This window comes from Phascolarctos cinereus, unplaced genomic scaffold (genome assembly GCF_003287225.1).
Source record: "Phascolarctos cinereus isolate Bilbo 61053 unplaced genomic scaffold, phaCin_HiC Scaffold_4;HRSCAF=312, whole genome shotgun sequence".
Taxonomy (NCBI): domain Eukaryota; kingdom Metazoa; phylum Chordata; class Mammalia; order Diprotodontia; family Phascolarctidae; genus Phascolarctos; species Phascolarctos cinereus.
The window spans coordinates 228,834,676-228,955,980 of NW_027555847.1; the positions used below are offsets into that span (position 1 = coordinate 228,834,676).

The following is a 121,305-nucleotide window of genomic DNA, read 5'->3' on the forward strand; positions in this document are numbered from 1 at the left end:
ACACATGCCCCAGTCTGTCCAATGGAGACACTTGAGCCCGCTCCGCCCCAGCCAGATCCAGCCAATTGGAGGCAGGCAGGGAGGGGCCTTGTAGATTTCCCTCAAACCGTTTCAACGAGAGAGAGACGGTGGCAACGGCTTCCCCCTTCCCCGTCCCTCCTCCCACCTCGTTCTCGCCTCTGCCGGAAGCGATGGTTTTGCCGTTAGGCCCCGCCTCTTGTTCTCCGTTTGACCTATCAAGAGAGTACCCGTCTGGCCTGGCTGGAGGCCGCCCAATTTTTCAAAACTGAAGGTAGGCTGAGGGTGAAGAAGGAGCCCCGGCTCCATCACCTTGGAAACGGCGCCTCTTCGCTCCAAGCTGGGCGGAGGGGCAAGCCGGGCACGTGGGGTCTCCAGTGTGGGCGACTACCTCGTGCTGTTGCTGATCCTCCAAAGCCCGGCACCCCGAAACATGCGGACCCTGATGCCTGGGCTTCCTTTGGGACCGTGGACTCCCGCGGCCAGCTGCACAATGCACGTCCTGGCAGCGCCCGCCTGCGAACTTCTGGAGCAGACCCGGGAATGCTCCGAGAAATCCAAGGGAGGAGGGACGAGAGGGATGGAAGAAAAAAAACAAAACCCACCTAACCCCTGTTTTCTATGTTTTCCCATTTACAAATCATTATGTTAAAAAATTTTATCCGTGACACGTATGATGAGACAAGGTGATTCTGTCCAGGTATCCAGAGCTGGGGATGGACAACCCGAGTGCTGCACTTAGGTGATGACAACCTCAAAAAGTTATAAGACCTAAAGGATGTCCCGAGCGCATTAGGTGTGTATCTACTATGCTGGATTTGTGGGAGGACTGGGACAAGAATCACCCCGGATGTGTGATTTGAACCAAGGGAGTTATTACATAGTGTAGACCCATCAAAGCAGTATTTTGCAAACCAATAAATATTTGTATTCTTAAAATGGCTTTAGATCTAAAATAGGGGATAAAATGAAATATAGGCCACACTTTTATTGGATTAGCAAATAAATTAGCCATGTCCCAGGGGGCTTTGAATAGCTGAAACTTAGGGCCCTACAGATTTTTTACTAAAGTATATATAACCTAGATTTTAGTTTTCCCACAAATTTTTTTTTAATTTTCAGTTCAAATTCTCTTCCTTTATCCCCCTCCCACCCATTGAAAAGGGAAGACATACAATATCCATTATATATATGAAGTCATGCAAAATATTTCCTATTATCTATTTTTTTTTTAAAGAAAAATAAAGTGAAAGAAAATATGGTTGATTCTGCATTCAGAGTCCATCAGTTCTCTCCTTGGAGATGGATAGCATTTTTCATCATGAGTCCTTTGAAACTGTTGAGGATCATTGCATTGATCAGAGTAGCTAAGTCTTTCACAGTTGATTATCATTTTGATCTTGCTGTTACTGCCTACTATGTTTTCCTCGTTCTACTTACTTCACTTTGTATCAATTCACATAGGTCTTCCAGGTTTTTCTGAAACCATTCCCTTTGTCATTTCTTACAGCACAATAGTATTCCATCACAATCATATGCCATAACTTGTTCAGCCATTCCCCAATGAATAAATATTCCCTAAATCTCCAGTTCCTTGCCACCACAAAAAGATTGCTATAAATATTTTTGTACATATGGGTCCTCTCCACCAACATATGGGTCCAACTCTACCAACAGTGTATTAGTATATCTATTTTTCTACATCCCCTCCAGCATTTGTCATTTTCCTTTTCTGTTATGTTAGTCAATCTGATGGATGTGAGATGGTACCTCAGAATATTGAATTTGCAGTTCTCTGATTATGGTGATTTAGCATATTTCTTCATATGGCTATCATATGACTTCATATTATTATTGTGATTTAGGGTATTTCTTCATATGACATTTGACATATGACTTCATAATGACTAGTTTTAATTTCTTCTGAAAACTGCCTGTTCATATCCTTTAACCATTTGTCAATTGGGGATTCCCACAAATTTATAATCCCCTACCCAACCAAGAAGACAATTAACAATAAGGTCTCCCCAAATGGAAGTGGTAAGGGCCAATAGTCTTGACATTGTCCTTTGATAGCCCAGTAAGCTTCACAGACCCACAAGATCCTCATAATGAGATAGGATAGAGATGCCATTCAAGAATGCTGAACCCCTCTTCTGCATGTCTATCCCTGAAGAACCAATATGACATTGTAGAGCCCTACTGATTTCCTGTCTTGACAATTACCACAGTCCCCTTGTCCTCTGAATGTTCACACCTCAATGCTCTCAGTCCCAGGGCTCAAAAAGGGGGATCCCCCCAGGTCCAGTGGCTCAGCTACTTTAATAGCTCATCCCTCTTTTGCCCTTCTTTTTGCTGTCCAAAATGGTAAGGAAAATCTGATGGCAAGAGAGCTGAGCTGGAATACATTTCTGTTTCAGAAAACAGTTACATTACAGGATGATAGATTAAGACTGGGGTGAAAGTGAGTGTTATAAGACTAGAATTAGACCTATTCAGTGGAGATAATACATTATACTCCTTTTTATGACCTCTCACTCCCCTGAACCAAGATATCAATGTCCAGCCCCCTCCATTCAGAGATACTGACAAAATGGAACTGAACTCCGATTCTAGATGTTTGTGACTTACACTTATGGGACTACATATTTCTCTTAGGAAAAGTGGGTATACCTGTTATCTTTTCATAGGAACAATACAAGGATATCATGTGACAGAGCTACATTATTTGAGCCTAGCTAAATAGTCTCCCTTCCCTATAACTAGGAATCCTACTTCATAGACCAGAAATAAAGTATTGTGCTCCTTTTTATGCTAAGACTTGGGGGTTGGAGAGGAGAGTTCCCCTGGAAAAAGGGTCCTGAACTTGGGATGATAGAACCTAAGCTCAAATTCTAGCACTGTATGACCTTGGGCAAGGCATTCAAGTTCTTTGTGCCTCAGTTTCCTTTTCTGTAAAATAAGTAGTTTGGACTAGATTAATTTTGAGGTGCCTTCCAGCCCTAGATCTGTTGTGATCCTATGTCCCTGTGGTTCTCTTTTACTGTTCACAGGAGGAAGAAAAAAGGGGAGAGAAAATGGAAAGATTTGTATTAACTGGTACAGAGTGAAATGAACAGAATCATAAAACCAAATATATATAGTGATTCCAATAATGTAAACAGAAAGAAGCATAAAGCAAAGTTTAGTAGCTGTGTAAAATTGTAATAATCAATCTTGGTTCCAGAGGAAATAAAATAGAGAAATGCACCTCTTCCTTTCATTGGAGAGGTGGGGAACTATGAGTGCAAAATGTTATGTGCAAAGTCAAATGTGGCTGTAGTATTTGTTACTTTTGCTTTACTTGTTTTTCCGTATTGTAGGAAAGATGGAAAGAGGGGGAAGGGTGTTAATGACTGATATTAGAAATGATTGATATAAAGATGAGGTATCAATAAAACCTTAAAAAAAACCCAGGAAAATCTTCAGAAGGACTAGCTAGTAATGAAAGAAGAACCTGGAGATGTACCTGCAAGATGCATAGGTTAAATTGAACACCTAAGTTCCAGAGTCCTTGTGGATAAAAGCCCACTAGAGCTCCTCAAGAAATGGTCAGACCAGAGGGAACACAAGAAGCAAGGTCAGAGAGTTTCTCTATCCAATCAGAAGGCCATGGTTCCTGCCTAACTTTTCAGCCCATCTAGATCATTTGTGGAAAAGAGACAATTCATGGGGCAGCTAGGTGGTGCAATGGATAGAGCACAGCCCCTGAAGCCAGGAGGACCTGAGTTCAAATCCAACCTCAGACCAAACACTTGATACTAGCTGTGTGACCCTGGGCAAGTCGCTTAACCCCAATTGCAAAAAAAAAAAAAAGAGAGAGAGAGAGAACTCTGGAAGCCTCCCCAGAAAGATCATACAAGAGAAAGTCTTGCTGTGGGAGATGCTTATTTCTTATTCATCCCCAAAGCCAATAAATTGCTCTAGTCACCTGTGTGTGTGGGGGGGGGAATCCTTAGAGAATAGAAGAAACTTCAGCCACTGCGAAAGTCTGTCTCTCAGAGAACCCTTGGCTCAGTGTGCTACCACCATTGGGAGAGCAACACTAAAGGAAATTGCATTGACTTACAATCAGAGGGCCTGGATTCAAATCTCTGCTGCACTGTTGCTCAACTTTTTTCCTCATCTGGAAAATTAGGGGGTTTGACCAGATCAGAGGTGTCAAACAGGCAGGTGGTATGGCTCACAGCACTTTTGAGGGAGGCCAGAACCAGACTGAAATGTAATTGGGAAATATTTAACAAAACACATAAAAATACAATAAAATGGAGATAACATTATATTAGAAAATTAAGTCAACATGCAGCCCTCAGGGCTCCTTATTATGGAATAGTGGCCCCAATTCCTATTTGAGTTTGACACCATTGGACAAATGGCCTCTGAGGTCATCTTCCAGTTCTAAAACAAGCTCCTTCTGAATGAGTAGGGTTTGTAGTTGCATGCTCAGTTACTTCCCTGAAGGTGCTATTGAAGGCTTTGAACAGTAAACATAAACTAAGATCCTATAATATAAGGCTTGTAAGGAAATATATATTCCATTCCACAGTCAACATAAAGAGACCTTTAACTGTTCCTAGTACAGAAAATGTTTTTGGAAACATCTCATTCCAGCTCCATTAACACAATGAGACTTGCAAATGGGTTTGTGTGGAAGTAATATCAAGGAAGACTTGGCCTAGACATGTATAGAAAACCAGTAAAAGACTTCATATGCAACCTGATGCTATAATAGTATGGCCCCCCTCAACAACTCTGTCTGGTTAAGGAAATACAAATTTGCTTCAAAATGTGCTCACATGGCAGAGGAAGAATATGAGGGGTTTAGGTGAATGGTTTTTCCCTAGGAGTACAAGTACAAATTCATCTGAGCAAACAAGCATTCTATATCATATATAGTCCAAATGATCTTACAATATTTGTAGGAAAAAATGCCCAACATTATACGACAATCAGGTCAAGGGCATCTAAGCACCCACATAATTTTATAAGACCATAACAGCACTTTCTGTTGCAATAAAGAATTGGAAACAAAAATAAGTACCTTTCAACTGGGTAACAGCTGCACAAGTAAGTTGTGGTATGGGAATATATGGGAATATTATTGTATCATAAGAAATGACTAACATGACGTATTCCTGAAAGTATGGAAAGACTTGAATGAACTGATATAAAGTTAAACTAGAACAATCAGAAGACCATGATAATAATGTGACCGGAAACAACTTTAAAAGACCTCAGAACTCCAACCAAAGCAATGCCCATTTATGACTTCAAAAGACTCATGATGAAACATACATCCTGCCCTTTGGCAGAGAGATGGTGGACTAGAAGTGAAGAATGAGAAACACATTCTCACTCAAGGTCAATGTGTTGGTTTGTTTTGCTTAACTGTATCAAGAGAAGCCTACTGAAGGGAAGATCTAGATTAGTGGAAATTGATAGGCATGAAATAACAGAATATCAATAAAAATATTTTTAAATGCACAGAAGAAAAAAAAATACCAAAGGGGACACAGTGATTTTGTTACTACCTTGTTAAACAATATGTATTTTGTTAGGCTACATAACAAATTGAAAGTTTCTTATATGATCTCATTCTTTATATGTTGAAATGTTTGTATTGGTGACTAATTTCATATTTTAAAAAAATTTTTTTAAATCAAAAGGGGAGCTTGCACAGGGGAGGATTGAATTTGTAAGAGAGGAAGGAAAGAAAACGGAAGAGAAAGGGTAGAAGGGAGAACACGAGAGAAGGACAGAAGAGAGAAGAACCCTAATCCTTCTAGGTCTCAGCACATAGTCTATCTTCTCATTCCCCTCTTCCTCATTTCTCTTCTCCAATAAGAGAGATATGGGTATTTATGGGTTCCTGGTGTCTACTTCTTGCATTGTTGGGACAGTCCAGCTTCCTGGGATGGAGAACGAGAGGATATCAGGCAGAACCTTGGTGTTCTGGCTGAAGAGATAGGATACTTGGCTACAAAAGGTTCTTTATTTGTAAAAAGCCAGGGGGGACACAACAGGTTATGGATCAGCTTTTTAGGCTCAAGGATCTGGGGGAAGCGGACTGCCTTCAGGGGCATCTGGACAGATACGCTTGAGAGGGGGTGCCCCCTCTGAGTCTTCAGTTTCCCCCACAGCTGCCTCAGGCACAGGGGGAACTGGTTCAAAGACTGGGTAAGATTCAGGAACCTGGTGGGGAGGAATTGGGGATAAGTTCTCCAAGACTCAAAGAATCTTGCCTGCCCCGCACCCCCCCCACTCCCCCCCCCCAGTCCTTCCCACATCCCTCATTCCCTACTGCTCCAAAGCCTGCCTTTCTTACCTCAGCCTCCAATAACTCGGGCACAGGCTCTTCCTTGGTCAGCATTGGAGGTTCATCTGTCCCACCCATAGTCACACCCCCTGGATCTGGAATAACAAGAAATCAGGTTACCCCAGGGAACAAGGAGCTAAAGATCACAGTGGGAAGCCAATGGAGAGGTTCTTTGAATTCTTACCTCTTTCCTGACCCAGCCTTGGGGGCTGGGCATCTTCAGAAGACCCATCTGGTGGAGCAGCAGGTGAGGCTGGTCGGCTAGGCTGAGGAGTTCCCCCTGGGCTGGGCTCTGTGCCCTTTTGCAGGGAGCCCTCTGAATGGAAGCTCTGATTGCTATTCTCATCTGCTGGGAAGAGAGGCTGGGAGGGTTGGGCCTTGGATGCCTCGGCTTCCCCTGCCTTAGGATCTCCTCTTCCTCCTTTTCCTCCCCCCCCCAAGACTTCCATTCTCCCACCATCCAGATACCCCTACATACCACTGAGGTCAAGCAGGATGAGGGGACCACCCCCTCTTGGACTGGCTCCCCGACCCCTCCGCTCCCTGACTCGGGGCCTTTCAGCCCCGCTTCCCACCCTTCGACGTTCCTACAGAAGGGAAAAACAAGGGAGTTCGAGAGTGGTAGAGTAAAAAGGAATGAATTAGTTGGGAGAGGGAGAAGGAAAGTTTCCCAAGAAAGAGAAAAGAGTTAAACCCTGAAAGAATTCAGCTCTTTTCAACAAACATTCATTAGGTACCTCCAGTGTTCTGGAAATTGTGCTAAGGTATGGAGGGGATAAAAAAAATTAATTAGACACCTCTACTACTTAAATTAGACACCAACCCTCCAGGAGCTGCCCAGTTAGGGAGATAGGACACATATAACAATAATCCAAAAGAATACATAATCAGTTCATTGCATACTTGCAAAGACTATTCTACAGGTTTGGGGGAAGGGGGTGCAGCTGTTACTGATGGGGGCCAGGGAAAGCTTCGTGGCAAGGTAATATTTGAGTTGAGCTTTTAAAAATGGGTGAAAATTCAACAGGTGAGAAGGGGATGGGGACATTTTAGGTGAAAGAAATTGGCAGGAAAGTACAGGGGACAGAAAACAGTCTACTTTGGCTTAGGCAGTCAGTAAAGATGGAAGAAAGCTGCAGGGAGGAAGTGCACAAAGCTGGGTGATGCCTAATTGGGGAGGGCCTTGAATGCCAGGCAGAAGAGCTTCGACCTGTTCTGGGTAACAACCAGAAACCACAGAAGATTTTGGGCAAAGGAGTGACATGACTAGATATGGGAAGCTGAGGGGGAAGGGAGAGGGAAAACATCTCGCAGCAATGTGAAGGAAGGATTTGGAGGCTATTGCAATAACCTAGCTGGGTAATAATGAGAGCCTGTACTAAGGTGGTAGCAAGTAGAAACAGAAAGGAGGGGACAGATGCAAATGTCATTGCAGTGATAAGATTCAACAGAACTTAGTAATCCACAGGATATGAGAGGGAAGAATCCAATGGTTAGGGGAGACAGGGATAAATGGTAGTGCCACAGAAAAAAAAACAGGTAAAGCAGGGGGAGGAGCTGGTTTAGGGGGAAAAGACTGATAATGTTACAAAGAAGAGAAGAAAAGGAATAGTAGAAAAGCCAGGATGCCATAAAGGAAATTGAATTCTCTCACCTCCTCATGTGGGTCCACCACAGGCACCCACTTGTAGATACGGAGGGAAGTATCTCCCACTGTCACCCAGCGTTTCTCCCTGGGGGTGATCCACAGAGCCAGGTCAATCAGAGATTCTCCCTCTCCCTCCCTTTCTCTCTCTCTTCCCCTCTCCCTCTCTCTCTCCCCCTCTCCCCCTCTCTCTCCCTCTCTCTCTGTCTGTCTGTCTGTCTCTCTGTCTCACACACACACACACACACACACACACACACACACACACACACCTCTCTCTCCCCAACACAGAAAAACACACTGTTCTATGGCACAGCTTTCTTTGGAGAAGGGAAAAACAGAAGCCTAGTGGGATGGATGTAGATAGCCAAAGCTTTGGAGAGTGGTCTGTCTGAGACCCTCACCCCACTGCTCTCACCCCATGGTACTGCCTTTTCCCCTCCTCCCTGTCTCAAACCCAAGCCTTCCAGTCCCCGGGCCCCTGCTCTCACCATCTCCGGACCTTTTCGATGGTTGCCATCACCTTCTTGATGTCATCCTTGGCCCGGCTCCTGGTCTCTGCCCTCACCGTCCGGCCCGCCATGAGAACTGAGGTGTTGCTTCTCCAGAGGCCCACCTGGCCTGCACTAGGGACCCCGGCTCTGCCCCTCCTGGACTCCCCAGACTCCTCTCTCTGGGTCACTTGATGCCCTTCTCCTCCCCTCGAGCGCCCTCTCCGCCTTGCTCAGTTTTGCCTCTTCCTCCCTTCCAGGCTATCCCTTTCTCCCCCTACCCCTTGTTCACTGGCTTCCTGTTTCCCCCACTTCTCAATCTCCCCGTCTGTTTGTTTCACTCCCTTTCTTCCTTTCCCTCTTGGTTTTCCATCCTGTCTTCCTGCTTAAAAAAATATATATTTTTTCTTTGCTCTCCTCCCTTCCCAGTGCTGTCTGTCGTCTTCCCTTCTCTCTGTGAGTCACTCTTCCTGCCTCCCTCGCTGTCTCTCCTTCCCTTTCTTCTGCTCCCTGTCGTCAGTGTCTGTCTCCTTCCCTGTCACTTCTCTTTGGCTTCTCCTCCGAGCCCGCCCCTACCCCAGCCGCCCCCTAGTTCTGCTCTGGCTTGGGGATTTCCCTGCTGCAGCCGGGAAACCAAGGAACAGCAGTCTGCTGGACCAGACACTCCGCCCCCTGTCCTGACTTACTTCCCCGCCCACCCTGGCTCCCCCACAGCGCCCCCTGCGCTCCAGAGACAGGACCAGGGCCTGGCAGTAGAGGCAGGGCCAGGGCTGGGGGCAGGAAGAGGAGGAGGTCCCTACTCAATTTCGGTTTGAGCTCCTTTGACTGCCCCCTTGTGTCTGTGGAGTTTCTGCCTCTGAGTGCATGTGCGTGTAAGTGTGTATCTGTTGGCAATTATGTATCACTGTGGGCATTAATGCAACTGTATCAAATTGGCGGGCATGTCTGTGCCTTCTTCCTGAGCGTGTTTGTGAGAGTCCTTTAGAACACATGTGGCTCACTGTGTACAGCATCAGTGGGTACTGGTTTAATAGTCAGCTAGTGGGGTTGTGCCGTGCGCCTAAGTGTTTATGGATACCACTGTTTCATTCCTGTGCGGGTGCCCCATACTATATTAGATGTCCTTTTAAAATGTGTCTGTCTGTCAGTTTGCTTGACTGTCTCATTGGTGGAATTGAGATGTGACTCTGTTCAAACATATGGTAGTAGATCTCTTGATGTCTGCACATCCCTGTGACTATAACACAGCTCCCATGCCACCTTCCCCATCAACCCTGCAAATTTCTTCCCATTCCTCCCTTCAACCCCCCAATTCCTGGAGGTAGTTCCCTTGGTGTATCCCCAGGAAAGCTATCCAGTTGGCACATTCTTCAAATTCCAGGCATGCCAGTTCCCTCCCTGAACCCAGGAGTCCTCCTCTTCCTTCCCCCCACCCCCACCCTAACTTCTAGCTTCTTTCCTCTTAACTGCCCTCTCAGAACTCTGACAGTCCCTGCCTGCCCCTTTTCTCTCTGGATGACCTCATCAGCAAGGTGACAGTTTTCTGCTCAGTTCTTAGACTAGGAGAAAAGTTGAAGCTTCCTGGGAGGGAGCACTCTGGGATCCTTATGATTTCTATCTCCCCAAGACCTATAGTATCCCTCCCAGGCCTTATTCCACTCCTCAGGGCAGGGCTGAAAGGTGAGCTCAGGGCCCTGGAATCTGGGCTTGGGGTGAGGTGGGGGGAGTTTGGGGTGGGCCCTGATTGGTTGATAGTGGACCACGCCCCCTACCCCCCTTTTCCCTCCCTCCTTCTTCTCTCTGGGAAGGGGAGGAGGGGGCATGTAGGGAACCGGGACCAGCCAGGGGACGGAGGGGGCCAACATGAGCCAGAGGGAGGGAAACAAGGGTAAGGGACTTCTGGGTCTTGGAAAAATTGGGTCTAGAAGAGAAAGCTGGGAACTGGGCAAGATTGCAGGTTAATAGGAAGAGCAGGGTTAGGACCTACAAGTTAGGTGCCCGGGGCTGTAATGTAATGTCTGTGTTCTGGAAAGCAGAGCTTAGTGGCTAAGGAGCCAAATGTATGGATTCTGAGAAAGGAAAGGGACCTGATTAAGAAAATGGGGAAGGGATTGGAGGGGGAAAATAAAAGAATAGAACTTGAGGTGGAAGTGAGACTATGGAAGTGAGCTAGGGAACTAGACACCTTGTATGTTGGAGAGGAGGAAAGAGTCTGGGGTTGAAAGTCTTCGGCAAAAATACCAGACTCTGGCTGGGGAGTAAGAGCCTCAGAGTCTGAATAGAGTAGGAGGGCCAATTAGCGACTAGGTGAGGGGAATGAGGTGGGGGAGGGTAGGATGCCAGGAAGATCTTTGCTCTTTATAAAGGAGAACCAGAGCTAGGTGATAGGCTACTTCAGTTAAGAGAGGGAGGGTCTTTGGAAGAAAGTTGGGGAGTGTGTGTGTGTGTGTGTGTGTGTGTGTGTGTGAGAGAGAGAGAGAGAGAGAGAGAGAGAGAGAGAGAGAGAGAGAGAAACTGAGCAGAAAAAGATAGGGCAAGTGGCAAGAGAATCTTGGGTGATAGGTCTTGGGGGGCAGACATGGGTTAAAGAACTTGGTCACCTTTGCATGCCGCTTCCTTCTTATTAGTCCTCCCCCTACAATATTAAGCACCATGTGCCTAGTGTCTGCCTAAGTTCTTTGCATGCTGGGAAATGTAGTTTTCTCCTTGTTAAGAGTAAAGCAAAGCCAGAATGTATAGTCAAGTGTTTTCTACACCCTAGAGCAGGGATTCTAAACCAAAAGTCCATGAACTTGTTTTGTTTTATTTTAATATTTTGAAAACTTTCAATATAATTAATATGTATTTTATTTTATGCATTTAAAAACATAATTCTGAGAAGGGGTCCATAGGTTTTGCCAGGCTGCGAAAAGAGTCTATGACACAAAAAAAGTTAAGAATCCCTGCCCTAGCATCTCCCCTTCTTGGCTTTGGGGATGTATGCAATGGGACTAGGTTACAAAAGAAATTATTAAGAACTAGATCTTTCTAATCCCTTCAGTAACTGAACTCCCAATTTAGAGGAGTCTAAGTCCAATTCAAGATATTAATCAGTCAACTTGTCAGTATTCCAAATTGTAGTTGGTTTTATCAAAGGGTACTCCAGGGTACTATAATACATAATCACCTAGGAATTGTGTCATTAGTAATTAGTAATTAGACATTCAAGCTCCCCTCCAGGCCTTACATCTCCTAAGCATCTCCTTGCTTCCCTACCTCCAGCCCCTATAGATCAATTTCTCCTTTCAGATCAGTAGGGTAGAGGAAGATAGGACTATAGCCCTAGTTGGCATAAGGTGAGAATGGAGAACCAAGCCATGAATTAAATACTAAAAATAGTATGCTATGGGAGGAGGGGAGACCTGTCATGTCAGGGGACCTGGGTTTTGATCCCTCCTCATCCTCCCCTGTCCCCTCCAGTGGACTTACAGTCCCATTCTTCGGCCTCATCTTTCTCCCACCTTGAGGCCAAGATACGTCAGACCCACAGTCTTGCAAGGCTCCTCACTAGCTATGCTGAGCAGCTGCTTCAGGAATATGTGAGTACAGAGATGGGAGGTGGTGGGGTGGAGGAGGGGATGGGGAAGGGTGGGGAAGATTGCTCTATACTCTTTGAATTATTCAGTTTTAGGGGCAAGCCTTGGAAAGACCCTCTACTCCAATTCCACCATTATACAGAAGAAGAAACTGAGAAGTGGAAAGGACTTGCCCAGGGTCACACAGTGAATCAATGTTAGAACCAGGATTAGAATCTAGGACCACTAATTCTCAGGCTGGAGTTCTTGACATCAGACCAGGCTTGGCTTCATCTTAAAGGGTAGGCAGCTTCAGAATTAGAAACAAGGAAGATGAGAACTCATTCCCACATGCGTAGAGGAAAATCCACCTCCTGTCAGCTTTCCATTCAGGTCAAGTTGTTAATCATCAAAAGCTTTATCTTTCCACTGCCTGGCAGGCTCCCTCCCACCCCCTACACCACCACCAGCCTTGCCTGACAAGCCGCTGAGTGCTGATGAAACGGAAACATTAACACTGGCATAAATGAAATTGGTGGAAGGTGGGAGGGAAATATTATGCCATGCATCCAAATTCAAATCCTCATGATCCATAGGCTATTTACTGTTAGATTAATACTGTTGTGGACTATCTCTGCTACAATACCTCCCCGCTAACTCTGACTTGGAAAAACCACAGTGTAAGTGAAAAAGAACTAGTTTCTATTTCTGACTCTGTTTATACTTGTGTGACCTTGGGCAACTCAGTTATCCCTTCTGTGCCTCAGTTTCCTATAAAATTATTCCAGATTCTATGATTCTAATTGGGATCCAGCCCTGCAAAGGGGAATGTTCCCCTGGGAGGAAGAACAGAAGTCTTCCACCTTCCAACATTTGGAGGGGGGCAGTGGGAAGGAAGAAAAATCTTGTGTTATTGATGAGGAGGATTTTTATAGCACAAAGAGGATCAGTTTTCCTAACAGCAACCAAGCAAGGAGAGCAAAGAGGCCTCATAGGCTTCACCAAGGCTAGTAGAAAATAAGGTAATGGTATAGCATAAGCAGTTCCTATTCAGAGGTGTTGCTCTTGCCTGGGACTTTTATAGAAGACTGGGGGTCCATTGCCTTAAGTGGGATCCTCCAGGGAGGGTCTGTCCAAGGGGAAGAAAAGACTCCTCCTAATGCTTCTCCCCACCCTTCCCTTACAGGTCCAGCACCAGGGGGACCCTTTCGGGCTGCCCAGCTTCTCTCCCCCTGGGTTACCAGTGCCCGGGCTGAACTCCCCAGCCCCAACTCATTCAGGGCTCCCCACCCTTGAGCGGCTGCAGCTTGATGCAGCTGCCCTGAACTCACTGTCCCCACTGCTGGATACCATCCGCCACCTCCAGGCTGATCTCAACCCTTTTGCCCGTCGGCTCCTCCGACGGCTGGAAGATGCCTCTCACCAGTCAAGGGCACTGGGGAGTGCTGTAGAAGTTGTTCTGGGGGCACTAGGTGCAACCCCAGGCCCCCCAGGGCCCCACCCCATGCTCCCTGAGAATCCTGGGGTCTTCCTGGCTAAGTTGTTGGGTTACAGGGTATGTGGGTTGTACCAGGAGTGGGTAAGCTGCACAGAAGGTGACCTGGGTCAGCTGCTGCGGGCAGGGCTAGGCTGAGAGAGGAGCCTACCTTACCCCACATCTTCCCCCATGAAGGGCCACCAACTAGCTTCCTTCCCACTCCATCCTCATCTTCTGTCACTATCCCTTCACTAGCATACCCCTCCTATTATCTCCATCTCAGAGCCTCTCTGTCTACTTCATTCTCTCTTCCTGTGCTTCTCAGCTTTGGATTGGGCCCTAGGGTCAGTCAATATCTGCTTAAGAGATCACTGTAGAAGAAAGTTCCAAGACATTTACCTAGAGGAGCCTTCAGCCTAATTACCTTTGAAGCCCACATTGTCTCCTGCATCATTACCCCCAATTCATACCCTGTCCCCTCATGGATCTCTTGTTTCCCATAGCCCAAGTCCACCTTTTTACCCCTCTATACCTCTTTCTCTTCCTCATTCCTCTAATCCCCTGATTCTAGCACACCAAGCTATGAGGTCTGTGAAAAAGATCCCCCTGAAAAGGAGATTTTTATTTCTGAGAATAAATTAATTTTTTGGTAAATTAAAAAAAATGTCCTTCAATGTACAGTTCTTGGACTTGGGAAGAACAGTGTTGGAGGGGATTGGGGTTGTTTCTTGGGATAGATTAAACACAAATTTCAGGGATGCAATATAAATAGGGCATTAAATAAAGGAACTGAGATTCCCTAGACAATGACATCTTTTCACCCTGAGAGCCAGAAAATGAAAGGATATTGTGTGTGGAATAGATATGATTTGAAGAAAAAGTGAATATTTAACATTAAATTATAGGAAATAGCTAACATAGAAAAGGCAATGGCATCTGTTGAGAGGCAGCAGGAGCCCAAAGTCACGGGTGCTGAGGTAGACTAAATGAGGAAATTAATCCCTCTAGAGGTAGGAAGTGAAATCCATTCACACAGGGCATTATACCCTATACTGCACATGCCCAAATCAGTGAGAAAGCCTGAAATAACTAAAGGTGTTCCGTATAGAACTGGCCCCAAGCCACCTGTTCACACCCCTCTACAAAGGAGGTTCTGCCAGCACCATCTGGGCACAGCCAACACCACTGGGGAAAGCCACTTGGGGGGCTCTCTACTAAGCAGGAACACTGGGGAAATCAGGTCAATGGCTCCAGAGGACAGATAGGGAGGCACAACTTCATGGGAGCTGGCTGACCCCTAAGGAACAGTACACTGCAAATCTTTCCCTTCCTCTCAAAAGTGAACAGATGATAAAACAGGATATTGTCCATGCTGAAGCTCGAAAGTTGCCATTTCAGACAGAAGTCCAGACTGCTCACTATGCCACATATTTGGCCTTAAGCACAGCCAGGTCCTGCACAGCTCTGTCTGTCCAGTGTTCATATTCCCGGGTCACCACGTAGCCCCGACATTTCCTTTGAAAGACAGAGGCTCCAAACGGTGCAGAGCCAAGAGTATCCACTTCAAGAGGAATGGACACCCCCAAGACCGTCATGACAGAAGCTATATTGCCCATCAGGCCCTGGGCTCGGAGCCTTGCAGCTGCAAGTTGAGACAGCAAGACAGAACTGCCAGGGTTCAGGTCAGCCTGGTCATCACTCACAAGCTGCAGGTGCTGGGCCAGGGCTGAGAAAGCACGATGGACCTGGAGCAGCCTCTCACCATCTCCCAGGCCACGCCACAATGTGAAGGGGACAGCTGCAGGGGCCAGGCTGCTCAGCTGGAGCTCAGGGGCTGAGAAGCCTGGGTCACTGAAGGGACTGCCTTGGTACTGGAGCTGTGTAAACAAAAGAAAATACAGAGTATAACCAGGATACTCAGGTCACATAGGCCCTTAGGTGGCACAGGGGACAGAGTACAGGACCTGGAGTCAGGAAGTCCTGAGTTCAGATCCAGTGTTCAATACTAGTTATGTGACCTTGAGCAAGTCACTTCCTGCTTCAGTTTCCTCAACTGTAAAATGGAGATAATAATAGTTTGTTATGAAGATCAAATGATATAATAGTTATAATGCACTTAACAGTGCCTGGCACATAGCAGGCATTTAATAAACTCTTATTCCCTTCTTCCCCTCCCTGTATAAGAAAAAGACTTTCTCATTTCAGGTGAAAGAATTTAGGCGATACAGCAGATAGATCACTGGACCTAGAATCAGAAAGACCTGAGTTCAAATCCTACCTCAGATACTTAGTAGCTGTGTGACCCTCGGTGAGTCACTCAACCTGTTTGCCTCAGTTTCCTCAATTGTAAAATGGTGCTAATACTGCTTACCTTGCAGGGTTGTTGTGAGAATTAAATAAGATAATATTTGCACAGTGCCTGGCAGAAAGTAGTCACTATATATTCCCTTCCCTTCTCACCTCCTTTGAACTTCTACAACCACAGAATCCTATGTATGGAAAAGATCTTAGATATTATCCAGTCACAAACTCTTAAAGTTGGAAGGGAAGTGAGGATCTTCTACTCCAACTCATACCTGACACAAAAATCCCCTTAAACAATAAAAGCTGGCATTTTTACATCCCTTTCAGGTTTGCAAAACACTATACATACTTCATCATGTTTGATTCTCAATACAAAGCTGTGAAGGAGGCATTATAGATACCACTATATTCTTTTTATAGATGAGAAAACTGAATATAAGGGTGGGGAACTGACCTGTCTGTGGCCACACAGCAAATGTTAAGGTGGGATTTAATTCTTGTTCTCCAATTCTTTCATTTGTTTTTTAGAGGCAATGAGGGTTAGGTGACTTACCCAGGGTCACACTACTAGTAAGTGTGTGAGGCCAGATTTGAACTCAGGTCTTCCTGACTCCAGGGCCAGTCAAGTTGTGTTGTTCTAAGTCAATTGCTTCTATCACACCATCTACCTTTTTATAACATCCCTGGCAAGGGCTTCTTCTTGAAGACCTCTCATGATGGGGAACTTAAAGCTTGCAGAGGCAGATAATTCTATTTTTGAATGGCTCTAATTGTTAGACAGTTTTCTCTTCTATTAAGCCTAAATTTAATATTTTTGCTACTTCTAACCTTTGAGAGTCAAAGAGATAAAGTCTAATCTTTCTTTCACATGACAGCCCTCCAAAGAGCTATTGCCCCCCAACCCCACCCCAATAAATGTGTAAAATCTGTGTTACCCTTATGAAAAATGATTTCTAGACTCAGAGCTCTACCCCACAGCCTTCTGCTCCAAAGTTCTTCAGAAGGACATTACTGATGATAAGATTGCATTAAATCTTCTTATCTTGGTCAAACCCAACCCGAACCTGAACTGATTTTATCCTACTCAGGCTTTGGTGGAGACAGATACAATGTCTAGATAGAAGGAGGCTGGGAGTGGTCTGGAATGATGGCGGGTTGATATGAACTCCTGTTGAAAGGGTCTATAGCCCTGTACCCCCAAATCCCAAATAGAGTCAGTTTTGAACTGGCCCCCTTAGCCAGCTCCAGTTTTGGACTGAACTGCCATGCAATGTATGTCATGCCAGCTTGAGAGAAATCAAACCGTGGATACATGTACCCTAATTTCATTTGCCTCTTAGAATAGACTCTAATTTGTTGGGGTTTGACATTTAATGGTCCCATGACTTGGATTTGGACTGGGATTTGGGGAGGGCTTTTTCACCTCAACAGCGCTAAGTCTGGGTGCCCACAGGATTTTCCTCCTGAAATCCCAGCCCTGAAGGATGGGTGAGTCTTATCCCCCAAATACCTGCTCCTTATGTATCAGACTCCCCATATTAGGTTGCAGTCTGTTTTTCTCCAAGTGGCTCTGGGGGCAGAGATCTAGACAGGTTTCCTGGAAGGAAAAGATCCTTTGTAATTTGGCTATGATCAGTCAAAGTAAATTGGCATGTGATAAATTGTATTGTAATCTGAATTGGTTGCTTTTAGAAGGATGTGGAACTAAAGGATAACTGAATTTTGACCAGTCTAATTCTAAATTGGTTTATCTTAAAAACGAACTAAGCCTAAAAAGCCAACAAGAGAATTAGATCTGTGTGCACCCTGTCTTGTCATTCTGTGTCTCTGTGTTTCTGTGGCTGTCATGTTTCATGTTTGTGGTGACTCTGTCTCTGACTGTCATGTTTTATGTTTATGGTAAAAGATTTAAAATGCAGCCAGAAAAATTTCGAAGGTCTGTAATTAGAGACAGAACATTGGGAAAGAACTCCCACCTTAGGCTTTCAGCCTGTTTTTTTTTTTTGGGGGGGGGTTCCCAACACTGGCCAAGTTGGGATACCAGAATAAAGTTAGATCAAGCAGTTTTTAAACTGATAAGAATCTAAACCAGGCAAGGGCTTAGAGAGGGAAGAGCTGAGGGTTTGAATTCAGGTTTAATCAGATCCCAAAGCTAAAGTTTATGCTTTATGTTTAAATTAAATCTAGAGAACTGCCTTTTACCCACTCCTGCCAATGTATCTGATATCATGGAAATGTGTTTAAAACTGCAAAAATAATAGTTTTTCTGTCTTTTAAGCATTAAAGTTATAAAAGCAGTTTGTGAAGGTATGGGAGAAATGCAAGCTCTCTTGATTTGTAAATTGTTAGGCATTAACTCGCTCCAGATTCTAAACTGTGAAGACAAGCAGGAGAAATTGGGGTAAGTATAATTTTAATTTGGAATGTAAAGGAAAATGGAAGTAGTCTGAGTAATGAGTTTGAAAGATTAAGAAAGAGACATAAAGGCTTGAGCAAAAATATGAAAGATAGAGAAAAAAAACATTTGGAGATAGATGGGAGTGGGGTGGGCAGCAGCAAACCCATGTGCTCTAAGCACCCCCATCCTTGGATAGCTCAGATCTCAGTGTAAGGAAGTTTGATTTTGTTCTAAGTAGAAAGGTTGAAAATAAAAATTTTGTAGTTTGATTTGAAAACCAATAGATAAGGTTATAGAGGGTTAGAAGGAATTATCTCTCCTTGCCTTTAGGATAAACCTGTAGGAAGGCCTTATTAAATCTAACATTATGTAAATATTGGCTATGGTAAAGATATTGGTTATTGTGATTTGAAATATTTATGTAGACTCTTAAAAGGTTTCCTTGTACTATTCGATTAATATTATTAACCCTGGAACTCTGGAAGTAAACCTCTGGAACTTCTGGAGGCCTGGGGAAACTAGCCACACCCTGTCACTAAATCAAATTCCTTAGGTCTCATTTTTGCCTGAGCCAGGAGCTACATGCAGTGCAGCCTGGTCTTGGAGTATTGGCCCAGCACATTTTGATCTGGCCTAGTGGTGGCAGGTGTAATTTCAAACTGTTTGTAAAACTTTATATGCATTTCCTAGTATATATAGCCACTTGTGTTGAATTTGTGGATAATATTTCCTTTTAAAAGCCAAGAATATTAGACTTTAAAATTTTTCTTTACATATTTATCATTAGAGATTATAAATCCAGATTTGATTTAAATAAAAAATCTGTCCTGAAGGAATAAGAACTGCATCTGAGAGTGTTCTTCCTATCAGGATTAAGCACAAAAAAAGATGGTGTTATTTGGCATTAAGAAATTTATTAACTGTATTTATTTCAGTTTATTGTTCTGTAAGGGGATAATAGTGGAACCTACTTCCCAGGGATGTTGTGAGGATCACATGATCTTAAAGCACTTGGCACACTGCTTGGTGTGGGACAGATGTTATCTGAATGTTAACTGTTTAAATGTAATTGTTTAAATAAAGGTTACCTAATTGGTAATTAATCGATTTTGTTTCAAGTTTAAATATATGACAATTGTTTATGGTATTGTTATGTTTTCTAAATTTCCATATATTGTATAATTTGGTAACAATTATGTCACCTATGTTGTTAGAAAACCAATTTCTTTTATAGTCTAGATGTTAGATTGAGAATTGTACTGTCAGAGAAAAAGAAAAATGAATGGGTTAAGAAGCTGTTAGGTCATTCTATTTGACCATTTTGAAGCACTGTAATTTAAGAAATCATAAACTTCAAGTTTTGTCTATAGTTTAAAGAGAAGTTTCAGGTAAAAGTATTTGGCTATCACTTAGGAAAATTAAGATTGTTAACTAAGTTATTTGAAGTTATTGTTTAAGCCAATTATTTACAAAAGTATTTCATGAAAGGAAACTTGGTAATTATACAGACAAAGGACTTTGTAAATTCTCCTTATAATTAATTTAGTTTGTTATAGTAACATCAGGATAAATTATTGTAAGCTGTTTTAAGAAAGGGAAATACTTTTATGAAGAAATATTTTGCAAAATCTTTTGTGTAATTTTTTTGAAGACCTACTAAATTTCCATTTGCACGCTATTTTGTTGCAGTAATAATTTGATATTGATGACAATTATGTCCAAACCTACTGTGAATATCTAGTTTCATTCATAGGCTCTTGAATAGCAAGCTCCAATAATCAGAGCCTTAAGTAGTATATATGCATTTCTACACATGTAGTGGTTCCTGATTAAATAGCAATATGAGTAAAATCAAATTTTCATTAAGATCATAAGCTGCTACTCTAATAGATTTACGTCTCTGTTTCTCAAGCTTATTTGTCCTTCTGTAACCATACTTAATCTGAAAGAATGAGACACTTTAGGAATTGAATCTTATGCATTTAAGTTCAAACACTAATTTTAACCCTTGTTAGGCCATAGAATGAATTTCAGATAAAAAACAGCAAGATCCTTCCCACTTACAGTAATTGCTTTAGTATTAATCACTAGCCTTAAATCTCTGATACTGCTCCAATTAAGCTGCTGATTCTAACTCTTTCTTAGAAAGCACCCATTAAGGCCAGTCCAAAGACATAACAAACCTATTAATTTATATAATCAAAAAGTTTTATAAACACAACATTAAATCTATTAAATAATGGATTAGATACTGGAACACCTGAGGTTATTATAGTGAGATGCAAGTATAAGATTGAGCTATTTGACCTAGAATTTTAGACTTAAGTATTTAGCCTTGACATCTGTTACTAGTATACATTCCTGTATAACTTAGGGTCCTTTAATTCCTCATAAGGGTATGGGGATGATTAGGTCAAGGACTTGTGAAACCAGGATATTATTCTGTTACTTAGTTAATATCTTACCTGTCTGTTTTGTTACAATTAGTTAATCTTAAGAGAAGAATGGCTTGTGGTCTATCTTGTAAATGCTTTAAAGGAAGCACCCACTTTAATTAGGGGTTATTTATTTGAACATGACCAGAAATTGGAATTTTTTTTATTGATATGTACTGTTTTAAAATTGATCACTCAATGTATTATGTATGTATTGAGTCCATCTCTTTATAAAAAATGTTATGTTATTAATTCTTTAGTGGAATCTCATCCTCCTGATGGAGGAATGAATGTGAAGTATAAAAACTGGGTTCTAATTTTCAATAACTAGGTTCTAATTTTCCTGTTTTTATTTGAGTTTCTTATCAACATGACAATTGGCCAAGGTTCCAATTTTGATTTTGTAATAATAGAGACATAAGGCTTGAGTTAACTTTCATTATCTGACCTAGTTATTGGCAAGGTAATTTAAAATTATGTTAAGGTCAATATTGTAGGAGAATGGACACAAGAAAGAGGATCTCTACAAGAACACGGTCTGTTGCAGACTGCTTTGACAGCACTCAGACCAGAAAACTTTATCAGATGATGCTACCCCCCCAGACAGCTGTATAAGATGAGACTTCTGAGCCCCTTAAACAGACAATTTATTTATTACTTACTTTTCCCCTTTGCTATTTACATACTAAGGGGACTGCCCCTTGATTTGTCAATGCCTCGATCAGTTTCTCCCTCCCCTCTCACATATGGTTATACGTCCCCGAAACCTCTTGATCAAGTGTTGACCATGTTAGTTAGTGATTTGTTGAGAAGGCTGTGCTTCTCATTAGAATCAGTTGGGGGAACGTGAAAAATTATTTCTAAACTCAGAGATCCACTCCCCAGCCTTCTGCTCCAAAGTTCTTCAGAAGGACATTACTGATGATGAGATTGCATTAAATCTTATCTTGGTCAAACCCAACCCAAACCTGAATTGATTTTATTCTTCTCAGGCCTGGGAGGAGACAGATACAATGTCTAGATAGAAGGAGACTGGGAGTGGTCTGGAATGATGGTGGGCTGATATGAACCCTTGTTGAAAGGATCTATAGCCCTGTACCCCCAAATCCCAAATAGAGCCAATTCTGAACTGGCCTCCTTAGGGAGGCCGAGTTTTGGACTGAACTGCCATGCAATGTATGTCAAGCCAATTTGAGAGAAATTAAACCGTGGACACATGCACCCTAATTTCGTTTGTCTCTTTCTTAGAACAGACTGTAATTTTTTGGGGCTCAACAACCTTCAGTTTATAGAGAATGAATCCAGGCACCAGAGGAAAAAAAAAATAATTTGTTCACACACTTAATAGCACAGCTGGGACTACAATCAGAGATGTGCTGGTAAATGTTTAACAATCAACTTTCCAGGAAAATAAATGTAGGAATGAGCACTTTTAAATTTAATCTGCACTATTAACATTTCCTCCATCATTTTCTTAAGTCTAGACAGCCAATGAAACAGTAAGTCAGACTCTGATTTGTAGCCATTTGCCAATTTTTGAAGTGTAAATGCACACATCAAAAATTTTAGTTGCATCTCAGGAGCTAGTGGGGGCTGGCTCCAGCACACCCCTGATTAAAACCCAATTCTCCTTGACTCATAAGCCACTGCCTTCATAATCTCCCTGGTGGCTCGTGAGGCAATAATAAAAATTACAATAATTTGCATTTATATAGGACTTTATAATTTTCAAAATGGAGTTGAGAGCTTTCTTTGTGTCCCTTCCCTCAGTTTTCTATTTCCAGAATCTCCTTCCTTTCCCCTGCTGAAGGAGGCTTCTCCTTGACATCCCTTACTTTTCCCCATGGGGGAACAGCCTCTTTCCTGCAGCCCCATCCCCATCTTATTTCCAATGTAAGAGCCTCCTCCCACCTGTCCAACTGTCCATCCTCACTTACATAAGTCTGCACCAGCACCGATGTGTTCTTCTGCATGTAGAGGGCCAAGTTGTAGGTTTGGTTGATGGAGTCAGCCAGAGATACTGGGGCACCCAGGACAAAGGGTGCCTGCAGCAGAGACAACAGGCAGGGCACAACTGGTTGGGATACAAGAAAGAAAGTCAGAGGCAGGTCTGAGATTTCTCTGTGAGGATCCAACCTCCATTTCTTCAGACGGCAAGAACCTTGTCCTGTAAAAATTACCAGCAGATGAAGAGAATAAAAAAAAGACAAACCCCAGTCAACCAGGCCCAAAACACACATGTGGATCTGGCCCCAGAATTCTTTTTCTGATTTCTTAGTACAAATTCTCTGTCCCTCAGGTCCTATGATTCAGGACTTCTCCCCCCGACAAGTTTCAGTTACTTACCTAGTGAGTTGGTCATGTTGGCTCCTCTTTCCTTTGCTGTCTGTCTCTAGGTCCCTGGGGGCACCTGTTCTCTCTGGCCCTACCCTGAGATTCTTTATACCTTTTATCCTTGAGGCTTTGGATGGGACAGGCAGAGGACCACACCCCAGAGGAGGGAAGAAAGGGGATGGGGGAGGGGAGGAGAGCCCAGGAAGCCAGAGTGGGAATTGGACAGAGAATAGGGTGGCATGGGAAAAGGGAAGGAAGGAGACTGTAGAAGGTGAGAGATGTCATGGGAAGAAAGGTTTGGGAGAGTCAGAGAAGAAGGAGAAACAGAGAGAAGGGAAGGGGGAAAGACAGAAAAAGAAAGAGGATGAATGGGGAGGAGGCCAAGGAGAACCTAAGGTGAAAAGGGTCTGGGAAGAGGCAGGTAAAGAGGCTGCAAAGGGATTCCCCAACAATATGATCATGGCCCCCAACCCTGCTTTCCCTGGTTCCCCCAACCCTTCCTCCATTGCCTGGTCTGTAAAACACCAGAAGCAAAGGAGGGAGAGGGCTGAGGGCGGGGAGGGGATTATGGGGGACAATGAGGCCGCCCCGATCCCTGCAGCTCCGCACGTCCTGAGATCTAGTTTCCCCCAGAGGCGGCTCTACTCCGCCCCTCAGCATAGGCTTCCTCTGTCCTTCAGCACCCTCCCAACCCTACCCCCACCCCAACTTTGGCACACAGTAAACTATGAAGGCTATTGGCTAGGAGAAGAGGGTGAATGGGGTCTGAGAGGGCAAGAACATCTGGATTCTGAGCTGGGAACTATTATTCCACAAAAATTCACCAAATACCTGCTATGTGAGCCCTCTTTACTGTTGGGGATACAGAAATATAGCACACATAGCAAGCCCCCTAAGAACTTGAGTCCAAAGGCAGGGCAGCTGGATCCCTGGAATAGAGCAGTGGTTCCCACCCTCTAGGTTACAGGCTGAGAAGTTGGGGGTGGGGTGGTCAGCAGAGGGGGAGTTTGAGTTATCGGAAAGGGTCTGAGACTCAATATGCATGTCAAACCATGTCATTTTTTTATCTGTTTAGCAAGCATACCATAACATCTCAGACATATTACTATTTTTCAAATGTATGTAGAGTTTGTTGTGATTAATAAAATATAAATTCACTTGCATGCCATTGGATTTATAGTCACTTTTTGTGATCAAGTATTTTTTCAATCCACAGATACTATTAACATAACTACTATTAGGAGTTAATGTTCTGTCATTTAACAAGAATTGTCATATTAGAAAAAGTAGGGAGCAATTGGGAGAGATCTTGCTCTCCTAGCCCTTCCTCGCTCCTTAATGGGTCCTGTGTTCAGGTGTCACCCATTGCCCAGCCTCAGAGGCATCCAGTGCTCAGGCCCCCACCCTAGCCCCATCTAGGCCTCAGGATACTGTCCCACCCTACCTGCCCTGAGGCCTCCACTGCTGGGTGGAAGGGGAGGAGCAGCAGCCTGGGACTTAGAGATACCAGCTTTCTGAGGTCTTGGGGTTGAAAGGTCAGGCCAGGGAGTAGAAGTCTAACTGGAGAATCAGTTCAGAAAAGTCAGAGCAAGAAAAAGGTGACTTGGGAACCAGCTCCAAGACAGCAAGCCAGAAGCAAAAGCATGGTTAATATACTTGGAAGCTGATGTGAATCCAGGTATCTGGAGAAGAGGAAGGGCTAGGAGATTGCTTTGGCCCTTTGGCAAACAGGCCTGTGGCTGAGGGGGCAGTATGGGGGGAGTAGGTGATGTCAGGGGATTAGCTTGAACTCATTGAGAGGGCTCAGTGAGGCGTGGGGCTGGCAGGAGGGGGAAGGAGGCAGGAACCCGATCTGGGACCTATTCACAGGTAAAGGGTATCCGTGGAGCCGGGAGGGGAGGGGGCAATTGAGGGTGCCTGGCTACAGTTTATTCATTTGGTGATCTGGGTATGATATTCCTCCCCCACCACGTCAGCACCCCTCTTTCTCATGCCTTAGTTCTTAAGGTTCTGCCTCTCTTCTCTCTCTAGGTCTTCTGCTAAGACCTTATTTTCCCTCTTCTTGTTCTCACCTCTCTGAGCATCATCTTCCTCCCCTTTCTCTGGTTTTCATTTCTCTCCCCCTTTCTAGGTTTCATTATACCTAGGCCTATCCCATCCCCTTGCCTCCAGTCTTGCTCCCCTCTTGTGTCTCTCTTGGTCCCAGAAACTCTTTTCCTGTCCTCTACTCTCTCCCTCAGTAACAGAGAGATCCTCCCAAGAAAGCTGAGACCGTACAGATTCTCAAGAGATAAGATACCCAGTTCCCCCAACCCCTCAAAAAAGACAGCTCTAATGTTTTCAATGTTCAAGGTACATTCACAGGATCATAGACTTAGCACTGTAAGGGACCTTAGAGGTCACTGAGTCCACCCCCCTCATTCTACAGAGGAAGAAACTAAGACACAGAGGGATTAACTGATTTACCTAGGATCATACAGCTACTAAGTATCTGAGGCTAGATGTGCCCCCAGCATTTCCTGACTCCTAAGTCCAGCACCCTGTCCATGCCTGCCATGCTGCTTCTCACAAGCTGATGGAAATTCTGATAGTACCACAGATTTGCTTCAGGATTAACATCACAGTCTTTACTGATTTGTTCAGATTATTATATTACCCCTCTTTTTGTTACAAAGCCAGACTTGATTCTACAGGTATTAATCACCCCAACTGCTCCTTAGATGTGGAGGTGGACCTGTGATCTTGTCAATGTGATAACCCCTTCTACCAATTAGACTTGATTCTTGCCTATGTCTTTCTATATAACATCCATAGAAGATCCATCCATAAGGGAGATCCTTCTCATATTTTCTTAACATGTTATACTACCAGGGGAATATTAGACTTAACATGTTAGACTACCAGCTATCTGTTTGCTCTCCTTCTCACTACATGATCTGCCCGCCTCATATTGGGGTCATTCTTGTTCTTTATAATGTCTTTTATTTTAAAAAATGAATGTGGCTGGGACAGCTATGTGGTGCAGTGGATAGAGCCTTTGAGTCAGGAGGATCTGAATTCAAATCTGGCATCAGACACTAGCTGTGTGACTCTGGTCAAGTCACTTAGCCTGGATTACCTAAAAAACCCCAACCTAACAAACAAACAAACAAACCAAAAACACCAGGGAAGCTAGGTGACTCAGTGGATAGAGCACCAGTCCTGGAGTCTGAAGGATCTAAGTTCAAATGTGGCCACAGAAACTTGACACTTACTAGGGGTATGACCCTGGGCAAGTCACTTAACCCCAACTGCCTCGCCAAATTAAAAAAAAGAAAAGAATGTGGCTAATAGGCTGCCATGTGCTTACACTTACCTTACTACCAAAGTCCACTGCCTTTCAATCATCTTTTCCCAAAAGTTAGGCAATAATGATGATGATGATGATGATGATAACAATATACTCTACAAGAATCAATAACTTCCATTTTATTGGTATCTCTACACATAACTCTATAGGTATATCTGATCCCAATTCTATAGGTTCTATGAGACCTATATGGAATTCAGTGAGAGCAATGTAGTGAAAGGAACACTGAATTTAGAGTCAGAAGAGCTGTGGTCAAATCCTTTCCATGTTATCTGACATCTGCATGACTTAGAGCAGATACCTTTTTTTGACTCATTTTCCTCATATGCAAAATGACAGGATTAGATCAGCATGCTCCCATTCCAAATTGGATGATATCATGCATCACCAACCGCAACACTACTGATATCCTCAGTCTGAAGGACTTCTTATGCCATAAGTAGCCTTAGTCTCCTAAGAGACAATCCAGGCAGTGGATAGCACAAGTTATAAAGAGAAGAGTACTAATGTCATTTTCACTTGGTGCTGGCCTGGCAGGAGCAAAGTGTCCATGTTGGGGAACAGTGGGAAACAGAGTGGTGGGTGGGGCCAGATTATGGAAGACCTTGAAGGTTAAATATAGTTTAGACTTGATGTAGTGGGCAGTTATGGTTCTGGCCCATGGTAGAAGAGTGACACGTATTCTAAGAAGGCTAATTAGGCATTGGTATGAGGAGTATGGAACGAAAAGAGGAGAGATTAGAGGTGAAGGGACTATACGGCAGCTCTCTACCCTTTTCTCTTTTCCCATTCCCTCTTAGATTAGATCCAGTATATAGACATGGCTAGGGAATGGAGGAGAATTATCAGTCCAGTCCATTTTCTTTTCTTCCTCTTCCTCCAACCCTAGTTAGGGGGTATGTGTCTGATTCTCCTCCTAGGATGACCATAAGTGAGGAACGTGAGTCTGCTTAAGGTTCATCTTTTAGTCCCAAATCCATTATTCTCTTTGAGAAACATAGTGATGGTAGATATTCCACGGTGAAGAAAGACCAAAAGAAAGATAGTGAAAATATTGCCTTCTAGGGAGTGCAGCCTAAAAGAGATATAGTAGGATATGGTACGTACTATAATTGGAGCCAAGACACCTGACCTCGAATTGCAGCACCAACTCTAGATTTACTCTGAGCAAATCACTTCCCCTCTCCAACCTTCAGTTTCCCCCACAAATCTAGGTCCTCTGTCTCTAAGCCCAATGCTTGGTACATGGAATGCCCTGCTATGTGGAGGGGAAAGAGGACAGGATTTGAAGGCACAGAATCAGGAGTTCAAAGGGGGTCTCAGAAGTCATTTAGTACGATTTGTCCCTGAATAGGAATTTCCTCTACAGTATCATTGACAAATGGTCATCCAACCTACCTATGAAGACGTCTAGTGAGAAGGAACCTACCACCTCCCAAAGCAGCCCATTCCAATATGGGACAGTTCACACTATTGGAAAGGTTTTCCTTTCACTAGGTCCAATTCTGTCTTTAGGCACCTTCCACCCATTGTTACTAGTTCTGTCCTAAAATACCTCTTCTACACACAGATCTATGAAGACCTCTAATGAGAAGGAACCTATAGCTAACATTCCCTCTTCCCCCACGAAGACTTCTCTTCTCCAGACTAAACAGCCCACTTCCTTTAACTAATCCTCATAAGGCATATTCTCAGTCCTGTCACCTATTTTGGTAAGATGGACTTTAGCTTATCTATGTAAATCCTAAAATATGGTACATAAAACTCAACACAATATTTCAGATGATTTTTTTTTTCTTTTTGATGAGGCAATCAGGGTTAAGTCACTTGCCCAGGGTCACACAGCTAGTAAGTATCAAGTGTCTGAGGCCAGAGTTGAACTCAGGTCTTCCTGACTCCAAGGCTGGAGCTCTATCCACTGTGCCACCTAGCTGCCCCATTTCAGATGATTCTTGACCAGAACAGGTAGAACCATTATTTCCCTCTTTCTGGACATTGATTCCATTAATGTGGTTTAGGATATCATTACTTTTTTTTTTTTTTTTGAGGCAGCTAAGTGTGCCTACTATTCTATCTACTGATAGAATGCTAATGTAAGGAAGACCTGAGTTGAAATTTGACCTCAGACATTAACACTGTGTGACCTGGGCAAGTCACTTAACCTCAGTCTTGTTTTATGTAAAATGGGGATAACAATAACACTTACCTCATAGGGATATGAGAATCAAACAAGATAATATTTATAAAATGCTTGGCATATAGTAGGTGCTTAATAAATTCTTGCTCCCTTTCCTCCCTCCCTCCTTTTTGGCCACCATGTTGTAATGCTGATTCATCCATTAAATCTCTTAGATCTTTTTCCTTTTTAGGAAAAAAAAAGTATTATTGATACATCTTTTTATATTATCTCCACTTCCCAATATATCTCATTTTCTCCCTCCTAGAAAGTCATTCCTTATCATAAATAAAACAAACAGTTCAGCAATACTAACCAACATAACAAAGATACCCCAAATTGTATGTAGTGTTCCATACTCATAGTCTTTCACCTCTGAAAAGAAAGAAAGGAGATTCATTCTTATATTTGTTCTTTAAGGCCAAACTTAGTTGTTATACTTTCACAGCATTCATTTTGGATTATTTTGTTTGTTGGCCTTTCCATTTATATTGTTTTAGTTGTAACTGGGGATCTAACACAAAGCTTCCCTAACTGCCTCTGGCTGACCACGAGTTTGAGCTCAGAGTTAAGGCGTTTTGGAGATAACAAAGCAGTCTCCTTACTGGTTACTCCGCAGGCATAGGGGATGACTCAGTGGACTTTTAAAAAGGGAGTAATTCTGCCCTCCAGCTCTTTCTTCCTTTGATTCTTCAGGTGGCATTACATAACTCTGAGACCTCTCATGAGGGGTGGAGGAAGGGAAGCTCACTCATTTTCCTAGCCCAGAAGCCCTTGGAAGCTAAAGCATATGTTCTGCCTACCAAGCCTAAGAAGGGATATTAGCCTCTAGTTACCTCTTCCATTTTGGATTTCTTTCCTGAATGTGAATGCTGGAATAGTGACCTTGAAGTGAGTTAGTGCAGATTTGGAGATGACCTTGTGAATTCAAAAGGTCTGAAGGACATTGAGTCTCTTGGCTGGAACTTAGTGGAAGCAGGGGGAGTTTACACTGATTACTTCACTCTGCATCAGTTCGTGTAAGTTTTCCCATGCTCCTCCATATTCATCATATAAGTCATCTTTTATAATACAGTTAACACTGACTACCCTGGCTCCCACTGCCTGAAGGCCAAGTATGTTATATTTCAGCCCTCCCCCACAGTCTTCCAATGTCCTTATGGGGCTTTGGGATGTCTAGGCTCTCTGCAAATGCCTTCAGCCCCCATCAATGGTTTTCGACAAAAATAAGGATTGGTCCCATGTGCCCTAGTTACATTTAGTCATTAACAGTTGAACTAACATTTACAAAGAAATATTTACTTTAAAAGGGATAATAGTAAATATACAAACTTACTCCCACTAAAACACGGGTAGCATAATTCCCCTTCCCCCTCATACCATCCCAGTCACTGGGAAAGGGAAGACATTAGGTTAATCACTTAGCTTGCACATAGTTCTAGTACCAAGTCCAAAGCCCACCTTGGGCTAGATTCCCTGCTTTCCTTCCCTGCCAGGCTAGCTGGCTGCAACATCCTGCCTGCAATCTTGGCTCCAAGGTTGCCATGGCTCAAAGCTTCTGGTATCTAAAACTGACAAGGTCAAATAATACAAAAACAGAGCCTCCAGGCCTGTTCCTCCAAGCCAGATAAAAGGGGTGGAGGGTAGGGGAAGGTATCTGCTCTCTCAATTCAGTTCACAGAAGCACGGCTCTGGGTGAACTGTGATATTCACCTTCCGGATGAAACAGGAAAGAGTTTGGACAGTTTTAAAGATGCAGCCTGTCTTCAAATCAAAGGAGGCCACTCTTACTCACATGGTAGGCAAAGGCAGGGTGCCTCCATGTTAGGCAATCTGTGCATGCTCCAAACCCCATCATACAGTAACATTCTATTCCTCATACCATAATTTGCCCAGTTGATGGGTATCTGCTTTGTTCAACCCAGGAACTGCTGTCTAGATATGTCTTGCCTTTCCCAGTCTTATATTTGCAAAGTTGATTGTTTTAAACCTAAGTGCAAGGCTTTATATTTGTCCCTATTAAATTTCATCTCATTAGAAGATTCAATGCTCTAGCACAGATCTGCACAACTTGGCGGTAGGCGGGGGTCAAAATTAAAATAGGCTAAACTTCTTCAGGCCACAGATAGGTTTTTAGTGGCTGGCTTTCCAAGTAAAGCTAAATTAATGATTAAACTATTTTGCAAATAAAACATTTTAAAAAGGGAAATTTCAATTGATATCAATTAATTTCACTTATTACTCAAGATTTTTATTTATCATGAAATCACATTGATGTTAAAAAAATTACTTCTCTAAGTGGTGCAAGTTTTAATACATTTTTCATGTTTTCTTAACTGTTTACATTTAATTAATGGGATGTATTACGCTTCTTGTCAGCAGTCAGTTTATCGTACTCCAGAATCATGTTTGAAATCAATTTCTTTAGAAATCTGAAAACTAACCTTAGTAGCTGCCTCATTTTCTGAGTTTACTTTCTTGAAAAATCATTGTTCTCCACTGAGATTTTTTTAATGATTTGGATGCTTTAGCTTTTCTTCATTGGTGTTCAATTTGCTTAAGTCAGGATGTTTTGATTGGAAATCTGAAAACTGTATTCCTTCAGAATGGCTATTACTTCTTGGCAAACAAGTCACGATACTTTGTCTCTCGTCTAAGTAAACAAGTATCTATTTGTCCGCTCTGGATTAAACACTCTATGTTCTGATCAAACTTCCATTTCTTCTCATCACCCATTTTACAAAGTCACCCCAAAAGTTAGAACCAGAAAATCTCCACAGCAACTGCTCACATACAAAGAAATACTGAACTGAGTGTGTGACCTCGGAGAGAGCACCAGACACTCATGTAACTTGGAGGGCGGCTGCACAGCCAGACACGGGAAGAAGCCCTCATGTCGTTGCCGCGTTGTTGACTGATGATGGTTGGTTGCCTAGTATCATGTGACAAACAAGAAAGAGTTCAAAGTTACATGACAGGCACAATAGTGACTAGTGACTAGCATTTTTCATGGGCTGCCTGAAATCCTATGGTGGACCGCATGGGCTGTATGTTGTGCAGGCCTGCTCTAGCATGTCAAGATCTTTTTGGATATAGATTTTTGTTGTTGAACACTTCAGGTGTCCTACAAAGCTTTGCATCATCTTCTAATCTGATAAACATACCATCTCTGCCTACATCTAAGAAGCTGATAAAAATGTTGAAAACCACAAGGTTAGGCACCAATTCCCAGATCACGCCATTGGAGATCTTCCTCCAAGCTAACATTGACCCATTAACGACTACTCTTTGGATTCAGTTATGAAAACAATTCTGAATACACCTGACTGTATATCTTTATCTCTATTTCTATAGCTGTTCCAATATCTAGATATTTCTCCCTATATTGTATACATGTATAATATAATATGTCCAGGGTTGTGCTGGAGCCAGCTCACACCAGCTCCCGGGTAAGTTAATTAACTATTGTTAAATTTTTAGAGTGAGCCTTTATACCTCAGAAATCAGCAAGTGCTACAAATCATGGCTTGATGTATTTTGTTGGCCATCTAGACTTTAGAAAGTGATAGAGAAAATGCTAATAAGCATAAGATTAAATTTAAAAGGCTGTCATGAGTACATTTTTTTTCCTGGAGAGCTAATTGTTATACATTTACTACATTTATATTTATTACACTGCCTCCCTGTCAACTGTGATGGTCAGACAGCTATTAGACAGAATTAGGACTAAAAGAAGGGATAGGATTTAAATTAGCAGAGAGGAAGGGAAAGGGCCATTCTAGGGAAGGGGAAAATTTAAGCAAAGGGATGGTGGTGAAGAATGAATATAACCTATTTGTGGAGCCATAGGAAGATTAACCTGAGAGGAGTAGAGGGTCAACATAGGGGAGTAATGGAAAATAAGAAAGCCTTTATGAAAATAAGAAATACTATAAAATATAGAAGAAAAGAATACTCTAAGAAAAACATACTGTAAGAAAATAAGAAAGACTATACTCTTATTTCCTGTAAGACAAAGATAGATTGTTAAGGGCCCTGAATGCCAAGCTGAAGGTTTACATTTTATCTTATAAGCAATGGAGAGCCACTAAATTTTTTTTTGAAGCAGGTGAAAAACAAGGCCAAACTTGTAGATTAGAAAGAATTTTGGGCAGCCTTTGAAAGACAGATTAAAGAAATGAGAGATTAGATAGGAAGCTGTCATTATACTCCCAGCAGGAAATTACCAGGGCTTGACCTAAGATCATTGGACTCAGAATAGAGTGGAGGGGATGAATGGAAAAGACATCATGAAGGAAAGAATGAAGAGCCTTTATGATTGGTTAGCTTATAAGGGTTCGATTTAATTCAATAATCATTTATTAAGCAACTATTATTTGCAGAACACTATGCTAGGTGTTGAAGATATAAAGACACAAATTCAATCATACCTGACTTCATGAAGCTTATATCTCCTGGGGGCAGGGAAGTATACAATAAGTACATACAAGTATAGTATAAGGAACATTGAGGAAGACAAAGAACACTAGCAACTTGGTTGACCCTTTTGCTTTGTGTATTCGCCCTGATTGGTTTTGAGAGTGTAAAACCAGCAATCCTGATACAGAGGTTGCCAGTCTTGTTTGAAACCTCATGAGTAGAGAGTACTTTGGTATCTGAGTCAATGGCGATTGCCCAGTAAGTGATTCCTGCATGTATGACACCACCAAGATCGTCCAGACCGTGAAGGGAATAAAGAGATATGACTGAGTGGGCAGCAGATCTGGACCTTAGATAGCACAAAGCTGAGGCAAAAGAGAAATACTTGTCCAGAAGTCCCACAAAGTAACTTTACCTTTTAGGAAAATCATAATGATAATGATGAATTGTTGTTTTACCCTTAAAATATTTGTTAATCTATGTTTGTAAGTTTTTTGGTTGTTTGCTTTTCTTTGCTGGTAGAGGAAATAAATGTTAGTCCTACACCTGATATCCATTTTGTGTAGTGAATATCTTTATGAGAAGGGACCCCTTTAACCCACTTGTGTGAAGATACTAGACATATGCCATACCTAAGATTTATTTAGAGACTTCCCCTGGAACTCTAGGTGGGGAGCAATGAGCCAGAGAGAGAAAAAGTGAAAGAAAAACCTGACTCTTCCCTTTAGGGTCAGGCTGCCTCCAGGACGAATCCAACCCCTATATGAGTACAAGCATGAACCCTATTTCTGGGAGGATCTATAAATATGCACAAAAACATGTAAAAATATACACACATAAATGCAGGTAGTTGGCAAGGGAGAGCAGATACAGTGCTGATCTTGAATCATGGATTTGAACTCAGTATTTGACATTTCCTAGCTAGTTGACCCTGAACAAGTCACTTTACTGCCATGTCCCTTAGGCTATTGCCTAAGACTTATCTACTAAGTCATGTGTGGGTTCAATGGTTTGGTGATTTGGTAGCTGGCGTTCCCACACTGGTAAATAATAAAATATTTTTAATAAATAAATAATAAATATCCTTAATATAATATATTAATTATAATAAATTTAATTAAATTAATATAATAATATAAATAATCAGATTTTAAAATAAATAATCATAAATATCCTTAATAAAAAGATTTGTCCTGTAAAACTTGGACTCAGTCAAAAGGCCCCACACCCAAGGACAAAGAAGCCCACATGTGGCCTCGAAACTGCAGCTTCCCCACCCCTTACCTAAATCACATGTATGTGACACCCAAAAGACCTCTTCCCATGGTTGCTTTAATAAACTTCCTTTTTTCTTTTCACAGAGGATGTTTAATACTAAAAAGACCAAAATTTAACAATATCTGAAGGACCAAGCTGTGTCAATTGATGAAACACATTCTTCTTTAATCCACAAGGCAAATAAAACAAGGATAGGATGAAATTTTTATTTCAAAGCAAATTGTAATAAAATCTTTGCATCACTTGACGAGTGTGGTCCTTCTAGTCTTAATGCTGTCTGCTCTCCTCTTACTTCTTCTTCACCTCAAGGAGAAGGCTTGCCTCCCCTACCCTCCAACCTTCCCAAAGCATCGTTCAGAGGCTGGAAATAAACACGGCTTCCCTACATGTGCTTTAAAGCTCCCATCCGAAGCCCTACAATGCAAATGTTATTGAAGTTGTTATTAACCTGAAGGTGGCGCCAAAACATCACTAGTGATTGGTGGGTGGGGTGTGTGGGAGAGTGTGTGTGTGTGTGTGTGTGTGTGTGTGTGTGTGTGTGTGTGTGTGTGTGTGTGTGTGTGTGTGTGTCCGCGTGTCGGGGACAGGGGCGGTGCCGTATGATCCACTGCAGGTATTCCAGCTGTGCCTGCAAAGACCTTGTCCTAGGACATGAGGAAAACTCCTTTTATAAAGCAAGCTATTCAAATACAAACGTCATTTATTGCTGTTCCTCTGCGGCAGGTTTGTTTGATCCGTGGGTAGGGGCCAAGCAGAGGTACAGATCCCAAGTATTTGCTCATCCACTCCCAGGGGACCTGAGGGCTACAGGTTGCATATTTGGATACCTTTGCTCTACTATTAAACGAAGAACTTCTGGCTCATACAGAGAGCACTTGGGCTCAGCAAGTCATTGGACCGGAGCACAGATAGCTGAGCCTGCCACTCCCACAGAAGCATTAGGAGGGAGCCGGGGAGGCACTCATCACCATAGGGCGATGGGAGAGGCAAACACCTGGTGGCTCACTTCTCTGGTCGTCACACACAATCTCAGAAGGTCAGAGCTTGAAGGAGGGACTACGCGATAGGATGCTTGTGGCCCCTTTAAATAGTGACACTATCTCGCGCTGTGCCTTTAAGAGACACTTTTAAAGCACAGCACATTATCACAAGAACTACAAATCCCAGGTGTCCTGTGTGGGCCCATTTTCTCTACACACTTGGGACCTTTATCCTCCAATAGACGCCAATAGAAGCTGACTACATTTCCCAGCAGACTGTGTGGACCCGACCGGCTTTCCTTTTTTCCCTGGTTGATTTCCCTATTTACGTCACGACCATGACGCCATATTCCACTGTCCAACGTCCCTTCTCCCTTCGGCTAAGGAAGATACTACGCCTCCCAGCATACACAGCGCAGGTAAAGACCGCTTATGCCACCATCTTCGCTAGAGTCCTTTTTTTCACAAGTCTGAAATGAGTAGCCATGGGCTTCAGACTACAACTCCCAAAAAGCCCATAAACGCTCGTTTTGCTTTTCTTTTTGCCGCCATCTTGCTTATAGTCCCCGCCCCATTCCCTTTTCCATTGTCTCCGCTGAAAAGAGGTGGAGTCTGGAAAACTGCAACTCCCGTCGTGCCTTGCGCTACCGTATGGTTTTTGATATTGGTGGTGAGTGAGATATAGACAGAACTAAAAAGAAGCGGCGAGGAGAATGTCAATATCGGTCGCCATCTTAGTTGTAGTCTTATCCCTTTTCCGGGTTCGTTGTCCTTAAGTCTTGTTGCGAGCTAGCGGACTACTATTCCTATCGCACCCCGCGCGACGGGCGAGCCAGTTAGTCCTTCTACCGCCATCTTGCACGTAGTCCTTATCCGTCTTCACCTTTCCATTGTTCCTGACGGGGATAACTGGAGAGGAAAGGAAGTGGATGGACTGAAACTCCCGGCATGTCCCACACGCGCAGAGGGTTGTAGAGGGAAAGAGGCTGAGATCTTGGAGAGGAGGACGGAGGAAGATGCCATCTTGTTTGTAGTCCCTGTTCTTCTTCCCGTTCTGTGTTCCCCAATGAAACTCTCAGGGCCTGTTGGAATACAACTCCCGTCGTCCTTGGTTTGCAGGGAAGGTCCCCAGCCGGGCCCGTTGGCCGCCATCTTCTATGTAGTTTTTGCCCTCTCTGGCGTTCCATTGTCTTCCACGACTGCCCCGAGGGCTAGAAGACTACAATATCCGTCGTGCTCCGCGCGCCTCATTCCAGGAAGGTGGAGGTGTAGGGGGAAAGGGGGAGGGGTTGGTCTGGAAGAAGGAGGGAGGGAGGGAAGGAGGGAGGGAAGAAGGAGGAGAGAAGGAGGGGGGAGGAGAGGAGGAAGGAGGAAGGAGCTGAGGAGGGATGAGAGAGGCGGCTGGGGCCCGGGGCCGGAGCAGCGCGGGGCCAGGGGGCCGGGGGGGCTGAGACACCCCAACTGCCCCCTGCCCCTCCCCTCCCCCTTCCTCCTTCCCTCCCTTCCTCCTACTCGAGGGGGGTTTTATTCAAATTTATTTAAATTTATTTCGTCTTAGGGGCGATTGCGGGGGAGGGGGGTGGGGGGGCGCGAGGGCCGGGGTGGGCGGGGCCAGAGTCGCTTCCTTCACCCCCCCTCCCCTCCCCCCTTCCCTGCCAGGGAGGGGTCACAGGAGGTTGGAACGGGCCCGGGGGAGGGGGGAAGGTTAAGGTGACCCCCCCCTCCCCTCCCCAGGAACCAGCGGTGGGAAGGGCCTGGACCCCGGGAAACGGGGAGGGGGGGGGTGGGCCTGGACCTCAGGAGTAGCTGGAGGGGGGCTAGGGTGGTGGGGAGGGAAAGGTGGGAGTTAACAGGCCAGAGCCACTTAGGAGGGAAAACGGTAGGAGTCACTGAAGCAGGGAAAGGGGAGAATTTGAACCCCTAAACCAAGAGACACTGGGGAAGGACTTGACCTCCCAGTAGCCAAGAAACCCAAGAACCTGACCCTATTGACGTGGGGGTGGGGCTGAAGAACTGAGTCCCCCCCAGATCAGGGACTCTCCTGAAAACCTAGCACGAAAACCAGTGAGAGGGCCTCTCCTCCAAGGGGATCTACACCTGAGCACCCCAATAGGTGCTTTCACCTATCTCTACCCACTGCCCCAGCCTCCAGGGGAGGCTGTGCAGCTTCAGGGGGCCGTGGACCCCAGAGTTCTGAGCACCCAGCGCCCTCCACCCCCTGTCCCCACTGCTGATGGCCGACGACCCACCGGGAGCTTCCGAGAAGGGAGAGATGGCTCCTGGGACACGTGTGAGGTGGGTTGATGCCTCTCTTCTAACTTCTGTGCTCCCCATGAATCTAGATTTCTTTCCCATTTCCTTCAATTCATCTTTAGCTCCTCTCTGACTCTTTCCAGGCCCCTTCAGTATCTCTGACTTTTCCATGGGGCCCTTCCCCATGCCCAGGACCTGAGCTCCTGGCTTCCTTCATCCCAACTTCCACTTCACTCCATAGTCTTCCTTGTCGACAATTTTACAATCCTGTGGGATTTATGTTTCCCTCGTGGGTCTTGGCTCACCCTTGGAAATCCTTGGAATTTTTCCTAATCTCATTTTCTTCTCTTTTATGGGCTAGGGAGAGCTAGAGATCTCTAGAGAATTAAGGAAACTTGGAAGCCTAGGGGAATTGGGAAGGGAGCTGGGGAATGCCATCGAATGAAATCTCTGGACCAGGAGAATAGGGTGGAAAACTCCCAGCAATCAGAGATTTCTGTATGGGATCTTGGAGAATCTAGTTACTATACAAAGGGAGGTTCAAGGGGTTTCTACACAATTAGGACCAGAAAACAGTTTAGGGATCTGGGACGCTTGGATAATGTGATTCAGATTGAATTCTGAAATTTTTGAGAATCTGGGTGATTGCCTAGGGAAACTGAAGAATGTAAAGTAGAAGTGTAGATTTTGTGAAGGAGTGAGATGTCTTGGAATCTGGGCAAAGGAGAGTTCACAGGATCATGAGGATCTTTTTCTAGTCAGGAGCATTCTAGGGAGGTGGGAGTCCAATATTGTCAAGGAAAAGGATAGTAGAAGAGACCCAGCAATCTTGTGGGCAAGGCATACTATCATATGGGATCAGAGGCTATATAGGAGAGGCTTCTTGAGAACCTGAAAATTTTTGAAGAGAAATGTCAGAAGATGAGGTGGGATCCTAATTTTAAAGACTTCCTGAGGGTTGGGTCAAGGAGAAATTTGTGGGTGAAATTTAGTTTGTTTATATGGTAGGGTCGGGTGGAGGTGGGGAGCGTGGAACTCACAGCCTGGGATCAGAGGGGACCTTGGAGGTATATCTGGGAATTTCAGGTTGGGGAGAGCCTGGGGAGAGCTGCATTTGGAGATCGAGGGGAAGAGTCAGGAGCTTCCTGAGGTAACCTCCACTGGGATGTCTTGGCCTTCCTGGGGAGTTTCAAGGTGGGAGTATCAGAGGAGACTGGGCATCACTAAGGGGCTCTCCAGGGAAGGGAGGCACTGAGGAAGGTGAGGGGTGGATTAATGGATCAATTGCAGCACTCCGAGGAGTAGAGGGAGATCGGGTATGGACTGAATGGGGTGGCCTTTGGCCTCCAGGAGGGAGGAAGGGCAGAGGGAGGATCTGATTGAAGGACAGCCATGGGGAAAAGTTAATCAGGACTCCCAGATTCCATTATATCCTCCGGAGAGGAGGAGAGAGCTGGACAGAGGTTGTTGTGGAGGCAATGAAGGGAATAGAGAAAAAGGCTGGGCTGACTTTTCCTGATACTTTTCTTCTTCATACAGCCCTCGGCGTTGCTGACGCCCCCAATGTCGTCCAGCGGCCGGGGGCCGGGGGCCGGAGCGCGCAGACGCCGAACCCGCTGCCGGCGCTGCCGGGCCTGTGTACGGACCGAGTGCGGGGACTGCCACTTCTGCCGGGACATGAAGAAATTCGGGGGTCCCGGGCGAATGAAGCAGTCCTGTCTGCTCCGCCAGTGTACTGCTGTGAGTGTTTCCTTTCTGTGTCCCTCAACCCATCAGGTGCTTGGGCTCCCTCAATCCACTAGGCCATTTCTAGACCTCTGGTCTTTCCATTAGGCTGAGTTGTGCTCTTATTGCTCTCAAGTCAGTTGCATTTAGGAGCTGTTATTAGCTGGCAGAATATACCTTTTCCTTGACTGACTCAAAGAAAGCCTCCCTTTCCCTTTCAGGGTATTTGCTGATGCTTTCTCTCCAAAGAGTAGACCATGTATTTCTGCTGTGTCTAGCCACTGCTGAGCACTGGTCCAGAGCATAGGATATGGGACTAGTCTTTGTCACCAGAATGGCTTGAGCCAGAGCCAGCTGACCCGCTCCAACACCTTTCTACCTCAAACCCTCTCCCAATAAGATTAGGACGGGTTACATGTGGTGGATTTACCTGATGAGAGTCTTCCCAGGGACTAATGCCCAGACCTAGCTCTTCAACTTTTACATTCTTGTGGCTTCTCTTCCCCCTTGGTTCCCCTTCTCTTTTTTGATCCCTTCCCTGCCCATCTCTGCCCTTCAGTTTCCTATTGTCCAGTTCCTCCTGTCTCTCTTTTCCCTACCCTTTCTCCAAATTCCACCCTCAAGCCAGCTAGATGTCCTGGACGCACTCTCTCCCCACTCCTCAGAAGTGGTTGCATCTCCATGCTAGGTCACCTATCCCCGAGATGGCTTCTGGGTCTGTCTGTCTTTTTTTTTTTTCCTCCCACTCTTTGTTTATTGGTCTTTCTAGCAAATCCCAACACCTAGAGACTCTCAGTTGTGCCTACTTTCCCCCCCAAAGCCACACTGTTACATCCCCACAGCCTCCTTCTGCTCTTCTCAGATCCCTCCATATCAGCCAGCTCCTGCTGCTGCCTTGTCTAGAAACCTTCGGGTCCCTCTGTTAAACTCAGCTGCTATCTCCATTCATTGGAGCTAGCCACAATTTACTTGCTAGCTCCAATTCAGTTCAACATTTACTAATTGACCACTATATGCTTGAAGGATGTCTCTTTCTTTTCCTGTGCCTCGTGAGGGGGTGCTGCCCAACCATGGCCCTGACTTTGCTCTCTTACCTGCGTGCAGCCTGTGCTGCCCCACACAGCTGTGTGTTTGCTGTGTGGAGAGGCTGGAAAGGAGGACACAGTGGAGGGAGAAGAGGAGAAATTTGCTCTGAGCCTCATGGAGTGTACAATCTGCAATGAGATCGTCCACCCAGGCTGTCTCAAGGTAAGGTTTGGGGACTGGGAAGGTATGAGAAGAGGCTGGGGAAGCAGAGCTGAGGGCCGACTGGAGGATAGTATAGAAGGGGAGTAGAATGTTGACATGGGAAAGAAACTTGGGGCAAAATGTAACAAAAGGGGGATTAGCTTATGGGTAAGGATAGGATACACAGAACTCGCTCTTCCCTTTCTGTTTCTACTAGATGGGAAAGGCCGAGGGTATCATCAACACTGAGATCCCAAACTGCTGGGAGTGTCCTAGATGTACCCAGGAAGGCAGGACCAGCAAGGTAGGGTGGGGATCTGAGAGCCAGGGGTGGGAGTGGGGTGGGGTAGAATAAAGAGTGACTTGGCTTCTCCTCTACACCAGCTGGAGCTCTGGGTGGGAAGGATTTGGAAGAGTAGGAGAGGATGCATCTTCACCTCTTCTTCCCTACCCTAGGATTCTGGGGAGGGGCCTGGACGAAGAAGGGCTGACAATGGGGAGGAGGGGCCAGGGCTGGGAAGCGGCTGGAAGCTAACTGAGGAGCTACCACCACCCCTCCCCCGACGAAAAGGCCCCCTGCCTCCAGGGGCTCCCTCAGAGGATGGCCCTGGACCTCATAAGCGGAAAGAGAGAGAGGTGGGGAATGAACCCCCCACACCTAGGAAGAAGGTAAAGGCTGGGGGGATCATGCCGTCTGAGAGCCAGGTAGAAGGGATTCTGGAGGATGTAGTCCTGATGACAAAAAAGGACGAAGGACTGGGAGTCAGCACTTTGTGGGCTCCCTGTGGGATTTCTGGGAGATGTAGTTCTAGAGCTGGAATGTTGTTTAAGGGATGGGTGGGGAAATGGGGGAGGGTGGAGCATGCTCAGTGTGGCTTGTAGGAGTCTGGGAGGTATAGGTAAGGGAGGGGGTGGTAGGGGAACTCCAGGGAGTAGGGGAGTAATTTAGACAGAGTTGGAGAGGAGGAGAGAGCATGCTCAAGTTGGCTCCTAGGGAGGAGGAAAAAGGAGGGGCTGGAGAGGGCCTGAGTAGGAAGAAAGAAGAGCAGGAGCATGCTCAGTGGAAAGGAGACAGTATGATTGAAAGGTGAGCATGCTCAGAGTCTTGTCTGGGGATGGGGGCTTCTGGGATTTGTAGTCCAAGGTAGGGGCAGAAACTGGAGTTTTACAAGGGGTAAAAGGCCTAACAAGAGTTTCTTTACTTTCTACACTATCACCATCCCACCCACCTGCAGATAAAAGGAGGAAGAGAGAAGCACCTGAAGAAGGTGAGTGGAGATGAATGATTGCCCTTTCCCTTTGAGGCCTCAGCACATTGGAACTGGGTGTCCTGTTCTGCCTCACCTTAGCCCTCCAGGTGTTCTGGATGCCAGCCAGGATGTTATAGCCTTCCACCTTGGGGCAAGATCTTAAGATCTAAGAGCTTGGGTGGAGGGAAATCATGGCTTTCACCTACCATGGAAATAAAAATCTTAGCTACTTGTTTTTCAACTAGTTCCTGAAGCTTGGAGAGGAGAAGTTTGAGAAGGAGACTACAATGGAATGAGGTTGAAAAATCCTAAGGCTCAGGTTCCTAGAACTGAAAGGGTTGGCTAGGCTATGGCACTGACCTAAGATGAACTAAGATGAAAAGTGAATGTCTGAGAGCCCACTCCACCACTTTGCTACCAGAATAATCATGGGCAAATCATTTAGCTTGGCTTGAATTTCAGTTTTCTTATACATAACTTAGAGATAATAATACCTAACCTGCCTAAGTCATAGAATTGTTGTGCGGGCTGAGAGAGTGTATGTGAAAACACTTTGTAAGCCGAAACAGCCTAATGTGTAATGGAAAAAAAAAGTGGGCTAGAAATTCAGGATCTGGTTTTGAGTCCCATCCCTGTCTTTTTTACTTGCTGTATGATGATAGGAAAATCACTGTACCTCTCTTAGCCTTCCTTTTGTAATCTATAAAATGGGGATAATAATAATACTACCCACTTTATAGGATTTTTGAGACTTTGTAAAGTAATGCATTCTATAAATGTGAGCTATTATTACTAAAGGTGATAATGCAAGTGATTATTAATAGAGTCATCCAGTTTAAACCCCTCATGAGGAAACTGATGCCTTGGAGAGCTCAAGCGTCTGCCTGAAGTTGTACAGCTCCTTAGCGACAGAGCTTAGACCAGAACTTAGGTCTCTTGCTCTTTCAGTGTTCTCCGTGTACCATTCCATTCTGTTTCTTATATTTTTATGGAAATGTGAGGCTGCCTGGTTCTTTTTTCAACTCTCTTGGGACTTTTCTAGGGTTCTTTAGGGTAGTCATTGAACAAATATTTCATCTGCTTTCTCTCCAGAAACCAAAGCCTCCTTCAGCATCTCCTGAGGGTCCCGCAGCCCCAGCCCCTTCCCCACAGCGGGAAAAGCTGGAGCGTTTTAAGCGGATGTGCCAGTTGCTCGAGCGGGTGCCAGATACTTCATCATCTTCCTCAGACTCAGACTCAGATTCAGACTCATCAGCTACGTCCCTCAGTGAGGATGAGGCCCCTGGGGAGGCCCGAAATGGACGACGGCCCCCACGGGGCAACTCTGGGGAGAAAGAGAACAGGGGTGGCCGTCGGGCCTGGCGGCCTGGGAGTGGGGGCCCTCTGCTGAGCTGGCCCTTGGGTCCTGCACCCCCACCCCGCCCCCCGCAGCTTGAGAGACATGTGGTGAGGCCGCCACCACGAAGCCCAGAGCCGGATACATTGCCCTTGGTAGCGGGGCCTGACCACCCTCTGCCACGGGCTGCCTGGCTTCGAGTCTTCCAGCACCTTGGGCCCAGAGAATTGTGCATCTGCATGAGGGTCTGCCGGACCTGGAGCCGATGGTGAGTGGTTCCTCGGATAGCGTGTTACAGAAGCTGGAGGGCGGTGCATCCTGGTTCCTAGCTGTGGTCCAATAGCAATAGGTTCCCTGTCCATTGGGCCAACTCATTTCACCTTTCTGTGTATTTCCTCCTTTGTCTGATAGACTGTGGGTGGGGTGAAAGGTCTGTAGAAATGGCTTTCTTGGTCAAGTGGGTAGAGCTCAGCCTTTACTCCTGTGTAAGTCAGCAAGGATTAATTAATTAATAAATATTCCAGACATTGTGCTAAGTGACGGGTGTACAGAGAAAGGCAAAAGACAGACCCTGCTCTTAAGGAGCTCACAGTCTAATGGGAAAGAAAACATACAGCTCTGTGCAAACAAGATATAGACAGGGTAAGTTGGAGATAATCGACAGAAGGAAGGAACTAACATTAAAGGGGTAGGGATCAGAGACTTTAGCTGAAGCTTGAAGAAAGCCAAGGAAGAGCTAGGAGGAGGAAATGAGGAGGGAGATATCCAAGCATGGGAGACAAGCAAATGAAAATGTTCAGAGTCAGAAAATGGAGTTTCTTGTTCAAGGAACAACAAGGAACCCAAACAACAGACAGCAGTAGATCACAGAGTAGATGGGGGATGGGGGAGAGGGCATAGAGTATAAAAGTACTGGAAAGAGAGGAAGGGGCATTTAAAAACCAAACAGATATTTTATTTGACCCTGGCAACAGTAGGGAGCCACTGAAGTAGACCAACATAGTCAGACTTGTGCTTTAAGATCAGTTGACAGCTAAGTGGAGGATGGCCTGGTGTGGAGAGAGACTTGAGGCAGGCCGACCCACTGTAGGCTGTTGTCGTGGTGAGGAGATGCTTCCCATCAGTCTGCATCTGAGGGGTGGCAGTGTTAGACAAGGAAAAGGGGCAAGAGATGTGTAAGCAAATTCTCCTCCCTAAAGCCAGCACGTTTCCCTCTTAAAATTTGTAACCGAGGGGCTATCTCTAGTATTATGTAGAGATGTGGCCAAGCTGTAACTACTTCAGTCATTTGGAATGAATGAGAAGCAGTAAACATTTATCAAGTCGTTGCTATATGTTAAGTGCTAGAGGTACAGAGATTAAAAAATGACAGTCCCTACTTTCAAGGAGCATATATTCTACTGGAAGCAGTAGGACAGGGTTGATGATGATATGTGGAAAAACTAGTATAATTCAAGATAGGGAGTGTGAATTGGGGCATGGGAGACAGCATCGCATTCTCTAAGGAGAGTATATTTTCACTTGGGGAAGGATCATGGAAAACTCACAGGAAAGGTGACATCTGAGCTGAACTTTGAAGGAAGATAAGGATTCTGAAGGTCACAGGAGGGGATTGGGGTGAGGATGGTCCGCTTGAGTTAAGTTCAGAGAACTCATTTGCAGTTTGGACAGAGAACATATATGAAGGGGGCCAGATTACGTAAGAGGCTAAATGCCAAGATGAGGAATCTGCATTTTATCCTAACGACAATAGGGATCCACAGAATGTATTTTTTTTTAAAGCAGGGAATGAACATGGTCTGATCTCTGTTTTAAGGAGATTTATTTTGGCAACTGTGAGGAGGATGGATTAGAAGAGGGGAGAGGCTGGAGACAAATAAATTAAGAGCTATTACAGACAAAAGGTGATGAGGGCCTGGATTGGGATGAGTGAAGAGGGAAGGACATGGATGTGAAGGATATTGTGGGGGTAGAATCAACAGAACTTGGCATTTGAATGTGTGTGTGTGTGAGATGAGGTAGAGGAAAGAATCAAAGATAATTCTTTAGTGTTTCAAACCTGAGTGACTTGGAGGATGGTGAAGCCATCAACAGAAAAAGAGAAGTTGGGATTAGGGGTGGCAGGAACATGATTTCAGTCTAGGACAAGTTGAGTTTGAGGTACCTGAGGACAAGTTGAGTTTGAGGTACCTGGAGGAGAGAGGTGTCCAACATGAGGCCTGGCTGCCACATTGTGGCCTGCAACATTCCTGAATACAGTTGAAACCATATTAAAATTTAATTGGGATATATTTAACAAAATGAATTAAAATGTAATATAAGTAATGTTAACATGTGGTTTTCTAAGTCAATATATGACCCATAGAGGGATACTTATGTAGGGTTTAGTGGCCACCATTTCTATTTGAGTTTAATAACGTTGCTTTAGGACATCCAAGGACAGATGACCAGTAGGCTATTGGAAATGTGGGGATTGGAGTTTAGGGGAGAGATTAGGAGGGATATATAGATTTGGGAGTCATCTCCATAGCGGTGATAATTGAACCCATGGCAGCAGATAAGATTACCAAGGAAGAACGTATAAAGAGAGAGAAGACAGGAACTAGGATGGAGCCGATAGGAGGTAGCTGCTAAATAAGGAAAGGAGCCTGAGAAGGAGCAGCCAGATACGTAGGAGGAAACCCTGGAGAGAGCTGTATTATGAAACCGAGGAAGGTGAGGTTATCCAGGAGGAAGGACTGGTCTGCAGTGTTGAATGCTGCAAAAAGAAAGAAAGAAAGAAAGGAAGGAAGGAAGGTAGGTGAAGAAAAGTCCATTGGCATTAACAGTCAAGAAGTTATTGGTGACATTGAGGAGAGTAGTTTCAGTAGAGTGGAGGGATCAGAATCCATGTTACGAGGACTTGAGAAGCGAATGAATATTTGGTGAGGAACTAGAGGCAGGGAGGGTAGACTACCTTAATAGTTGAGGAGTGAGGTTATGGCAAGGTCAAGGAACAGTCTTTTAAAGATAGTCAGTAAACATTTATTAAACACCTACAATGTGGTGGACACTCCTAAGTACTGCTAGGGGAGACCTAAGCATGACTGTAGACATTGAGGACTGAACTAATAGAAGTTGACAAAAGAAATGGTTGATGAGGGGGAAACCCCTGAAGGAGATAGGGTCAGGGGCTGAGGTGGGGGGTTAACTTTGGCAAGGAGAAAGGCTTTTGAGACTGGAGCAAAGGGATGAGTAAAGAGATAGTTTTGAAGTTTGGAGGAGGAAAAATGAGGGTATTGATGATAGATAACATCAGTCTTCTCAGTGAAGTGTGAAGCAAAATCATCTGCTTCTGGGGATGGAGTGAAGATGGATCTGGAGACTTGAGGAGAAAGAAGTTTGGAACAGCTATTCTAAGAAAGTGTGATATAGTCATTCAGAGATGAACAAAAAGATTGTCATGCCGTCATGAATGCTCATCTGAAGTTAGCTAATATGAGTTTGTGGGGAACTCAGTTAACATGGCTTTATAACTTCCTCCATCAGCTTTGAGCAGCTTTGGAATAGAAGGAAGGTAGATAGTGAGGGGGAACCAAAGTTCACAGAGTGTGAATGATTCAAAGACAAGAAGACAAGGGATTCAAAGATGAAGGACAGTATCTTTTTGAACTTGTTAACCAAAGATTCTGAGCAGAGTGAGGTCAGAATAAAGGTGAAGGTATAGAAAATGAGGAAGGATCACAGGACCAGAGGTCACTATCAAGAAAAAGAACAGTTTTAAGAGGTTCAGTAGGAGATGTGGAAGGACAAGGGATTGTGATCAGAGAGATCAGAGAGGAATTTCAGAATTCAAGGTCTTTACATAGAACAGTCTTGGGTGATGTTTGGTTCTAAACTGTGACAAGTGTTGGTGGCTGAGGTAGAGTAGTGAATGGAGTTCTGGGGATTGAGGCCTTTGATAAACTAGGAGGCCAGGATGTTGAGATGGTCATCAACATAAATATTAATGTCACCCAGGGACAAGGAAGAGGTATTCTGGGTAGGGGAGACAGACTTTGATCTCCATTAAGCTCATTGAATAAAGAGGGAGAGTGATTTGGAGGTTGGTAGGGAAAAAGGACCTAGGCATGTGCTAGAGCTGGATAATGTGAAGGACTTATGAAGTATCCACTATGTAAAGAGCTGGCTTCAGCGTCCAGGAAGAACCTGAGTTCTAACCCATCCCCCTGCCTCATACTAGTTGTGTGACCCTGGGCAGCCTCTCAGAGCTCTAGGGAGCTCTCTGAGGCCGTCGTTTGCAGAGAAATTCTGGTCTCTCTTGGTAGAAGAAATTAGAGGAAAATCTTCCCTGGGAATACTCTCCACCAATAAAAGCATGGGCTCCAGGGAAGAAATGTGCAAGGCCCCTCAGCTCTGCTTACTCTCTGCTATGTATTAAGGATACAAAAAGGAATAAGACATGGTCCCTTCCTTCTAGGAGTTTATAATGTAATTGGGGAGATAGGATAGGGGTGCAAATAATTACAAGAGATACCAAAAAAATTGAGATCCCATAAGTAAGAAATTGCTTAAGTCTGGGCTCTGCTACTTCATTATTTAATACTGTGTGACCTTAGGTAAGTTATTCTCTGGGCCTTACTTACCTGTTCTGTTAAATAAGGGGGTTGGACTAAATGATCAATGATCTCTGAAGTCCCTTCCATTTCTACAGTCTATGATTCTGTTATTTTGGCTTGGGAGTTGAGGGAGGACTTCGTGAGGAGGGGGATATCAGAATATAAGAGTGAATGGAGTAATGAAAGATAAAGCCAGAAAGGGGCAAGATTGTGGAGCGTATTAAATGCTGGCCTAAGGAGTTTGGACTTTGTTTCAGTAGGCGAAGCAGTTTGAGGTTTTTGAGTAAGGAAGTGATATACATTGATTAGATTAATCTGGATGAATTAGCTTTGGGAGAGACTAAGGGCTATTGCAGTAGTCCTGGAAAGGGGCTCTGAGGCCCTGACCTGAGGCATTGAAAGTTAAAAGGAGGGTGAGGGTAGGAGATTACAGGAAAACTGACAGGACCTGACAAATGTTGAGTGGTGGGGGAGAGGAGGAGTTAAAAGATGACTTCTGGGGCTTGAATTCAGGATAAACTGGAGAAGTGACGATGCCATTAACAGAAATGGAGAAGTCAGGAAAGTGATTTGGTGGAAAGATAGTGTGTTTGACCTGTTAAGTTTGAGGGGCCTGGGGGATATCTAGGGAGAGATGTCTTGTCATACATTTGGTAATCGTGAATAAGTAAGAACTGAAGATAGACATTTGGGAGTCAGGAGGAGAGCAGTGAAAGTTGTTGGGTTGAAAGAATGTAGAGAGAAGGGTGGTGGGAAAGAGGATGGCAAGATTGTGGGGCTCAGGCCCCGCTGGATGCATGGCTGGGCTGCTGCTGCCCCAAAGCCAGGCGGAGGGTCTTTCCCCGTAGCTCTTCTCTCCCTCTTCATAAGAGCATCCATTAGATGATTAGTCCATGGAGAGGAGAGAGAGGTGAGGGGTCAGAGGGGAAGAAAGAACATTGGCGAGAGTCCTGGGAGTTAGGACCGATGTGTCAGGCCCTGGACAGGGCAGTGAGAGGGTCTCCTGGACCCAGCTGAGCCTCTTTGTGGCTTCTGATCTCTGTCTGCCCCTTGTGGCTCCCAGGTGCTATGATAAGCGGCTGTGGCCCCGGATGGACCTGAGCCGAAGGAAGTCACTCACCCCACCGATGCTGAGTGGTGTGGTCAGGCGGCAGCCTCGGGCCCTGGATCTCAGCTGGACAGGAGTTTCTAAGAAGCAGCTCATGTGGCTCCTGAACAGGCTACAAGGTACGAAGGCAGGGAAGGCCAAGACAGAGGGCTGATCCAGGGGGGACTTCATGGGGCTGAAAGTTTGAACCTATGCCCTGTCCCACAGGCCTGCAGGAGCTGGTGCTGTCGGGCTGCTCTTGGCTCTCAGTCTCAGCATTGGGCTCAGCCCCATTGCCTGCACTGCGGCTTTTGGACCTCCGTTGGATTGAGGATGTTAAGGACTCCCAGCTCAGGGAGCTGCTGCTGCCTCCTCCTGACACCAAACCAGGTGCTGCCTCTTACAAGGCTCTAGTTTTCAGGCTCTTTCAAGGTGAAATCTCTCCCATTTCTATCTGTATCCTATTTATTCATCAAACACCAGGTGGGAACCTGTTGAGTGAAAGCCTATACAAAGAGAAATAAGCATTGTCCTTTTTCGGATGGTGGCCACTTTTGAAGTTGAGAGCTGAGATCCTGACATGTATTACTAATGCCAGGCTGGATGTGATCGATACCATGAGGGATCACAAAAACAGCACCCTGTCCAAGGAAAGGCAGGCCTTTTCTAGCTTGACTGCTTGGCATAGGCCTGATGGAGTAGGTGGCATTTAAGCTGGGATTTGAACGATGGGTCAGCTTTCAACAAGTAGCTATTAGGGGATGAGAATGATGGTGAAAGTTTTGGGGGGGAATCACAGGTAAATTGTAGAAGCATAGTCCAGCACCCTCAGTCTAAAGATAAGGAAACTGAGGACAAGAGGTGTTACATGTGGACTTTAGGTCACACAAATAATAAATCTCAGAATTAGGTTTCAAGCACTCATGTTCTGTCTCCAAATCTAACACATTTTCTTCCATTCCACTCAAATTCTAGACAGAAGGAGTGGTATGAGTAAAGGGTTAAAAGCAGAACATTGAAGTCTGTGTTTGAGAATCGGGAATAGTTCTGTTTGATCAATAATACCTTAATTCTGTATGACACTTTAAACTTTCTGGGCACTTTCATATCCATTGTCTCATTTGAGCCTTACAATAGCTCTGTAAAGAAGATAGAGTAAGCATTAATAGAGTCAAAAAATTTCAGTTGGAGAGAACTTCAGAGGTCATGTAGTTCAACTCATCCATGAAAAGGAAACCCCTTTGTAACGGTCTCAAAGAAAAGTCAGCTTCTTCTAAAAAACCTCCAGTAATGGGAAACTCAGTATTTCTCAATGCTGCCCATTTCACTTTTTGACAGTTCTTAATTGTTAGGGACTTTTCTCTGTGTCAAACAGTACAAGCGTCATGCATTTTGTTGTTTGTTTGTTTCAGTTGTGTCTGATTTTTTTGTGATCCCATTTGGGGTTTTCTTGGCAAAGATACTAGAGTGGTTTGCCATTCCCTCTTCAGCTCATTTTACAGATGAGAAAACTGAGGTAAACAAGGTTCAGTGACTTGCCCAGGGTCACACAGCTAGTAAGTGTCTGAAGTCATAGATGAACTCTGGTCTTCCCGACTCCACTGTGCCTCTTAAATGCAAACAACAGTAACAAATGTCACTCATCAAGGACAAGCAAGACAAGTCTAGTCCATCTTCCACGTGTCTCTCAAAAACCTGAAGACAACTTTTATTCTTCTTCTCCTGCCCCCCTTTAGTTCACTCTTTTCTAAGTTTCGAAATCTTTGAGCTGATTTTGAACTCTCCTCACCATCCTGATCATTGTCCTTTGGATACACTTCAGCTTTTTAATATTGTTGCTAAAACATAGCATTTAGAACTGAACACAGTATTCCAAATGGTGCCAGACCATCATGGCCAGACTGTGAACTTGCCAGCGCAGTATGTTTGTGCTTATACTAATTCAGCCTAAGCTTGCACTAGTGTTTTTGGCTAGCAAACAATAAGCATTTATTAAGCACCTACTCAGGTGCCAGGCACTATTCTAGGAGCTGAGGAAATATACAAAAGGGAGGCAGAAAAGTGCCCTTAAAGAGGTTATGTTCATTCTGTTAACGCTGGCCACTTCATATCAGAGTTGCTAGTCCACGGGCAACTAGGTGGTGCAGTGGATAGAGCACCGGCCCAGAAGTCAGGAGGACCTGAGTTGAAATCTGGCCTCAGACCAAACACTTGACACTTACTAGCTGTGTGACCTTGGGCAAGTCACTTAACCCCAATTGCCTAAAAAAAAAAATTTAAATCTTGGGGCAGCTAGGTGGTGCAGTGGATAGAGCACTGGCCCTGGATTCAGGAGGACCTGAGTTCAAATGTGGCCTCAGACACATAACACTTACTAGCTGTGTGACCCTGGACAAGTCACTTAACCCCATTGCCTAGCCCCCCCCAAAAAAAAATTAAAGTCAATAAAATTAATTAAAAAAAAACCAAAAAACCAAAAAACAGAGTTGCTAGTCCTCCCTGAAGACACCTCTGGTGTGAGAACTTGCCAAGCCCTTTTTAAGGCTGCTCATAGGTGTCCACCTGTCATCCATCTCCCACCTCTAGGTCCAAGAAGTGGTCACATGAACAGCCACAACCCGGTAAAACCAGGTTGAGGCCTCAAACCCATTGGGGAATTAGGGGGGTGTTTACTCCCAGCATGTGAAAGCTTTCCCAGTGGAATGGGCAGATGAGAACAATTTGTTCCAGTGGCCATGAAGGCAGCTGAAGCAGCTACCGTGGGGCACTTAGGGCTTGGTCAGACACAGAAGACCAAGATTACCTACTGCATCCCAGGCCATCGCCAGTTGTCTTGACTTTTGCCCTGCCACTGGACTTTGATGATCGTGGAAGAGAGAGTGAGGCTGATACTCTGGGCAACTCTGCCACACTTAAATCCGATTCACAGGCAAGTGATGTTATTGGTCCTCTTGGAGGGACAAACAACATTATAATGAGCTTTCAGTCTACTAAAACCTCTTAAATTTTTTTTCCCCATACAAACTATGATAATCTGTGAATTAATGCAGTTAATTTTTTGAACTAAGTATAGAACATTTATTTTAGGTTCATAGGATTATTTGTTTTTTCCCCCCTAAACCTTTTAAAATAGTTATTGATATCTTAATATGTCCCTCTCCTCTGCCACTCCTACAAAGTCATCCTTTATAACAAAGGGGGGAAAAAGAGGAAAAAAATAACCAAACACATCAGGCAAGTCTTAACAGTATATGCAGTATTCTATACCCACATTCTCATATCTCTTCTTTGGGGCCAAGCTTGGTCATTATAATTTTACAACATTCAATTTTGGTTATATTGCTGCTGTTCTTTCCATTTGCACTATTGCAGACCTTGTATATATTTTCCTGGTTCTGATTTCTTCACTTTGTATCAGTTCATGTAAAGTTTCCCATACTTTTTATATTCATCATTTCTTAAGGTGGAGTGTGATATTCCACATATTCCTGTACCACAATTTGTTCAGCAATATATGGACATCTTTGTTTCCATTTCTTTGCTACTACAGAAAGTGCTATTATCAATATCTTAGTGTGTTTAAGTAACTAGTGTATTTAGCGCCTTTCTTTTGATCTTTAACCTCCTTGGGACATGTGCCTTGCACATGAACTCTGGATGAAGAGTTTGGACATTTTAGTCCCTTTCTCAGCATAATTCTAAATTGTTTTCCAGAATGGTTGGACCAATTCAGAACTCCACTAACAGTTTACTGGTGTGCCTATGTTTTGAAAACCATTCCAACATCAACTCTCCTCATCTTTTTTTTTGACTATTCCCATCATTGCCAATTTGTTCAATGTGAAGCAAAATTTCAGAGTTGTTTTGATTTCCACTTCTCTTATTCATGATTTAGACTAATCTTTCATATGATTGTTCATAGTTTAGCAATTCTCTTTTACAAGTGAATGAACTGTTCAGATCCTTTAACCGCTTGTCGTTTGGGGAATGGCTTTTATTCTTATGTTTGCGTTAGTCTTTTATAGATCTTGGAGCTGTGAACCTTTTCAGAGAAATGATGCAAAGATCTTATTGATGAATAATTTATGTTATTTAATAGAATTAATATCTGAGGAGTGTTCCATCTATGTCTTCATGTAAGGCACTGATAAAAATGTTGAGCAGAATTGAACAGATCCTTATGGCATTCTACTAGTGACTTTCCTCTAGTTTGACATTATTCTATTAGTTGCCATGACATTATTCCATTAGTTGCCACACTTTGGATCTGATTGATAATTCAGCCAGTTCTGAATACTAGCTGTACCATTATCTAATCCCATATCTCTAACTTGTTCACAAATGTCTCTTCAGAGATTTTTTTAGTTGTTTACATGAAATCCATGTATACTACAGCTATGTCAGTCTGCCATTCTAGTGAGTATGTCAAAAAAGGAAATGAGGTTAGTCTGCCAGGACTTCCTTTTTCTGTGTCTTTAAAGAAAAATGTTATTGGTGCCTTTCTTTTATACTACAAAAATTTCTTGATCTTTCTCCTCACCCTCAAATAGATCTCTCCCTTATAACAAAACAAAACAAAAACAGGTAAGCAGAACCAAGGGGCAAAGGGACCAAAGTATGACTTGTTTTGATAGAAATCCATAATGACTGTTACTTTCTTTTCTAAGAGCTTATTAAGCCATCTCTTTAGTAATGAGCTCTAGAGTTTTGCCAGGAATTGAAATCAAGCTCACCAGCAAGTAGTTGTAAGAATCTGTCTTCTCATTTTTGAAAACAGGGATACTGTTTGCCTGTCTCTAGCTTTCAGTGTGTCTCATCCTCCACAGTTTTTGAAGCTCACCGGTAGCAGCTGAGCAGTCGTGTCATCCTGTTCTTTCAGTTCCCTAGAATTTAATGCATCTAGGCCTGATGATGACTTTAACTCATTGAGAGTAACTAGGTGCCTTTTTCCTTCCTCCTTCCTTGAGTTTCACTTCCCTGTTTAACCACTTTTGTCCTTTTTTTTTTTTTTTGTCGAGGCACTTGGGGTTAAGTGACTTGCCCAGGGTCATACAGCTAGTAAGTGTTATGTGTCTGAGGCTAGATTTGAACTCAGGTTCTCCTGATTCCAGGGCCATTGCTCTATCCACTGCGCCACCCAGCTGCCCCTCGTCCTTTATTTCTTAGTGTGAATATCATTCTCTCTTTTTTTTTTTTTGAGGCATTTGGGGTTAAGTGACTTGCCCAGGGTCACACAGCTAGTAAGTGTCAAGTGTTTGGTCTGAGACCGGATTTGAACTCAGGTACTCCTCACTTCAGGTCCGGTGCTCTATCCACTGTGCCACCTAGCTGCCCCTAAACATCATTCTTCTTGGTAGAGAAAAACCTGCAGTATAATAGGAATTGAGTAGTTCTGCTTATTATTGCTTCATCTGTTATCCCATCTACCCTAAGCAATAGTCCTGTCCCTTTTTAAAACTGCCCTTCCAGGGGCAGCTAGGTGGTTCGATGGATAGAGCACCAGCCCTGGATTCAGGAGGACCTGAGTTCAAATGTGGCCTCAGACACATAACACTCACTAGCTGTGTGACTCTGGGCAAGTCACTTAACCCCAGTTGCCTCACCAAAAGCAAAACAAAACAAAATTGTCCTTCCTCTGGCCCCCAACATAGCTTTAAACCAGTTATTTGTAAGAAAACTGAGGGCTAGAGAAGGGAAGTGATTTAAAAACCAAGGTCATAGGCTATTCAGAGGTGGGACTAGATCTCTGACTCCCAGCTCAGTTTTTTTCTGCTTCACCACACTAATAATTCAGCAAGTCTTCACGCTGCTCCAGTTGTGATCAGGGTGCTGACAGTGTCCTTCTCCTCAGGTAGTTTTCAGTACAAGTGAATGTTTGAGAATTTTGCTCTTGAAACGTTAGCATATGATACCATGTATTACTAGTTGAGGGCCACATAACTGATATAGAAAATGTGCTAAGAGTTATGAAAGCAAAGAGATTACTTTGGGATAAGCAGGATTTGGAGTGCTTGAGCCTGAAGAATGGCGATTAATAATAATAATAATATTATTATTATTATTATTATAATACCTATCACTATCTGTGTAGTCCTTCAAAACATTTTCATATCCATTTCTAGTTTGCACTTCCTGATACCTTTCTGAGTGGGTAGAACAAGTTGTTTCCTATAAAATTGTTTGCCTTTAAAATGAGTGGTTCCAACCAGATGATCTCAAGTTCTAGGGGGCCACCTCTTTAAAAACAGTACCCCTGTTTTACAGATGGGAAACCTGAGACTCAAGAGAGGTGTAGAGTGAAACGGTGTTATAATATAGCTGAGACCAAGGCTTGGGTTTTTTCCCATTCCATCAATTCTGTTAGAACTTAGCTGAGTGGAGAGGATGCCGCAGAGTATTTGGGGTAGGGGAAGAGTGTGAGAAAAGGTATGGCTGTTTCCTTCAGTAATTCACACCTTAATCTGTTCTTCCCAAGCTCTCTCAGCACCTGTTCTTAACTACCCATGTGTGTGTTGGGGTGGGAACCATAGATGCTAGGGTTCCGGTTAGTACCCTGAACTGGGGAAAGAGAGTAACGATCCACCTAGGGCCTGACTCCCTCTCCTGTACCTCTAGGCCAGACAGAGAGCAGGGGACGGCTGCAGGGGGTGGCTGAGCTGCGCCTGGCTGGCCTGGAGCTGACAGATGCCTCCCTCCGCCTTCTCCTACGCCATGCTCCCCAGCTCAGTGCCCTTGACCTCAGCCACTGCGCCCATGTTGGGGATCCCAGTGTCCACCTCCTCACAGCCCCCACCTCCCCACTCCGGGAGACCCTTGTTCACCTCAACCTAGCGGGTAAGCAACCCTCACCCCTTTTCCTGCTACCAGGAGCTCCTCAGCCCTCATTAGTAGCTTTGCCCCCTCCCCAGAGTGAGCCCCATGTCAGCCGCTGCCACCCTCAGGTTGCCACCGCCTCACGGACCACTGCCTCCCGCTCTTCCGACGATGCCCCAGACTTCGACGCCTGGACCTTCGCTCCTGTCGCCAACTCTCACCTGAAGCCTGTGCCAGGCTGGCAGCTGCAGGTCCCCCTGGTCCCTTCCGATGCCCTGAGGAGAAGCTGCTGCTCAAGGACAGCTAGTGGGGTGCCCCCCAACTTCCCCCAGGACTTGCAAGCCTTTATCTTGGGGCCCCTTTCCCCATCTCCCCAATCCATCACCCAGGGGCTGGGTCTCTCTACCTTCTGACTTGATTCTCCCACATAGAGACTCAAGAACAACCCCCAACCCCCTGCACTGATATATCCCTGGGGGTTAATGTCTTCCCCTCCCATGCCCCTGCCTACTTCATTGTCCTGGGGGAAGTGGGGCAGAGGTACTGATGTGGGGGAGGGACTGGGGGGCTTGAAAGGAGGGGGGAAGTTTAGGGGGGCAGCATTTAGGTGGAGGGGATTGGGAATGTGGCTGGGGAAGGTTCTGGTGGTGGGGCAATCTGCACATTGCTACTGGGGATCCAGGGGATGGGGGGAAGGGCGGTAAGCAGACAAACAGAAACTGAAGCATAAAAGGGAACAAAGACCACGTATTTGGGGGAGGGTGGGGGAGGGTTAAAAAGGGAAAAACAGGAAGTGGGAGAAACGGGTGTCAGATTGAGGGCAGCTCAGAGGGAACAACTAAAATTGGGGTTGGGGAAAGAGGGATGAGGTGAGGCTGTAGAGGGAAGGAGGGGGGATGGGAGCAAGCTATGGGGGAGCATCAGGCAGGCCAAGGGCTCCCCCCTTCCCATCCTTATCACCCTAAGACTCTGTCCCTTCCTCTCCCCTCTCCAACTCTTGAACCGTCACTGACATGGCAGCTAATTGTGGAGGTGGGGGGAGGACAGGGGCCTTTACTGCTGTACAGGGAATCGGGGCCCTGCCAGGGGAGTGAGGGATCTCTAGACCACCCCACTTCCCTGAAAAATACTTGAACATTCATCTGTACTGAAGTGTTACTTGAACTTAGGGAACTTTGGGGATGGGGAGGTGGGAGTTTGGGGGAGGGGAAAGGGGGTGGGGAAGTTATCGGTTTGGATTGGGTTGTTGGCAGTTTGAACTGGGACGTTCCCAGCCTTACTCTTACTGTATCTATCCTCTCCCACCCTCCCCCAGGGGCCAGACAGCCCGTGATGGGGAGAAGGGACTCCCCAAAGCTGGTTATTTCCACCCCTTCTGTTGTCATGGAAACTTGCATCCCATTTGCCCAGGGAAATGCCACTCCTGGTTGCCAAGGAAAATAGCAGCCAATGGACACACTCCCAAAGCCAGTGCCCCAGCTGGAAAGGCCCCTCTAGGTTGCCATGGGAACTTCCAGGGTTTTTTTCCTTTCTCCTCTCTTTTACTCATCCCTGTCACTATAGCAACAGCCACTCCCCCTGAAACTCCACCCAAGAGGCGTGGCTTTGTGGGGGGGTGGTCTCTGCAGCTAGCTCCGCCTGTGGGTTTGTCCTGGGGAAGATACCCCAAGCCCCAAAGGGAGGAGTGGCTGAGGAGGCTATCCTTAGGCCACAAGGACTAAACCACTTGGGGGAGAGGGGGGAGGGCAGAGGGCAGAGTGAACCACATACCTCAGGTAACAGGGAGGGAAAAGGATTGGGGGGAGGGAGGGAAGAGGTGGACCAAAGGCCGGGAGGGAGGGGGTTTAGGGGGAGGGAGAGTCAGTCCGGAGCTGGAGCTAGAGACGATTTGAAGGATGAGGGCACACAAAGGGAAAGTGATAAAATAGGAACAAGGGGAGTGGGCTGGGCTGGGCCCCAGGCCCCCTGGATCTCGGAATTGTACAATAAGGTTTGCTATAAAATATAAAATCTTCCAGCTGAGGGCTGTGGTGTGTCTGTTTTGTTGAAGTAGAAAGGTGGGGTAATTTGGGAGGAAACCTAAACTCCTGGTCCCTGAAAGTGTGAGCACTGTCGGGAACGTAAATTCCTGCACTGAAAGAGAGATTGGACTAGCTAAATTCCACGGTCTCTTCGTAACACTGAGGATGTTAAGAATACTCCAGTCTCACCCTCTGCCCTAAGCTTAAGATTTTGGCCAAGTTGGCTTTATGAGACTTTGTCCCCATAAGATTTAACTCTTCTGACCCAGACGGGAGGAGGCATATCATCGTAAGATGCAGGTTCTTGCTGCTCCTGTGTCCATCCGTCCTCCACCCCAAGAGTTTCCTCAGGTTGAAATGCTGGGCTGGGGTGGGGGAGTGAAGGGAAGTAACCTGATTTCATTCAAGAGGAAGCCGGGAACCAAGATTCCTGAGTGCTGGAGAGGGTAGCTCAATGCAGACACATTTCTGGGTCTCTGGGCCAGAGTGTTCGGACTGTGGATTTGGTCTCTCCCCAGCTCCTCCCTCATCATGTGGTTGCCCCCCCCCCGTCCCCGCCCCTAGATCCAGTTCCTGTTTCTGCCTCTCCTCCTTTTCAGCCCCTGGGGCTCCCGCCTCCTACTCCTCTAGGGCCTTGTTTGCCTGAGGCTCTAAACTGCCTTCTTCCTTCCGGGAACCCAAGCATCCTAGCTCCATGTAGTTCAGATGCTCCCCTTTCTTTTCCCTACCTCCCACCCCACTTCTAGAGCTGACCAGCAAACTCGGGATGCCCAGGGGCTCTCCCCCATTTCCTTAGAATTCTTATAACTATCCCTGCGCCGGCATAGCTTCTTGGCCTCTCATCCTGAATCTGCGGGTTCTGCTTTGCTCCCTCTTTCTTAGGAATAAGGTGGTCCAATTTCTAGAGCCTCGCGGCTTTTAGGCTTAGCCTGTGTCTCAGCCCCAGGGTCTCTCCTTCCCCCCCCTCCCCATTTGCCTGGATTCTCCAGGATGAAAGGAGGAGAGGGGGATGCAGGAGAACAGGCCCCCCTTAATCCTGAGGCTGGAGAGAGCCCAGGAGGTTCAGCCACCTACCGCGACTTTGTGCATCGAGGCTACCTGGACCTCATGGGAGCCAGCCAACACTCATTGCGGGCCCTTAGCTGGCGCCGCCTCTACCTCAGCCGAGCCAAACTCAAGGCCTCCAGCCGAACATCTGCCTTGCTCTCCGGTTTTGCCATGGTGAGGAGGTTGCTTCTAGAGACACTGGGGTGATGGAGCAGTGGAGGGAGGAGGTGAGGGAAGGATAGCGGGGAGGATGATAGGGCTCCAGAGCAGGAGGTGCTCTGAAGGCTGCCAGCCCCTGGGTGTGAAGTCAGAATCCGGATGTGGTTCCGGGAGTGGGGAGGATGACCACAGCCAGAGCTGATAACTGAATGCCGGTCTGACTGTTAGAGCCAAGCAATAATTCCTGTGGGGTGAGAATGGCCCGAGCTTAGGAAGGCTGAAGCTATTTGAGAAGAGAGATCTGGCGAGAAAGCTTTGGAATGCAGATCAGGAGGGTGATAACTGATTTGGAAAGTGATAAGGAGTACAGGATGGAAGAATTGTAGAGCTGCAAGGGGCCTCAGAAATCATCTAATCTAACGCCTTCATTTTACAGTTGGGGAGACTGAAGTTATAGAGAAGTGGCTTGCCCAAGGTCACCCAGTGAGTTAGTCGATAGAATGCAAATCTCCAGATTAAAAGACCAGTACAGTATCCTTTCCACTGTGCCAGGAATGAGATGGGGAACTTCATAACCTGATGGAGGAAGACTTAAGTGGCAGTGTCATTCTGATGAAAGAAAAAGGGACAGAAAATTCAGGGGTCAAGACTTAGTGAGATAGAAAGCTCTAAGTTGGGAGTCAGCAAACCTAGGTTCTTGTCTGAGTTCTGTCATTAATTCACAAGCGACTACCTCCCTGGGCCTCAATTTCCTCACTTAAAATAGATGGGTTTGACAAAATTATGTCTCTGAAGGGGTGAAAAGTGTGTGGGGGGCAGGGGGAAGAGAAAGGCCAAAGTGAATCCAAACTGGTTATAACATATACTCCCTGTCCTATTCCCTCCCCTCCTCCTCTCCCCACCTCATGTTTCTGCCTGTTCAGAGAAGGGCCAGGATGAATGTTTGAGGACCAAGGCAACCTAGAAGGTGGTGTTGAGGGAAAAGAATGTCTTGGCCTGCTAAGGAGAGTAGTAGTTACTGAAAGAAGGGTAAAAATGTGGATAGTGAAGGATGGTGCTAATCTCACAGAAGAATAGGGCACCCTTGCAGGTAGGGCCTATAACAAGGCTAAAGCAAATCTTAGCCCTAAGGCCCAAACTTGTTCCTAGGGAGACAATCCAGTCCCTGCTGCCATGTTGCTGAGGTGACGACGGCTTAAGGGGCCTGGCCCTCCTGTAAGAGCAGGAGAACTGATGCCTGGGTTCAGAAGGGGAAATGTAGCCCCGGGTAGAGTGAGTTCTAGTCTGGAAGGCAGCTTATTAGAATTTTAATGGAAAAGAAGGGCTGGGTAAGGGGACGCAGAAAGTAGAGAAATGGGAGCAGAGTGCTAGGATGATCATCAAAGGGGAGGGGGAGGGCTTCTGGTTGCATTTTCTCTGATGAGACTGGCCCAGATCCCTATCTTTGAGCAGCACCTGTTGCCATCTGCTATGTCCCAATTTCTTAAAATAACTGGGTCTAAAGTATTCCCCTCCCCCCACACTTTTCCTACCTCCTTACCTGGCTCCCTGCCCTCCTTCCCTCTCCTTTCCCTTCCATCAAGCTCCAGAGTAATTGGGTAAACCCTAGAAGATCCAAAGAGGGAATATAGCTAGAAAGATAGATGTCCTGGGTTCTGTGAAGGGAGCAAAGTCTACTAGCTGGGTCTAGGTGGGGAGGCTGGGAAGCTAGAAACCAGGTCCCTGAAGCCCTGACTCTCCTCTCTAGGTGGCCATGGTGGAAGTCCAACTAGAGACTGGCCACGACTACCCCCCGGGGCTGCTGGTGGCTTTTAGTGCCTGTACCACAGTGCTGGTGGCCGTCCACCTCTTCGCCCTCATGGTGTCTACCTGCCTGCTGCCCCACATTGAGGCCGTCAGCAACATTCACAACCTCAATTCCGTCCACCAGTCTCCCCATCAGCGACTCCACCGCTATGTGGAGCTGGCCTGGGGTTTTTCCACAGCCTTGGGAACTTTCCTTTTCCTAGCTGAAGTGGTCTTGGTTGGCTGGGTGAAGTTCATGCCCATTGGGGGGCCTACAGTGGCCCCTGTGCCTGAGATCCCTTCCTCTTTGATCTCAAGAGGTCCAGAGAGTCCTTTACTTGATGCACCAACCTCCATGGGCCCAAATCCTGGACTATCCCTGACAGAGCCAGTGGTCCCCTTGAATCCCCCAACTGTGACCTCAGTCTCGCAACTGCCACCCAGAGTTGGGCCTTCAGCTGTGACCTGCTCACAAAGGTGCGAGGGGCCAGTGGCCTCACCACATGGGCCTGGATGGCATGCCGCAATGGCCTCGACAGTGATCATGGTACCTGTGGGCCTGGTTTTTGTGGCCTTTGCCCTCCACTTTTACCGATCCCTGGTCGCTCATAAAACAGACCGGCACCAGCAGGAGCTGGAAGAGCTGAGCCGCCTCCAGGGAGAACTTCAGGCCGTGTGAAGTGGGAGAGAGCAAGGGAAGGAGCAGGGCTTTGGGAAGAAGCAAATAGAAGACGAAGCAGCAATGGATTGGAAGGGGCCCCAGCAACAGAACTACAGGTGGGCCCAGGAAGGAGGCCCCTGGCAACCTGGCCAGGAGCCCTAGGCCCAGAGGAAGAGCCCTACACGCCCTATCACAAAGTGGAAGAACACACTCAGGTAGAGGGACGTGATTTCCTCCCCCTCGTCCCTGTAGCTCTGAAAATAGTGGGGAGGGTCAGGTCTGGCTGGCCTTTAAGGGAGATCCCAGTGACACACAGCACCACCCAACTGGTTTTCTCTAAGGTGAGCCCCGATTCCCTTGCCTTCCCTTTTCCATAGAGCCTGTAGTGGCTTGGTATATTCTGAGGCCCCCCTCACAAATGCATCTTCTTCAGAAAAGTATACATTTGATCTACACTGGTTTTCATATCAATGACAACTTATCAGTGGCAGCTCCTAAAGCGTTAGCTCCTCGCCTTTCCTAGGTTCTCTCCCAGCAGATTTATACTTCCTGGAGGAATTCTCAAAGCCAGAGCTGACTTCTCTGAGGAATCCCCCAAGCATGCTATTTAAGGAAGCCTTTCAGGATTGTCCAAGTTCAATCTTGGTCCTACCTCTTGAGCTCCAAGGCTGTGGGGTGGAGGTAGGGTCTCCTTAGGGTATAAGACTTGTCTCCTTACCCCCTGCCTTGGAGGAATTGTGAGTCACCTTTCCACTTGGGTAGATCTCCAATGCTGACCTACAACTTTTACATTTTATTTTCAAGTTCTTAGGAGTCCTAGGGATAGGTCACACAATATTGCCTCCAAATTGGAGGGCCCCCTCTTGTTGCCTCTTTATTGTAAGTACTGCCCCATGGCTCTGATGCATCAGAAGAAATTGCCTTACCTCCAAACACAGCCTTTTTTTCCTGGTCTTTGTGCCAACATTACCTGTCCCTCTCAAAGTTCCATCCTTCCCTCCTGACCAGGGTGGGAACAAGGGAGGGGCTGGTAAAGGGGAAACAGAGAGATGGGCTTCCATGGAAAAGGTCCTGTCCAATCCCAACAATCATAGCCCACACAGTCTTTGCCTCACACTAAGCACCCCAGGGATCCCTCCCCTTCCTCTGTAATGATGGTGGATCAACTCTGACACTGAATTTTCACTGCACCTTTTTTTTTTTGTACAATAAACCTTGTTTGAAACACATCACTGTGGCTGTGGAGGATAGAGTAGGGCTGGCTCTCTGTCTTGGAAGGGAAGAGCAACAGGTGGGATGGTTATTCCTGGTTATTGAAGAGCAAAGGTAGAGAGTGTTACAGTGCCGGCAGACGCTGGGGAAATGGGGTTTGGGTTCTAGGTTCCAGGAAAGGAGTATGCCTTGGTGGGGAGGGAATGAAGTGGGGTAAAGAGCAAAGGGTTGCTGTTACATAGAGACAGCAGAAGACCCAGCAGGTTGTGCCAGAGAGGGAAGCTTCCAGACCTAATGAAGATGGCAACATAAGTCTTGAAAACTAATACCAAGTCATCCAGGGTTCAGAGATGAGCAGAAAAGAGTCAACTCCAAGTAGGCTGAGCTGAGGAGGCTAGAGGTGGGAATGGAGGATAGATAGGCTGAGCTGGTGAGAGTAAGTGGACTACAAAAAAAGGTAGTTATTGAAGATGAAGGGTTGGGATCACAAGGCCCTCGGGTATGCCTAACCTCACCAGCAGGGCCAGGCCAACAAATGGGAATACAGCCTGCGGTAAGGTTTCCAGATGGGATGGTCTTGGGCACCTCCCTTTACTGCTTTCAAGGTCCTAGTTTAGCACATTCCCTGCTATCTCTGACATCTCTTAGGGCCAGAGTAGCTTCTTCCTTCTCTGTCCTAGGGAACTGTAGCCCCTAATTTCCTAATCCCTGACCTGTCCCAATGCAAATGCCAAAAGGCCTAGGAAGGGGGAGTGTCAATAGGGTCTTGAGGTGTCCATGCTGAGCCTTATTTTCTTTTCATCTAGAAACTGGGAATGGAGGAAAAATGGGGCTCCTGATAATTAATAGTTTAGGAAAGTATTCCTAGACTTTTTTGGCAGGGGATGGGGGGAGGGTAGGGGAACAGGTTGCTCCAACCCTTTCCCTGCCCCCCCCCAAGTTTTATTGCGTTTCCTCTAGATCCTGAACTTTTTTAGTCTGTTCTCCAAAGCAAGAAGCCATTCCACCATTGTTCCTCATTTTTTCCCAAAAGGTCATAGAATTCAGAGAGAAAAGAACCTCAGAGATCATCTAGGCTCCGTCCTTTAGGAGGTGAGAGAGTAAACCCAGGGAAGAGAGATGCTTTGTCAAGGTATTCAAACTCCAGACCCCAGTGTTGCTACCATGCTAATCCTCCTTAGTTGGGTAATGCCTTCACACCTAGACCACAATGAACAGTTTTCTCCTTACTGGCCCTATGAGGTGCATGGTGAATTATCCCCATTTCACAGATAAGAAAGCTGAGGCTGGGAGAAGCAGTCACGCTCGCTCAAGGTGTTTGTTCAAGGTCACAGCCAGGGTGCAGCACAACCCACAGTTCCAACACTAATGTCAAAAGCACCACTGTCATGGCCACGAGACCCACGTGGGGAAGGGGGGGGAGGTTTTGGGCTCGACCCCGGACTTCTGGAAGAACTTCCCCCCTCCCCGCCGCCACATCTCTTCGCCCCGGCCCCCCGGCAGGCCGTGCCCCCAAGCCCCGCCCCTCCCGCTAGCTGCCAGGCTCCCGCCCGCAGATTCGCATTCCTGTCAAGCACCGGGATGGGGATCTGCAGATTCGTCCCTCCGATGACAAGTCTATTTAAGGATGGCCCCCACCCAGCCCTTTAACTCAGACGTGGGTCCATCTGGATTCATCTTCTGTGTCTGATACCAAAGTAGGGAAATTTGTGGCATTTATGAGAAACACCAACCAAGGATGAAAAGCCAAATTAGACTGCTGGTAGGGATATAAGTGGCCGTACACTAACACCGGCGTTATTTTTCCGATACAGACCCAGCACCCTGAGCGAAGCCAGGAGATGGGGCCTCTGGTGAATCTGCCAATCCTGAATTTGTACTTCACAGCGAGACGGACGCAGGAAGTAGCGCAAGCTCTGCTGCCGCCGATTCGCCTCTGGCGAATCTACGGCTGTCCAACGCGCTAACCTCTCCTACCCAGCTCGGGCCCGGCCTCCGCCCGTGCACTCCGCCCCCTTTTCCTCAGGGACTCGACGCCGCTTTAGCAGTTGCAGATTCGTCACATGTCCAGACCTGAGCAACGTGACAGTAGTGGTGAGGTCCGCTCTTCAAGGGATGCGACAGGCCTGCCGGTTCCCCCCATTGCTCCTTCCCATACCATCCGGAGGGAAGAAAGAGGTCGAACCTCTTGTCTTCCACCCTCAAGGCTCCTGGAGGCGCCAGTGTCGAATGTGCTCCGGTGAACGCAGAGCCCGCCGGGCCTCGCGCAGGTGGCGGTGGTGTTTGGTGCGCGCGCCGGGGAGGAGGGAGGTGGTGGTGGTGGGGGCGCCGCCGCCGCCGCTGCCGCTGCGGGGCCGGGTCTCGCGCCGCCGCTGAGGTGGAGCGAGGTGGGGAAGGGAAGGGGAGGGAGCGACTCGCTCGCCCCGAGCGGGTGAGTGTAGAACGCGGTGCGCGCGCGCGCTAGGCGGGGAGGGGACGGCGCGCGCGGGTGGGGAAGGGGCGACTCGCGGGGGTGCGCGAGGAGAGGGAAGTGCCGCGCGCGCTGCCTCCTCCCCCTACCTTACTCCCGTCCCCTCCCCCCCCGCCGGGGGCCCGGGCCTGGGCCGGGACCGGAGGGTCTCGCGGTGTTTCCGGAGCCCCGCCGCGGCCCCGGAGGAAGGTTCCCCCTTCCTGGTTTGGAGCCGCAGGGTCCCTGGGCCCCGGGGAGCTGCGGGGGTGGTGGAGGAGTCGAGCGGTGCAGCGGACCTGGCCGGCGGCGGGTGAGGAGACAGGCAGAGGGGGCGGGGCTTAGGGGGGGCGCGCCTCCGGCCCGAGGGGGGAGGGGCCGAACGGGGGGCGTGAGGGGCTGAGGGGAGGGCGTCCTGGGTTGGGGTTCCTGAGGGAGTTTGGGCAGAGAAGTGTCCTGGGGCACCCGGGGGTGGGGGAAGGGACTCAAAGGGGATGTGTCTGGAGGAAAGGGAGGAGAGGGAGAGGAGGGTGCAGGCTAGAACGTGGGGGGCCTCCCTTTTGGTGACGGGGTTGTAGGGAATATTTGTAAGGACAGGGTATGTTTGGGAGGGATAGAGGCTGTTGAGATGTCTTTGGGAAGAAAGTCTTGGGGGCAGGGAGGGAGCTGTGAGGGGTTATCAGTGAGGGAAAGTTGCACGTGTGGGAAATGTGTATGTAAGGAGAGGGGGGAAGGATTGTAAAGGGCATGAATGGGGGAGAAGGATCAGATGTGGGAGAAAGGGAGCCTGAAGAGGGAGGCATGAGGGAAGGAAGGCTGTGGGGGATAGCGGTGTTCTGCAGTGGGATGGGAGGAAGGTTGGAAATGTATAGGTGGCAGAACACTATGGATGAAAAGAAGCTGTGGAGAATAGGTATGGGGAGAGGGCTGGGCAGATGTATATGAGGCACTGTTTGGTACTTGGGGTGAAGAGGTGTGTGTTCATGGAAGACCAAGTGGTATCCTAAAAGGGCTGGGTTGTCTGTGGGGGTTGGTATGGGGTCCTGGAAGGGCTCTGGATATAGATAGGTACGAAGGAAGGCTTTGGGAGTTCGGGGCCTTACTCTTTTCTGTTAATTGTTTATAGTTTAAATGAGCCAGGATGGACCAGGAAGGAGGGGGAGATGGGCAAAAGCCCCCCAACTTCCAGTGGCGAAACTACAAACTCATCGTGGACCCTGCACTGCACCGGCTCCCGCAGAAGGTTTACCGCTATGATGGGATTCACTTCAGTGTCAATGTGAGTTATTTTGCCTAAACTGTTCCCCCCAAACTTCTTGGGTAGGTAATTTTGTCTCCTAAAATTTCTGGTCTTTGTAACCTGCTCTTGTTTCAGAAAGTTGGCAGTCCTACATTTCAGCCGACTCTGCACTTAAATTCTTAAATTGTTTCCCCCAGAGTGATTAAATTGCCTTCCTTTATGTTTCATCCCAGGATGCAGGATACAAGATTGTTAGCAAGCTCCAAGACCCCCGTCAACGACTCACCTGGTCCAAAAACAGGGAACTTTCCCTCCCAGTCCCTAAGTTTAAGGTAAGTCTACATTATTTCTATGATCTGATAGTTTTTATGGAGGGTGACAGTTATAGAGAAATGTGCAAATCCACATAGGCAGCCAAAGGAAGGGGCTTGTTTTTGAGCAAGAGTAGGAGCTCTGTACGTAACATGGGTGAATAGTTGAATGAAGTGTCTTGACCTAGCAACTTATAATTTCACCTTGTGATTGAGTCTAGATGGGCTTTCCTTAGTGGTTATGATTAGCTATTGTTTTTTAGTTAGGACAATGGCCTAAGTGGTCTTGGCCTTTGGAGAAGAGATGATTGACATTCTGGTGGGAACTCAGTCAGCTATGAGAGCAGAAAAGATGTCTACTTCATATGACTTCTGAGTCTGGGGTTTGTGTGGTATAAAAATGATGGTATCCTAGGTGGTAGCAGCTCTCTCCCTAGATTCCATTGCTAACCTCATGCTTAGTTAAAAGGGATGGTATTAAAGATTCTGGAGTCCCAAAAGTTGCCCTCTCATATAGTCTTATGATTTTCCTTGGCATGCTCATCATAGCTGCAGATCTCACAAAATGAGGAGCTAATTTGAATTGGTCTGCATTAATAGAAGCAATGTCCTGAATGAGATGGGTTATGTTCCCTCTATATTCTGTACTGGTCAGATCACATCTGGAATAATATGCTCAGTTCTGGGGGCCTCATTTTTAAAAAGACCTTGACTTATCTAGAACTTTTCTAGAGGAGACAGACCAGGATGTTAAAGAAATTTGAGACTGTTACATATGAGATTTGAAGGAACTATAGAGGTTAAGTCTGGAGAAAAGAGGAATGGGGGTTATGGAGCAGGAACGGATATGATCAGTGTCTCTAAATATTTGAAGGGCTGTTATGTGGAATAACAACTAGAATATATGTGTTTCGAGGTTTACAGAGCACTCTATTTACATTCTCATGTGGAAAAGGGATTTGTCTTGGGTTTTGTGGCTTCAGGGTGTAACTCCTAACAGTGAGGGGAAGTTAGGAGAGGCAGATTTTGTCTAAATAAGAGAAGGAAGGAAGAAAGGAAGGAAGGATTTATTAAGCACCTACTATGCGTCAGGCCCTGTGCTAATCCCATTACAAATATTATTTCATTTCATTCTCAAAACAACCCTGGGAGGACAACACTGTTACTATCCCCATTTTTGGTTGAGGAAATAGAGAAAACCAGAGATTAAGTGACTTGCCCTGGGTTATAGCTAGTAAGTGTCTGAGGCGAGAGTTAAACTCAGGTTTTCCTGACTCCAGGCCCAATGCTCTGTCTACTCTGCCTCCTAGATACCTCAGATAATCATTCTAGTCATTGGAATTGTCCAAAAGTGGATGGACGGGGAAGTAAATTCCATTTTACTGCTCTTCTCAGGTAGTTGAGCACTTGTCAAGGATATTGTAGAGGGGATTTCTACACAGATTTGTGTTGGACTAGATGTCCTATGAGGTTAGTTCCAACTCTAAATTCTGTGTCTTCTCATGGGACTTCCCTCCCTTGACTTTCCCCATCTTGGGGTTCAGGTCTTTGGACTTGTAAACACTTTCCTCTTGGTGCCCATTTGGATCTTTTTGTTTTGTTTTGTTTTGCTTTTTTTGGTGAGGCAGTCGGGGTTAAGTGACTTGCCCAGGGTCACACAGTGTTAAGTATCGGGGGCTGGATTTGAACTTAGGTTCTCCTGACCCCAAGGCTGGAGCTGTATCCACTGTGCCACCTAGCTGCCTCATTTGGTCCTTTTTCTATGGCTTTTTATGAGATTTATTCTTCTGGCTGCTGCATTCACTCCTAAGGAGGTTTAGGACCATGCCTTCACATTTTTTGTATCTTGAGACCATCTTGTTCAAGTCATCTGTGTGGCCATCTCTCTCAGTGTTCAGTGGAGTTCCCTCTTCCCTATTTCTCCTGCCCATAATATGTACGCATGAATCTATAGATTGGACCGAGGCTCAGTGTCCTATGGCTCTGCCCCTTGTGCATGAGCAGATCTTCCTGAAGCCTCTATTCCATGCCAGGGTGACTCTGGATCCTGACCCAGATCCTGCTTTCCCCTCCACAGCTTGACGAGTTCTACATTGGGCAGGTCCCACTGAAGGAAGTGACCTTTGCCCGGCTGAATGACAACGTTCGGGAGACCTTCCTGAAGGACATGTGCCGCAAGTATGGAGAGGTGGAGGAGGTGGAGATCCTGTTGCACCCCCGAACCCGAAAGCATCTAGGCCTAGCCCGAGTGCTCTTTGCCAGCACTCGGGGTGCCAAAGAGACTGTAAAACATCTCCATCACACCCCGGTCATGGGCAATATCATCCACGCCCAGCTTGACATCAAAGGTGATGTCCCTTCCCTGTCTCTTACAGTCCTGATCTGTTCCTGTTTGGAAAAAAAAAATCTAGATAATTGGGAAAGGAAGAAGAATTGAGATCCTAAAGTTAGAGATGGGCGAGAGAAACTGACTTTCGTGTTCTTAGACCAAGGGATGGGGAATTTAAAGTCAGAGAGAAAAGCTGGACTATCAAATAGAGAATGGGCTAATACTCTCCACTTGTTTAGACTGACTTTTTTGATTCCTGTCTTCCAGGGCAACAACGGATGAAATACTATGAACTGATTGTCAATGGCTCCTATACCCCCCAAACAGTGCCCACAGAGGGCAAAGTCCTGAATGAGAAGTTCCAAGGATCTGCAATGCCCACTGAGACGGTAAGAAACTGGCACTACCTGGGGTTGGGCCATCTGGATTCTAGGAGGTAAAATGCCTGGATTCCTGGAGGGGACTGGATTCAAGGTAGTTGGGAGATTGAAGAGGGAAGGAGTAAGGTGAGTAAGGACTTCCAGGTGAGGAATAAGAGTGAATGTGAGTAAGAAGGGTCTGGGAAAAAGTGCTGGGGTCTTTTTTCAAGTGAGCAAAATACTTGATTTGAAGAGGGTGAAGTGAGTATACTGCTAACTTTCTCTTCTGTCTTTCTCCCAAGACGGAATCTCGACGCCGGCCTTCATCTGATTCAGCCTACCCATCCAGCACTTCTGTGCCAGTCACACCTGGTAATGGCACACCCTGCTCTCAGGACACAACTTACTCTAGTAGCCGGCAAGACACCCCATCCTCCTATGGCCAGTTCACGCCACAATCCTCTCAAGGGACGCCTTATACCTCCCGGGGCAGCACCCCATATTCCCAGGACTCTGCCTATTCCAGTAGGTATGGAAAGGGGAAATACCTGTGTTCCTTCAGCTACCAAAATCTGGGAGCTAATACTTGGAAGGCAAAACATCTGAGTCTGAGGAGTTTGCTTCTCTTATTCTTTGAAAAAAAATTTTTGAAGGGGCAGCTAGGTGGCACAGTGGATAGAGCACCAGCCCTGGAGTCAGGAGGACCTGAGTTCAAATTTGATCTCAGATACATAACACTTACTAGTTGTGTGACTCTGGGCAAGTCACTGAACCGCAGTTGCCTTGCAAAAAAAAAGAAAGAAAGAAAAAAGAAAAAACATTTATTGAATATTTACTGCATGTGCCAGCTGCTGTGTGGAATACATGGTCCTTGTAGTCAGGAATTTACCTTCTGTTTTAGGAATATGGGAAGCCTGGCTCCTATGGGAGATATATTTTTAAAAAGATTTTGTGGGCCTAGAAACTAGAATACTTGGGTTTGATACCATATAAGCCTAGGAAGGGATTTCTTATTCTCAATCCTTTTTGACCTTTTATTTTTTCCTTTAGGCAAGGAACTCCTGGCTATTCCAGTTACCATCCAGATTCCTCTTCTTCTACCACCTCTTCTTCCTATAAGCCTCGTCGGTCAGAGAACAGCTATCAGGATTCCTATTCCCGCCGACACTTCTCTTCTTCAGCTACCAGTGTTGCCTCTTCTTCTTCATCATCGTCATCATCATCATCATCATCATCATCATCATCGTCGTCGTCCTCCTCTTCTTCTTCCTCTTCATCTTCATCCTCTTCCTCCTCCTCCTCCTCCTCCTCTTCCCACTACCGTAGTTCTGACTCACACTATCCACCATATTATGAGAGCGGTAGTCGATACCAACGCCATGCCTCCTACCCACCACGTCGTGCACCCCGGGAGGAGCCCCCAGGAACCCCTTTCCCTGAGCGCTTCCCACCCTCCTACACCTCCTATCTGCCCCCTGAGCCCAGTCGCCCAGTGGACCAGGACTATCGACCTCCTGCCCCAGAGGCTGCACCTCCAGAGCCTCCAGAACCTGTCAGTGGAGGGGGTAGGGGGGCCAGCCCTGAACAAGAGGAAGCGAGGAGTTCACCTCGCCCAGCATCCCCTATTCGATCTTGCTCACCTGCCCCAGAGATCACCAATGAGAGTGTGCCCTTTGCTCAGCATAGCAGCCTGGATTCTCGGATTGAAATGCTGCTGAAGGAACAGCGATCCAAGTTTTCCTTCCTGGCCTCAGACACAGAAGAAGAGGAGGACAACAGTAGTTTGGGCCCTGGGGCCAGAGAAGCTGGGAGTGAGGTCCTCCTGGGACCAGCTCATGGGCCTTGTACACCTCCTCCAGCCCCAGCAAATTTTGAGGATGTAGTTCCTTTGGGGAGCATTGAACCTGGGGCAACTGGAGAATCTCCCAAAGCCAATGGGCAGGACCAGGTGAGAAGAGAAAAACATGAGAAAGAGCCTGAGTTCTGAGAGGGGATCTTGGCTTCTTAATTTCTTAGTGAATTGGGAAGCAGAGAGTAGAATCCTTCTAATTCTTCTCTCCCCATGTTCTTCTAGACCTCTCTTCATTCTTCTGGTGAAGACATGGAAATCTCAGACGATGATGGTGGAGGATCACCCCCAACAGCCCCCTCACCCCCACAACCTCCACCTCCCCCACCTCCTCCACCTCCACCTCCACCCTTTCTGGCTCCCCTTCCCCTGGGCTATCCCCATCAGCCTGCCTACCTTCTTCCGCCTCGGCCAGAGGCACCCCCACCCCCTGAGTATCCTCCACCACCACCTCCTCCCCCACACATCTATGATTTTGTCAACTCCCTTGAGCTGATGGACCGACTTGGGGCTCAGTGGGGAGGGATGCCTATGTCCTTCCAGATGCAGACTCAAATGTTGACCCGTTTGCACCAGCTGAGGCAGGGTACTGGGGTAACTGCTGCATCAGCAGCCCCCCCTAGTGGAGGTTTTGGGGAGCATTTCCTTCCATTCCCTCCACATCAAGAAGCTGCATATGCACTACCCTACACTCTGTATGCCCCTGGACAGGAGAGCCGAGGGGCTTATGCCCGTGAAGCCTATCACCTGCCCTTGCAGGCAGAACCCTTGCCTTCTTCCTCTGCTGTAAGGGAGGAGGAACACCTGTCTCTGGGGGAAGAGGTAGAAATGGCAGAGGGGAAGGCACCACCTCCTGCTGGCACAGTGGGCCGGGTGCTGGCTACTCTGGTCCAAGAGATGAAGAACATCATGCAACGAGACCTTAACCGCAAGATGGTGGAAAATGTAGCTTTTGGAGCTTTTGACCAGTGGTGGGAAAGTAAAGAGGAAAAGGCTAAGGTGAGAGTGAAGGCTACTGAGGTTCTGGACACCCAGGGCTGGGATGAAAGCGCTTGGAAGATTGTTTTATGAGGAATGGTTGAAGGAACTGAGGGTATTTAGTTTGGAGAAGAGAAGATTTCCCCAAGGGATGGGCAGTAGAGGAGACATGATCGATCCTTCAAATTTCCCAAAGTCTGTCATGTAGCTTCAGAATGAAGATCAGTGTGTGACCATTATAAGGAGGCAGATTTCAACTCACTCTAAAGATTTTCTAAAATGTTGGAGCTTTCCAAAAATGGAATGAGTTGTTAATGATAAGCCACCTATCATTAGATGTATTGTCTAGGTAATCACTCTTGGAGAGGTCAGAGATGAGGTGAGTGCTTTGGGTAGAGGTTGAACTGTACAAGGTTGTTCTGGGATTCTGTACTCCTGTCCTTGGGCTTAAGAGGTAATAGGAGTTAAAAGAAAGAAGCAGAACTTTTGGGAAGAAAAGAGGATAGAGGAAAACATTGAGTTGACTGGATATATAGGATCTGGGAATAATTTTTGGATGAAAGGAATCACTTTGGTAAGATGCTGAATTACTCAAGTGTTTATGCGTATCCCTTCCTGACAGCCTTTCCAGAATGCAGCTAAGCAGCAGGCAAAAGAGGAGGACAAGGAGAAAACAAAACTAAAGGAGCCAGGGCTGCTCTCCCTTGTGGACTGGGCCAAGAGTGGGGGTGCTGCAGGCCTTGAAGGCTTTGGATTTGGCTCTGGGCTTCGAGGAGCACTTCGACTACCTTCGTTCAAGGTGCTAGAAACTGGGACTCCTAGTGTCTGAGCAGGAAAAAATGGGGGATGATGAGGATTCCCATTGTAGGGTTGGAAGTAATAGGGAAATGAATTTGTCTGGAGTCTAGATTAAGCATGTGTCTCATCTTTATTCTCTCCCTACTTCAGGTGAAGCGGAAAGAGCCTTCTGAAATTTCAGAGGGTGGAGAAGAAAAGCGGCCGAGGCCTTCTACCCCAGCTGAAGAGGATGAAGATGGTTAGTGAGAGTCCCAATCTGGAGGGCAAAACAGAATATCTAGTGTCTGAGAGGAGAGGGGAACTGTGGAGAAAGAATTAGAGACTTGGAGCCAACACGTTCAAAGGAGTTTGAATAGAGGGGAAATTTGGGGATTGGGTAGAACAGTTTTTGGAGATATTTCCCCAGATTGGAAGCTAAGTGGATCTAGTCTTGGTTCTGCTACTAATTTGCTTTGACTTTGAGCAAGTCACTTTCACTGTGTATTCATTTTCTTACCTGCAAATAGGCATAACTCTCCCATTATCTATTTGAAAAATTTTAGGAGTATTAGGCAAATATTAAGGATTACTCTTGATGATACTTTGGTATCTAGAACCCGATCGAGAGAAGGAAGCTGGAGAGTCAAGTCGGCCAGGGATGAAGGGCCCAAAGCGGGAAGAGGAGAGGAGTAAAGCCCAGGGCAAACACAGAAAACCTTTTGCTCTGGATAGCGAAGGGGAAGAGGCATCGCAAGAGTCTTCCTCTGAGAAGGTGAGTGAGATGTCTTTGCTGGTGACGGTGCTGAGGAGCTTAGCTATATCAGCAGAACATCTATGTGCTTGTCTGAATTGTCTGCCTTGTTTTGTCTTCTTTCCCTATTGCTTCCTCTCTCCCTTTCAAAGAACCAGGTGCATTTTGCTTTTTCAGTCTGGGCAGTGGGAATGATACCGGAGTGTATGTTCCAACGTCTCCACTCTGTGTTGTGGCTCAGGAAATCTCACTGACTTTGTGTAACACCCTGTCCTGGTTAGGGGCTTGGGTCCTACTTCATAAGTCTGGAGAATCAGTAGCTTATTTTTATCCCTTTTCCTAAGGAGGAAGAAGATGACGAGGATGAGGAAGAGGAAGAAGAGCACAGTGAAACTATGGAGACCAGTAAGAAGGAGGCAGAGGCATCTGGAGGTGAATTGAAGCTATCATTTTGGAAGCCTTAAGGGAGGGTAGGAGGAGAACATTTCCTGTAGGCTTGGTCAGCTGTCCCCTCCACAAGGCCCTATGTTTCAGTGTTGCATTTGGTTCCTATGATTTTCCTTTGAATCCCTTGAAGATCTGGTCCCTGTCCCTGCCCAGTTAAGTATAATGAGCTCTAGATGGGTCCTACTTTGCTCTCTTGACTGCCTTTTCTTTACCTTTTCTCAATCGGACTTCCAGGTGAGGATGAGGAGAGTGCCTCCTCCTCCAAATATTCTCTGTATGCTGAATCAGAAGGTGAGAATGACAGCACTTCAGACTCTGAGAGCAGCAGCTCCTCTAGCAGCTCTTCCTCAAGCCCTTCTTCCTCCTCCTCTTCCTCATCTTCCTCCTCTGCATCTGAAGAAGAAGAGGAGGAGGAGGAGGAGCCATCAGTAGTTTCTTCAGCCATGTCACCGCCTCGGGACATTCCATCAGACCTCCCTGTCCCTGTGGAGGAGCGAGAACAAGAGAAGGCTTCAGTTCCACTTGTCATGCCTGTCCCTGAGCTGGAGAAGGTCCCAGTGAGGCCTCCAGGTAGGTAGATTTGTGGGAGAGTTGAGTATGAAAATATAGGCTTTGAAATTATGCATATATGTATGTGCCCTCTGTTTGGAAGGAGGACTTTTGAGTTTTGAGTGAATAGAGAAAGCGGAAGTGGTGAAATCATTGTGGAGTAGTCGAAAGATCACTTAGATTTAGTGTCAGAAGATCTGGGTTCAAATCCTTGTTCTCCCATGTATTAATTTTGTGACTTTGAAAATGTCATTTCCCCTCTCTGGGTCTGAGTTTTCTAACCTGTAAAATGGCTTTGTTTAATTAGATCTCCTTCAACTAAGGTCTCCTCTGGCTCTTGATCTATGATAGCATTCCTCCCTGAGTAGTGGACAGTAAATTGTTACACTTGTGTATCTGACATAGTGTGGGGATAAATCTCAGCTTTGTATAAGAACATATCAGATTGAAGGCTGAGTTTGTGATGCTCTCTTTACCACATCCTTTTCACCAGGTCCTCCTGAGGAACCATTGCCTGAGACACCTCAACATCCTCCAGAGCCACCAGCTATCTCCCAAGCCTCTCCTCCCCTACCTTTTGCCCCTCGTCCTGAGGAGTGTCCATCTTCTCCTATCCCACTTCTCCCACCACCGAAGAAGCGTCGGAAAACAGTCTCCTTCTCTGCATCAGAGGAAACCCCAACCACCCCAACCCCAGAGGTTCCCCCACCTGTTCCACCTCCAGTTAAGCCTCCTGGTCCCCTTCCCCGAAAAATCTCCCGAGGTGGGGATCGGACCATTCGAAATTTGCCTCTGGATCATGCTTCTCTGGTCAAGAGCTGGCCAGAGGATGGATCCCGGGTGGGGCGGAACCGGAGTGGAGGGCGGGGTCGTCTGCCAGAAGAAGAAGAACCTGGGACTGAAGTTGACCTCACAGTGTTGGCAGATTTGGCCCTGACTCCAGCTCCAGCTCGGCGAGGCCTAGTCACTCTACCTGTAGGGGATGATTCTGAAGCCACTGAGACCTCGGATGAGGCTGAGCGTTTGGGTCTAGCAGGTCCCTCAATCATTCATGTTCTTTTGGAGCACAACTATGCTCTGGCTGTCCGGCCTGCTCCCCCTGCCCCAGTTTCCAGACCCCTGGAACCACTTCTTTCTCCTGCCACTGTCTTCAGCTCACCTGTCGATGAGGTCCTAGAAGCTCCTGAGGTGGTGGTTGCTGAGGTGGAGGAGGAGGAAGGGGAGGAGGAGGAAGAGGAGGAAGAGTCGGAGTCATCAGAGAGTAGTAGCAGCAGCAGTGATGGGGAAGGTACCTTGAGGCGTAGGAGCCTCCGATCCCATGCCAGGCGCCGTCGACAGCCCTTGCCACCTGCCCCTCCACCTCCACCCAGCTATGAGCCCCGAAGTGAGTTTGAGCAGATGACCATCCTGTATGACATCTGGAATTCTGGGCTTGATGCTGAGGACATGGGCTACTTACGACTCACCTACGAGAGGCTGCTGCAGCAGGACAGTGGAGCCGACTGGCTTAATGATACCCACTGGGTACATCACACCAATATCCTAGACCTCTGTGGGTTGGGCTACCAGATGTGGGAGCTGCTGTACCAGAAGCCTCAAGTCTCACTTCTCTCTCTCTCTCTCTCTCTCCCTTTCTCTTTCTAGCAGTCATTTTACTAATAATATTTCTGTGACTCCGTTGTTGAGTACTCTTTTTTTCTCTGCTACTTTTCACCTTCATTCTTATCCACTTCATTTCTTTTTTCTTTGCCTAATACATTTTCATGGGCTTTGGGAGATTTGTGTTGTGGCAAAGGTTGGCAGGTTATTAGAATTGGCTATATGTCTGTCTCTTGCCTTCTCTCCCCACATCCTAGCTTCCCTTACCTCAACATTCACTCTCACGTCCAGTTTAGGTTGCTCTACTTCCAGACTGGGGAGGTGGTCAGGGAGAGCTGCGAACAATTCTCAAGCCTGTGACAGGCCTGGGAGTGGGCCACTGAAAAACCTGTTTTCTTCCTTAACGATATCTTACTCACCAACTTGACCACTCCCAAACGTAAGCGAAAGCCCCTGGATGGGCCCCGGGAGCATCAGACAGGTTCAGCTCGGAGCGAGGGTTACTACCCTATCAGTAAGAAAGAAAAGGATAAGTACTTGGATGTCTGTCCTGTCTCAGCACGTCAGCTAGAGGGCTCAGACACCCAGGTAATGATGTCGAGGCCATTCTTGGCAGTTGAGCAGTTTTTGTTTTTTTCCCTGTACTTCCCTACTGATGAGGTCCTTTTCCTTCCCAGGGGACAAACCGGGTGCTATCAGAAAGAAGGTCAGAGCAGCGTAGGCTGCTGAGTGCTATTGGTACATCGGCCATTGTGGACAGTGACCTGCTAAAATTGAATCAGCTCAAGGTGAGAACAACTGGCTGAGGTGGGGAGTGGGGCAGGGTGGGGGGATGGGGGATACAGAGCTCTGAGACCTTGAGATACAACAGCCACTGCTGTTGTACATGGAGCATAGCCATAGCAGGAGAGAAGCCTTAATCGAGTGGGTGGAGTTTCAAGGATGGGGGAGGCTTTGGGGGTATGTGTATGTGTGTGTGTGTATATATATGTATGTGTGATGCATGTACCATTGTTGGGGAGCAAGGAATTAGGGATGTCTTAGAACAGAAAAGAAGGGAGAGAATGTGGCCTTTTATCTTGGGGGGGGCAGTTCCCTAGCACCATACACCCATTGTGTTCATGCATCACAGCCACAGTGAGAAAGTAAAGAGCATGACTTGGGCAGTGGGGAGAGAGGCAGGGCTTGATGGTATCCCTTATGCCTGGATTTCTTTCTTCTGTCTTCTCCACCCCTGTAGTTCCGGAAGAAAAAACTCCGATTTGGCAGGAGCCGGATCCATGAGTGGGGTCTTTTTGCTATGGAACCCATTGCAGCTGATGAGATGGTTATAGAGTATGTGGGACAGAACATCCGTCAGGTGAACAAGTTACCTTGTCCTTACTACCAGCATAAAAATGACTAGGCATCAAATTGCATGTGGTATTCTTAGGGGAGATATGGTTGCTACTCTGAGCCAAAATTAGAATCTAAGAGATATGCAGTGACGTGGACACATCCATGCCTAGGGCATGTCCTCTATAAAATCCCCTTTATAGGGACTAAGGTTAAATATACAACTGGAGAATAGTGGTAACACTGGAAGAACCATGTCCATGTGGGTGAATGGAGGGAACCAAATCAACTCAGGAAGGCTTCATGGAAGACGTGGAAACTTTAGAGCTATTTCATGATGAAAAAAGACAATTTAATGAGCATGAAGGAGGTGTGAGATGGAGAGAATTGTTTTATGGAGTGAGCATAGAGGCAAGGTAGACAAGTCACAGGCCTAAAGAGTGGAAAGCCTAGTATGCCAAAGCAAGTGTGAGTGAGGGGTGTTTGGATAACAAACATGACATCTAATATCATTTATACTGAAAGTTTCAAAGACTTAGATGGCGAAGAAGGAAGATCTTGGTTTTCTCTGGAAAACTTTTTCTGACCTTTCTTGGCTTGTCAGGTGGTGGCTGACATGAGAGAGAAACGGTATGTGCAGGAGGGTATTGGCAGCAGCTATCTGTTTCGAGTGGACCATGACACCATCATTGATGCCACAAAGTGTGGAAATCTGGCACGATTTATCAATCACTGCTGCACGGTGAGAGCTGGGCCCGGGGGCAGGGACTGGTTCTGGACTACTTAATTGGGTTTGGGAGGACACTTTTAAAGGAGCTAGACAGCAAGAGGAAGGGGACACCTGGCTCAGAATACTTGGTTTTGGGGAGAAAAGGGTGCGGTAACTAAGGGGCCAAAGTCAAAGCTAATAACTCCCTTCTCCAACCATAGCCCAACTGCTATGCCAAGGTGATCACCATTGAGGCCCAGAAGAAGATTGTAATCTACTCCAAGCAGCCAATTGGGGTGGATGAAGAGATCACCTATGACTACAAATTCCCCTTGGAAGACAACAAAATCCCATGTTTGTGTGGCACTGAAAGTTGCCGGGGTTCCCTCAACTGAGGGCCTTAGGGAGGGGCTGGCTTTACCCTACCATCACCTCCACCAACACACATACATATCCCTAATTTATTCCCACCACAGGCTAGAGAACCAGCTAGGGCTTGAATTGCCCTTTGACTTATGTTCTGAGGTTCAGACTTAGACCCTGAGCCTCCATTTCCTGTGGTTCCCAAGATAAGGTGGGAGAGTGGTAGGGGGCATGAGGTCTCTGCAGGATGAGCAGAAAAAAATCCACCCTACCTTTTAGGAACCTAGATACAGGAAAAAAAAATTGGAGTGTTCCCCCCTCCCCCTTCCCCTTGTGGGGAGTATGGGTCTCCCAGATTCTGGGTTGTAGGGAATGCCCAAAATGAGGCAGATTCTGCCCCCGCTTTTTTTTTCTTTTCGGAGAAGAAACTGTAAATGTTTTGTAGCTGCTAGCGGCTGTTTCCTGTGGAAACCTGGGGTGCCGGCCTGTACAGATGCTGTTCTTTGAGGGGGGAGGACTTTCCCATCCCCCCACTTTGTTTTATTGGGGGCTATTCCCCCTACACCTCTTTTCTTCTCCACTTTGGGGTCTCTGGAGCAGCTGGCCATATTTTTCTCCCCTCAGGAGAGCTCTTTCCTGGACCCCAGCTGGGAATCTCTCCCTTCCCTGGTATTGATACTCCCTCCTCCCCCAAACCAGGGAAGACAGGGGTCTATGATTTCCCTGGCCTTGCCGTCTGGCCATGCTAGGCCTAAGAGGCCACAAGGGGTTATCTGAAACCTGGGCCTTCACTTTTGGCTTTAGAGGCATTGAGGCCAGGCCTGGGGAAAGGGGGTTTGGGACACGGGAGAGTGTCTCCTGTTCCCCCTTAAGCTGCCTCTGCCCTGTTCTTCAAAAGGCCATGTTCAAATTCCCACCCCATAAGTGGCTGCACAGCTGGCCAGGGGCTGGGAGAAGACAGATGGTACAGGCCGCCAGAGTTTGATCCCAGCTCTGTCCTCCCCACTCCTGTTGGCCTGGTTTTGTACATATGTTAATAGCGATGATGCCTCGGACCCAACGCCACATTTTTATAATTGTGATTAAACTTTATTGTACAAAAGTGGTCCATCTTCATGGCTTTGTGGTGGTAGGAATTTGTCAGTACCTGATGTTTATGGGAAAATGGATAGGGAGGACTGGGCTTTTGAGGTACATGAGCATGGGTAATTTAGGATTATTAATTTAGAGCTGGAATGGACCTTAAAGATCTGTTGGGGTAAGGTGAATGGGAAGTGGTGTGCCCAGGCACCTGTCCATCTTTTCATTCTCATCTTGATGCTGAAATGTTTCCATTCTGCCTATTATCAACTGTTTAAATGCAGAGAAACTTGCCCAGGGACTAGCTGATGGCGTATAACTGTTGTGACTAGAAATTATATGAATGGGTTCCAATGAGATGTGTTTAGACCTCTTCCCCTGTCCATACTTTCCTGACTAGAGCCCCTTGTTCTGCCCTGCCCAACCCGGAGGGGGTGGGGGTGGAGGAAACAGTGAAGGGAAATGTGATGAGGTAAATAATGGGCTGAAGCCTGCAAGTCATTTTCCCAGTCTTAACATCCCTTCCTTTTTTCCGTTGAGTCCAGCCAGCCTCAGTCTAGAGGGTCAGGGAATTGAGGGATAGTGAATGGTCACCACTGTAAATTTGCAGTAGCCAGTCTGGGGCAGCAGGAGGTGCTTTCTCCACTAGAGGAGGAGGCGGGGCCGAAGGGGAATTGCTCGGGACTGTAGGTTGGTTGGTTCCTAGAAGGGGCTGTACTTAGGATAATAGCTGGGATGGGGGAGGGGGGACGGAAAAGGAAAGGTAGGGGAGCTGAGTCTTGTAAGAGGGGGTGGCCAAGGTTTTGTCCTAAAGGGTTTTAGAAGGTGTCTTACAAGCTGTAGGAGCTGACAGACCTCTGCAGAGCTGACCTTTTCCAGGTAGGAGGTTCTTATCCTTAGTTCCACCCAATGTCCTCAACCCTAGCTCCCCTCTTCACTTTCATACAACCCCCTCCACACACTTACACAATTCTGCCAACCCACCGTACCCTTTTCCCCTCCTGATTTCCTCAGCTTAAGTCGGGAACAAAGTGTTGGGGCTTAGAGTTTACCACGATCCTCCCTTCCCTTTCTCCTCCCACCCCAGCCAGCTCCCATCCCGTGATTAAACCTTGGCTCCCGGATATTTTTAAACAGTAAAGCCAGGCTGAGTCCAGCTCTCTGGCCATGATATGCATGTTCTGCCTATACAAGAGTCATAGATGAGCCTGTGTGGGAGATGGGTGAGTGTGGCTGGGCTCCCAGAAACCAAAAATAAGCCATTTGGGAAGAGCAGAGAAGATAGCCCTGGAAGGTAGAGGGCCTGAATAGGCACTGATCCGCCTGCCCAGCCCAGCCTGTCTTTCTCACTGCAGTTAGATTATGACAGACGGAGGCCGGGACCTGGTGTACCTGGTGACAGGGGGCTGCGGCTTCTTGGGGGAACATATGGTTAGGACCCTGCTGGAGATGGAGCCCCGGCTCAGAGAGCTTCGGGTATTTGACCTTCACTTGGGGCCCTGGCTGGAGGCGCTAAACCCAGGTGAGGGAAGAGGAGGTACTTCTAGACCTATCAGGGATCCATCTATTCGACTTTTAGGTCTTGTTCCTTCCCAGGTTCAAATCTTTTCTTTGCTCCCCATTACAAAGGGAGGCAACTCAGCTTTTCCCTCCAGTCCTCACGGGAAAATGTGTTTATGGGTGGATCGCATCTGAGTGGGGAGGAGTGACTCATAGATGGAAAGTTATGGTTTGAGGGTATTACTGTAGTGGGGGGTGGGGAGGAGAAGGGCTGGGAGGAATATGTCGTGTGGGGCCAACATATGTTCTCTCTCAGGGCCCGTGCAGGTGACCCCAATCCAGGGGGATGTGACTCGTGCAGAAGATGTGGTGGCAGCTCTAGCTGGAGCAGATGTAGTCATTCACATGGCAGGGCTGGTGGATGTATGGGGACTGAATGACCCTGAGATCATCTACAGGGTTAATGTTCAGGGTGAGGGATCTTTAAACCTAGTCTGGTAGTCCAGCCTAGTTCCTCTGTGTAGCTCCCTCCCCAATTTGTGCAACTAACCTGACCATGTCCCTTTCTCTCTCCCTTTCCCTCCCACCCATTGGTTTTCCCCTGGAATTCTGTGCCAAGAAAACTTTGGCCAGTGGGGGGGTGGGAAGGTGGGGGGGTATGCTTAGAATAGGAGGGAAGCTGGGGAGAAAGGAGAACAAATTCCACCTCCTCCCCCCAGGGACTCAGAATGTGATTGACGCCTGTGTGCAGACTGGGACTCGGTTCCTGGTGTATACTAGCAGCATGGAGGCCTTGGGGCCCAACACCAAGGGACATCCCTTCTACCGGTACTGCCCATCCCCTCCCCCCTCCCCCCCCTCCCCGCCCCCTGGCCAACTCTTCCAGACTCCTGCAGGGGCCCTGTTCTATAAAATAATAATGAACTCATCTCACAGCATTGTTGAGGGTGACTGGAAGGAAGTCCTTTGTAAACTTTAAAGCAGAATTATGACGTCCAAGGGAAAACCCTAGTCCAGAAAAAACCAGTTCAGGAAAGCCTTGAATCCAGAAGAACTAGGTCCTAGGCCTGGTTCTGCCATGGAAGTGACAGCCTCTCTAAGCCCATTTCCTCAGATCATGAGGGTAGAATATTCCTGGCATGGATGTGCAGATGGGCAAAACTGGTCTTAATCTTTCGAGTGTTGTCTGAGGTACTACTGAGAGGTTAAATGACTTGCCTAGGCTCACACAGTATGTGTCAGAGTCAGGACTTGAACCCAAATCTTCCTGACCCCAAGATCAGCTTTTTATCCACTATACCATGTGGTCTTCATCTAAAAAATCAGTAGCATCATAATAGTTGTATCTGTTTCACAAGACAATTGTGAGGAAAACAAGATGATGTTTGTAAAGGACTTTGAAAATTGTAAACATGTAGTACTCATATTTAAGTACTGAAGTATTAGACGTATCCCACTGGATGTAGGGTGCTCACTGTACGTATGCCCTCTCTCCCACATCCAGGGGCAATGAGGACACCCCCTATGAGGCGATACATACACAGCCCTATCCTCGAAGCAAGGCCCAGGCAGAGAGGCTAGTCCTTGAGGCCAATGGGAGAAAGGTAAGGGGGCTCAGGTGCTTGGGTCTGGGAATCCTATAGCACTGGAGCTTAGAGGGCATTGAGTCCACCCCCTGGGGAAACTGAGGCCCATGTAGAGCCAAGACTGCAATTTAGGTCTTCCAATCCCCAGTACATGGCTCTTTCAGGAACACAGATATGAGCCCTCTTGTATGTATTTGTATATACATTGATGAAACAAGCCATTGGAAGATGCCTGAGATCTTACAGTTTGGGGATATGGGATTCACCTGTTAGGTGAGCTGGGAGGGGGGAATGGAGGGACAGGAAGCTTGGGTCACAACAGCTACCTCTCCTGCTCAGGTCCGGGGTGGACTTCCCTTGGTGACATGTGCCCTACGTCCCACGGGAATCTATGGTGAAGGCCACCAGCTCATGCTCGATTTTTACCGCAATGCCCAGTGCACTGGTGGATGGCTTTTCAGGACCATCCCTGCCTCTGTGGAACATGGCCGAGTTTATGCAGGTGAGGACCAAGCCCTCTGGTTGGAGGAGAGATGTGGGTGCCAAACAGTGTATAGATGGAATAAGGGCCAGGGATGTGTCAAACCTCTGGGCAAAGGCCAGGTTATGGGACAGCAAGTACTGGGTCTGGGGAAGCTGCTTTATGTATGTGGGAAAGGGCTAGAGGGAGAGAGTCTCTTATTATCAAGAGTCAGACCTGGGGAAGTGGCTGGGTACCTGTGCAGGTGAGGTACAGGCTGGGAAGGGAACTCAGTGTCTGTGTGGTCAAGGAAGGAGACTAGATGTTTGCAGTCCTCTGTGGGCTAGTGGGTGTTTGAGCAGCATCTCCTCTGTCCCCTCAGGCAATGTTGCTTGGATGCATGTGCTGGCAGCTAGGGAGCTAGGCTCCAGAGCCACCACTATGGGTGGGCAAATCTACTTCTGCTATGACGACTCCCCTTACAAGAGCTATGAGGACTTCAACTTGGAAATCCTGGGCCCCTGCGGCATTCGCCTCCTGGGAACTCGGCCCCTTCTGCCCTACTTCCTGCTATTCCTCCTGGCTATCCTCAACGCTTTCTTGCAGTGGCTACTCCGGCCTTTGGTGGTCTATACAGCTTTAATCAACCCCTATACTCTCTCCTTGGCAAACACCACTTTTACTGTGCACACAGACAAAGCCCAGAGGCATTTTGACTATCAGCCCCTCTATGGCTGGGAGGAGAGTAGAGACCGAACTGTTTCCTGGGTGAAGACCAGAAAGGGGCATCCTGGTCCCCTTCCTCGTGACTGAGCCCTGGAAGTCGAAGGCCCTGGGTTCTAAATTCCATCCTCTGATACCAGCCAGGGGCTCTCCTCACCTGGTGACTGAGCCCTGAGTGAAACTTAGCCTTGTTTCCCATAAATGACCCTAATCCAGGGGATTTTTCACCTAAGGACCAAACTCTGAGAAGTGCTGCATTTCATATTTTTAGATTCTTTTCTCTAACTCTACTGAGGGAAATTCCACACATGTTCCTAGTCACCAGGGTTGGGAAAAGATAGATCTGGGTGCTAAATGCCGTTCTCTGATACCCATCTGGAAGATATCTAACCCTCTCTACTATAAGTGAAAAGACAGGGCCTTGGGGAGAGCTGTACCTAGATTCTAGACTGAATTCAGTGCCTTTCAACTCCCCTTCTCACCCCCACCCCCACCACCCAGTGACAGCAGCTCCCTGGATTCCTAAGATCACCCAGGGTTCTAGATCTGGCCTCTTAACCCTAGCCACAAACTCCTGGCCTCACCTGAGAACTCTGTTATGCTGTTTGCTGCCTTGTTCTCCTGTTGGAACCCTCCCATGAGACTGGCTTTGCTCGCCATCTTTACTATAGTATTAGCCCAACATCGACCTTCCCAGTCACTTTGATATTAAACATATTTGCCTTTCTTCCTCATGTCTAAATGAATGAGTTCACCCTTTGCCCCTCTGGCCTGGGGAGGCTGGCTTCAGACCCAGGGCAAGGATCACACTATATTGACATTCCTGCCTCGGCATCTGTGCCCTCTGCCTGCCCAGCTGGCAGCTCATCCTTGTACAGACCCCCTGGGCCACTTGCGTGGCCACCCTCCTCCCCTCCGCCCTGTCGCGACCCCCATCCCCAGCAGTGGGGAGGGGAAGGAGAGGCAGCACACGGCTGACCCGCTGGCTGGACGTTTGCTATTTTTCCCGTGGGGGCCCGGCCCGGCCCAGGGTGGGAAGGTCTCGGGACGGGACATGCAAGGCTGTGGGGTGGGGTCCGGGTCATAGTTTCCTTTTTTTTTTTTTTCCGTTTGCTTCTTGGGCACCAATGGTGAGGACGTCCTGGGGCGGGAAGGGGGAGACAGGGAGGAGCCTTGGGGACCAGTGGAGAGAGACGAAGAGTCGAGACCAGAATCGGCCCAGGATCCGGGCAGGCTTTCCCGTCCTCGGTCCTCTCCCTTGCCGTATCCCTCTCCTTAGGATCCAGATGTCCTGGTCCCAACCCCCGGCGTCCCAGGCACCCTGTCCTCGCTCTGCGGGGGCAAGGGAGGGTGGGGAGGTGGGGATGGACGGAGGATGCGAGGAACTCTAGAAACCAATGGGAGAAACGGAGGCGGGGGGGGGAGGGCAAGGGCTCATGTCAGCAAACACGGCTACATCACGCGACACGCCAACACACACGGCTGCACAGCGGAGAGGGGAGTGCTGGGGAGAGCCTGGGGCCGTCCATCCATCGTGTCCTTCGATGCGGGTCAGGCTGGAGGAGGGTTGGGGAGGCAGAGGGGAGAGCTGGATGGGGAAGGATGGGGTAATGCATAGACACATAGTGTACACGCTTGGAGCGCGCTGGGAGCGTGTGTAGAGACCCACGGGCACATGGGATGTACACACAGTGTGCTTAGTGAGAGGCAGAACGGGGGGGGGGGTGGAAGGGAAGGGGAGAGGTGCCCCTGGCTACCCCCTCCATCCCACCCCCAGGCCAGCCTGAACTCGTGGATACATGTGGACAGGATCCATGGAGGGCTTTCGACTTAGGGAGATACAGCTGATGCCCACATACCCTGGGGGTATTCTTTTGTGTGGACAGCTGTGCACACCTTTCCATGTACATGCAAACACATCTGCACCCAGACAAGACATCTGAACACACACAGGCACAAGCAGCATAGCGTGTATGAACACATGCCTCTGATGACTCCTGGATGTGTCTCTATCACTCACCCCCGGGAACCAAGGACAGAAACCCCAGGGTGAAGGAGACAAGATTTGCTGGGGGAGGTAGTGGGATCACTGGGGCATAACATCCCAGAACACAGGAAGACCCAAACAGTGAAAGGAGTTCTGATGGGATTCTCAGAGGTTAGATGGGGGGGGAGAAGGGGGAAGAAACAGAAATGGGGACAATTGTCAAACACAGGATGGGCATGTGGGCATATCTACCATGTAGACAGCACAGGGTGAAGTGATGTAGAATTGGCACCCTGTGGGAGCTGTCTCTGAACACAGAGTGGGCAAGAAAATATGTGTGTGTTTACATATGTGTATGTGTAAAAATCACAGAATGTCAGAATTTGAAAAGACCTTAGATCATCTAGTCTATCACTGTCATTTTTAAAGAAGGAAGCTGAAGCCCAGAGAAGGACAAGGAAAGAGACACGGCCAAAGTCATGTACACTGAGAGGCAGAACAAAGACTAGGACCTAGGTTTCCTGAATGCTCATTCCAGGATTCTTTCCACTACACCAAGATTCCTTTTTATATGTGTTAATGTATGTGTGTCTGTGCAGATGGGTGGGGAGTAGTCTGTCTGTTTTTGCATTATTGGCCTTTATCCTAGGCTGGTCTGGGCTTCCTGGTTTGAGGACTTCAGCAGGGGCTGAGGGGACCTGAGGATGGGTGATGGTAGAGCAGAAGGGCTGTGGGAAACAGTCTAAGTCTGGAAGGGTGAAGGATGTGAGGGCTGAGTGGCTCCCCACCAGAAAAGAGTTTTGGTTATTAGGTTTCCACAAAGGCCTCAGCCAAAGAGATTAGAAAGAGACAGGAATGGGAGGAAAGGATAGCAAAAACTTTCTGTTCTGAGCAAATACTTAGATAGTAAATACTTTCTGTTCTGAGAAGCTGGCTTGCCTTTTCCTGGAAACAGAGAGGCCTCTACTGGCCAGGGCAGGAGAAATAACTTTCTTGTAGGCAACCACTCTGAAACAGGCACAGCAACCACAGCCATTACCTACATATAAGAACACACCTGATCTGACCAAGGGGGTGTGTGATGCACATACACACGAGAAAGAGGTTGTAGAATGTGGGAAGTTCACTTACATGTCAACTTCACCTCTAGTGTATGTTCCATATGGGATCAGCTAGGCCTAAAAATCCCTAATTAGCCACACCCTGAGGACAGACTCATGAAGGCTGGTATGTGCAGGAGCATATACGTATGCTTAAGAGATGGAGTAGAGAAGGAGGGAGATGGAGGAATTATGTCAATGTGATGACATTGGTGATCCAAGGGTTGTGTGTGTGCATATTGGCATATATCCAACCATGTTGGTAGGTGTGCAAATGAAACAGACACATATCTGAACATGGAGATGATACCTACAGCCTGGGAGAAGGCATTCCAACATCATCTATGTCTGGTACATAATTCAACCAGTGGCCCAAAGGAGGCCCCTGGAAACTGTTGCTTGTGTGTATGTGTGTATTTGTGTGCGTATGTGTGTGTGTACTGAGATATACATGAAACAAAGACATTAACACACATGCACATACTACATACACACATACACAGAGCTGCCCATCCCTGAGAGGGCATGTCTTTTCTGGCTGGAGAATTATTTATTGCTACCATAAGGGAGGTCCAGCCTGGCTCTCTCCAACCAGAGAGAGGAATATGGGGCCCCTAGGTGTGGAGAGCAAGGCTGAACTCTCATGAGCTCCCAGGCTATGCCAACCTAAACAAGGCCCTGAGTGAAGGCATGGGAGACCTTCCTCCTCACCCCCACACTGCCCTAGCTGCACCACAAGGATGAAGAGTCTACCCATACAGCAGCTGTACTTCCTGGCCAGCCCCTGCTTCATTCAGGGAGCAGGGGGGTAGGGGGAGAAGAGGAATGCCCAACCCTTGTATGAACCATTTTATGCTCCAGACATGGCCTTAGAACAAAGGCAGTTGATACACAAGGAAATGTGGTAGTCCTGATGCAACTGAGACAAATACATAGCAAAATAAAGTAACTAATTAATAGTTTCATGTCTCAAAAACTAACTATGGAGCTCGAGCGTAGGCTGGGTGCATCTCAGGGCATGTTGAGTTCTGCTATGGCTGGCAGCCAAGGCCCATGTTACTGAGGCAGAGAAGGAATAAGTACGGGAGCCAGCAGTAACAGGATCACACAGTTGGGAGAAAGACGGGTATTGGGCCTAGAAGACTAAAGCAGAGGGCATGGGAGAAACTGGGCCTCCGGGACAGAAAGAAATCCTGCTTCCAGGCCTTTGGCTGCCTAACCCCCTGCATTCTGTCAGGCTCCAGGAGGTATGTCAAATGCACACCCATCATTTCCCCCAGGTTCTCTCGGACAAATGAGGCATGTGTGTGCACATTTGTGTACATGCATATGTGAGCACGTGTGTATGTGTTATGTGGCCACCCAGGTGAGGCCCCTGCCAGCTTTGGGGTGTCAGGGCCTCGTATGCACCAACATGAAGGCTAGAGGCAGAAACGGTGCAGATAGCAATCTGGTTGTGTGTATATGAAGGATCCACAATCTTGTGGCAAAATGCCTGGTTGCACAATATTTGAGTGACTCTGTGTCTGTGCCTGCATCTCCACGAGAACTTGTACAGACTGGAGGGGGAGGAGGAGGGCGGGAAATGATCTCAGATAAACACAGATGCACACAAACCCATACAGGATACACAGCTGTGCTGATAAATATATGTGTGTATGTAATACGTAACAGGTTATATACACACCATGTAGTCACATGTACACACATACACACACGCAAATATGTATAGATATGTCATAGAAATATATATCTCTGTGCCCACACAAACAGATGTTATATACACAGTATGGTGGGCTCTGCCTGGGGGTAACATACAACCATACTCCACACACACCTCCTGGAGGTAACTGTGTGTGGGAGTATGCACACACATACGTGCGCACACACATGCAAAGGTAATTTATATACATCTAGTAGAGAGGAATATTTGCGTGTGTGTGTGTGTGTGTGTGTGTGTGTGTGTGTGTGTGTGTGAATTTCCATACGGCTTAAACAAAGACTGGCAATATAGCAAACACAAAAGGTATCTACATACTGTGTGGATAAACAGAGCAAGAAGGTGTATGTGTACACATGGCTGCCTACACATGGCTAGGAAGAAATGAGCATATCTCTATATACATACCAAGTCACATTATTTACACCTCCATGTGTGTATCCAAGCACACACACGCCCTGACCTATGATCTATATACATCTTGGGTGAATAGACTGGGTGAGGGTGGATATTCACATCACAGAAAGTCATCTACAATTTATGAGCATACAGACCAGCGTGTGTGCGTGCATGTGTGTGTGGATGTGGAAGCTGTCCCTCAGACAAACTTGGTCAGCGCCGCGTCGGTTAGTATGCATACAGATCCACATATATACCCGCACCTTCTCCCACTATCAGAGCCCCTACAATCTGGATTGGATGCACACAGTGGGGACTGATGAAGGGACACACTCGGCCACAATGTATACAACAGCTCAGGCCACAGGCAGACACGTGGGACAGGGCAATGGGGGAAGGGAGTGGGGGGGGATCCAGCGTGCACGCACACCCGAGCACACATGTGCCCACCCTACACATCGCCAGCACGTGGGCCCCCATGGTGCTAGGCCTGTGTGGGGAGAGGCAGGTGGTGAGGGCTCATGCCTGCTGTAATCTACATGCGGAGAGGGGGCATGGGACACGGGAGTCCCACTTTAGGGTCATGGTAGGGTGGGGAGGGGATTGCTCAGGTCCACATTATGGGTGGGAGGGGGGAGGGGACTGCCTGTATCCAATCTTAGGGGCTGAGACTGGAGTGGAAGAAGGGGGGCGGGCTAGGGGAAGCCGGGGGATGGATGGATGGATGAGGGGAGGGGTATTGCTCCCATTCTGGTGAGAGGGTCTTGAGAAGATGAGGGGAAAGTGAGGGGACAGGTCTACAAGCCCAGCGTCCCCCCCAATGGACGACGCAAGCACCACCCCCAGCACCACACAGCAGATGATGATCATGATTTTCTTCTGCAGGTGGGAGAAAGTAGAGGGAAACAGAGAGAGGGAGGAAGGAGAGGAGGAAAGGAAGAAGAGGAAGGATAGTGGAGAAGAGAAAAAGAGTAAGGAAAAGGAGGGGAGAACGAAGGGACAGGAAGGGAGAAGGAAAGGAAGAAAGAAAGGAAAGGGGAGGAGAGGAAGAAAGGAGGAAAGATATGGTAAAGTGGAGGAAAGAGGAGGTAAAGGGGGGAGGAGAGGAAGAAAGAAAAAAGGAAAGAGGAAGAGAGGAGGAAAGAGAAGAGAAGTAAGAGAAGAAACAAGGAGAGGAGGGAAAAGGGAGAAGAAGAAAAGTAGAAAGAGAGGAGGGAAGATAAAGGAAAGAGAAGAGAAGGGGAGAGGCAGTAAAGGGATTAGAGGAAGAAAAAAGGAGAAAATGAACAGGAAGAAGGGGAAAGACAGGAGTTTGAGGTGAGGGGAAAAGGAAATAATGAAGGCAGTAAGAGAAAGGAGAAGATAAGAGAGAAGAACAGGAAGAAGTAAAAAAGATGAAAGAGGGAGGTAAAAAAGGAAAAAGGTGAGAGAAAAGAAAGGCAGAAGAGAAAAGAAGGGAAGAGGTTAGAAAGAGGAGAAAGAAAAAGAGAAGATGAAGGGAGAGGTAAGAGAGGAAGAGGATGGAGACAGGAATAGAGAGGAGAAAAAGAGGAGAGAGAGAGAGACAGACAGCGTGAGAGACAGAGAGAGAGACAGAGAGAGAGAAGGAGGGAATGACAGAGATAGAGAGGGGGGGAGAGAGAAGGAAGGAGGAGGTAGAGGAAAAAAGATAAGTTGGAGGAGGAAAGAGAGGAGAAAGAGAAGAAGAGAAAAAAGAAGGTGAAATAGGAGAAACAAAGATGGCAGCAGGTGATAGGCACAGCCAAAGAGGATGAGGTGAATTGGGAATGTGAAGAGAGAAAGGGGATGTAGACACAGGAAGAGGGCAGGAGAGAAAGACAAACAGAAAGAAGGAAGAGGTCAGAGCAGGAGATTAGGTCCTTCCACCCCTACTTCACCACTTACCTCATACTTCTCGCCCTAAACCCCAGCCTTCTGCCTCCCAGTCCCCAACTTCTTTCCCTTCCACCCAATCCTGGCCCAGCTCCAGCCCAAACCCTCTCACCCTCCGGGCCTTGCTCTGATATTTCACGGCTTTCTTGGTGTCGGACACAGCCCGCTCCACGTAGTCCACAGAGTGTTCCACGTTATACTCAATTCGGTCAATCATCTCCCCCTGCAGAAATAAGGGCCCCAGATGGCTCCAAGTGGTCCAGCGCCAAAAGTAACAGGGGAAAGGTCTGCAGGGACAAAGGCTAGCAGGCTGGAGTCCCACAACTCTACCTGGCTTTCCACAAGCATGGCCATGTCTACAAACATGTCATGCAGCTCCCGGATGCTGGTCTCCAGTTTGATGATCTCATTGTGCCTTGTCTCAATCTCATTCAGAGCCTGCTTGGTCATCTGTGAGTCCATCTTGATCTGGGGGGTTGGGGTGGGGATGGGAATGAAGAATGGGCCTCAGCAGCAGACATATTGGATCTCTCCCCTTCATTGTGAAATGAACTCCTTTATGCCCCCAGCTCCCATAGACACTATCAAGGACCCATCCCAATAATTAAGGGACCCACATATGGCATGCAGTAGGTACTTAATAAATGCTTGTGGACTGATTGATTGATTACTGTGTAAGAGAGAGAGATGGGCAAGACAGAAAGAGGAAGATATGGAGAGGGAAGGAGACAAAATGATGTCAAGACAGAAAGATAGGGTTTGGATGAGAAAAAAAATAATAATAAAGAACCCAAGAGGAGGGAGAGTCCCTAGGAACTGTTTCTGGACATGGACAAATGAGCCAAAATAGTTCTGTGCTAAGTTGAAGGATAATCACAGAATGCTGAGGCTGCCCCCACCCACCACTCTGGTCCCTCCCTCACATCATCCGTGAAGATGGCCAGCTTTCCACTCTCTAGCATGTCTTCCAGTTCCTCATTGGTTGTGGTCCTTCCAGCTGCAGAGAGAAAGGGATGCTGTAGAAGTTGGGAATAGCCCAGGGAGGGGGCCAGTTGAAGAGAAGACAGGATGGATATCCAGGGAAAGGTCTGGGCCTAGAGGAACCCCCAAGCCTGTCTTTAGTGTAGGCCTAAAAGAGGTGGGCTCAACCTCAGTTTAGACCTCTCTCCCCACCCCATTCGCCTCCTGGAACTGTAGGTCCTAGATTGGTCCCAGGGTCTGTGAGCCTCAAGCACAGCCCAGGAGCAAGTCAGAATTTGGGGAAGGTTGGGTGGGCAGGGATGGGAGGGCCAAGTACGCACTGATCTCGAGTTGTCGCTGAATCCGGTCCTTGCATCGGTCTCGGTACTTGGACTGCGTTGCGTTATATTCAGTCATCACCTCCACGAACTTCCGGGACAGTGTGGAGTGCTTCAGGGGATGGGGGGAGGAATAGACCCCCAGGTAAGGCCAAGAGAAAAAAGGATGAGAGGAGGCAAGGTAAGGGAAAGAGAGAGACAGAGACAGAGACAGACAGAGACAGAGAGAGGGAGACAGAGACAGAGAGATAGAGAGACAGAGACACAGGAGGGGAAGGGAGAGAGAAAGAGGCAGAGAGAAGGAGAAGGAGAGGAATGAGGAGGAGGAGGAAAAGGAAGAGGAAAAGAAAGGGATAAGAAAGAGAAGGGTAGGGAAAGAAGAGAAAGAGAGGAGAGAAGAGAAGAGAAAGGCAGGGAAAGGTAGGCAGAGAAGATAAGATAAAGGAGAAAGATGATGGAGGAAGTGGGAGAGAGATAGGAACGTGAAGATAGAAAGAGATAATGAGGATGAAAGGAGAAGCAGAGGTAAGATAGGGAAGGGAGAGAAGGATGGAAAGAGATAAAGATAAGACAAGCCAGAGATTAAGAGACAAAGATTAAGTGACATTGGGGAAGTGGTTGATGGGTGGGGAAAAGGTGGGCAAAGAGAATAAAAAATAGAGAGGAGAGAGAGAGAGAGAGAGAGAGAGAGAGAGAGAGAGAGAGAGAGAGAGAGAGAGAGAGAAGGCCAGGTTTGGGGAGTTGATTAAGTCCCATTTCCCCCTCCCCACCTCTACCTTGCACCCCCTAGTTTGGATATGGGCACCATCCACAAGAAAAGGGCTATGGTTTTTGACTGTGCCCCTCCAGAGCTCAGGGCTGGGCAGACTTCTGACAAGTCAGATGATCAAGATGTGAAGACCAATCTGGGCAGGCCAGGGATGACTCCATGAGATTGTGCTACTGCTTGGGGTGAAGGATGGTTGGGGAGCATTCCTGGGGAGGGGTCGTTCCCTCCTACCTGAGTCTTTCTGATACGAAGGTCAGCCGAAGAGCGGTTGAGTCCTTCCTCCTGCTCAATACTTTGTTCGATCGCTGCCGGGAGAGCAGGTAAGCAGAGTGAAGAGTGTGGGGCAGGGCAAAGGGGAGACCAGCAGGCAGGGAGGGGTGACCCACAAGACTTCCTATGACACTCCTTCCCAAACTAATCATAGCTTCCTGTAACAAGCTTCAATTTATCTGGAATGCATGAGGAAGCATATCTTGGGTAATAGTCATCTTCCATAACTGAGAATAGCCATGCACTGATTCCCAATCTTTGAAGAATTGGGAATGTGATAAAATATATTTTGAGCCTAAAACTCTGTCAAATGTAATTCAATCTTCCCTTAATGATGTATACATTAATAAGCATTTATTAAGTGCTTACTATACGATGGGCAATGTGCCAAATGCTGATAACACAAAGAAAGGCAAAAAACCCCCCAAAAAACCCAAACTCCACAAAAACCCTGCCCCCAAGGAGCTTATATTCTAATGGGGGAGGGGGGAGAAGTCATGTAAGTAACTACGTATGGATAGAGATAAATGTACAGATATAAAATTGATAAATGGAAATATCCCAGGGGAAAGTACTAGGGGGAGGGAGGGAAGAGACCAGGAAAGGCCTCTGGAATTTGAAGGAAGCTAAAGGTAGAGGTGATGACTGAGAGCTTTTCAGGTATAATAGGGTACACAGCCAGTGTAAAATGCACAGAGCCAAGAGATGGAGTTTCATGTAAGAGGAAGTCTCATGTAGGCCAGTGTGACAGGATCATAGACTGCATTGCGGGGGAGTAAAGTGTAGAAGACTGGAAATGTAGGAATCTTGTGGGCCATTTTAAGGCCTAAGGGCTGTGTCTAAAGAACATTGGCTGCCCCATCTATGCATGGAGCTTGGACTATAAGACAGAGATTATTAACTAGTGGCCTGCCAGTAAATGGCAGATTTAAGATGACCGGAGGAAGTCACATTGCTCAGTAGGCTCCATATTGTAGGGGAAGGAAACTTGACTTAGAGTCAGAACATGCACTCATCCTCTAGCTTTGACTTACTGGTGACCCTGGGCAAGTCAGTCTGGACCTCAGTTTCCTGCTCTGTAAAATGGAGTGATTTGACAAACTGAGTGTCAGATTTACATACCGGGTTTGGAATGTTGCCCATGCTCTCAGATGAGGTCCCTGTGTTAGTCAGTTTTGCCTAAATGCTTTTTCTTTGTTCAGGAGAGTTCTCTGGTGGTTGAGAGGAGGGGGTGGGGATGGGGTGGGATTAAACAGGGAATGACTTTGGTGTTAAAAAAACAAAAAGCATCAATAAAACTTTATAAATAAAATGAGTGTGTGCAGCTTTGGTGGCAGGGTGGAAAGAGCACTGAGTTTGGAGTCAGGGGACCCGGATTCAAATCCTGAGTTTGCTATTTCCTTACCCCTGAGACCTTGAGCAAGAGGTCAGTTCTGGCCTCTCTTATTGTGGTGGCCTTGGGGAAGTTATTTCCCTTCTTTTGAGCCTCAGTTTCCTCAGTCATAAAATGAGGAGATGGGACTAATGACTTCGCATATCCTTCCCAGTCTATATCTAGGATCTTGTGAATGGACTATTTCAATAGGGTCACAGATGCTGAACTCAGAGGTCATCAAGCCCATCCCCTCATTTTACAGATGAAGTGAAGTAACTTGTCCAAGATCACACAGGTACTAAGTGTCAGAAGTGAGATTTGAACCCAGATCCTCTGTCTCCAGTGCCTATAATAGTTTCCTTTTCAAGTATAAGGATCTCTTTTTAACATCAAAACATTTCACATGATTTTCCAATAATGATGATAATAGCTAGAATTCATATAGTGCTTTAAGGTTTGCAAAGCATTTCACATATATGAACTCATGTAATAATAATAATAGCCAGCATTTACATAGCATTTAAAGATTTGCAAAGCACTTCACAAATATTATCTCAATTTATCCTCATTATAACCCTGGGAAATAGGTGCTATTATTGCCCCCATTTTATAAATGAGGAAATTGAGGCAGACAGAGGTTAAGTGAATTGCCTGGGATCACACAATTAGCAAGTGTCAGAGGTCAAATTTGAACTCAGGTCTTCCAGACTCCAGGTCCAGGGCTCTATCCACTGCACCACCTCGCTGCCTAATATATTTTATTGTACTACTAGTATCCAGAAGCTGAAGAAATGGACATTATCAATGACTAAACAAGAGCATACAAGAATGTGTGGATTCTGCAATAATTTTGCAAATACTTTGCAAAGTAATTACAATAATTACTCCATGGCCCTCCATTACGATCAGTGGTCATAGGCTGGGAACCCCAACAATAGATAATCTCTAAAATCAGAGCTTGAAGCCACCTTAGAACACAGAATGTCCTAACTGGAAGGGAACTTGGAACATAGAATACAAGAGTATCAGAACTGGATGGAATCTTAGAATAAGGAAGTACAGAATGTTGGAAAAGAGCTTAAAGAACATCCAGGACCAACCTCTTCATTTTATAGATGGGAACACTGAGGCCCAGAGAAGGGAAATGACTTCTCCAAGGTCACATGGTAACACAGACCAGGATTAGAACTCAGAACGCAGGTCTCATGACTTCCAGCCCTGAGTTGTTTCCACTATATCACAGAGATGTGCTGAATCAGTACTCAGCCAAAGACTTTCACAAGCATTTGCTGAATGGAGATAAGGCTGAGCTCATACTACCCAGGGCTCGAAGTTCATTCCCTGAGGATTCTGGAGAAATGGATGCCTTTTTTTTTAATTGGTGCCAGTCATATAGGAGACACACCTGTCATGACAACACCTGCTACTGGTAGCCATTGCAGATGGAATCTCTATTCTTTTTTAGCGGGGAGGGGAGAGCTTACTTCCCTATCACCTGTTTGTTTCTCAGTAGTCAGTGACAGGGTTTGAGTTTCTATTGTTTGGGAGTCTGGATAAACATATGAGATTTACCTGTAAATCTATGTAGGAGATGATGTTTTGTTTTTTTTTTTTATCTTGGTGGAGGGATAGCATTTTCCCTCATAGACTAATCAGTGAGAGCCCAAGGTCTTAGGGTTATGTTCCTCACCTTTCAACTTGGATCGAACCTTGTTGGCCGTCTTCTTAATGTCTGCAGTCAGGTCTTCCAGCTCCTGTTTGGTCTCTGAGAGGGAAAAGAGGGAAAAGGTCAAGTTTGAATCCAAAAGGGTCTCAGAGTTCATCTGGTCAAACCATAATTGACTAATATCTCTCTCTCTCTCTCTCTCTCTCTCTCTCTCTCTCTCTCTCTCTCTCTCTCTCTCTCTCTCTCTCTCTCTGAGTGTGTGTGTGTGTGTGTAAAGCCCCTGACAAACGATCATGTAGCTTCCACTGATGGAGAACTAATGATGAAGAATTTACTACTTTCCAGGATAGCCCATTATATTCTTGGTTATCTCTAATTTACAGGGGGAAACTTCCTAACATGGAGCAGAAATCTACATCTTTGCGAGGCACCATGGTTTTATACTTAGGGTCAAGAGATATGGGTTTGAGTCATGGCTCTGCCATTTAATAGCCATGTGTGTGATCCTGGGAGAAATAATTTAACCTCCCTGAATCTTGGTTTCTTCCTCTGTAAAATGGAAATAATACTGCCTTCCTCTCACGTTATTGTGAGGAAAGTACTTTGTAAATCTTTATCAGTTTGAGTTTTTAGCATTGCTCCTGGTTCTGCTCTCTGAGGCCCAGAAGAACAAGTTTAATTACTGTTCCTTGTGATAGCAGCCAAACTACATGAAGGCAGCTTCTCCTCTGCAGGCTAAAACATCCCCACTTCCTTCAACTAATCACGGGGAATGTGGGAACACTAGATTTATACTCTTGTCCTCCACAAGTGGGTGAAAACCTGTAGAGCTTTTCTGGGGGGTGAAGTGGTAGGATGATGATGAGACAGGAAGTCAGTCATGAAGGCCTTGTTCTGACAACCCCAAGACTGTGTAGATGGAGGGGATAGAGCAGGCAAATTACATCATCAGAGAGTGACCATGATGTAGTAGAGAGAACATTGGACTTGTCCGAATACCTGAGGGGCCAGTGTACTGAAAAGAAAAAAGGACTGAATTTAGACTCAGAGGCTGCAGGTTTGAATCTCAGCTTTGCCAGTTGCTACTTTGAATAAGTTACTTTACTTGTGTGAACCTCAGTTCATTGATGGCTTGATCTCTGGTTCCACGTTCAAGAAAAAGTTCAAGTCTCAGCTTAGATAATTTACTAGCCAGGTGACCCTCCTTTCTCTGGGTCTCAGTTTCCCCCTCTGTAAAATGGAGATGAGATCTGTAAGCCCTGCTCCATTTTGCACATATCCCCAACTGACATTTTCAACCTGAGTGCTGAGATGAGAAAAGCATCTTGTAAACCAGAAAGTGCTTGAGAAATGTGACCTCTCACTATCATCCACTTTTTATTTTAGGGATGAGGAAACCCGGGAGAGAACTGAGGCAAGAGGTGGAGAAAAAAAGGCATGTAAGTGAACTATGTCTTGTCTAGAGTAGCTGGGGGCAGAGGGTAAGACACGGCACCTGCCTTTGTGGATCTTTCAATCTAGCAAGAGGATAAGAGACAAATACAGTTAGCTATATATTGCACATGACATTACTTGTAAATGTTTTATGGATATGTAAAACAAAGTGCTATGGGGGTCCAAGGGGAAGGTCACTATCAACAATGGGATTGGGGAGGGACAGGGCTTTCTGAACTGGGCCTACAGTTCAGAAATTCAAAAAGGGAAAAGGAAAGGAGAGAACATGTAGGCAGAGGGAACCCTAAAGAAAAGCACTGAGGTAGAAAAGCTTAGTGCATGTTTAGGAGATAGAGTACAGTCTACCTAAAGGCTGTGAGGAGGCATAATAAGAAATAAAGCTGGAAAGGTGTGTTAGCATTAGTTATGGAGGGCCTTGAATGCTAAGCAGAAGAGTTTGAACTCGGAGGAAATAAATAGGGAATTAGTTAATTTTTTTTTTATTAGAAGAGAGGCATGACTAGATCTATGTGTAAGAATGAGTATTCTAGAAGCAAAGATAGATGAGTTTGGGGAGGAAGGAGAGGTGGGAAGACCCAATGGGATGCCTATTGTAATATTCCAGGTAGGTTACAGGTACAGGTTAGGGCCTGTACGAGAAAGTGTCAGGAGTGACAATAGAGAGCAAGGGATAGATACCAGAGATACTGTGGAAGTAGAATACATAGGATTTGGTAACTGATTATGACAATGAGCCAATGGAGGTCCAGATGACCTTTTCCCCCTCCCCCTGTCCTGGCTTGAGGTCCAAGTTCCTTGGTACTCCCCTCACTCACTTTCATCGGGATTGGGGGCAGCCAAGATGGCACTGTGCTGTTTCTTCACCTGCTCCACATCCTCAGATAGCTTCTCAATACAGCCTCGGATCTCTTCTACCTGTAGAGTTTGGACAGATGCATGGGAAGGGTGGAGAGACTCAGGATAACAGGTAGAAGGGCCCAGAGGTGCCAGAACCCCTAGACCCTTCCAATGCAGACTGACTATTTCTTGGCAAATTATAGTTTTAGAGCATTGCCTAGAGAGTCACACAGCCAGGATATGGGGGACTTGAACTCAGGTCTTTCTGATTCGGAGGTTAGCTCTCATTCGTGACCTCTCCCTCCTTGGGTTTTTGTCATCACTAACCCCATACTACCAATGAATCAGTCTGCATGGGTTTGGGGAGTTCTTTATAGAGAGCTCCTGACACCCATGAAATCATAGTTCTAGTACGGAAAAAAACATGCTCAAGGAAGTTTGGTGAGTAGATGAGGCCCAGAGGGAGAGGAAGCCTGGAGATTTGGGATTTGGGGTTGGGGAAGGAAGTGGGAGCTGAGATGCCTTCCAGGACAGGGACTGGAGCTTCCTATGAAATTTTTACCTGTTCAAAGAACTCATCCATGAAATGATCTCGGTCCACATGTACCACCTCCTCTTCATCATCACTGTCTTTCGCCTGGAAAGCAAAGGTAGGTCGTGTGCATCTCTGTCCTGTCAAGGTCAAAGCCACTACCCTCCACCTGAGTCCCGCTCATCCAAGCCCGTCCAGCTCTGGCACCAAGAAGAAGAGACAGAATCCTGCTTCTTTGTTCCCCTGCCATGAAATTCAAGGACTGGGTATGGGTAGGGGGAGGTGACTTGTCCGCACCCCACCCTGGTTCTTCTCACCCACTTTGGCTTGGCTTAGCCTCAGCCTCTCCCCTTAAGGTCCCCCACTCCTCAAGTCCCTCTTGCTCCTCCCTCAGTTGGCTGTGTCCCCTTTGCAAGGTCACAGCCCAGCTGCCTGCCTATGGGGAGCCAGACATAGTCAGGGCCATAGCTGGGGAGCTGGGACAGGAGAGAACAGGAGAAGGCTGAGACCTCACACAATTTTTCAGCCCTGACATCCTGTGCAGGCCTCAGAATGCTCTTTCCCTCCTCCTCCCCCCACCCCAACTCCATTCCACACAGTTCTCTGCCTTTCATTCCCCTAACTTGACACCCACTTACTTTCTATTGCTTGGATTTTCTTGTGGCACTGTTCAGCCCCCCACCCCCAATACCCACAGGCACAAAGAGGCACACACTCACACATTCACCCTGACACAGACACACCTGCACACTGATACACGAACTGCTGTCATCCACCCACACACTGATACACACAGACATGCACCAACACACAAAGTCCCATACACACACACACACACACACACACACACACACACATTGATAGACACACACATCCCTCCCACCTGTTCTACAGCCTGCTTCTATCCCCCTAAGTCTCAGTGTACCTAGGTCTGCTCACATCCCTCAGTTCGAGAAAAGGCTGGGATAGAACAGAAGAGCAGAAGGAGGGATGGACTCCCAACCTTCCTTTGGTCCTGGCAAAGAAGGTCCTTCAGGTCAAATCTAGTGTCTGCCACACTGAGCATGTCTATCTCAGTGTCTGGCATCCATAAAGAGCCCCAGACCAACCCAAGCTAGTGGTCCTACAGGAATCCAGGTAGAAACCCAGATCCCAAGACAGATCCCAGGCTAAGCCTCAAAAAGACACCTAGAAAGTGATTCCAACAGAGCCCAAACTATGATGTGGCCCAAGATGAAACCTAGGCAGAGCCGAGCATACAAATTTTGCCCAGACAGAGCCTCAGATTTGAACCTGGGAACACAGAGAGAGCCTAGACAGAGATCCCAGCAGCCTAGGTGGAGGCCCAAATGGGTGCAAAGACAAACCCAAGACAGAACCCAGACAGTCTCAGATGGCGCTTAAACAAAGCCTAGACAGTACCCAAACAGAACCCAGGTAAGGTCTCAGATGGAACCTAGACAGGGTCTAGACAACTTTAGCAGAGCCCAGACAGCCTAGACAGAAACCAGACAGAACTTAAACAGAACCTGGGCAGAATCTAGACAGCACTCAGACAGAATAGAACCCAGACAGAACCAAAACAGAACCTAGATAAAGTCTCAGAGTTTAGATAAGGCCTTGGTGTCTAAGTAAAAACCACAGAGCCTCAGAAAACAAACAAAGAAAGTCCTCAGACATCACTTAACCTCAGATGCAGCCCAAATACAGTTTTCAAGTGGAATCCCAAGATAAAGCGTAGAAGATGTAGACTAGACAGAACCCTAGAAGACAGAGATTTCAGTTGACTTGCTCCTGTATCACCCATGCCCTGGGGAGGCTGCTGTGCAACCTTCTTTGTGTGGTCTCATCTCTGTCCCTTCTGGGGATGGTAAGTATTTGGGGATCTCAAGCTTTCATTTCTACACAGACCCCACTGACATAAAGACAGAAACACTCAGTGCTCCTTCACAGAGAAAGCAACATATATCCATACATACACACAGATCCTACCAGACACAATCATCAAAACAGATAGTCACAGACACAAAGAAATCCAAAGATTCTTGTGTAAGGGAGCATATGAAGATTCACTAATACATAACATGGACACACAGATACACCCAAGAATATATGTATGTACCCACCAAAACAGACACAGGACCTATATGAACATAAACATAAAGCACTTTTTATACAAATAAAGTCAGATCTAAATAATTGGAGGAATATTTATTGTTCATGGGTAGGTAAAGCCAATACAACAAAAAAAATGACAATTTTACCTAACTAATCTACTTATTCAATGCCATCCAAATTAAATTACTAAAAAATTATCTCATTGAGTTAGAAAAAATAATAACAAAGTTCATTTGGAAGAAGTTAGGAATTTCAAAGAAACCAAGGAAAAAAGATGTAAAGGAAGGGGATTTAACAGTATCAGACTTTAAATTTTATTATATGGTGAGAGCACTGTTAAAGTGTAAAGCGGATAATTTTGATTATTTTAAATTGAAAATTTCTTATATAAATAAAATTAGTATAAACAAGAATAGAAGGAATGCAGAAAACTTGGGGAAAAAATTTTCATAAACAATCTCTCAGATAGGATATGATTGTGTTGGAATATTGCTGTGGTATAGGAAATGATGAGCTGCTTGATTTAGAAAAACATGGAAAGACTTGGACTTATGAAGGAAGATGCTATCCACTTTCAGAGAAAACAGATGACAGGTGGAAATATGCATAGTACGGTCTTATATATATATGTGTATGAGTGTATATGTATATGTTTATGGGTATCTAAGTATATATATATATATATATATATATATATATATATATCTGAGTTTAACTGTAGCCTTCTTTAAAGCGGGGATAGGAGGAGGAAGGCAAAAAAATAAAGTAAAAAGTGCACAGCAAAGAACAAAAGAAAACCTATAAGGAAGCAAAGCTGGGTAGCTTTGAAAAAAATGTGTGGCATTTATTATATAGGTTTTCTTGAAGTGGAAATTTATTGTTGTTTATTGAATCTTCTCATATTAAGACACACTCAGAATCCCCCAGGAACATATGTATGGGAGTATAGACAGATTCAGGAGCATAGGGTAAGTGTATACCAGGGAGAGACACCTCTCTATGGTACATGGTCACACACATACATAAAAGGGAAATTTGCACCAAAGTATACCTCAACATATCTACCATGGACAGGTACCCACACAATAAGACACAGCACAGAACACACACACACACACACACACACACACACACACACACACACACACACGGATACACACAGATGAACTCAATATACACATATTCCCTTTCTGTTTCTGTTCTGTTTTTTTCCTTCCTTCTCTAGTTGCTACCTTCCTGAGGCCTCTGGCCTCAATCTCAATTCCTGTGTCTGTCTCTTCTCAGCCCTCTCTTCCCATCTCCCATCTCCTCCAGCTTCCCCTGTCAGTCTTCTTCCTCTTCCTCCTCCTTCCTCACGGCTACCTTCCTTAGCACTAGTGGCTGGAGGACATGCCTACCTCCCCTTCTCTGCCCCCCTGAAGATGGACCTCAGCCCTGGGCTCCCAAAGGCCTCAACAAAAGGCTCTTTTCTGCCCTCCAAAGGGTGGGTGGTAGTGATTCAGGTGAAAACCAGGTACTGCATAAAAAACTGTTGAACTGAAAAACTCTCCCTGAAGAGGCTACTCCTTTTGGAGACTTTTGCTTAAATTCTCAATTCTATCCTCCTTTCACAAGTCACTGGATCCCTCCACCTCTGGGCCAAAAAGCCTGAGAGCTTTCCCATCCCCAGCCTCCTTCCCTCTATCCTCTGATGGCCTTAGAAATTTCTTCTTGAGGCCTAGCTCGTGTCCCTTCAGCTGTGTCTCCAATGAATTCCTTCACAATTTGATCTGTGAGGGAGGCAGGGATGTGGGTCTATTACCCTAATTTAAAAGATGAGGAAATTGGGGTTGAGGCACCTGAAGTGACTGGCTCAAATCAGAGGCAAGACTGAAATCCAGGCCTCCTGACTCTCTGACCAGTGATCTTTCTATTGGCCCTCACAGCATGCCTGTCTTCTCCTAGGGTCTGAAAATCATGCTACTTTTCACCAACAGGCTGTTTCTACAGGTAAGTGATCTCTCTCCACTTGGGTCAGCTCCTTTTTCTCCTCTCTGGTTCACTCATAGAAGGAGTCCATCCTGCTAGTTTCCTCTTAGTCATATGGACATTTGGGGGCCAACCTCAAGGTTGGTCACTGCTATCCATCAGACTTAGAGTCTTTGCCCAACCTCAAATCACTACCTCGGGAACTAGATTCCCCTAGGTTTTAGTCCTAATTTTGCTATTGACTCCTTATGTATCCTTGACCAAATCTCTCTCTCTATAGGCCTCAGTTTCCTTTACTTAAAAAAAAAGGGAGGGAGGGTTTGGATCTTGTTTTTTTTTTTTAACATTTTGTTAACTGTATTTCAACATAATTGGTTTCCTCTATAGTCATATGTAGTTTATTTTGTGCTTTTACAAACATTATTCCAAGAAGAGGTCCACAGGCTTCACCAGACTGTCAAAGGGATCCATAACCCAAAAAAGTTTTGACCCTCTGCACTGACCTCTAAGGTCCCTTATATTATGGTGCTCTACAATGTCTTAAAAGGTCCCTTTTAAGTTGCAACCTTCTGTGGTTCTATGATTCCAAGAACAGTGAATATAGCTTCTCAATCTCAGAGGAATTAGACCCAGAGCAAAAGAAAGCATGTTGCAGGCAGGTGAGATTTTAAATGAAAATGGAAAACGTCTGTTGTTTTCCATTCCTCCCCAACCCCCACAACTTCCAAAATCTTCTATGGAAAGATTGAGGCTGTGTAACCTGCAGAGGGGGGCCCTGAACACAGGCTATGTGAGAGAATCCCAGCTGCTTATATGATGCCTCCCTTCCAGAGCTACCCTCTCTCATCTTTTCCCCAAGCCTCCTTCCCAGAACCTCCAACCCAGTGTTTCCCTGCCTTATAGCTCCAGCACACCAGATCTTGTGCTGCTGCCTCCAGCTGGCTCCAGATTGTAAGCCTGCAGGAGGGTACAAAGCTTGGGCCTCCAGCCGGCCTAAGAGCTGTTACTCAGGCACTGGCTCACTCAGGGAAATGCAAGCAGGGAGGAGGCCATCCAAATCCTGTCTTGCCTCCTGCCTGATAGGTCCAGCCCTTTTAGGGCCCCATAAAGCCAAACTCCTTGGGAATCAGAGACCCACAGATGATGAGGGAGACTAGAAGGGAGAGTCTGGAGAAGGGAGATAGAGAGAGAAAAGGAGAGACACAGAAAAATACAAGATGGAAAGAGGAAAAATAAAAAGACAGATGCAGAAAAGAGAGAGAAAGGGAGAAAAAGAAAGGAAAAAATGAAGAAAACAGAGAGAAGGTGGAGACAAACCTAAGTGAGAGAGTTAGTGAAAGGAACAGAGTCAGAGAAAGCCAGTACACATGAGCAAAAGACGGGGAAGCAGATGGTGATGGAGAGACATATAGAGATGACAACCAAAACAGAGAGACATTGAGATCGAAACCCAAACAAAGAGACACATAAGCAAACTGGGTGAGAGATCAAATGGGAAACACGCAAGCCTGCGTGCACATGTACGCACACATTCTCTCTCTCTCTCTCTCTCTCTCTCTCTCTCTTTCTTTCTCCCTCTCTCCCTCTCTGTCTCCTGGGGGAATATTAGCTCCCTTTGGGGCAGTTATGACCAAATCTGAGTTCTAATGGGGTCAAGAGTAGTTGTTATAATGGCTTCTGTCCTTCCAGCTCCCCCATTCTGATCCAGTCTCCATTCCCTCCCTCTCTCTTTTCCCTTTCTCTCCTGGCCCCTTTCCTACATCTCTTTTCCTCCCATGACTTGAACTCTTCTCCAATTCCTTTCCCCTTCCACTCCACAGAACTAGGTCCCCCTTTTCTTTACCCCCTTCCTCGCTTACTCTTTAAATGTTCCAATCTCACCCCTTACCCCCTCTTCATTCTTCCCCATCCCTTTTCCTTTACCCCAGGGCTGGCTTCCTCCCAGCCCAATTCTTTTCCCACTCAGGGTGCCTCTCACTATCTCCTCGTTTATACCCCAAGTTCTGACACTAAATATTTCTTTCCTTCAAGTATGTATTATTTCTTATTCACTCCTTCTTCCATCTGTTCTTTATCCCTCCATGTCTCCAAGTCATTACTTCACCTCTGTCTCTGATCTCCTTTTCTAACCCCAACTCTAACAGGGGTTCTTAACTTTTTGTGGGGAGGGGGAATCATGGACCTCTCTGGTAGTCTGGTGAACCTAATACTACTGTGGCTTATTGCTTACATGAAGGAGGCTCAATTTCAGCTTAGAGGTTAGTGGGGAAAAAAAGATATATAGATACAAATACAGATTTTTCCCCATCCACTATCGCAGACCAACTGAAATCTATCTACAGCCCCAGGTCAGGAACTCCTGCTCCAGTCCCTTTCTCTTTTTCCCATCCTAAGGCAGTTTTCTGTCTCTTGTCCTTGAGCTTATTCACTCTCCTAACTCTTCCTACAGTCTCCTGCTTTCCCAGACTCTCTGCTGCCATGTTTTCTGGCCTCTCTATTTCTCCCCAGTCTCTCAATCCAGCTCCTGTTCCCTCCTGACCCCGTGTTCTTTTCTGCCTTCACCCTCGAGGCCTTACCTCCTTTTCCCTCCATCTGTCCTCCCCAGTTTCAGGCATCCATCGCCCCTTCTGGTGTGCCCAGCTGCTCCTGACTTCCACTTCTTACAGCCTCCTGACTCCAACCATTCCTTCGGCTCCCTCTTTCCCCTTTCCCCACAGGCTCCATCATTTTCCTTCTCTAGGTTCCCCTACCAGCCCTCTTCCTTTCCCTTTTCCAGTCCTTTCCTTTCCCCAAATCTAAGGCTTCACTCAACAGACTTAGGTCACCAATTAATGACTACCTCAGCCCAATAATGTCCCCCTCCTGCTGTTTCCCAGTCCCCTCCAAAACCTAGAGGGGACACCTCTTTCTCATTTCTCTGGACTACCCCCCTATACTCCAAAGCTTTCCAGTTCTTCCTAGTATCTCCCTCCCCAGTCCCTTTCAATGTATCTGTCTCCTCTAATACCCTTTGAATTTCACCCCAAAAATATGACAGCCACGACAATCTCCACTCAGTCTCCCCCATTCCTCTCTCTCCCCTCCCAGCTTTCCTCTTCTCTTTACTAGAATTTAACTCCTCCAACTCTTCCTAAACCAATGGAGGCTTTTACTATCCTCCCCCTCCCCCTTCCCCTCCCAGTATAAATGGTCATTGATTGACCAACAGGTCCATCAAGTTCTGATCTCCCAGAATGACTGTGCCAGCCCCTAGTCGCTCCTCCCAAGAACTCCCCAGCTCTTCCAGCCCCTCCTTCCAACATTTGGGTGACAATTCTGCTACCTCCACAATTCCTCACATCCCAACTAGTATCTCCTTGGCCCACTCAGATATGAAGTTTCCTCCCCTTTCACCTCCCCCTAGAAAAACCCTTTCAGAAAATATTCAAGGACCCCCTAGATTCTCATTCTTTCCTTTTATACCACAATCCCACAAATTCAGTTTATCCCAAGCCACATAACCTGTCTCCCTTTCCTTGATATCCCTGCTTCCTAAAATCTGGGGAGCCCTATCCTTCCAAATGACATCTCCCAACCCTCAGCTCCTTCCTTCTGTCTAAAGTGTCCCAGTTCCCTCTCCACTAGGCGACTCAGTTTCCTAAACCACTGTCTTTAACATTCCTTTTCTCTTGCTGTCTCTAAAATGTCAAGGACTAAGTATCAATGCCCCTTCTCATTACCCTCGGCCATCAACCTCTTCCGCCCCCTTCTCTGACAGCATCCTAATTTTACATAAGGCTTTGAATTATCAGCCACCCCTTCGAACCAAATATCTTCATTTCTATCCAAATGCTTCCAAGTCTCAGTGTTTCTTTCAGTCCTCATCTCAATGTTCCTAATTACTGGAGTCCTTCCTCATGGGCCTGTGGACCCCTCCCTCCTCTTCAAATTCCCACATCCCAGACTCTCCTGGGCTTCTCAATTCTCCTTCCAAAATAGCAACATCTCCTTTACAAAACGTGTGACCCTCAAACTTATCCTTCCCCCAAGCCTCCTACTGCGCCTTAGGGTCCAGAATTTCCTATCTCTATCATCTTCATGCCTCTCACCTTCCCCCAGACATAGGGGACTTTTGCTGCCCCAAACCACTTCCCATCACGTTCCCCAATCAGCATACCCAGTACCTTCTTGTCACTCCAAGGCGCTTTCCCATCCCACACAAACTATCACGGTGCCTTGTTCCCCTGAGCCATCCTCCGCCAACTCCCCTTTCTCCCACATCTCATATTTGGTCCCAAGCCCAATCCAATATTGGGGTGTCTTAACAATTACAGTTGCTGTCTATCCACATCTGCTCCCTCTAGGCCTTTCCAAGCTCTCTCAGTTTCTTCAAATCTCAGGAACCCCCATTCAGAGAAAAGGTGGGGGGAAATACTTACACAAGCCCCTTTCCCCACATTCCTCTTCCTCAGTTACCCAGGGTTTCCTCTTAAGCTGTTCAGTGTTCTTCATCCCCCCCCCCATATTAAGATTCCCACTGAAGACACTGGGGCACATCAGTTTGTTACACAGCTACCATTAAAGTCTATTCTAGTCCTTACAGTCTCTCTCATTCTCCCAAATGTCATCATATGTCTTTGGGCCCCAGACCCCTTCACCTCCCATCTCCAGGGGGCCCTTCTTCCCCATTCTCTCCTAAACATGTCCCATCCCCTGCCATATACTAGAGACTCTCTTGGAAATACAGAGTATGAGGCCCCAGTCTACCTCCCCAAATTCCTCTTCTCATCTCAGTCTCCTAATCCTTCCCAGGCTTTCCCAATCCCCTTAGAATATGGGGGTACACTCTGGAAATACTGGAATCTCCCTGAGATAACCTGTATATCCATCCCATTAAGCCACCTCTCATAGAATTCTCCGCCCCTCATCTCAATGCCTTCTCCATGCCCCCTCCCCAAATAACGGGGTGCTTGCTGCCCCCTAATTCTCTCTCACCCCACCTCCTCCCTCCCCCCCAACTCACACTCCGCAGCTCCTGGGTCCGATCCTTCATCTTGCGGCGGCTCCTCCTCCTCTTCCTTGTCTCTCCCTCCTGCCTAAGCTGTGAGGGGCCACGGGCCGGGGGCGCAGGGGTTCCCCGGAACCTGGAGACTAGAGGGGTACCTGAGCCACCTGGGTTCCCCAGGGGAGGGGGTAGGAGACCGAGCCTGGCCGGAACAGGGATAGGATCAGGGGCCTGGGCCGGGCTTGGCTGTACCAGGGCTGCGGTGGCGATGCGGCTGCGGCAGAGGGATGGAGGGATGCGGGAGAGGAGGCGCGGGGGAGGGGGGAAGGTGGAGGGGAGGGAGGGGGAAGAACGAGGTGGGGGGAGCAGGAGGCATGCGCAGCGCAGGGTCTGGGGGCGCCTGGGGGATGTAGTCCGGGGGAAGGGGAGAAAAAGGGAAGGGAGGGGAGGGTAGAGAGGGATGAAATAGAGGGAGGGGAAGGGGTGGTTGGAAAGATTCGTTGTGATGGAGACAAGGGAAGGTCAGAACAGGCACGCACAGAGAGACAGAAGCAAAGAGCTAGACACAGAGACAAAGAGAGACAGAGATGCAGAGACACAGAGACAGAAACAGACACAGGAGTTCAGACAGAGACAAAGACACAGAAAAGAAGGTTGATTAAAAAGGATTTGGAAGGGGCAGATAGGAAAAACGAAGGGTAGGGTAGCAGGGAGGGTAGTGTGTCGATGTGGTTTTTTTTGTATCAGTTCATGGTTTGGGTTTTGTTTGTTTTGCCAGTGTATCTGTGTGTTTCACTACCACCGTGTGTGTATACATGCCCTTGTGTTTCTGTGTGTGTGTGTGTGTGTGTGTGTGCAAACTTTGAAAAATAAAAATAATATAAATATTTTCATTGTGATACCAGACATAGAAGAGCCAGTTCTAGACTGCAGAGTCCCTGGTGCATCCTGGAGCCTAGACACCGGCAGACTCATACTGCCCTACCCCACCCCAACAACCTCTACCCCCGCCCCATACATCTCTATTTGCTGCATTGGTTGCCCAATAAGCTTTAATTCACAAAGCCCCCATCATTGCTAAAGACCTCCCAGCAACACATTGAAAGATGATATAGACATGACTCCATGAACACAGTTTTTATTTTTAAAATGGTAGATAAAAACCAACAGAGGAACAACGAGACAGACACACCCTCACACCTTGACTCAGATGAAAAGACATTCTGGCACATACACAAATCTGGATGGGTCCAGCTCTGTAAAGACACCCAGAGCAACAGGAGGAATGGGTAACTGGGGTTTTGCTCCAAAGTCCAAATTTAGAGAATGCTGTGTTTAGAGGACACATACATACTTCAGTAGCTAGAATTGACTGGTTAACAATTGGTTAACAAAAATAGAGGCAGTGTGGTGCAGTGGATAGAGAGCTGGCCTCTGAGCCAGGAAGACCCAGGTTGGAGTCTAGCCTCTGACAAATACTGGCTGTGTGACCCTGAGTAGTCCCTTACTTTTCAGTACCCTAGGCAACTCTCTGAGACTAGAAGTTGTAGAAAAGGTGCCAACCTTCTTTGAGAGAGGGAATTTCCTCACTTGGAAATTCTCTGTGCCAGTGAAACCATAAATCCAGTCACTATCCCAGTGATAAAAATCAGTTTTAAATAAAGAAGCTAACCAAATGGTGGTATAGGGTGAATTCTTCCCCTGCATTACCTATTCTGCCCACCCCCAATTTACTGCTTGTCCCTGGCTCCTTTGTGGTCTTTGTCCTAGTAGCAAAAATCCCTAGGTAGGGCTTACACAGTGGGCATGACACTTCCCATTCCCTTTCTACAACTACCATCGTTATCATCATCATTAAACCTTTATTAAGCATTTACCACGTGCCAAGCACTGGGAGAAGCACTATGGATACAAAGAAAAGGGGAAAAAAATGGATCTCTGACCTCCAGGAGTTCATGTTGTAACAGAGAAGACAACATATAAATGACTTCCAACATACAAGATATAGACAAATGTTTAAATGGGAGGTAGTCCCAGAGAGAAGGGACTGGGGGCAGGTGGTAGTGGGTGTGGAGAGGCCCACAGCACAACCCCAAGTTTTACCCTTTTTACATTGGGAAAACGATTTTGCAGGTTGTTTAGTGCAGAGGGTGAAGGGGAGGAGAGTTTGGGTACCTGTGTACTGAGAGGTACTCTTACACTTTGAGAAGGAATAGTAAAGTCAGAGCCTGAAGGACCAAGGAGGGGTTCTAGAATAGAACATTCATGTCAAGGGTCACCATTCATTTGTAGCTGATATTATCATTAGCATCCCTGTCATTCCTTATTCTTCTTTCTCCTTCATCCCCTATACCCAGTTGGCACAAAATGATGTCAATCTTACCTCCCCAATGATTTTCTAATTCAGAGCATTGCATGAGTCCAGGCCCTCAAAACCTCTCTCCTGTACTGCAATGAGAATCTCCCTACTGGTCTCTCTGCTGCATTCTATTCTCATCATGCATGCATTGCTAGGGAAATCTTCCTGAGGAATAGATCTGACCAAATCATTCTACTACTTAAAAACTTGTAACTCTGTCTATAGGTTAAAGTCTAAACTCCTTGGTTTAGCATTCAAAATCCTCTATAATCTGGACTCTATCTCTCTTTCCAGACTTATATTGTCTCCCTCTGCTCACAGGTGGCAGAGTAGATAGAGTGCCTAGCCTAGAATCAGGAAGACATCTTCCTGAGTTCAAATCCAGACTCAGATGCTTACTAGCTGTGGGAACCCTGGACAAGTCACTTAAACCTGTTTGCCTCAGTTTCCTCATCTGTAAAATGAGCTGGAGAAGGAAACAGCAAGCCATTCCAGTGTCTTTGCCAAGAAAACCCCAAATAGGGTCACAGAATCAGACATGACTGTAAATGACTGAAGAACAATCAGAGAAGTCTCCCCATTGTCTCCTTCTCATTGTCATTCCAGGCTCATTCCTGTAAAGCCACACCTCCATTCCTCTCTGCCCAGCTAAATTCTATCCATCCTTTAAAGTCCATCTTTGCTTTTCCAAGAACCCTTCCCTTCCCACTCTAGATCAGCATGAACTCTCCCTTCTCAGAGTGCCTGGCAAATAGAAGGCACTTAGTGAATGTTGACTTGGCTTTTTGACTATAGGAATTGCAGTTCTGCTCATTTGAAATATAATCTATTTGAGTTATTATATCACTCTGGGCCCAAGGTGATGATGATGATTCAGAGACAAAGAGGATGACAGAGAGGTTCTCATGACTGTCCTTGCCGTCTGACTAAGATTGTATGACTACTGTTAGGTGATGGGGATGGCTAGGCTCCCAGCTACTGTTGGCTATGGATAGGTGCTCAAGTGACCAGCCAAGACTTCTGGAGAGCAGTGGTGCAAAAACAATACAGATCAATTTCAAGTCCCAGGTCTGGCAGGTACAGTTCCTGCTAGGCTGATGAGCTAGAGGGGAAAAACTGATTTCCTCTCCTTTAATTACCTTTGGTGTAGTCTGTGATCTAGAGCTGGGGTCTAGGAGGCACATTTCTTGCCCTTTCCATGATCTAAGGGTACATGAGTTTCAAGAATTTCCCTAGCCATGCTTGAAGAACTAGAAGGATAAGTAAGGAGGTTTTAACAAATACATGAAGATAGATAGCTCTATACAGAAGCACTTAATGTTTTCTTTCCATTTTCCCTTATTGATTACAGTATATTCAGTGTCTGAGTCCTATGAACATAGAGGTTAGTGAACAGAGAGAGGAGAATCTAGATATGAGATGGAAGCTCTAGAACTAGGGATTTCATACTTTGAGTCATATTATCCCTTAAATAACTCTGGTCCCACATAGTGAGTATTTGAACTGGTCATTGCCCTTCACTTAAATGGGCTTGACAGTGGGAGGGTGTGGGATGATAATCTAGTTTTCTGCAGAATGATCATTCTCTGGTGGGAATGCTTCAGCCTTTAAAAAGGATATGCACATATGCACCATAGTATATGGTGGCTACTGGGCTAGTGGCTCAGAGAAGGGCAATTTAGATATTGCACTTCTTCCCTCAGTGGATAATTTCTACAGTGACATGCTGTCATCCTATAGACTTACGGAAGGTAACACTTGTGCTGATCTGGACTGCTTAGGGTGCTGCAGCTATCACAAGGCATCACATGTAAATATGACAAAATGCTACACAGGTTTGGCTCATCTGACTATTTTGATGTTTTTAAAGCAGATCTATCTGCCTTCTGTGTTATAGGCATCACATAGCATTGGATCCTTAGTTTCTTGGACTCAAGAGATAGTAGAATTGAATTCCCTAGTGATTGGATTGGATTGGATACCCAGCACATAAGGAAATGTATCCCATTGGCTTGAATATGAGCCCTATGGACACCAATGAGACAGGAGAAGGAAAATATGCATGAAAGTCAGTATGGTTTAGTGGAAAATGCATTGGACTGAGATTCAAGACACCTGGATTCTAAAACTTTCATGCTAAAAAAAAATGGAGTAACATACAACAAAAAACACATTGAGACAGGAGAATCTCCCACACCAAGTTTATGACTCCTTTGAAAGAGCTACTTGAATAGATAAGTTGCCACACTCATCCAATATCTTCTCTCCCCCCTTCCTTTCCACTCTTTCATGAGATATATCAGTATCCAGAAATGCCCTCTGACACAAAAGCTCTAATTTTCTCACATAGTTACGATCAATACACACATATACTCATACCCTTATGTACCTCACCTGATAACCCAAACCCATAAAAGCTCAAAATTGGAAAGTATTTCAGAAAATGGCTTGTCCTGCCCCCTCATTTTACAGCTGACTATATTTAGTCCCCAGAGATGGTAAGTGAATTGCCAGTACATGCAGCAAATGACAAAGCTAAGATTTGAAGCCAGAACCTCTGATTCTAAATTCAACGCTCTTTCCATCATGCTGCCATGCCTGAAACAGTATCCCTGTCAACAGCCTCTCTGAACCGGTTGTCTAGTCTCTCCTAAATGACCTGTATTGTAGGAAAATATACTGCCTCCTGAGGCAGCCCATTTCACTTTTTGTAGTTTTAATTGTTAATCTGCTTCTACAACTTTCATTTCTTGCTCCTAGTTCTGTTCTCTGAGGCCAGGCAGAAGAGGTGTAACACCCTCTTCCACATAATAAACTTTCAAATATTTGAAGATGGTTATCATGTTACTCCAAGTTTTCTCTTCTGCAAGTGAAATACTTCTAGTTCCTACAACCAGTACTAGCATATCATGGTTTCAATCTTTCTCACCATTCTTGGAGCTATTTAGATGTCCTGGTGCTCCAATTTATCAACATCCTTCCTAAAATATTTTGCTTAGAAACAAGCGTAACACTCCAGATGTAATCTGATAAAGGTAGAACACAGTAGGACTATAACCTCTCTTATTTTGGAGGTCGTACTTCTCCTAGTACAATATGAAATGACATTAATTTGGGGGGACTTCCATGTCATCCTATTGACTCATATTGATCCTCCAGACCTATAAAATTCCAGAGGCCTTTCCCCATGAAATTCTATCAAGCCATGTTTCCCTTATCATCCTGTGCTTGTCCAATTGGTTTCTTTAACCCAAGTATAGGATTTTATATTTATCCTTATTTAATTTCTTCTTATTAGATTTGGTCCTTCATTCTAGTCTGGTGAGATCTTTTTGGGTTTCATTTCTGTCATCAAATATGTTATCTATTCTTTCCTGGCACTTTGTCATCTATAAATTTGGTAAGGAAGTCACCTGTTTTCATTGAAATGTTGAATAGAACAGGATAAAGGACAGATCCATTGAGCATGCAAATAGAAACTTTTTTTCAGATTGACATTGATCCATTAATCACAACTCTATGGATGATTACTAGCTATTGAAGCAATTCTTAATCCAGCTATGTTATCACCTAACCTATATCTCTGCTTGTCTGCAAGAATATTAAGAAAGACTTTGTCAAATCCTTCATTAAAAGCTAAATATATATCTACTGCATTCCTGTGGCCTGCCAGTCTAGTTACAGTCAAAATATAAACATCTATTCACTAAGCTCCCCTGTTAAGATGATCGATATTGATACTGTATCTTTAAGAGTTAAATGGTAAGTTGTAGAAAAGATAGTTTGTGTTGGTAGTTACAGTTGAAAAATGTCCTTCTATGATGTGCTTCTATGAGTCAATGATAAGAGTGTATGTTTTTAACTTTTGGTCTATAAGGATCAATGGGGAGTTTGTGCAGAAGATAGAAAGAAAGTAAGGAGAAATTTATTTCTTGTGAGAAATGGCTTAAATGGCTTTAATTGTGAAAAAAAGTATAATAGAGAATGAAGAGACTGTTTTGCTGTGATGCATTGAGAGAAGGAGGAAAAGATAGAATGGATATAGAGAGATCTATTTTTCAGATGCTGTTTTCACCTTTATTTTGTAAAGAGGATTTGGTATCTTGAGAGAAATTGAGTAGTGTGGGACTCTGTTTTCATAAATGAAGAGAAGTCATTTGCCATTAAAGTGAGGGTTTGAGGTAACTGGCTGTGATTTTTACACAGTCAAAATATGTCTTTTTTATTAATGTTTTCATTTGGTAATAAATTGTATAATCAATAATTTTAATATTTATTTAATCATGGGAGGTTAAAGAATTTAATGTATTGAGAAATGAGTAATTACTATTGAAAAGAGATTTTCCATGTGATTATATAAATAATATCTAACAAACTGAGATAGGGCTTGAGATAATTAATGGGAAGAAGGTTGCAATTTTATTTATTAGAAAGAAAATATCCAAACAAAGTCTTAGATTTCTCTGAGGACTCAGAATAATAAAATTAAATGTGGGAACTAGACAACTAGAAGTCTAAGAGTTGACCTAGAAGTGATGTTGGCAGACTCTACTATACTTACTACAAAAGGAAATTAGAAATGTCAATAAAAACAACATTAAAAGGCAACAAAATTCAGGTCTAATGTGATGAACAATGTTGGAACCATAACATGAAAGTTAAAGCACACATCCTTCCTTTCTGTTAACAATTTGTATACAACAAAAATGGAAAATTACAATCGTGCTTTTTATTACTGGTTTTCAGGAATAGATTTCAATTAACTGTTTTCAGTAAAAGATTTTGGTGCGGGGTAGGGAGTGGGGGGTTGGGCAGTGTCTTGGGAAGTACCTGTGGTGTCAAAATAAAATGTATCCAAACAAATTGATATGTAATTTTTTTTATTTTTCAAAAAGGAAATGAGGTTATGCTGGTACAAATTTGTTCTTGATGAAGCTATACTGCCTTGTAGTGACCACCACTTCTTTTTCCAATTGTCCCTCCCTTTAATAGTGTGTTCCAGAATTTTTCAAGGAAATAATATCAAGCTTGCCAATCTATAGCTTGAAAAACCTATCTTTTGGAAATTGGAACAGCATTTGTCTACCTTTAATCCAGTGGTATCACTCTTGCTCTTCACATGTTTTCAAAGATTAGTGACAGTAACTCAGCTGAACACTGACCCCTTCTTTCAGGCCTCTGGAATGTAGTTCATGTAGGCCTGGTGACTTGAATTCAAAGAGAGCAAGGACCATCAAGTTTTATACCCCCTGAGCCACACGGTGCTCTGCCATGTAAAAATTAAGCAAAGCTTTTTAATTTTAATTAAATTGAATCAACAGAATTGAAATCTTTAATATCATAAATAGTATGGATAAGTGAACATGAATTTGTTCACCAAATCCCTAAAGAAATCCCTAAGAAAAGCTACTCCCTTGAAACTGAAGCAAAAAGTATGTGTAATAAGAGGAAGTATGATTTCCTGCTCTTGCTTTAAAAAAAAAACAGTGCCAAACAGTTCGTGAAACTTATAAAAAGAAGCACAGATCCCACAATGCTATTTCACATAGCAGTAGGCATAATAGTTCTACCTTATGCTCTCCTTGTTAGATTGCCTATGGAATATTATGTACACTTCTATGTGCCACTTTTTTTTGTTTGCTTTTTTGGGAGGCAACTGGGGGTTAAGTGACTCGCCCAGGGTCACACAGCTAGTAATTGTCAGGTGTCTGAGGCTGGATTTGAACTCAGGTCCTCCTGATTCTAGGGCCAGTGCTCTATCTACTGCGCCACCTAGTTGCCTCTCATGTGCCACTTTTTAAAAGGATAATTTATAATCTAGAATACATCCAGAAAAGGATGACTGTGGAAACTGCAGCACCTTAGGAACAGTAAAGGAGAATTACTTATTAAACATATATAAGGGGGGCAGCGAGGCAGTGGATAGAGCACCAGCCCTGGAGTCAGGAAGACCTGAGTTCAAATCTGACCTCAGACACATAACACTTACTACCTGTGTTACTGTGGACAAGTCATTTAACCCCCAATTCCCTCACATGCACACAAAAATATATGTGTATATATATACACATATATGGAAAGACCTTAAGGACCCCTGGATTTTGCCATCTTCCAAGGTACAGGACTCTTAGGACTTTCTAGCCCTTCTGGTTAACCTGATAGCTTAACTTTATTTTATATGTTGTCTTTCCCATTTAGAGTGTTAGCTCTTTGAGACCAGGCACTATCTTGTTTTTTTCTCTTTATATAGTGCATGGCACATAGTAAGTGCCTAATAAATGCTTTTTTCATTCATTCATCCATTCACTCATTCAAGACCAAGCAGGCTTTGATCAATAACTCCAAATAGCTGAAGCATTGTCTTGTGGAAGAGAAATTATAATCATTTTACATGGCCCTGGAATGCAGACTTAGGACCAAATGGATAGGTAGAATTGTTAGTTAGATGAAGGTGATAATCACATTAGGTAGATTAAAAACTGAATGAATGACTGGTTCCAAAAAGTCGTAATTAATAGATCAGTTTCAACCTGGAGAGGGGGCAGCTAGGTGGCATAGTGGATAGAGCACCAGCTCTGAAGTCAGGAGGACCTGAGTTCAAATCTGGCCTCAGACCAAACACTTGACACTTACTTAGCTGTGTGACCCTGGGCAAGTCACTTAACCCCAATTGTCTTTAAAAAAACAAAAACAAAAACAAAACCCAGAGGGAGGTTTCTAGTAAAGTGCACCAAAAATTTGTCTTTTCCCTTTGTCTGTTCAACATTTTTATCAATGACTTGGATGAAAGCAGAGATGGCATGCTTATCAAGCTTATTGAAGACAGGAAGCTAGAGGGGAAAGGGGTAGCTGATATGCTGGTTCACAGAATCAGAAAAAGATCATAATAAGTTTAAATGATGGACCAAATTTAACAAAATGAAAAATAATACAAATGAATGAAGTGTCCTACAACGAGGTCCAAAGAATAAAATAAACTTCATGAGTACATAATGGGAATGTATGGTAGACAATAATTCATGTGAAAAAGGGGACCATGCTCAATCTGAGTCAAGACTATGACCAAAAAAATGTGAAGTCAATGTAGGGCTATATCCAGAGTGAGAGAGGTAATAGCCTTGCTATATTATACCCTACTTAGGCCACATCTGGAATACTATGTTTGGTTCTCAGCAATACATTCTAGAAAAAGCAATGCCAATCTGGGGCAGCTAGGTGATGCAGTGGATAGAACAGACTCTGAAGTCAGGAGGACCTAAGTTCAAATCCAGCCTCAGACACTTACTAGCTGTGTGACCTTGGGCAAGTCACTTAACCCTGATTGCCTCCCCTCCCCCCCAAAAAAAAATGAAAAAAAAAAAAGAGAAGGAAAGCAATGATAAATTTGTACTAATCTAGAAGGTGATCAGAATGATGAAAAGTCTGGAGACCATGCCATATGAGAGCTGATTAAAGAAACTTGGACTGTTTAGCCTGGAAGAGAAAAGACCTCAATGGGACCTCATAGTTGTCTTCAAGTATTTATAAGTTCCATCATACAAAAAAAGGATTAAACTTGTTTAACTTGTCCCCAGTGGGCAAAACTTGGAAGTTGTAAATTGGCGTATTTCAATTTGAAATTAAAAAAGAAGTCCTTAACAAGTAGGGCTGTCCAAAAGCAAAATGGGCTATTTCACAAAGTAATGAGATTTCCATTACTGGAGGTTTTTTAAACAGAGTTCAGATGATTATTTTTCAGGGATGTTTTAGAGTGGTTTCCTGTTCAGTTATAGGTTGTAAAAGGATAGCCTTTAAGGTCCTTTCCAGCTTGATATGATTCTATATTTAAGATCTCATTACTTACAGAAAAACCTGGAAAGACTCATATAAACTAATGCAATGTGACATCAGCAGAACCAGGAAAACATTGTACACAGGCAGCAACATTGTGTGATGATCAGTGATGAATGACTTAGCTCTTCTCAGCAATGCAATGATCCAAGACAATTACAAAGGACTCATGATGGAAAATGCTATCCACATCCAGATAAAGAACCGATGAACTCTGAAGGCAGGTCAAAGCATATTATTTTACTTACTTCATTTTCTTTGTGGTTCTTTCCTTTGGGTCTATTTCTTCTTTCACAACTTGTGACTATTATGGAAATGTTTTACATGATTACACATATATAACCTATATCAAATTGTTTACCATTTTAGGAAGAGGGGAGAGGAGGAAAGGATGGAGGGAGGAAAAAATTGGAACTTAAAATCTTGTAAAAATGAATGCTAAAAATTGTCTTTATGTATAATCAGGAAAAATGCTATTAAAAAAATTGCATTGCTATCCCCATGGGATAGTGTGGATAACCAGGTAGCAACTATATCACTTTGTTGGGTCCATAATTTAACCACAGTCTCTCCACAGCTTTTCCTCCTGTGTAATTTTCACGTCATGCTTTTCCATGCATCCTTTCTAGTTAACCCATTCAACTCACTAGAAACCTTCCATTAGTTCTTTTAATATCTACAAGAAACCTGGAAAGTACTCAGACTATCCATCTGTTATCTATCAGTTTTGCTACATGGCTGTACCACCTCCTTTTATGGCCATAGATCTTTAAGCATGTCTTTTCACTCAAGAAATATTTATTAACTGCCTCCTATATGTACATAAAAAAACCAAACACAAAGAGTGTCCAGGTATGCATAACAGAGAATGTGAAATTTCATAGCTTCTCTAAGTCAAAAGGGACCTCAGAGGGACCTCTAGATCTATCAGAATCCCCTCTACAGAAAACCTGATAGTTGTCATCCAGCTTTTACCAGATAACCTCCAAGAATAGGGAACTCACTATCTCAAGGCAGCCCATTCCATGTTTGGACAGCTCTGGTTAAGAAATTTAACTTACTTAAACAGATCCATGATCTTATTGATTTGAGAGTTCCCTCCAAAAATGTGAGGCAAAATCTATATGTGCCTGACCCTCCTCTGCAGCTCTTGTCTTCATCATTTCATAACTTTGTACAGGAGACATACCTAATATGTTGAAAGCCTTTCTTGCTTCCTTCTGGCATTAGGAGGGTACCAACAGAGCATTCAGGCTGTTATTCCTTGCCCTCCGCATTTGACTAGACGATCTCTTCATATCATATGTTTCCTAGATGATATCTTTTATTACCATTCTTCTTTGAAGTTATTCATTGGTTATATGTTACATCTTGCTCACATTTATCATGCACCTCTCCATTAGCCTCTGAATATTTTTTTATTTTGTAAATTTTCTTTTTAATAAACATCAACATTAACAGATCATTTCAATATGCACAGAAAGACAACAAAAGAGATTTTATATGAGACTATGAAACTCTCTTATGTCTAGTTTCTCTTTTTTCCCCCTACTACCTATAGCTTAAGGACTTTTTGTATAATTAAAATTTAATAGTAGTTCCAACAGAACCCTGCTCAACCATGTCCCCTTCTGAACTTCCTTCTGTCCTCTTCTGTTGGTATTTTTGTGATTCATCAATGCTTTTTTCTTCCTTTATGATTTTTTAAAATGATTCACTAATGCCCTTTTCTTCCTTCTCATTATCACTACTCCACAATTCTCCCCACCAAAAGCAAAACAAAGGCCCTTCATTGTAACAAATAAGCACAGTCATGCAAAACCAATCTAAACATTGGCTATGTCGACTCATTCTGTACCTCTAGTTTATCACCTCACTGCCAGGAAGTGAGAAGCATGATTCATCATCAGTCTTTGGGAGTTGTAATTGTTTGTTTCATTGATCATAGTTCTTCGGTCTTTCACAGTTGGTTTTTTTTTTAAACAATATTGTTATCACTGTGTAAATTGTTCTTTTCATTTCACTCTGAATCAATTCATACAAGTACTTCCAAGTTTCTCTGAATGTCCCTTTTTCCATTTCTTAAAGTACAAAATATTTAACTACCTTTATATGCCATAATTTTTCAGTCATTCCTCACTTAATGGGCACCCACCTTGTTTCCCATTCTTTGCTAGAACAAAAAGTATTCCTATTAATACTTTTGTACATGTGAGTTGTTTTCTTCTTTCTTTGATCTTTTTGGGATATAAGCCAAGTAGTAGTATCTCTAGCCAAACACATGCACAGTTTACTGACTTTTTGATTAAAGTGCCAAATTATTTTTCTAAATGGTTACATCAGAAAATAACTCAGATAAAAGGGCATTAGTGTGCTTGTACTTACCTACCTCCTTTAACAAGTGTCATTTCCATTTTTTGTCATCTTTGTCAATCTGGGGGATGTGAGATGGAATTTCATTGTTATTTTAATTTTGCATTTGTGATTTGGAGCATTTTTTTTTCATGTAATTGTTGATGGCTTGGATTAATCCTTTGAGAATTGCCTATTTATATCTTTTGAGCATATATCTATTTTTAAATGGCAGTTGCTCTTACATATTTGTATTAATTCCTTATATTTCTTGGATATCAAACATTTATCTCAGAAATTTGTTGCAAATGTTTCCCTAAATAACTTTTCCCTTCTAATTCTAATTCCATTAGGTTTTTCTTTTTTTTTAGTTGAAATTTTTCAATTTTATGTAATCAAAATTGTCCATTTAATCTCCTATGATTCTTTCTATTCCTTGTTTGATGAAGAAATAGTCGCCTACCCATAGTTGTAAGGGTATCTCCTTGTTTGCTTTTCTAATTTGTTTATGACATGACCTTTTATAATTAAGCCAAATGGATATGATCCATTTGGAACTCATTGTGATACACAGTGTGATATGTTGGTCTAAACTTAATTTCTGCCAGACTGCTT

At 45.8% G+C, this 121,305-nt stretch overlaps 8 protein-coding genes across 16 annotated transcripts; 5 read left to right on the top strand and 3 right to left on the bottom strand.

The window, feature by feature from the left end:
- Window positions 1-6,030: 6,030 nt before the first annotated feature.
- Window positions 6,031-9,192, bottom strand: BCL7C (BAF chromatin remodeling complex subunit BCL7C). Of its 2 annotated transcripts, none has more exons than XM_021008551.2 (6): window positions 8,510-9,192; window positions 8,028-8,106; window positions 6,852-6,960; window positions 6,558-6,722; window positions 6,383-6,468; window positions 6,031-6,249 (listed from the first exon to the last, which is right to left on the bottom strand). In XM_021008551.2, the coding sequence occupies exons 1-6, from the start codon at window positions 8,599-8,601 to the stop codon at window positions 6,103-6,105; spliced, it is 678 nt and encodes a 225-aa protein (XP_020864210.1). In that variant the 5' UTR covers window positions 8,602-9,192; the 3' UTR covers window positions 6,031-6,102. The 2 variants fall into 2 exon arrangements, with proteins under 2 accessions (XP_020864210.1, XP_020864211.1); XM_021008552.2 differs by having other exon boundaries at window positions 6,558-6,719; window positions 8,510-9,191.
- Window positions 9,193-9,963: 771 nt separating this feature from the next.
- Window positions 9,964-14,198, top strand: CTF1 (cardiotrophin 1). 2 transcript variants are annotated; one of them, XM_021008553.2, is made up of 3 exons: window positions 9,964-10,189; window positions 11,969-12,087; window positions 13,250-14,198. In XM_021008553.2, exons 1-3 carry the CDS (start codon window positions 10,117-10,119, stop codon window positions 13,694-13,696), a joined length of 639 nt encoding a protein of 212 aa, XP_020864212.1. In that variant the 5' UTR covers window positions 9,964-10,116; the 3' UTR covers window positions 13,697-14,198. The 2 variants fall into 2 exon arrangements, with proteins under 2 accessions (XP_020864212.1, XP_020864213.1); XM_021008554.1 differs by lacking the exon at window positions 9,964-10,189 and adding an exon at window positions 10,309-10,397.
- A 760-nt stretch (window positions 14,199-14,958) lies between these two features.
- On the bottom strand, window positions 14,959-23,039 carry LOC110223157 (cardiotrophin-2-like). Its single transcript, XM_021008520.1, has 3 exons — window positions 23,024-23,039; window positions 22,615-22,844; window positions 14,959-15,417 (listed from the first exon to the last, which is right to left on the bottom strand). Exons 1-3 carry the CDS (start codon window positions 23,037-23,039, stop codon window positions 14,959-14,961), a joined length of 705 nt encoding a protein of 234 aa, XP_020864179.1.
- A 14,169-nt stretch (window positions 23,040-37,208) lies between these two features.
- On the top strand, window positions 37,209-57,524 carry FBXL19 (F-box and leucine rich repeat protein 19). Of its 2 annotated transcripts, XM_021008465.2 has the most exons (12): window positions 37,355-37,508; window positions 38,553-38,616; window positions 39,006-39,206; window positions 40,296-40,439; window positions 40,636-40,722; window positions 40,875-41,087; window positions 41,654-41,686; window positions 42,761-43,272; window positions 48,666-48,829; window positions 48,918-49,079; window positions 55,305-55,523; window positions 55,631-57,524. In XM_021008465.2, exons 1-12 carry the CDS (start codon window positions 37,447-37,449, stop codon window positions 55,807-55,809), a joined length of 2,040 nt encoding a protein of 679 aa, XP_020864124.1. In that variant the 5' UTR covers window positions 37,355-37,446; the 3' UTR covers window positions 55,810-57,524. The 2 variants fall into 2 exon arrangements, with proteins under 2 accessions (XP_078009079.1, XP_020864124.1); XM_078152953.1 differs by lacking the exon at window positions 38,553-38,616 and having other exon boundaries at window positions 37,209-37,508.
- An 83-nt stretch (window positions 57,525-57,607) lies between these two features.
- ORAI3 (ORAI calcium release-activated calcium modulator 3) lies at window positions 57,608-62,944 on the top strand. Its single transcript, XM_021008466.2, has 2 exons — window positions 57,608-58,744; window positions 60,477-62,944. The coding sequence occupies exons 1-2, from the start codon at window positions 58,514-58,516 to the stop codon at window positions 61,191-61,193; spliced, it is 948 nt and encodes a 315-aa protein (XP_020864125.1). The 5' UTR covers window positions 57,608-58,513; the 3' UTR covers window positions 61,194-62,944.
- Window positions 62,945-63,971: 1,027 nt separating this feature from the next.
- SETD1A (SET domain containing 1A, histone lysine methyltransferase) lies at window positions 63,972-79,531 on the top strand. Of its 3 annotated transcripts, none has more exons than XM_021008502.2 (19): window positions 63,972-64,657; window positions 65,960-66,112; window positions 66,307-66,405; window positions 68,462-68,732; window positions 68,981-69,102; window positions 69,375-69,601; window positions 70,123-71,020; window positions 71,147-71,920; window positions 72,522-72,698; window positions 72,848-72,935; window positions 73,291-73,448; window positions 73,772-73,859; window positions 74,109-74,444; window positions 74,917-75,960; window positions 76,438-76,610; window positions 76,700-76,810; window positions 77,263-77,382; window positions 77,962-78,099; window positions 78,288-79,531. In XM_021008502.2, the coding sequence occupies exons 2-19, from the start codon at window positions 65,975-65,977 to the stop codon at window positions 78,459-78,461; spliced, it is 5,136 nt and encodes a 1,711-aa protein (XP_020864161.1). In that variant the 5' UTR covers window positions 63,972-64,657; window positions 65,960-65,974; the 3' UTR covers window positions 78,462-79,531. The 3 variants fall into 3 exon arrangements, with proteins under 3 accessions (XP_020864161.1, XP_020864162.1, XP_020864159.1); XM_021008503.2 differs by lacking the exon at window positions 63,972-64,657 and adding an exon at window positions 64,696-64,774; XM_021008500.2 differs by lacking the exon at window positions 63,972-64,657 and adding an exon at window positions 64,697-64,818.
- A 706-nt stretch (window positions 79,532-80,237) lies between these two features.
- Window positions 80,238-84,508, top strand: HSD3B7 (hydroxy-delta-5-steroid dehydrogenase, 3 beta- and steroid delta-isomerase 7). Of its 2 annotated transcripts, XM_021008505.2 has the most exons (7): window positions 80,238-80,388; window positions 80,865-81,031; window positions 81,326-81,481; window positions 81,729-81,837; window positions 82,514-82,613; window positions 82,935-83,097; window positions 83,438-84,508. In XM_021008505.2, the coding sequence occupies exons 2-7, from the start codon at window positions 80,872-80,874 to the stop codon at window positions 83,866-83,868; spliced, it is 1,119 nt and encodes a 372-aa protein (XP_020864164.1). In that variant the 5' UTR covers window positions 80,238-80,388; window positions 80,865-80,871; the 3' UTR covers window positions 83,869-84,508. The 2 variants fall into 2 exon arrangements, with proteins under 2 accessions (XP_020864164.1, XP_020864165.1); XM_021008506.2 differs by lacking the exons at window positions 80,238-80,388; window positions 80,865-81,031 and adding an exon at window positions 80,395-80,732.
- Window positions 84,509-84,727: 219 nt separating this feature from the next.
- Window positions 84,728-108,475, bottom strand: STX1B (syntaxin 1B). Of its 3 annotated transcripts, none has more exons than XM_021008507.2 (10): window positions 108,168-108,475; window positions 99,110-99,184; window positions 98,526-98,625; window positions 96,280-96,354; window positions 93,176-93,249; window positions 92,179-92,287; window positions 91,801-91,874; window positions 91,208-91,345; window positions 90,990-91,100; window positions 84,728-85,165 (listed from the first exon to the last, which is right to left on the bottom strand). In XM_021008507.2, the coding sequence occupies exons 1-10, from the start codon at window positions 108,195-108,197 to the stop codon at window positions 84,860-84,862; spliced, it is 1,092 nt and encodes a 363-aa protein (XP_020864166.1). In that variant the 5' UTR covers window positions 108,198-108,475; the 3' UTR covers window positions 84,728-84,859. The 3 variants fall into 3 exon arrangements, with proteins under 3 accessions (XP_020864166.1, XP_078009080.1, XP_020864167.1); XM_078152954.1 differs by having other exon boundaries at window positions 85,072-85,334; XM_021008508.2 differs by lacking the exon at window positions 84,728-85,165 and adding an exon at window positions 89,050-89,863.
- Window positions 108,476-121,305: the final 12,830 nt, after the last annotated feature.

Excerpts from the sequence above, each read along its gene's own strand:
- BCL7C (XM_021008551.2), bottom strand. The coding sequence starts at position 8,601 with ATGGCGGGCCGGACGGTGAGGGCAGAGACCAGGAGCCGGGCCAAGGAT. Across the intron at positions 8,107-8,509 it reads ATCGAAAAGGTCCGGAGATG|GGAGAAACGCTGGGTGACAG; the intron begins GTGAGAGCAGGG and ends GATCACCCCCAG. Across the intron at positions 6,723-6,851 it reads CATCCTGCTTGACCTCAGTG|CAGATGAGAATAGCAATCAG; the intron begins GTATGTAGGGGT and ends CTCTCTTCCCAG.
- CTF1 (XM_021008553.2), top strand. The coding sequence starts at position 10,117 with ATGATTTCTATCTCCCCAAGACCTATAGTATCCCTCCCAGGCCTTATT. Across the intron at positions 10,190-11,968 it reads CCTCAGGGCAGGGCTGAAAG|TGGACTTACAGTCCCATTCT; the intron begins GTGAGCTCAGGG and ends TGTCCCCTCCAG. Across the intron at positions 12,088-13,249 it reads AGCAGCTGCTTCAGGAATAT|GTCCAGCACCAGGGGGACCC; the intron begins GTGAGTACAGAG and ends CTTCCCTTACAG.
- LOC110223157 (XM_021008520.1), bottom strand. Across the intron at positions 15,418-22,614 it reads CGGTGCTGGTGCAGACTTAT|CTCCAGTACCAAGGCAGTCC; the intron begins GTAAGTGAGGAT and ends TTGTTTACACAG.
- FBXL19 (XM_021008465.2), top strand. The coding sequence starts at position 37,447 with ATGGCCGACGACCCACCGGGAGCTTCCGAGAAGGGAGAGATGGCTCCT. Across the intron at positions 38,617-39,005 it reads AGAGTCAGGAGCTTCCTGAG|CCCTCGGCGTTGCTGACGCC; the intron begins GTAACCTCCACT and ends TTCTTCATACAG. Across the intron at positions 41,088-41,653 it reads CCCCCACACCTAGGAAGAAG|ATAAAAGGAGGAAGAGAGAA; the intron begins GTAAAGGCTGGG and ends ACCCACCTGCAG.
- ORAI3 (XM_021008466.2), top strand. The coding sequence starts at position 58,514 with ATGAAAGGAGGAGAGGGGGATGCAGGAGAACAGGCCCCCCTTAATCCT. Across the intron at positions 58,745-60,476 it reads TGCTCTCCGGTTTTGCCATG|GTGGCCATGGTGGAAGTCCA; the intron begins GTGAGGAGGTTG and ends TCTCCTCTCTAG.
- SETD1A (XM_021008502.2), top strand. The coding sequence starts at position 65,975 with ATGGACCAGGAAGGAGGGGGAGATGGGCAAAAGCCCCCCAACTTCCAG. Across the intron at positions 66,113-66,306 it reads GGATTCACTTCAGTGTCAAT|GATGCAGGATACAAGATTGT; the intron begins GTGAGTTATTTT and ends GTTTCATCCCAG. Across the intron at positions 73,860-74,108 it reads GGAGGCAGAGGCATCTGGAG|GTGAGGATGAGGAGAGTGCC; the intron begins GTGAATTGAAGC and ends TCGGACTTCCAG.
- HSD3B7 (XM_021008505.2), top strand. The coding sequence starts at position 80,872 with ATGACAGACGGAGGCCGGGACCTGGTGTACCTGGTGACAGGGGGCTGC. Across the intron at positions 81,482-81,728 it reads CTACAGGGTTAATGTTCAGG|GGACTCAGAATGTGATTGAC; the intron begins GTGAGGGATCTT and ends TCCTCCCCCCAG. Across the intron at positions 83,098-83,437 it reads ACATGGCCGAGTTTATGCAG|GCAATGTTGCTTGGATGCAT; the intron begins GTGAGGACCAAG and ends CTGTCCCCTCAG.
- STX1B (XM_021008507.2), bottom strand. The coding sequence starts at position 108,197 with ATGAAGGATCGGACCCAGGAGCTGCGGAGT. Across the intron at positions 96,355-98,525 it reads TGCCCCCAATCCCGATGAAA|AGACCAAACAGGAGCTGGAA; the intron begins GTGAGTGAGGGG and ends TTTCCCTCTCAG. Across the intron at positions 93,250-96,279 it reads GGTTCGATCCAAGTTGAAAG|CGATCGAACAAAGTATTGAG; the intron begins GTGAGGAACATA and ends CTCTCCCGGCAG.